Here is a 144179-nt window from a genome sequence, read left to right on the forward strand (position 1 = left end):
ACCAGTGCTTAGTACTGTGCCTGGCACATAATATGTGCTAAACAAATACAATAATTATTATGATTATTACCTCTGAAACAGCCCTTTACCTCTTTAAGGGCAGCAGGATGAGCCCTCTTCTTAATTTTGTCACCACTGAATTAATCCAAAATGTCAACAGACATCAAGTCAATAGAAACAATTTTTACCTATTAAATATGTATCACTTTCCTCCTGAGAAAAATGAAATCTTCATCCTCAACCCTAATCGTACAGACTAAGATACAAATACAATGTAAGCTTATCAAGGTAGACTGGAATTTTCTACTTTGATTGTTCACCCCGAAATGTCTTGTACTGTCCTCTATAAACACACACACACACACACACACTGTGTGCCCAGTACAAGACTCTGTACATGAGCTCTGAACACAATTGGTATTAAATACAGTTCTCTGTTCACAGAAGGTGCTCAGCAGAGTGTTCCTCAATGAGTAGACATTCACTACATACTGATAGGGAGGAGATGGAGAAGCTCTTGATCAGTTCTACCAAACTTCACCCACACACAAATTAGTTTGGAGTCATTGACCATAGGTAAGTTACACCTCAGTACACCCTTCAATCTCCAGCTGTTGGTGAATTCAATTAGATTCAGAGTAGAGAGTGAGGTCTCTGTACTGGGGAGGTCATTCTGGTGCTCTGTAATAATAATTATGGTATTTGTTAAGTGCTTACTATGTGCCAAGTGCTATTTTAAGCCCTATAATGCTGCAGGTTGCCGGGATATTTGTCCAACTGGCTGTGTCAACTTGTACTGATTCTGGTTCTTTTTGTGGGCTTCCACCCCGGCTCCTTATACTAGGATTTTAGCTCCCGATACCACCCTTCCTGCTGAATACAAGGAGCAGCAAAGGATGCATTTCTTGGGAATAGAAAACCACAAGGAACCAGTTTTAGCCTCTGGAGATTGGCTTGGGTCTTTCCTTACTCTCTGTTTTCAGATCTTAGGATTCTCTGTGCACGAGGACCTATTACAGCTTTTTGTGGTGGGGAGGATGACACTGACTCCGCTCAAGCCAGCTTCCAGGAGCTGGTTCCCTGAATCTCCACAGTTTATCAATATCAGGTGCCTTTTCACCTAGTTACCAAATGGGCAGTAAAGGAAGTGCTCTTGTTTAAGCTCTTTATTCAACAGAAATAAACCAGGACCCTCCTAGGAATCATTTGGTTTGAGTCTGGAGGAAGAATACTGGAGTCTTAACTTCTAGGTTTTATTTAACAGATTTGGGGTTAATGTTCTACTGAATTTAGAGGACTGTAATTGAACTTTCCTTCAAGGGACCTAGAGATCTCAACTTGGTGCTATTCAGGGTCAAAACAATTACACACACGCACACATACACCCCTTTCAAGATAATAGTCCATTTTGTAGTTCTTTAAAAAAGCAGGAGGTCAGTTTGCTTTTTGCACTACTTCCTTTTCTAAGTACAGTCACATTCTTCACAATTTCTTTCAAACTGTTGTTTCAGAGGAAAGGTAAGGGGATGTATTCTAACCCTCTACCAGACTTACTTTGCTTTCCCTCCCAGGACAAACATATTTAAAATTTATGAAAATAAAATCAGTGTATATCTAGACTCAATAAAAACTAGATGTTGACTACCAAATTCAAACATCCCCCTTCATCGCTGAAGTACACAGTGCACACACACTGCAAAACCACAGTTCTTTGAAATATTATTTTCTGCTTTTTCCCTTTTTTCATTTCCTTTTTTTTTAATTGATCTTGGATGAGCCTCTTCTGTATTTGTGAATTTTAGGTGTTAAAAGCAAATTATTGACTCATGAAATAAATACCTATTTAAACAATAGAGATCAGGTTAGAAATGGGAGTTTTGACCCAATTGATTTTTTTAAGATATAATGGTATTTCTCACAGGATATTACTTATTGGCCCTAATTAACATGTTCAAATAATCAGGAAGTGGGTGGTATTTTTCTTCTAGAGAGTTTCTCTAAAAAAGCTGTACAAATATTTAGCACCTTAGGGAGTTGGAGTTTCTCACTAGATTTTGAGCTCCTTGAGGGCAAGGATCATATCTACCAATTCTATTGTACTCTCCCAAGTGCTTAGTACAGTGCTGTGCACATAGTAAGCACTCAATAAACATATTTGACTGATTGATCAATCTTTATTAAGTTGATCTAATTATTCTTCATAGGCCAGAAAGAATTAATTCTGAACGGTCCCAATTTTGTGACCCCAGCCTCCCTCTGGTCTTGGAAGATTCCACCTCACAGCTTCTTCACTCCTTAGAACACTCCTTACACCTTAAACACAACCCTCTGAAGAGAAAGGAGGAATAAAAAGACAATTTGCATTGGGAAGAAAGGAAAGAAGTGACTAATGCCAGTTTGTTACCATTTTACGACTGCATATTTAGTCTTCTTTTCATAACATCTTAATCGTTTTAATTGGGGAATATTTCAGGAATCAGAAAAGAGCATATTGAAGAGCATACCCTGCAGTTTTGTTCAAATAAAAACCAAACGTATAGATTTTTCCATTTGCTAAGTATCCTACAATCTTTAGATAATCCCCCTTTGACTCAGCGAAGTAGGTGATTTTATGTCTCTCTATAAAAAAGACATGTTTATTTTCAAAATGCATTCATTCACATTGTGCAGATGGCCTGCATGTTTACAGAGTTAAAAACAAAGCTATATTTTATCAGGATCACTCCTACCCTACCTGATATTGGAGACTTTCTACTTTTACTCTTCCTGGTAACTGAAACAGCTGACAATATTCCTGAATGTTTTCTGGATTTTATTTTAATAAAAGATTCTATGGGGCTCTGACCCCCTACCTGGTGTTTTAATATAAAGCTAATATAATAACAGATACGAACCCCTCAAGTGTGGAAGTAGGGTAGAAACACTTCAAAGATTTGAACATTACTGTGAGAAGCAGTATTGCCTAGTGGAGAGGACACAGGCCTGGGAGTCAGAGAGTTGGGTTCTAATCCCAACTCTGCCATGAATCTGCTGTGTGACCATGGGCAACTCACTTGACTTCTTTGTGCCTCATTTCCTGATCTGAAAAATGGGTATTACATATCTGTTATTCCTCTTATTTAGACTGTGAGCTCCATACAGGGACTGTGTCTGATTTGATTACCTTGTATCTATACCAGCATTTAGTACGGTACTTGGCAAATAGTAAGCGTTTAACAAATAACATTTAAAATAAAGGAAACAGTGAGTCCTAGGGAAGAAGCATGGCCTAGTTGATAAATACACAGGCCTGGGAGCCAAAAGGCATGGTTCTAAACCTGGCTCTGCCACTTGCCTGCTGGTGATCTAGGGCAAGTCATTTAATTTCCCTGTGCCTCAGTTTCCTCAACAGTAAAATGGGGATTCAATACCTGTGCTCCCTCCTACTTGACTGTGAGCCCCATATGAGAGAGGGATGATGAATTTGTATCTACCCCAGCACTTATGACAGTGTTTGATACGTAGCAGTATGGCTCAGTGGAAAGAGCACGGGCTTGAGAGTCAGAGATCATGGGTTCTAATCCCAGCTCTGCCACTTGTCGGCTGTGTGACTTTGGGCAAGTCACTTCACTTCTCTGGGCCTCAGTTCCCTCATTTGTATAATGGGGATTAAGACTGTGAGCCCCACGTGGAACAACCTGATTACCTTGTGTCTCCCCCAGATATTAGAACAGTGTTTGGAACATAGTAAGCACTTAACAGATACTATCATTCATTCAATAGTATTTATTGAGCGCTTACTATGTGCAGAGCACTGTACTAAGCACTTGGAATGTACAAATCAGTAACAGTCCCTGCCCTTTGACGGGCTTACAGTCTAATCGACGGGTTTACAGTCTAATTGCCATCATCATCATCATCATAGTAAGTGCTTAACAAATGCCATTTAAAAAAGGAAACACAGAAAAAGATAGAAACCTAAAATCCCACAATTATTATATTGTTACTGTCTGAACAGCATGCTTAAAATGGTATGGCACCTCCATCAGTCAATCAATCAATCAATGGTATTTGTTGAGATCTCACTATTTGCAGATCACTTTACTAAGCATTTCGAGACTACAATACAACAGAAGTAGCAGGCACATTCCCTACCCATAGCAAACTGACAGCCTGGACAGTGCTGCTTAGTGGAAAGTGCCCAAGATTGGGAACCATCCTAAAGCCTCAGTTCTAATCCCAGTTTTTCCACTGGACTATTATGTGATTTTGGGCAAATCTCTTAACCTCTCTGAACTTCAGTTATCTGTTAAATGGGGATGAGACACCTATTTCCCTTACTAATTAATCTGAAAAACCCATGTGGAGGAGGGATTGTGTTTGGTCTGGCTTTCTTGTATAATTTTATATCAGTGCTTGTCTTGTCCTGGAGTACAATGGAGTGGGTATGCCTCTGTCTGAATCTCCCTCCCATAGCCAAGATTGGTAGAGTACTGGATACTCTCCAGGTACAACCCTGAGAGGCGATCAGTGCTTGGCAGCTAGTAATAATAATCATTATGGTATTTGTTAAGTGCTTACTCTGTGCCAAGCCTACTAAACGCTGAGACAGATACCTGACAATCAAGTCAGACACAGCCCTTGCCCTGCATGGGGTTCACAGTCTCAGCGGGAGGAAGAGCAGGTATTGAGTACCCATTTTACAGGTAAGGAAACTGAGGCACAGAGAAATTTAGTGACTTGCCCAAGGTCATACAGCAGGCACATGGCAGACAGGATAAGAACTCAGGTCCTCTGACTCCCAGACCCATGTTATCTCCACTGGAACACCAATACTCAATATATTCTTCCCTCCTAGACTTCAGAAGCCTGTTGTCCATAGATGTTCATTTCACCCTTGACAAAGAGTTTCCACCAAGTCCACATGTGCTGAACTTACATAAAACCAAAAGAGCCCAGTATAGTCTTGTTAGGCTGTCCAAGGCCTTGCTTTCTTAGATAGGGTCACCCTTAATGGTGGCATTTCATGGGAATCTGGTAACATTCTTGGGTTCAGTAAAGAGGGCTGGGTTTTTAATAAGTGGAAAATCGGAATATATGACTCTTTGTGGTCAAGTGCCAAACGAGGGTTTAAGGAGGCTGTTGAAAGTCTACTTGTTTCTCGTGCACCCTCTCTGCCAAAGGGTGTGTGGTCCATAAAGCCAAAGGCATTTTTCAAAGAGTTTAAGCCAGAGTACCATATTAAAAAGAAGAGGAAAATTCTGTTTCCACCCAGCAAACACCTAAAAGACAGCATCACCCCCTTGAAGATCAAAATACAGAGCAGAGAGTTGTTACAGCAATTTCCTTTCAGCGTGGGAATCAATAGATACTCCAGTCCTGAGTTTGGTTAGATCTTTAATCTAGAGGACTCTGCTCCAAGGTTGATAATGTGGCAGAGATCACTCTATAGGAACATTATAAATTCATAAATTATTTTTTTCAAATGAACTTTAAAATATGCCATCGGCAAACCCCCCTCTAAATGACTGAAAACGATTTTGCTTTGGGATCCGATCATTTTCAGAAAAAAAACAGCTCTTTAACTTTTTGTCTGTGACTCAGAATCAAAACACAGGCTGGATGTTTGTTTATTTCGATCAATGTGTTTGTTTTCCACTTATCTGCAGTCTCATAGTTGTTGATTTTTTTTTTTGAAAATTTCCAGAACACAAAATGCAACTTGTAAATAATTTCAGCTTGGCAAGGCTTTCTGTGCACTAACAGATTACATATTGTTCTGATTAGACAAGGCAAATACAGTCCTGGAAATGCAGACGGATTTCAACTCATGATGACAGTTTATGTATGATTTACAACACTGGCTGCTGAAGACAGTTGTACTGGTTCAATATTCCTATTTATTTATGCCAAACTTTTGTTGTAAACAAAGCCATTTTAATTTATGTATCAGATGGCTACTGACAAAGAATTCTCAAAAGCTGTAGACACACATATCCTCTGAAATATCAGAGGAGCGTGTTGACATCCTAAGAAAACAACTCTTGTGTATTTAAAGGTGAAGTAAAGCCAATGGGTGTGTCTAAAACATTTTGTAGATGTCTGTTTTCTCTTCAATTTTTAAATTCAGTAAATGCACATTGAATAGAAATATGCTGTGCTGGTAATCCATGAAACGGAAAGCACTGTCAACAGATCCGTTAGAACGTTTTACTTCAGAAAAATCTGACCCAGGGAAGGAATTTTGCTTGACAGAAAGAAGAAGCATTATGGGCCAACTTCTACTCTCTGGTTCACATACTGCTGTTTGAGGCCAGTCTTCTTCCATTCGTCCTCTATGTCTCTGTATTTCCCCAGAATTTAACTAGGAAAGGGGGATTTGAGGAAGAATAATCAGCTTCCCCATCTGGGTTCGAATCCCAGCTCCGCCATTTGTCTGTTGTACTGATCTCGTACAAGTCATTATGGGCCAACTTCTACTCTCTGGTTCACATACTGCTGTTTGAGGCCAATCTTCTTCCGTTCATCCTCTATGCCTCTGTATTTCTCCAGAATTTAACTAGGAAAGGGGGATTTGAGGAAGAATAATCAGCTTCCCCATCTGGGTTCTAATCCCAGCTCCGCCATTAGTCTGTTGTTCTGATCTCATACAAGTCATTTAACTTCTCTGTGTCTCAGTTAATGGGGATTAAATCCTACTCCCTCCTACTTAGAATATGAGTCCCATGTGGGGCAGGGTGTCTCCAACCTGATTACCTTGTATCTACCCCCAGTGCTTAGTAGAGTTCTTGGAGACTGTGATCCCGTCATTGGGCAGGGATTGTCTCTATCTGTTGCCGGATTGTACATTCCAAGTGCTTAGTGCAGTGCTCTGCACATAGTAAGCGCTCAATAAATACTATTGAATGAATAAGCACTTAAGGCAAATGGTAATATCTTATGCCACCTGGTCAAATGAATATAGCATGTAGAGAGTTCAGGGCATCTGTCCCCTGAAAATGTATTCATGTTCAAAGTATCATATCCTGCACAGAAAAAAAGTAAGTGAGCTGTAGGACCATAAAAGACTTCAGTGATCTCTCCCCCTGTAACTTTAGTTCATGAAGATCACTGCAGGCTTGTTTCTTTCCTTTTTTGAAGGACTCCATTTGGCTCAGTGGGATTGTGGACCAGGGAGAAATTGGGCTCCGTGACAAAGAGGGCTATCCTCGGGAACTTTCCTTTGTGGCCAACCTGTGGCTTCCGACCCTATTGGGCACACTGAGGATGACTGGACCAGCACCCTAAAGGGCGGTGATGCTCAGTATCCATCTGGAATCAGTCATCTGGCAGGTACATCGTCCTGAGAAAAAAGGATCTATCCTGGCTACTAACTACTATTCAAAAGCCCGGAAGATGAATGGCACAGAGGAAAGGACCACCAGGAATGAAGGATGGGGAAATCCACCTCAAGATCTGAGCTAATTTTTGATTTTTGATAAAGAGGTGACAACAATAACCAGTGTAATTACCTTTGGGTGACATGGAGGTTTGGGGTTCTAAGGTTTGTGTTTGGTGTTCCTTCTGTGGAGTGCACAAGAGAATAGGCCTCCACCCTCTCTAATTAGGTGACAAATCATCTTTTCCAAAGCTGATCATGTTTTCGTTTAACTTGGTTTACCTCAGGAAGGCCTCGGTTTCTTTAGAGCCTGATTTGGGGGAGGGAGCAATTCTAAATGAGGATGGTGCAGAGACTCATTATTCTTGGAGGGAAAGGAGCAAGAAGATCTGTCGTTTCTGCCAGCTATCCTGGGTGGAGCTGGATGTTTCTTTGTTGGAGGGTCCAAGAATATTTCCCCACAGATCTCCAGTGCATGTGGAATTAGTGATTGATATGGTGAAAGAACTGCTCCCTCCATCCTAACACCAGATACTCTGTGAGGCTATTATCAGCCTACAAACAAAACTCCAACGTTTTCCCATTGTTTGAGTCACTGAAGGTTCATGAATTAGGGCTAGGCTGTGTGAATAAACTCCCATTAATCTCACCGGTCTAGGCACCGTGAGTCAGAGAGGCCATTAGTATGCTACTGTCTGTATGTCCTAGTGGCCTATTTTGTTATCTCCATGCCTCCTCCCTTCTGTGTGTCTGATGTATAGATAACAGGCTTGAGAGTCAGAAGGATCTGGGCTCTAATTCCAGCCCTGCCATTTTTCTGCCATGTGACCTCGGACAAGTCACTTAACTTCTCTGGGCTTCACTTACTTCCTCTGTAAAATGGGGATTAAGAATGTCAGTCCCATGTCAGACAGGGACTGTGTCCAATCTGATGAACATGTATTTACCACGGTGCTTAGTGCAGTGCCTGGCAGATAGTAAGCACTTAAGCGTGGCTACAGACTAGCATTTTTTATGGTATTTGTTAAGTGCTGTAGCCACGCTTAAGGAGTACCCGGTTCCAGAGAAAAGCAGTGTGTCCTAGTGGAAAGAGCAAGGGCCTGGGAGTCAGACACCTGGGTTCTAATCCTGGCTCTACTCCTTGTGAGCGAGTCACTTACCTTCTCTGTGGCTTGGTTACCTCATCTGTAAAATGAGGACTAAGACTGTGGGTCCCACGTGGAACGGGAAAGGTATCCAACCTGATTATCTTGACTCTACCCCAGACTTTAGTACAGTGCCTGCTACATAGTAAGCACTTCACAAATGCCATTTTAAAAAAAAAAGGAAACATTGAGCCACTAAGAAAGCTGAACTGGCATGGTCTTCAGCTCCTTCTGCTTACCCTCTCAGGAGCTCCAGATCCAGATCTATAAGAACAGGTTTTTGATCTCTCCGGATGCAGGCCAGAGTGTTTCTTGGGTGGCCCAACTGACTCGGGGGTGTGGTTTATTGGATAATGTTCCTATTCTCCCCATTTGAAAAGCTGTGTTTTTATTACAGCCCTTGAGCTTTTCACAGGTGATTCCTGGGGCGACATGATTTATGATGGCATTTGTTAAGCACTCACCATGTGCCAGGCACAGTACTGAGTGCTGGGGTAGATTCATGATAATAAGGGGGAAACAGCCCCTAATCCACATTGGGCTCACCGTCTTAATCCCCAGTTTACAGATGAGGAAATGGAGGCACAGAGAAGTTAAGTGACTTGCTCAAAGTCACACGACAGGTGAAGGAGCCAGAATTAGAACCCAGGTCCTTCTGACTTCCAGGCTCCTGGACTATCCACTTGGCCACACTGCTTTTCTGTGCCTCAGGTGTCTGGCCTGATTATAAAAGTAACTGCATAATAAGTACTATTATTATTGTTTTTATCTTACTTTCTCAGAAATCTGGATCAGCCTGGAGCAACAATAAGGCCCTCAGAGCCTCCCCATGATTCTTTGCTGATCCCAGAGCACTTTGTTCCACTTGCTTCGGTTCATCTTTCTCTATTTACAGAGGGCATTTGGTATCGGGTTTTATTTAGGTGTCTTTATTGCTTCATTGGAATTATGACAACTTTTAGGTATTTTCAATTTTTGTCTTGGTAACTGTCAGGAGAATGCCATATGTTGGTGCTTAGGATCTTTTCATCCCCCTGACCCAATTTTCAAAGACTTTCTGCAAAAAACCAACTTGCGAATCAATTAGCATTTTCACAGCTAAAAGTAAGAAACAACGAATAAAAGAATTGCATTAAAATCACATTCCCTCCCCTGAAAAGGGGTTCATAAGATTTAAAAACTAGTAAATCTAAATATCCCAACTAAGGGGAGAAAGCATGCTTCCTCTTTCAGGAAAAAGAGAAAAAGAAATTAATGTAAAATGGTTCACGCTGGCAATTATGGGATCTAACTATCTACCAGCTCCTCAGTGTCCTCAAGAGAGACTGAAGCGTCACTGTCTGTCTCTCAACCGGAAGGCGCAGTTCCCTGTAGCATATTGTTTCATCTGGTCAAATTTTCCACCTTTCGGGACCCGAGGGGAAAGTTCAAACTTCTTTTCTAAAGTATTGTCCGTTGTGTATTAAAATATCCAAGATGATTCATCCAGTCAGCCGAACATCTCCTCATCAGCAGAAGAACGAGTTAAGGAGGCATTATATCTTTCTGTAGCATAACACTTAAAGTAGGGCGTTCCAATCTAAAAGGTAGAAGGGTTCCTTTGAGTCAAATAATTAATGAGTCCCTCGAACCGAAAGCTGTTACGAGAGAGACCTCTAGTGGGGGAACAAAGTGGAAACTTTAAAAGAGGATTTTGTCGGGCCTTCTCTTGAATCCGCCAATTTCACACCTTTAGGCGAGGTGCATCCTTCGTGGGTAGCTATAAATTAGAAGCCCAGACCAAATCTGTGGCCCGAGCCACGGATACCGGCCCGACAGATGCAATATGTTCGGTGGATCCAGTTTGTCAATGCCCCAGGACAGAGTTGGGATGTTGAAAGGTTGTCATTCAAATCCGTCTATCAGTGGTCTTAATTGAGTGGTTGCTGTGTGCAACGCTTGGGAGAATACATTCTGGTTGGTGGTCGTAACCCCTGCCCACGAGGATTTCACAATCTAGTCGGGGAGACTGACGGTAATAATAATCGTAATAATAAAAACAGACTGAAAGATAAAAGGGAGTAGGGGGAGTATGTGTTCATTCATATGTATTAAGCGCTTTTGGTGTGCAAAACAAAGTACTAAGCATTTGGAAGAGTACCATACAACAAGCTACACATCCCACGAAGGAGAAACAAGAGGAGGAAAGATAATAGAATGAATGTCACTGAAAGACATTGCTGATAGATTATTAAAGAGATAAAGCACTTTTATAATGTTCTGATTTAAGGTGATTTTTCTCACATACAGAGTGTCATATTCAGTTATCCAGTTAGCTAGTCCCATCATTTGAATTAGTCATGGGATTTTCCTGAGTTTTTCTCATTTTATTTCAAAAAGGTTAAAATCCGGAAAGTTTGCTTTATTTTAATGGAGAGAGAAAGGGAAAAAAGAGAAAAAGGGAGAGACAGAGAGAGAAATGGATCTTGCCTTCTTCATTTTAGAAGATTATACTACTCAGTCATAATTCCTGAGTGCTTACTGTGTGCCGGGCACTGTACAAAGTGCTTGGGAGAGTACCATATTACAGAGTTAGTAGACATATTGACTGCCCACAATGAGTTTCAGTCCAGAGGGGAAGGCAGACATTAATATAAATAAATTATGGGTAGGTACATGAATGCTCTGGGGCTGAGAGAGGTGTGACTAACCAGTGCAAACTGAAGAGCAAGGGAGATGCAGAAGGGAGTGAGAGAAGAGGAAATGAGGGCATAGTCAGGGAAGGCCTCTTGGAGAGATGAGGCTTCAATAAGGGTTTGGCTAAGACACGGAAGCACTTACACTACACTACCGAACGTGAGGTCTTTCCCGGGTGTTGGTCACAACCTCCCGTGAGGTTGCATGTGAGAATAATCCTTATTGTGCTAAAAAGTTCATCCTACCTGGGGCTAATTATGTTTTTGAGATCATTGTGGGCAAGGAATGTATCTCTTATATTGTTATATTGTACTCTCCCAAGTGCTTAATACAGAATAAGTGCTCAATAAATTTGGTAGACTGCTTGGCTGATTCTGCCACTTTCCATTCCACTCTTCATGGAGCCTCTGTCCTAGGAGAGCAGTCCTTTTCCCAACTAATACCCTTAAGGCTTGTCCATCTGCTGCTTTGGTCTACCAGTATGTCATGGCTATGTCACATTGCTTGGACCTCAGCTTCACCATATGACTAAACATTTTATTCTACCCTCTGGCTGACGAGTGCCCCCTTTCCACTCAGCAGTGGGCAACTGCTTTTGTTTTCTGCTGCCTAACAATCTTCTCACATATCACATCAAGTAGAGTTTTGTTGCTGAAACTATTGCTTAATAAATAAATTCAGCACATAAAGCCAGGCAGTAAGGAGAAGCACAAACATTGAAGATAGGTTATCTAAAACTGTTTCAGGGTTACATACAGTTTCACGTCATCTAAACTTCATAGGAGATTAAACTTCTGTTCCCCTCTAGCCCTTCATGAGTAATAATCTATAATTGCAGTATTTGTAAAGCACCAAAGCATTTCATTAAGTGTTGGTACAAGATAATCAATCTGGACATGGTACCTGTGTACCATGTGTTCACGGTGTAAGGGAGAACAGATATTTAATCCCCATTTTACAGATGAGGAAATTGAAATGAAGAGGAGCTAAACGACTGGCCCTAGGTCTCCCAGAAGGTACATGGTAGAGCCAGGATTAAAATCCAGCTCATCTGGCTCCCAGGCCTGGGTTCTTTCATCTGGCCACACTGCTTCTATCAGTTTCTGATGGGCAGACTTATTTTGGCCCCCTATCAAAATGCATCAATCCCTAAAGAGGAGGGACCACTGTGCGGATTAAGCAGAATACTCTTGTCCAAGATTCAAGCTGCAAGCATGAAGGCCTTGAAGTGATACTAAAAAGTTTGGGTCCCGCTAGACTGTTTACTCTGGAGGAATAGGTTTGACCTGCAATTTAAATTAGCATTTCCTCTTTGATTCCTTTGAAGAATCACCCATATCCAGATAATTTATGGAAACGCTACAGGCAGAGAAATAAAGTGGAGAGGTAATATTAACCCCAGGGTGCTGGGTTAATTCAACCACCGAATTAGACATATTCTTTTTTTTTTTTTAAGCGAGGGCTGGGGTTGTAGGAACAGAGGGCTTACAGGCAGGTTGAAATGGCAGAAACAATTTCTCAGAATCCTTCTGTGGTTTAGCAGCACCAGGGTTATCTGCAGGCAGCTAACGCTAGGGGGATTTGTTCCCGTTCCTTTTCATTGTAATTCATCACAGGAAACCAGAAATGTAATAGGTGATGCTTCGGAAGCAGGTGTTTTTTTCAGTGAAATCTGGTGTTTTCATTGGTCCTCTCGATAGTCTGCTTTGAGCTCCGCTTCTTGTCCCGTCACCAGTGTGACTTGCCTCTGGGCCTCAAAGAACAGCAGCAGCAGCAGCAGGGCAAAGGGGCAAGACTTGCGGGCAAGGAAAGTCTGAAATGCCACCTGTCAGTCAGGTGAATATGCCAATGGCAGGAGCCTGGCACACTCCGAGGCAGGTGGACTGTACAGAGTTTCCAATCTCCCCCGATGCTCACTTTGCCCCCTGCTGATTCCGGCAGAAGCAGAAGGAAAATTCCCTCCCAAAAACGTGCTTGCCCCAAGCAAATCCGGCCTTAATTTAGCTCACTCATAATCACGCTGCTAATATATTACACTCCAGGCTTTCCATTCACAGGGATGGCGTTTTCAAAATGCCTTTTTGTTCCTCTTAATAAGATGTCTGGGTCTCATTTGGGAATCACGTTTCAGGGAGACCCGGTATTCGGTTGGGCTATTTTCACTTTCGCTTTCTGCCCTAATTTTTTTCCCCCAATTTTCATTTTCCCCGTTAATGAAGCTCTCCTCTAACTCTCCTCAGGATGATGAAATGTTTAGAGCCCAATTTCCAGGCAGAGTATTCTCAGGCCTTTCATTTCTCGGATTAATGCACCTCGCTCAGGTCTGGGAGAAAATGATCTTTCTGGTTGTTACCCAAAGCTGGGTCGCTTAGAAACGCAGTTCATGAATCTCTGAAAAGTTGGGCCCCTTTGCTGCCAAAATGTTAAAGAAGAAGCAGGGTGGGTCCCTTTAGGAGAATAAAGATTCGATTCATGTGAAAGGGTACAAATAGATTTAACAAGGCTTATCTTCTGGAGAAGGAATAAACTCTTAGTAAGAAACCAGTTCCTCATTTTCTGCTCTGTGAATTCCTTCCCCATCTAAGGAAGCTGGCTCTCCCTAAGGTGGGAAATTCTTCAGTAACGTCAGTTCTTTCCTGAATAGAGAAGAAGCAGGGCCTGGTGGAAAGAGCACAATCCTGGGAGTCAAAGAACCTGGATTCTAATCCCAGTTCTGCCACTTGTCTGCTGTGTGACCCTGGCCAAAGCACTTCACTTCTCTGTGCCTTAGTTACCTCATCTTGTGAAACAGAGATTGAATACTCGTTCTCCCTTCTACTTAGAGAGTGAGCCCCATTTGGGACCGGACTATCTTGCATCAATCCCAGCACATAATACAGTTTCTGGCACATAGTAAGGCTTAAAAATACCATTAAAAAAAAGGATTTGAGCTCCCACTTGAGTTGCCTATGTTTCCTCTCACAGACATATGCTGGTGCCACTAGGAGCAAGCACCTGCGTTGGAACATATTTAATCAATCTTTTATTATTTACTCTTTCCCTAATGAAAGAGTCCCCACACTTCAGTGGAGACCATCCTAAAGTGCGAGATTTGCAATCCCATCCCTACACCTGAGATATGGGAATGCTGCAGGTCACTGAGACCGCCTGAATGTTCCCGCAAATGGTCAGATCAATCTAGTGCCTAGACTGTGGGCTTGTTATGGGAAGAGAACGTGTTTGCTAATTCTGTTGCATTGTACTCTCCGCAGCACTTAGTATAGTGCTCTGCACATCGTAAGCACTCAGTAAATACCCACCGATTGATTGAGTTATCCCCTGTAGTCAGGTTCATGTGAACCACCACTTGGCACCCTTGGGCTGGGATCTAATGTATTTTGTGGGGACTCCACAAGTGAAGTCATTACATCATGCTGAGCATGGCTAAATTGGAGTCATCTCCCTGGCTTACCTGAGTAGCACCCCGCAAGGAACCTTCTCCATCCCCAGGCTGACTCCCTCCAACCGGCTCTTTCAGCTCCAAGAGGATTGTTTGCCCTTGGGTGTTTTTTCCGATGTCATTCCCATTGGGCGTCATTCCCATTAAAAATCGCTAGTCTCCCACCAATTAGCACCTGCTAATTGATGGGCTTACTATTACTATTACTAGCTATTACTAATTCTCTCTCTCTCTCTCTCTCTTTCTCTCTCTCTCTCTCATGTCACCCCACCCAGGTTAGTTCACTGACTAGGGTCTGGTGCAGGGGGAGAAGAGAAGGAGAGGACCGGTGCTGAAAGTCTGGGGGTCCTCCCCTCCTTGACGTATTGAGGATGAGCATTGGGGGTCTTTTGAGCCACATTGGCTTGGGTTTCAGTTCCTGTGTGGCTGGGGGTTGCATCTCTTAATACAGCTCCCAGCTGCAGAAAGTGATGGGACTTTGGCTGTGAAAAGGGAACTGGGGGAAAAGCACGTTGCATCCATCTGTAATCGAGGATAGCTTTTGGCAAGGGTGAGGATGGGAGTGTCAGCTTCCTCAGCTAGGGACCACATAGTAATAATTGTGGTAATAACTCTGTGGCATTTGTTAAGCACTTCCTATGTGCCAGGCACTGTACTAAGCACTCAATTAGATACAGGCAAATCTGGTTGGACATAGTCTCTGTCTGACATGGGGCTCACAGTCTTAATCCCCATTTTAGCTGAGGTAACTGAAGCACAAAGAAGTTCAGTGACTTGTCTAAGGTCACACAGAAGAGAAATGGAGGAGTAGATTAGAACTCAGGTCCTTCTGACTCCCAGGCCCATGCTCTATCCACTAGGTCATGCTGCTTCTCAACATATTGTAGGGTGTTTCGGGGGGTGGTCCTTCTTAGCCCAGATCACCAGGGCCCCTTGAGACTGTGCCATAATCTGGATCTACCTACAGGACTAATCTTGCCACCTGATTTCTAGCTGGGATTACTGCCCGCAAGACTTAAGACTGGGGGTGGATGTGGCACAACAAGGGCAGCACGGAGTTTGAATTTGGATGACTAAACCACAAGGCATGTTGGCTGCTGCCATCTCACTCCACTAAAATGGAGGGAATCCAGTTAATTGATCAGTGGTATTTATTGAGTACTTGCTGTGTGTAGAGAACTGTACTAAGTGCTTGGGAATGTATAATACAGTAGCATTGGTAGACACCATCCCTGCTCTCTAGGATCCCACAGTCTAGTGGAATTTGTAGAATGCTTGTTTCCACTGGTCTCCAGAGCAGCTCTCTTCCCTGGGCAGGGAACCAATTAAATGCTGGACACATCAGTTGTTAGTATCCATCTGCCATCCAATCAATACATCAGTAGTATTTACTGAGCACTTTCTGTATGCAAAAGCACTGTACTAAGAGTTTGAGAAAGTACAGTACAATAGTGATTCTGGACACATTCACTGTCCATGAAGAGCTTAGTCTGTGTTCAGTTCAGAGCCACGACCAGAGGGGATAATAGCTATTACAAGTGTAGGTTTTGGGGGTCCTAAAAGGCTGTGGAGCAGCTTGGGATATAGAGGAGGCAAGAGGAAACAGATCTGAAAGGATAAAAATAAGACTCCAACCCCCATCCCTAGAGCTTCCACTAACACCTCCATCCCAGGTAGGCAGTAACCTATTGTAAAAGGCTTCAGGGAGGGAAGATCAGACAAGGACCATACTCCAAATCAGGGAAATGAATAAGATCAATCATAGCAAAATCTTTAATTAGCATAGAAGTGGTAATTTCCAGTTTAATTTAATGGGAGCACAATGATCAGGTGTGGTCCATTCCAGAAGCTAGAAAGAGACCAACCAGAGTAAGAGTTGGGGTTTTGGAAGGAGTCAGATAAAGGTGGCGTCTCCTACAGAACCTAGAATCAGGTTCTCAATTGTGATGTAGAGATTTGAAAGCTGCTCCTTATGCTTCTCTTTCTAATATGCTGCAAAGATTTGTGCCTGCTAGGCCACAGTAAGATTTAAGGCCAAAGCGCTTTAATTGTGGTATTTGTTAAGCAGTTACTATGTACCAAGCACTCTAGTAAGTGCTGGGATAGATACCAGATAATGAGGTCTCTCATGAGGCTCACAGTCTAAGTAGCAGGGAGAACAGGTATTGAATCCTTATTCTCCAGATGAGGGAAGTAAGGCATAAAGAAATTAAGTGAGTTGCCCGAGGTCACAGACCAGGTAAGAGGCAAAATCAGAATTAGAACCCTGATCCTCTGACTCCCAGGCTCATGGTCTTTCTACTAGACCACACTGTTTCTATAATTGCTATAGCTTTCCAAGACTTGTTAGTCAATGGCTTTCTATAGCCACCCAGAAAAGGAGGTTTATATTTTTGTGGTAGGCTAGGATTGGGCTGCTCTTTGTTTAGTTGCTTCCCTGTTTCACCTTGACCTCTCTGAGCATTTCCCTGATGACATCCTGATACTGTACAGGTAAACTTGAAAGAAATATTACAAAAAAAAAAAAACATTTTGAAGATTTGTGGCCTAGTGGAAAGAGTCCAACTTTGGGAGTCAGTGTATCAGTATTTTAATTCTGGCTCCACCACTGGCCTGTTGTTTGACCTTAGGCAAATCATTAACTTCACTGGGTCTTAGTTTCCTAGTCTGTTAAATGGGAATTAAATACCTGCAACTTAAGCTGTGAACCCCATGTAGGACAGAAACTCTGCTTAGCCTGATTACCTTGCACTTACCTCAGCACTTAGTGCAATGCTTGGCACAAAGGAAGCACTTAACAAATACCATCATCATCATCATTATTATTATTATAAAATGCACACCCACTGAGGAGCAGCTGATAAGATAATGCAGACACCTCCTCCAAACTTTCCCATTGCAGTTGATAGTGTCACTAACCTCCTGTCTCTTGAGCCTGAAAAACTTAGCATTATACTTGACTCCACCTTCTCAACTCCAAAATTCAATTTGTTGCCGAATTCTGTCATTTTTTTTCCTCCACAGTTTTTATAGTTTTTATAGAATCTGCTCCTTCTTCTTCATGCAAAAAACCACCATGCTTGTCCAAGCACTGGTCATGTCTCAGCTTGCATCAGTCTCCCGGTCCATCTTCTTGCCTTGGGTCTTTCCCTTTTCTGGTTTATACTTCCATCTGCATCCTGGATCATTTATACAAAACACCATTCTAGACATGGGTCCCTACTCCTCACAAACCCCAGTGGTTACAACATTCCTCTCCACATCAAGGAGAAAATCCTTACCATTGGTCTAAGGCACTCAATCAGCTCTCTCCTTCCTTCTTGTGATGATAGTAAAGGTATTTGTTAAGCACTTACTACATGGCAGGCACCCACAGTGCTGGGTGGATACAAGTAAATGAAGTTGGACACATTTCCTGTCCTGTGTAGGGCTCACAGTCTCAATTCCCATTTTACAGATGAGGGAACTGAGGCCCCGAGAAGTGAAGTGACATGCCCTAGGTCACACAGCAGACAGGTGGTGGAGCTGAGATTAGAAAGCATGACCTTCCAATTCCTAGGCCCATGCTCTACCCACTATGACATGCTATCCATATTCTTCTATAATTACACTCCAGCCCTCATTCTTCAGTCCTCTCAAGGTAACTTCTTCACTGTATCTCACTGTAGGCAGGGAATGTGTCTGTTAACACTGCTGTGCTATATTCTCCCAAACACTTAGTGCAGTGCCCTGAACAAAGTAAAGCTCAATAAATATGACTGATCAATTGATTTAATCTAGTTCTTGTCTTTTGCTGCTGACCTCTTCCTCACGCGCTCTCCTTGCCTTGAATTACCTCTTCCTTCATGTCTGACTGACCACAGCTCTCCCCATTTTGAAAGGTTTTCTTAAGTGAATTCATCGCAACTCATCCTAGAATTGTGCTCTGACTAATTTCTCATCTCTCCTGTTTATATTCCCCTCTACTGCCTGCTCAGTACTTCTGTGGCCATCTAAGCATTTAACTACTCATAACACCCATTGCACTGTTGTACATATTTTACATTTCTATTGCTTAATCACTAATTTATGAACACATTCCCAGTTCCTTCTCCTTCCTATTCGTAATTAACTTTAGTGTCTGTATCATGCTGGATTGGAAAATCTTGGAGGGCAGGGATCATGTCCACTAATTCTGTTTTGCTCTGCACATAAAATGTGCTCAGTGAATCCAATTGCTTGCTTTCTTTATCGATTGATGAAGAATATGTGAGTATACAGGCACACCCAATTTAGGGCAGCACACATTACAGTGCTCTGCACACAATAAAAGCTCAATATATACCACTGATTGATTGATTGGTAAATGTCTGGAGAATAAATTTGATGCACAAATATATGCACTGAGCCCCCCACCCCCATCCCATGTTGAACTGTCACCTGTGGGCTTTCTCACAGTCTAACAAATCAGAATCATGTAGAGCCCAAAATGCATCTTTCGGTGAAAGGTTTTTGAAAAGTCAAATGATGGTGATGGAATTCATCAGCAACACTGTCTTCTCCACTTCCCTTCTATCTCCTCCTCCTCATCTTCTACCTCTCTGTCTCAGCCTCCTTTTCCCCCTTTCTTGTTTCCTTTGTCTCCTGCTTTCCTCCCTTCTGCCTCCACTGCAGCACCTCTCTTCTATACTGACATTCATTCATTCAGTTGTATTTACTGAGCGCTTACTGTGTGCAGAGCACTGTAAGAAAGTACAATACATCAATAAACAGTGACATTCCCTGCCCACAACGAGCTTACAGTCTAGGGGCTGGGGGGGGGGGGGGTAGATAGACATCAATACAAATAAATAAAATGACAGATATGTACATAAGTACATAGTGCTGACACTAAGCATGACCACTCTTCTAAATTACGCTTTTTGGTATCACACAATTCATTGTTATAGGATTATGAGATGAGCCAGGGCCCTCTGATTGGATAGGAGGGATACCTGCAAAGAGATTTAAGAATCAGCCTCAACATCTGCTAGAGCGACCACCTGGTCTGGGGACTGCATTTCTCTCAGGCTTCAGGCAGAACCCACACTTTGAAAGCCCAGCTTGTTTTTGTGCTCTATCCATGACATCACTTCGACACTTTGTAAACATGATTGTGCATTTCATTACCCTGGAAAAATATGCTTGCAGAGGAAATCTCTTCCTCTGGTGCTCGGTTAAACATTTTTTATAGGCAGCTACACTTCACACACCCGCCGTTCCCAGAAATGTTTATGGAGGCACTTTCTACTTTGTGTGAAGCGGGTCTAATGAATGCCACTATTCACAAGAAAATCCAGGGAGTCCTCGAAAATGTATTATTTCCATCATAGAAAATGTATTATATCCTGTAAAAATCTTTTAATCCATTCCAGTCCTCGGTGATGAATACTGACGTGTTTTTGGTTCATTTTCAAATTCTGAGGGTACATTTGAGGCCCGAGAGCATAGGCTAAGCTAAAAGCAGTTGAATCTTCCAGGAACATGCCACTTTCCCATAGCAACCCCCAGGGTCCTTTCTCCAGATGAGAAACAGTGTGACCTAGTAGAAAGAGCACAGATTTGGGAGTCAGAGGACCTGGGTTCTAATTCAGTTAAGTGGATGAGTCACTTAACTTCCTTGGGTCTCAGTTTCCTTATCTGTAAAATGGGGTTTAAATACCTGTTCTCCCTCCTACTTAGACTGTGAACCTTATGTGGCAAAGGAACTGTATCCAACCCAATTATCTGGTATCTACTCTAGCACTTGGATCGGGAATCCTCCCCTATGCAGCCACCTCAGGATTCCTCTTAAGCTCTCCTCTGCGTCACTGAGGAACCTCAATCCTAACCTTTCCTGCATCACTACGGCCAGACAGTAGTATTGCTGCTATCAATCAGTGGTATTCACTGAGCGCTTACTCTGTGCAGAGCACTGTACTAAACACTTGGGAAAGTACACTATAAAAGAGTTGGTAGTTATCTTCTCTGCCCACAGCAAACTTACATTTTAGAGGGGAAGACAGACATATGAAACAGTGATTTATAATTTATAGATATCTGCACAAGTGCTGCGGGACTAAGGTTGGGGAGAATACCAAATGCCTGAAGGTCATAGATCCAAGTCCTTAGATGATGCAGAGGAGATGGAGATGGGGAAAAGAGGACTTAATTGGGGACACCTCTTGGAGATGTGACCTTATCAATACTAAATAAAGATGATGTTCCTCAATCTATTCAAAACCCAGAGGAGTTCCCTAGAGACCGCAGTTTTTTTTTTCCACTTAGCAGAAACCATAGGTTGGGGAGAAAATGGAGGAGACAAAGAGATCTAAGGATGGAAGTGCCAGACGAGAAATCTGATAAGAAGCAGCAGAATTTGTGGAAAGAACATGGGCCTGGGAGTTAGAGGACCTGGATTCTCATTTGGGATCTTTCACTTGTCTGCTGTAGGTCCTTGGGGGAGTCTTCTCTGTCTCTGTTTCCTCATCTGTATAGATTTAATACCTCTTCTCCCTCCCCCTTAAACTGTGAGCCCCATGTGGGACAGAGACTCTGCCTGATATGATTATCCTCTATCTACCCTAGCACTTCAAATAATGCTTGGCACATAGTACTTTAATAATTATAATGATAATAATTAGTAGTTGTTTCACTTCTTTTCCTAAATTTAGTGGCCCCAATTCTCTGAGCTCCTTCTAATTAATAATAATAATAATAATAATACTGTTGGTATTTGTTAAGCACTTACTATGTGCAGAGCACTGTTCTAAGCACTGGGGTAGATAAAGGGTAATCGGATTGTCCCACATGAGGCTCACAGTTAATCCCCATTTTACAGATGAGGTAACTGAGGCACAGAGAAGTTAAGTGACTTGACCACAGTCACACAGCTGGACATTTATTTCCCAGGAATGCCCTAAAGATACCAAAGATCTTCTAGTTATTCAATAGACTGCAGATATTCAAGGTCAGGGACTATTGTGCTCTCCCAAGTACTTGGAACACAGCTGTTCAGATAGTAGTAATATTTATCTGTTGATAGTAAATGCCTTTGATTCATTACTTATAATTTTTGACAATCATGTAGTTGGTTCTCTTGCTAATACAGGGTTTGTAATACTGAAAGACCTAATGAAAACACTTACCAAAAAACTCACAACCTGACCAGTGCAAAAAGCATACACAAATTTCATTCTTACCACACTTAATTTTGGTAAATCCTGTGTATGATGACAAGAATGTCTCCTAATTCTATGTGTAATGAAAGCAAGCTTTCTGGCAAAACAGATGGCTATTATTTCCCCTAAATCTGTTTTAATGTCTTTCTCCTGCTGTAGACTGTAAGATCCTTGTTGGCAATGTCACAACATCTACCAACTCTATTGTATTGTACTTTCCCAAGTGCTCAGTACAGTTCTCTGCACACAGTCAGCACTCAATAAATACCAATGACTAATTGTAAGGTCTTCAGTGTAATGGGGTTAGTGCTTCCATGTCCTAGCATTCGCTTATTTCCTGGAATTTTTATTCCCTTAAAAACATAGATAAAAGGTATTGATCTCAGGAAACATATTTGTTGCATCCAAAATTAGAATTCTCATGTATTTTATAAAACGTGGATACTATCCCTTAAATATGGGGAAAGAAACACTATTCATTTATTTCTAGGTGTTCATCTCTTGCTAAACATTTTCTTGACTTTCAGGATATGTAAGTTGTTGTTTTTTGACTTTATCTGAACTTACATTATCAAATTGAAGCTTTCAAGTTTTCCAGGGAGATTTCTATATCAGGATAGCATGCTCCAGTTAATGTTAAGCGCTTACTAGGTGTCAAACACTGTTCTAAGCTCTGGGGTAGGTACAATTCAATTAGGTTGGACACAGTCCCTGTCCCACGTGGGGCTCACAGTCTAAAGTGGAATGGAAAACAGGTATTGATTCCCCATTTTACAGCTAAGGAAAGCTGAGGCACAGAGAAGTTAAAGTGACTTGCCCAAGGTCAGACAGCTAGCAATTAACAGAGCAATTCACAGAGCCAGGTTGGAACCCAGGGCCTCTGACTCTGAGACTCATGCTCTTTCCATTAGTTCAGAGTTTGTCCTGTTTTCCAGCAGTTACTGAGGATATTGAAGGGAGTCAAGAGGCTTTCTAACAGCTATTTACTGATGCATTTTACACCTTTTGTTCCGATCGTCTTCAGTCATCGGAGGACTACCTCAAGCACTAATCGTCAAGCCTGCCGGACCCATTTTGCATTACAAATCATCTGTAGTTTTATAACTGTCATTTCCAAGGACATTGGGCGAAGATGAATTTGCGAAAGGTTACCACACATTCTTAGGAGGCTGAGAATTAGCATGACTCTGTAAAGGTTCTTGTCAATTGAGCAGTAGTTATGCCCAGCTATAAGCTGTTTGCTGCTCTAGTCAAGTATCTCTATTTAAATATTAAGGGAGAGATTTGGCCTCTGGCCTCAGAGATGACTCTGATACAGCAATAGTGCAATCTATTAGCTGTCAATGCAGTATCACGGTTCTGGCCCTCTCAAGACACCTATTTGTGGACAGCGTTATAATAACCTTCCCATTTGGTAACCCCAAGACCAATAACCTTAGCTTGAACAGAGGCAGTTTAAAATTCCTTGGAGGAACATTAAGAGAATATCTGGTTCGTGTCAGTTTGGGATCAAATGCTCCCGGAATAAGTCTCTTGCTCATTCGAATGATTTCAGACGGGGCATCCAGATAAATACGTATTCAATACAAAGAATGTGAATGTGTCGTTGCTTCTTAATCCAAAACAGGTTTGGAGATTAATGGAGGCTTGACAGAGCTGAATATTTTAAAGCACAATTCATTTTCTCTCCGTATACATTTCCTTTGTTGATGGAAAATATACTCTGTCGCTTACAGTTAAGTGGCATGAACGAGAATTTGTGAAATCAAATCCCCGAGCAATACACAGTAAACGATCACAAATGGAGGAGATGAGATAATGTTGTCTGCACGACAGGGTCGATGACTCTATTATGTGTTTTCAGGGACGGAGGGGAGATTAGGTGATGATTACAAGAATAAAAGTGTTTAACTTCCCAAATGTCTCCTCTAATACCTTCCTGCTTTTTAGACAGTTATCCGGTATGTAAATCTGGCCCTACTCAAGCAAAATGATTGCATATTTTTAAAGTCACAAATTATTAGCTCTTATCTCTACACGGAAATAGTCACTAAGCTTAGACTTCAAGAGAAAAGCTCAGGTCGAAAGACATCCTCACACGGCTAACAATCAAGGTCAAACTCCATTAAAATGCTTTGAAAAATTACCCAGATCATTCCAAAGTCTTAAAAATCAACTGTTAAAGATGTGATTAACATTTCAAATGTATTGGCCAAGGTACCATCTGCATGGTACTTTCTGAATCCCAGTTTGATGTTTCGATTAGGTGGGACTTTTCTTTTTGAGACATACCATCTAATATAAAACAATCCCCATGGCAATTGAAAGAAGGTTACCTAATGAAAAAAGCACAGGACTGGGAGTCAGGAGACCTGGGTTCTCATTCCGGCTCCAGCAACCATCTACTGTGTGCTCTGGGGCAAACACTTCGCTTCTCTGTGACTCAGCTTTCTCATCTGTAAAATGAGGACAAATATCTGCTTCCTCTAACCGTCAGACTGTCAGTCTTTTTTTGGACAGAAACTCTGCCAGATCTGATTTTTTTGCATCCACCCCAATGCTTAGCACAGTGGGGGTTTTTTTTATGGCGTTAAGCGCTTACAATGTGTGAAGCCCTGTTCTAATTGCTGGGGTAGGTACGAGTTAATCAGGCCAGATACAGTCCTCGTCCCTCATGGGGCTCACAGTCTAAGTAGGAGGGAGAACAGATGTTGAATCTCTATTTTGCAGTTGAAGAAACTGACGCACAGACAAGTTAAGTGACTAAGGTTAATGTACAGTTAAGTCACAGAGCCAGCAAGTGCTAGACCTGGGATTAGAACTAGGGTCCTCTGGCTCCCAGGATCTACTTTATCCACTAAGGCACACTGCTTCCCCATTGTGTTTGGCATATAATAAGTGCTGAATAAATATCACATTTTATTATTACTACAAATATGCTGAAGTGGGAAACGTATGAACATTTATAATAATTTAAAAATCAGTTCATGGTTTTAACGCTCTTTAGTACTGAGTTTAACTGTTTTCTAGGACCATGTGGTGAATTTTCCAAACAGGAGTTGATTCCTTTTGTGCTAGGTCATTTTGACTGATTTCAACATGAGCCATTGAACTCCATAATGGGCTAACACTTTGGTTCCTGTGAATATTTAGTGTTTGATTCACAAGAAAGAGTAAATGCTTCAACCCTTATTTACACTATCTCTGACATTGCTAGACCACAGGGCAATCCCTGGAATACCACAGAATATAGGATGTAATTTAAAGGGTTCTATTGATGTCATAAATCCCTTGGAATCCTGCAGAAGCCATTTATGAATGGCAATAAACCACGGCGACTGAATTATATCATTAGAATTATATACCACATCCTCGTATTGTTATTTATAATTGGGGATAAAGGATGATGTAGATTTGTCCTATTTCCTAATGTGTACAGAGCTGACTTAGTCGTTAGACAAGTCCTACTTCAGACTTGAAATTAAAAACCCAAGAATTATAGAATGTCTTACGGATGAAAGAATAAACCTACTCCAGTTTGGAGCATAATAGTTATCGTACATTGGAGTGGTCCTGCATAATCTAAGTCTTTAAAAAATTTAGGGACAAATCTACCTCATTATCAAAGTTGGTTGTTTCCTGACCACCCAATTTATAGACACATATCCTCAATTAATCTCTCTCATTCAATCTACATATTCAATCCATCACCTGATTCCATTGATTCTACCTTGACAACATCGCTGAAATCCGTCCTTTTCTCTCCATCCAACTGCTATTACACTGATCCAAGCACTTATATCTTGCCTTGACTACTGCATCAGCCTCCTCTCTGACTCCTCTCCAATCAATCAATCAAATATTTTGAGCACTTACTATGTGCAGATAATTCATTCATTCAATAGTATTAATTGAGCACTTACTGTGTGCAAAGCACTGTACTAAGCACTTGGGGGAGTTCAGTATAACAATATTACAGACACATTCCCCGCCCACAACAGCCTTACAGTCTAGAGGGGGTGGCAGACATTAATATAAATAAATACAATTACAGATGCGTACATAAGTGTTGTGGGCCTGGGAAGGGGGATGAATAAAGGGAGCAAGTCAAGGCGGCGTAGAAGGGAGTGGGAGAAGAGGAAAGGAAGGCTTAGTCAGAGAAGACATCACAGAAGTTCCCACTCTAGTCCATACTTCACTCTGCTGCCCAGATCATTTTGTCAGAGTGTCTATCTGTTCTCATCATAAACCCGAGAAGCAGCTTAGCCTAGTTGAAAGAGCACAGGCCTGGGAGTCAGAGAATCTGGATTCTAATTCTCATTCTGCCATTTGCCTGCTTTGTAATCTTGGGCAAGTTATTTGACTTCTCCGTGCATCAATTTCCTTATCTGTAATATAGGATTTCAATACCTTTTCCCTCTGCTCCTCCACCTCTCCCTTCCCATCCCCACAGCACTGTACTCGTCCGCTCAACTGTATATATTTTCGTTACCCTATTTATTTTGTTAATGAATTGTACATCGCCTTGATTCTATTTAGTTGCCATTGTTTTTACGAGATGTTCTTCCCCTTGACGCCGTTTATTGCCATTGTTCTTGTCTGTCCGTCTCCCCCGATTAGACTGTAAGCCCGTCAAACGGCAGGGACTGTCTCTATCTGTTGCCGACTTGTTCATCCCAAGCGCTTAGTACAGTGCTCTGCACATAGTAAGCACTCAATAAATACTATTGAATGAATGAATGAATACCTGTTCTCCTTCCTACTGACAATGTGAACCCCACATGTCCAACCAGATAAACCTGTACCTACTCCTGTGCTCAGTACAGTTCTTAGCAGAAAGTGTCTAACAAATCAATCAATTGTATTTACTGAGAGCTTCTTATGTGCAGAACACTGTACTAAGCACTTAGGAGAGTACACCACCACAGTATGTGTCACATTCCCTACCCATACAAGCTTACAGTCTAGAGGATAAAAGCAACAATAGGATTATTTTTAAAAGCCTCAAGATATTTGATGGCACCCAACCTTTCCTTAAGGTGACTGTTCTCTAGGAGGTAGCATGTGGTAAGCAGGCCCAAAGCCAAGGAGTAAATCTCCCTGTTGTCAAATAGAACTGAAAGAACTGAAAGGAATCCAGGGTGCAGGTCCAGGGTGGGAAACTTCATTCCTGTAGATGGACTACAGATTTGATTATACATTCAGGTGCAAACACATTTTGAAACAACTCCAAATTGTAAAGGAATTAGAAACCCAAGTCATTACCTTTAAATAGAATCCAGGAAATTTGAATTGGAGATTATTCTTTTCTTGTTCTTTTCTGTTACTTTCTTGCAGATAAAGAGTCAACAGCCGGGGCTTCCATGGGGGTGGGGAGAGTGGCCTGAGGTTGTAAGGGGGAAGAAGTCTGAAATGGGATGGAGAGATAGACAGGATACGAAGACCAGGACCAAAACAGAGACAGCTTGAGTGAAAGAGATAGATTAAAAAGAAATGGGTGAGCCATAGTGAATCAGCCAGACAAGGAAACACAGAGACTAAAACAGTTAGTCAGGCATTCACCCTCTTCCTCATGGACACTCACTCAGGTTATTTTCCCCTCAAATAGCAATGGCAGGTACAGCAGCTATCAGGGCTGATGAGACATTTTGCTATGCTAAAGGTCCCTTTGTGAGGAACCACTCTGCTGCCCTTATCCTACAACCTCCCAAGTAGTGTGGCTTAGTGAAAAGGTCTGTGAGTCAGAGAACCCAGATTCTCATCTGGGCTCCATCTTTTGCCTGCTGTGTGACCTCAGGCAAGTCACTGCACTGGTCAGTGCCTCAGTTTCCTGTAAAATGAGGTTGAAATGCCAATTTTCCTTCTTAGACTATAAGCCCAATTAATTTAGGGACTGTGACTGATCTGATTAACTTGTCTCTAACCCAGCACTTAGTAGAGTGGTTGATTAAACACTCCATAAATATTATTATCATCATTTTTATTATTGTTAATATTAACCATACTCTCCCACTGCCACCCTCTCTGTCCATGCATCCTGAGATGGCTGCCCAACTTACTTACCATCTGAAGTCAGCCCTGACAGCAAGAGGAGTGGGAGAGGTGAATCTGCCTCCACATGCCTCTTCTTTGTCACCCTTGTAATTAGATTTGCACCCTTAATTTATTCACCCTCAGCCCTTCAGCACTCATGTGTATATTCACTATTTATTTATTTATATTTATGTCTGTCTCCCCCTCTAGACTGCAGGATCATTGTGGGCAGGGAAAGTGTCTACCAACTCCTTTAGACTGTACTCTCCCAAGTGCTTAGTTCAGTGCTCTGCACACAGTAATTGCTCCATAATTACCATTGATTGATTGATGGATCCACAAACTAGTCTGGTTCCCAGCTCCAGGATGATAGATCAGAGCTGGAGCTGCTGCTGGCTCTGCAGGCAGTACTATCACCAGTCTCCCATCTTATATTCTCAGGCTGTGAGCCCCTGGAGGGCCAGGACAGTGTGTAATTCCTACCTATATATACCTTTCCCAACATTTAGTACAGTGTTCTGCACAGTAAGCACTTACTACCATTACTTCTACTAGTTCTTCTATGAATGGCCTAGTGGATAGGAGCATGAGCCTAGGAGTCAGAAGGACCTGTGTTTTAATCCTGAGTCTGCTACTCATCTGCTGTGTGACCTTAGGCAAGCCAGTCACCTTCTCGGGCCTGGGAGTCAGAAGGGTCTGGGTTCTTATCCCAGCTCTGCCACTTGTTTGCTGTGTGATCTTGGGCAAATCACTTACCTTCTCTGTATCTCAGTTCCCTCCACTGGAAAATGGGGATTAAGACTGTGAGCCCTATGAGGGACAGGGAATGTGTCTAACCCAATCGTCTTATATCTACCCCAGCACTTAGAACAGTGTCTGGCACATTGTAAACACTTAACTATCACAGTTATTATTATTATTACCACTACCACTGTTCTTCCACAGAACTGCCTGTGACCCACCAACCTCAAATTTTACCTGCCTCTCCTAAACTATCTGCCATCTCCCAAGTTTTTCTCAGACTTCTAAGGTGCCTTGACACATTTTCAAATAACTCACAGCCACATGGCCCTTTCCCACATAGGCAGAATGAGGAACAGTCTGCTTTTCATCAAATTGTTAATTTCTGCAAGAATTTCCTTTAGATACCCTTCACCCCAAAGCCCATAGTCCCAATATGCTGATTTGAGAACACTTTACATCCCATCAAAATCTTCTCTGATTCCATCACAGTGTTCCAATAACTCCTGGGCAATGATTCCCATCTACTTTCTATTCCCGCCTGGGAAACTTTTATGGATGGCTAGCATTTTCAGGCTCCAGATGTTTTGACATAAAAAGCAGCAATATGCAAATCTGAATCCATGCTAGGAACAATAGCCTAAAGGCACTGTTTTCTTATTACATGAATCATATAGTTAACCGCAATATGGAGGGTTATATCCAAATCATCACCATCCCAAATTCAGTGCTCTTATCTCGTAGTTGCCAATTAATGAAACTGATATGTATATATGTAACTTGATGGGTATCATGATTTAACCAATAAGCATAATCATATCCTACCACTGTAGCCCCCAAATAATTAGATTTGTGGATCCTAGAGCTGATAAACATCAAAGGTTTCCCAGAAGGTCTCTGATCTTCCACAAACTGTCAATAAAAATGGTTGTGTACGCTACATCTAGTTGTCTTACACTTGGTGAACATTGATAATTTTAATCAAATATTTTAGATCTGGGTGCCTTTTCCGATCAATCCTGGACTTTAGTGTGCCTCTCCGGATGTGATTCCACAAGATGGATTGCTTCCGTTTTTACTAATAAAGGAAACATCCTCAACTATTTCCTAGAGTTTTTTTTAATGTGAATTAAAAATCTCAATACAGCAAAGCCATTTACAGTAAAAGAGACAAGAAAGTGTGTATTGTTTAAAATATAGTAGTTATCTGATGCTAAAAGAAACAGTCACTCGTTTTGAACAGGATACAACATTCAAAGCCAAATCAGGACTGAATTGTTCCCCTCTTTAGATTCTTGGAGGCTAACAAAAATAACCAGACCATTCCAGAACAATGGAATGCTCTAAAATCTGGATTCCACAATGCTCGATTGAAATACTGACTCAGTTCATTATGGGAGGATAGTCACTTCAGGCCAAAACATTGCCTAATAAACAGCTTTAAAAATACCTGACAGTTAAAAACCCAGCCTTCTGTTCATCCCAGGTCATCTAGGGAACATCTAGTCCATTAAAGGGCTTTGGTAGAACCTCATAATGATTTAACTGATGCCATCACGCCTGCTAGCAATTTCGTAACGTTCTGAAAACATTTTTCCATAAATCAAAGTTGTAACAGCAGGGCTGAACAGAAGACGGAGATTCATATTAAAGGAAGTATCAATTATTTTCATTAGCAGTAAAACACTGAATCAATTTTGTCATCTTGGACTAAATGTTTAGATGTAGGAAGTGTTTTGCCTGGAAATACTCTCTTTTCATGTCTTTGTGTGTAAGATTTCACTACTGCCTGGATTCTCTTATTATGTATAAAAAGAGAGCACCAGGGTGTATATAAAAGATTTAAAAATCATGTTCTTTAATTGCATTCGTATAGCAAACATAAAATATATCAGCACATTATAAAAAGCATGTTTATAAAGACTGTCCATATGTATTTACTGAAGTACATCCATGGCATACATTTGCCTAGAAAACAAGGTATTGTAGGATTAAAAATGAAAAAAGCAATAATTAGAAAATTCTATAGTCTTATCACAATATAAATGCTTCTTCTTCTCTAACCAACTTAGAGTAAAGTTTAAATTACAGGCATTGTACATCAACCATCCATACATATAGCCCTATTAACGTCCAAATATTTTATAATGACATTGTTCTTAATCAGTGTAAATGATGGAATCATTTTTTTAGCCTTTTATGTTGTAAGCAAGTACAGTACATTGCTGTTTGTTCAGATGTTTCAACTGTTTAGCATTTTCAAACACTTGCCATACTTTATAGGCAGTGAAATCATCCAAATCTCTTTTCTTGATTGTCCACATCTCTTTCATGAATTAAATAAGATGATAACATTCCACATCCATTTTCTTTCACCACCAGCTTTAAATATCTACCGCAAAATAGGAAGGCAGTTTCTACTTAAAATATCACAGGAAATTCAGGCTGGGTTTTTCTCAGGATCTTCACAATATTGCCCAACATACTATTAAATTTCATTCATAAGACCTCAGTGGACTTTCTTTTTTCAGGGGAAGATTACATTAATGTCAATAATCAAAAAGTATGTTAGGGAGGCAGGGGTGACTGAAAAGTTTTCATTTTTAAAGGTAAAGTTGTAGATAAGGAGCATCTCGTCCCTAATTTGGACATGCACTTGGAATTAAAGTTTCCCTGGATATACCATGAGCTTTAAGGAATCAAGCAACCTATTAAATGGTAGTACAAACTGAACCCCTCGTTGTGTATTAAGAGCTTGGGGGAGCACAATAGAGTTAGTAGACAAGATCTCTGGTCTTAAGGAGTTAAGGAATTTTTGTGTATTTTTCCTGAGAAGTATCCAGAATTCCACCAATCATCTAGGCTTTGTACATAGACTATGTCTTAAAGGTAAATTTGCAAGAAAAATGAATAGCAAAAACAGTGTTCCGTTCAGATGATGCTCATCATCCTGATAATAGTAACAACTCTGCTGGGGAAGATACAAGATAATCAGGTCGGAAACAGTCTAAGAGTGGGGAAGAGCAGCTTATTGAATCCCCATTTTACGTATGAGGAAAGTGAGGCACGGGAAGTTAAGTGGCTTGCCCATGGTCACACAGTAAACAGGTGGCAGATGATGATGATGGCAATAATGAGGATAAAGACAACAGTCATGAAGATGGAAGTGGGAAGAGGACAAGGGATGGATTGGATTGGAGAACCTTCCTGCCATGGGGTGCTTTCATGGTTGTCACAGCCCCAGTCATGATGCCCTATTGCTGCAGGCAGTCTACCAAGTAATAGTAATTTCACAGGGCAGCGAGTCACTATAGCTTCTACCAAGATGATTGGGAATTAGGGATGGGAATTAGGTTGGTGGGGGGAAATCAGAGGGTTCTAGAGGTTTTGAACTTCCATCTTTTCAAGTACTGATGCAGACATGGTGTGGAAGGGATTCCTGGAGCTCTAGAATTTATGTCAGGCTCCATAGGAGACTCTTGGGACCCCTGAATCAGGACTCTGAGTCCAGACTATTTCAGGTTTTCAGAAACAATGTGTGCCCCTTGGATGAATGAAAATAAGTAAATAAGAAATACTACAAGTAAGTGGCATTAGAATTTATGCAGCACACCCAAATCTAGATTTTTCTACAGAGTTGGGGATTATTAATATTATAATGGGGTCAGGCAGTCCTTGAGTTCATTAAAATTGATTCTTCAATAACTATGTCTTTATCAATCAACTATTTGTATTTGTTGAGCACTTACTATGTGCAGAACACTGTACTAAATGCTTGAGAGAGTAAAATGTAACAGAGTTGGTAGACAGATTTCTTGCCCACAGTGAGCTTGCAGTCTTAAGTTGAATGTTGTAAGTCTGGTCCAATTTTTCTAGAGAAACAATGTTATAAATGGGAATATGATTTCTGAACTAAGGTCCCAGACCCTATTTTTATCAAATAGCCCAGAATTGTTTACTCATTTAATTACAGATGAGTACTATAGCTACATTAATGAGTTTCTGTTGAAGAAGGTATGGTTTCACAAGAGCGTAACCAACTTCTACTTTAGGGGAAATAAAACTTCTTTCAGGCAACCCTACAGGGTGGCAGTATTCCCTCCCATTGCCTCCTGCCTCCTCCCTCTTTACTCCATCCCATCCTCTTTAAATTTTCCCACCCTTCCCACTCTCCCACCACAAACATTGTGGGTTTTTTCAATTGTGACCTCATTTCCCCATGACTCTGGCATGCCACCCCCATTCTGCTCACATCCCTGGAATTGGTACCATAAAGGAGGCTAGTGTTGCATGGTTGAAACTGAGGTTGAAAGTTGAGATAGGGCATAAATGAAGGAACTTTGAAAATATTGTTTGTCATCCTTTGAAATACCCTAACTGGGGGACTGCATGGCATTTTCTTTGTCTTACAGCGTATCTCCTCAAGGTAAATGGATTCTTAGTCTAAGGATAACAATAATCTTTCTTTAACAATTACAAATACCATTTACTCATAAAAATGAAAATGTTCTCCAAATAGCAAAACATAAATACTTTCCTCCTTGTATTCCTATCCCACTGTCTTCTAAGGTACAAGAAAATGTCATTGTAGGTGCAATAAAACCATTTCCCTCTCTTCACTGACATTAACATATCAGTAAATATAAATTTCACTGACTGACCAGTGTTATGTTGGTAATCCAAATAAAAAATTCTAAGAATGACAAAAAATTCAAGCATCCTTATTTTCACTGCATGTCTTTGGTACAGCACTACATCACTGTAAGATAATTAGGGAATGTCCATCTTACAATAGGGAATGTCCATCTTACAACTCCCATCTTTCTAGATAGAATGTGATGCAGTGTTGGAAAAAACTATGAGGGCTTGCATGTGGAGTTGAATAGAATGGAACTGTTATAAATAATGTTTTCCTTAAAATGAGGTTTTTAGAAAATTCCATCCTCACAATACAAGAAAACTGTCCATATCTTTGTTCAAGATGTTTAGTATGAGCGATGGTCCCCCAAAGTAGAGAAGCTATATCTAGGGAGAGCACAGAAAGCAGAAGCACAGAGTTTATCATCTTTGCTACCTTAGGATCCTTTTCCAGGTTCTTATTTTTATTTTCTTTTAGAAAAGTGAAATGATCAGTTACTGAGGAGAACAGGAGAATCCATAAAGTGAATGTATAAAAAGGAAGTTGGGCATAGTAAAGAGCACTTTGCCAAGCAATTTGCAAGGAATGTCAAGGAAAATGAAAAAAGATTATTTAAATGTACTTAAATCTAGAAGCCAGGCGGGCAATTGGAGGGGCTTTTAGCCATCCTGGGGTAAAAGTGCACTCCAGGATGGAAAGAGATAAACAAAAGGCTCAATGCATTCTTCAGTTCTGTCTTTACTGAAGATGTTAGAAAGATTTCCTCTAGACTGTAAGCTTCTTGTATGTGGGCAGGGAACACGTCTACCAACTTTATTGTATTGTACCCTTCCAAGCACTAAGCACAGTTATCTGCACACACTAAGTGACCAATAAATATTGATTGACTGATTTCCCATCCAAAATTGTTTATTGTAACAGACAAATCAGAGGAAGTGGATCAGATCACAGGTAATAGGATGCTTTTGAACTAATTGATAAACTCAAAGTACATGAATCAGCGAGCCGGAGGGCATCTGCGTTAGAGTTCTGAAGGACCACTGAAGGGAAGTTAGAAGTCACAATCTTTGTCTGCCCTTTAAGGAGTTTGTATTCTTCAAGGAACATAACTGTTTTACATTATAGGGTGCCACCTTCAATCACAGAAATATGGAAAAACCTGGATTATGAATTGTGGGTGTGCAGGGAGGTCACTGTGATTCCATTCGAGAGAAATGTTATTTATTCATGGAAAACAATGAAACCACCATGGAAACATTTTTTTTCTGATTTTCCTTGGAACTCAGAGATGGAGGGGGCTTTGGTAGGTCTGGTCTTGGTAATTCAACCCAGAAATGGTGTCAACAGGTCAGAATCAAGGCTGGGAAAAACACAGCTGTGTCTATGACCACTATCCCTAGGCTCCCATTGTTGTGGGTGGAAAGAGGGGACTAGGTCCAGAGAGTGTTCTGGTGTAACCTGCCTGCCACACTCCCCAGAGGTACCAATTTAAGACCAAGTAGCCAACTATTTGCAATTGCACCACATGGGCAAACTCTCTTGGTAACTAAGGCAGAATATGGCTTCACACCCAATCAAGGAGATGCTGACCTCCTGAATTTGGGAGCTCTGTTCAACACCCAATTCAGAGAGAATCTGGGATCTGTCAGTCTAGATGAACTCAAGGAATCATGGGTAATTCTGAGACAGAAAATAGCTCCACATTGAAATAGCATTTACTTATAATAAGCCAATTGATTATCTCTGCATAGGACATATATAGCCTGAATTTCACTACAGGAGAAGACAATGGAGCTGTAATTTCAAATGTTGACTCGATAGAAAACAAAAATAAAAATCATGGAGATTCTTAAGACATTGCCTCATCTGGAAGTAATTTTCCTATCATGAAATTCAAGTATAACCTATTGAATCTTAAAGTTCAAGACAAGGTTGGTTATTGTGAAAAGTGCATTGAGAATCTTAAAAAATGTATCATTAAGACTTGTTCTGGCTTAGTCGATTCAAAAGCTACATTTAGGCTCACAGCTCACTCTTTAGAAACCAGAAATCTAATCCAGTAAAAGAGCAGTCAGTGAATGCACTGGCAAAGAACCGACCCTTTTTTGGGGACCTATACCATGTCCCCAGCAATGGCAATTTGTCATTTCCTGTTAACAATTCTGGAAGGACAGTAAGGAGGAGCTTGAAATCCATGGCTAACCAGCAGCTGCGATCCTCTGAGAATTTCACCCCTCTGTGAAATGATCCCCAGTCCTCAAACATTAACCCGAAGCCCCCTCTCTGCTTCTAAAGGACAGTGTGACAGCTCTTCACAAAGCAAAAGAGAACCTAGTTCGTTTACTTTCCCATTCAAGACTAATTTGTTAAAGTCTGCTTTGACCTTATAAAAAACAAAAATCAACTTAATGGCTGCCTCTGAAGAGGGAAAGACTGTTGGGGGGTTTTAGTGGGGCCAAGATTACCTGTTTTCTTTGAAACCTTTCAGTAGCGCTTTAGACAGAGAGTAAAACACTTGTCTTGCCATAGAAGGGAATACAGTACATAGAAGAGGATCGGACTTCCTTTGACAGAGTGAAGTTTGCAACTTCACAGTACATTTTCCTGCCAATATGCCTTTTCTGGCCAGATAGAAACACTGCTGGCAAATGCATTTTCCTTGAACGCCATTCACCTTTCGTTCATTCAGCGGCGACGACATACCAGATTCAGCACCCCATTTCATAGCACCAGCGACGGATTTCCACTCAATTTACCAATTGGGGCCCACCCAGCTTTTACAGCTCATCTCCATTATCTGAGCTAAAACTGCTCCTTCGACTACTCTCTTTGGAAACCGTTGGCGATGGGGCACAAAGGAGTGGATCGGTTCCAAATGGAGACAACGCGTCGTCCAGTAATATTTCCTCCAACCTCTGCTCCTCTTTCTGAGCAGCGCTAAAAGATAAGTCGGTAAAGTGGGACAGGGGATCGGAGAAGGCCGTGGATCCAACACTGACATCAGAACTTGGTCCGTGAGAGAGACTCAGCTGCTGGGAATAGTCTACTGAATTCGAATTCTCCTCAGGGTGCATCTGTTGCTTGATGACTTGGGCAGCAAGATCAAACGTGTTGAGGGTCGACACAATTGGCAGTCCATGTGCATGGGCCTGAATTTCTAGTTCCTACAGTTTCAAACAAGAAAAAAGAGTAACCACTGGGAAAATATACTTGACCCTGATCCCATCGTGATACAGCAACCGACGTCATCTAAAATCATACCCCAAATATCTACTAACTTTCAGAATTGCTATACCATTATCAAAATTTTATAAGATGGAATGGGCCTTCTTATACTGGCTGAAAAACATGGGGCTTTTTCATTTTATTCTCTCCCCATTGTTGACTCTAAGTCTTATGGTATTTTTTTACAGGATTTGTTAAGCACTTACTATGTGCCAGACACTTAACTAAGAGCTAGGGTAGATACAAACTAGTCAGGTTGGACACAGCCCATGTCCCACATGGGGCTCCCAATCTTAATCCCCATTTTACGGATGAGGTAACTGAGGGGCATAGATAAATTGAGTGACTTGCCCAAGGTCACGCAAAAGACAAATGGCAGAGCTGGGATTAGAAATCATGTCCTTATGACTCTCTGGCCTGTGTTCTATCCTCTAGTCCACACTATTTCTAGTCTTAGAGGAACTAGGATCTTTAGTGCCTCCAACTATAGAAAGGAGATATCCATTCTACAGTCCAGAGCCACTGAAGGGTGGCCAGCAATTACAAAACCCATTTAATTAATTTACTACCAAAAAACCCCAAAAAATCCAGGAAAAATTTAAATAAAGATAGCAGGTGTTTAGCTTGCCTGGGAAAATGCATACAGAATTGAAAAAACACAACAACTCGTGAGTTGACAGTTAGGAAAATCCATCATCAAAATGGTTGTGCCATATGCCCAGATGAGGGGTCACTTACTATGCCATAGCACATTAAATCCACAGTAATGTTACAAAAAGAAAGCCTTGAGCAGAGGATTTAGTGCCTAACCTTTTTGGGTCACCCAATTCTAAGTTGTTTTTCTTTCGCCACTACTGCAGCTTTGCAGAAAAGATGTGGTTTTTTTTCCCCCACATATTTTTCCAATTACTTTTCTACATGCTTACACTTTTTGAGGCCATCTTGTTCAGGGACTTCCTCATAGAAATCTAACTGAATAGCCCCACATATGAGCTTGTGAGGGTTTTCAAATTTTCCTTCAGAAAAAGTTAATAAGGAAAAATAAATGAGATCGATGAATGAAACGGTTGAGGGAGGAGCAGTGCATAAGCTTTGTACTTCACGGCAACATTCTTACAGAGACCTGAATACGAAGTAGAAGGTGTCGGTTAGCTTGCTCTAATTTCTTCTGTCTGTGTTCTAATTCTCTGGATCTCTGTTGTTCTTTCTGTAGCCACTTGATGTATTCTACTGATGCTTTTAAAATTGTCCCTTTGTTCCAGCGCATATCACTGCAGAATGGAGAGATAACCTTTTCACAATTGTGCATGTCAGCAGAATTCATAAGAACTTACAAAATCTTTTACATTAATATGAAATAATGATTTACATGACTATTATTCACTCTTAGATATTATTGCTTCTGAATAGAAATTTTAATAGAATAGTTAAGAAGCCCTTATATAGTAAAATTAATCCCAGAATGAAAATAAGTGTCAAAAGAAAGTAATAAAGTGACTTTTTGTGGAAGAGCTAAATGCAATATCATGATTCTACCATTACAGTTTTTATATTTTTAGTGAAAATTGCTTTTATTATTAACTCTAAGATTAAAATCTATGTGCAGTATTTCTGCTTTAATGAACTAGGAAATGTACATTGCTAAGGACTTGAGCCTAAATTTTTTAAGATCATTTCAAATATACTACTCTTTTTACCTGACTTTCTAATAAGGTTGCTTTTATGCTTGTTAAAAAAAAGGAGAGGCAAGGTCTGGAGTGACTAAAGATCTCTGCTAATTCTAGAACCCACAAAATCACAGTTTAGAAATCGATCAGAGCAAGACAGCACAAAACTCTCAGAACCGTTCGGCAAAACTCTGAATGCTAAAAAATTACACACACTATGAAAAACATTTGACTGACCTGGAATTCATCTAAAAATCAATGTTTAATGAAATTAAATGAAATAAATACATTCATCCTAAACATTAACATTTGAGATTAATCTAAGTTTTTTTTAATGCAGAAATTCTGCAGTAAATTGTAGAAGCAGCATGTCCTTGAGGACAGCGCACAAGCCTGGGACACAGCAGACCTGGGTTCCAATCCTGGTTCTGCTGCTTTCCTGCTGTGTGACCTTAGGCAAGTCATTTAACTTCTCTGTGCATGTTACCTCAGCTGTTAAAATGGGTATTTAATGCCCGTTCTCCCTCCTTCTTAGATTGTAAGCCTTGTGTGGTTTAGAGACTCTGTATGACCTGATTATCTTTTATATTTCCCCAGTGTTTAGATTAGTGTTTGACACAAAGTACATACTTACAAATACTATAATTAAATTATATTGCAGGAAACATTATTCCCAAATATCTTTCACTTAATTTCCACTGATGCAAGTATTTCCATCTCTCACCCCCAATGATCTGGCCACCTATTTCCTCACGAAAATCAACACGATCAGGTCTGAGCTCCCCAAAGTCACCCCTCCGCCTCTCCCCTCCCCCCCACCAACCCCCTCCCCTACTTTCCCATCCTTCCCTGCAGTATCCTCAGAGGAGATCTCCTCCCTCCTCGCAAGTGCCACCCCCTCCACCTGCGCCTCGGACCCCATTCCCTCTCACCTTATTAAAACTATCGCCCCTGCCCTCCTACCTTCCTTAACGTCTATTTTTAACCACTCAATCTCCAAGGGCTCCTTCCCTTCTGCCTTCAAACATGCCCACGTCTCCCCCATCCTAAAAAAACCCACTCTTGACCCCACTTCCCCCTCCAGTTATCGCCCTATCTCCCTACTACCCTTCCTTTCCAAAATCCTAGAACGAGTCGTCTACAATCGATGCCTAGAATTCCTTAACTCCCATTCTCCCCTAGACCCCCTCCAATCTGGCTTCCGTCCCCTCCACTCTACCGAGACTGATCTCTCTAAGGTCACCCATGACCTCCTTCTTGCCAAATCCAGTGGCTCCTACTCCATTCTAATCCTCCTTGACCTCTCTGCTGCCTTTGACACTGTCGACCATCCCCTCCTCCTCCATACCTTATCTCACCTTGGCTTCACGGACTCTGTCCTCTCCTGGTTCTCCTCTTACCTCTCTGGCCGGTCATTCTCGGTCTCCTTCACTGGAGCCTCCTCCCCCTCCCATCCTTTAACTGTTAGAGTTCCTCAAGGGTCAGTTCTTGGCCCTCTTCTGTTCTCCATTTACACTCACTCCCTCGGTGAACTCATTCGCTCTCACGGCTTTGACTACCATCTCTACGCAGATGACACACAGATCTACATCTCTGCCCCTGTCCTCTCCCCCTCCCTTCAGGCTCGCATCTCCTCCTGCCTCCGGGACGTCTCCACCTGGATGTCGGCCCGCCACCTAAAACTCAACATGAGCAAGACTGAGCTCCTCATCTTCCCTCCCAAACCCGGTCCTCTCCCAGACTTCTCTATCACCGTGGATGGCACGACCATCCTTCCCGTCTCTCAGGCCCGCAATCTCGGTGTCATCGTTGACTCGTCTCTCTCGTTCACCCCACACATCCTATCCGTTACTGAGACCTGCCGGTTTCACCTCTACAATATCGCCAAGATCCGCCCTTTCCTCTCCACCCAAACGGCTACCTTACTGTTACGGGCTCTCGTTATATCCCGGCTAGACTACTGTGTCAGCCTTCTCTCTGACCTCCCTTCCTCCTCTCTCGCCCCGCTCCAGTCTATTCTTCACTCTGCTGCCCGGCTCATCTTCCTGCAGAAACGATCTGGGCATGTCACTCCCCTTCTTAAACAACTCCAGTGGTTGCCTATCGACCTCCGCTCCAAACAAAAACTCCTCACTCTAGGCTTCAAGGCTCTCCATCACCTTGCCCCTTCCTACCTCTCCTTCCTTCTCTCTTTCTACCACCCACCCCGCACGCTCCGCTCCTCTGCCGCCCACCTCCTCACCATCCCTCGGTCTCGCCTATCCCGCCGTCGACCCCTGGGTCACGTCCTCCCACGGTCCTGGAACGCCCTCCCTCCTCACCTCCGCCAAACTGATTCTCTTTCCCTCTTCAAAACCCTACTTAAAACTCACCTCCTCCAAGAGGCGTTCCCAGACTGAGCTCCTCTTCTCCCTCTACTCCCTCTGCCATCCCCCCTTTACCTCTCCGCAGCTTAACCCTCTTTTTCCCCTTTTCCCTCTGCTCCTCCACCTCTCCCTTCCCATACCCACAGCACTGTACTCGTCCGCTCAACTGTTTATATTTTCGTTACCCTATTTATTTTGTTAATGAATTGTACATCGCCTTGATTCTATTTAGTTGCCATTGTTTTTACGAGATCTTCTTCCCCTTGACTCTATTTATTGCCATTGTTCTCGTCTGTCTGTCTCCCCCGATTAGACTGTAAGCCTGTCAAACGGCAGGGACTGTCTCTATCTGTTGCCGACTTGTTCATCCCAAGCGCTTAGTACAGTGCTCTGCACATAGTAAGCGCTCAATAAATACTATTGAATGAATGAATGAATGAATGAATGAATTTCCAGATATGCAAGGTATACTGGGTAAAGATTCGTGATGTTTATTGATCAGAGTGATTGGGGAATTACTGGTGATTTTCAATGACGATTTTCAGTATCAGGCTGGCAACAAGGGCGATGTGAAAACCTCTTTTTTCTTCATCAGACGTTTTGAGGTCTGATAAATTGCACTCTCAACCTACTCCATTAAGCAATTTTTAGATTAGTCATATCTATATGGGACAAGGCTATCATTAAGAGGATTCTTCTGGGAAGACCTTACCTAGAATCTGTACAGATGAGCTTAATGTTCAGCATCAAACACAGAGAATGCCTTGTGCAGATGATAAATCAATGGCATTTATTGAGTACTTACTGTATGCAGAGCACTGTTCTAAGCACTTGGGAGAGTACAATACAACAGAGCCGTGGACATGTTCCCTGACCACAGTGGGTTTACAGAGGAGAGTTCACAGCCTAGACAAAACTTGGGTTTGATCAAAATGTTCTAAAAGTCTGGGAACTCTGACATCAGCCCATGTGCCTGATGGATGGGTGACACTTCAGTGTGTATTATTTCTCCGTCTCCACAGCACTGTGCCCTCATCCTTTCATTGCCCCTGGGAAGCTCCGAGGGAGAAAAAAAAAAACCCTGAACAACCTGCTACTATTACATAGAGAAGCAGCGTGGCTTAGTGGCAAGAGCAAGGGCTCGGGAGTCAGAGGGTGTGGGTTTTAATCCTGGATCCGCCACTTGTCTGCTATGTGACCTTGGGCAAGCCACTTAACTTCTCTGTGCCTCAGTTACCTCATCAGTTAAATGGGGATCAAGACTGTGAGCCCCACATGGGGCAACCTGATTACCCTGCATCTACCCTAGCATTTAGAACACTGCTTGGCACATAGTAAGCACTTAACAAATACCCTAATTGTTATAGAGGGGAAAAGCAGTTAATTCTCCCAACTCCTCATCTCCCTCCTACAATTCCTCTCCAAACTCTTTGAATCATTTGTCTACAGCCACTTTCTCCAGTTCATCTCCTCCAATTCTCTCCTTGTCCCCCTCAAATCTGGCTTCCATCCCCTTTACTCCACTGAAACTGCCTTCTCGAAAGTCACAGATGATCTCCTTCTTATTAAATCCAGTGGCGTCGACTTCATCCTGATCCTCCTCTACCTCTCAGCTGCCTTTGCCACTGTTGACCACTCCTTTATTTTGGAAACAATATCCAACCTTGATTTCACTAACATTGTCCTCTCCAGGTTCTCCTCCTGTCTCTCAGGCCACTCATTCTCAGTCTCTTTCACAGGCTCATCTTCTGCCTCCCACTCTCTAACTGTGGAAGTCCCACAAGGGACAGTTCTGGGTCCCCTTCTATTCTCCATCTACACCCACTCCCTTGGAGAACTCATTCGCTCCTATGGCTTCAACTACTATCTCTATGCAGATGATTCCCAAAGCTACATTTCCAGCCCTGATCTCTCCCTTTCTCTGCAGTCTCGGCTTTCCTCCTGCCTTCAGGGCATCTCTACTTGGATGACCTACCAAAATTTCAAATTTAACATGTCCAAAACAGATTTCCTTATCTTCCCACCCAAACCCAGTCCTCTCTCTGACTTTCCAGTCACTGTAGATGACCCCACCATCCCTCTTATCTCACAAGCCCATAACCTTGGCATTATCCTTGACTCATTTCTCACATTCAATCCACATATTTAATCTGTCATCAAATCTTTTCTACATGGCTAAAATCTGTCCTTTCCTTAACATCTAAACCGCTACCATGTTAATCCAAGCATTTATCCTATCCCACCTGGATTACTGCATCAGCCTCCTTGCTGGCCTCCCTTGGCTCCTGTCTCTCCCCACTCCAGTCCACACTTCACTCTGCTGCCCGGATCGTTTTTCTAAAAATGCATTCAGTCCCTGTCTCCCCACTCCTCAAGAACCTCCAGTGGTTGCCCACCCACCCTTACATCAAACAGAAACTCCTCACCACCATCTTAAAAGTACTAATGCAGGTTGCCACCTCCTACCTACCTCTCTGATTTCCTACTACAATCCACCCTGTGCATTTGTTTCATCTAATGCCAATCTACTCACTGTATCTCCCTCCGACCCCTCACCCACATCCCACCTTTGGCCTGGAACTCCCTCCCTCTTCATATACACCAGACAGTCACTCCCTTTACCTTCAAAACCTTATTAAGGTCACATCTCCTCCAAGCCAAGAAGGTCTTCCTCCGATCAAGCCCTCTTTTCACCAACTCCCTCTCCATTCTGAGTTGTCTATGCACTTGGATATATGAACTTTGGGCATTTGGTATTAGCCTCTCCCTCAGCTCTATAGCACTTATGTACATGTCCATAAATCATAAATTACAAATTATTTATATTAATGTCAAATTAGAAATCCTCAGCAACAGCAACCTCAGGCTGCATCTGTCAATCACATAGACTCCAGGCCAACCAAGAACCATTCCTAGACCACTATTCCAACCCTAAAGCACTTATGTACATATCTGTAATTTATTTATATTAATGTCTGTCTCCTCCCCTAGACTCTAAGCTCATTGCGGGCAGGGAATATGTCTGTTTACTGTCATGGTGAACTCTCCAAAGAGCTTAGTAAGTTAGTGCTCAATAAAAATGATTAAATGAAAGAATAAATTAACCTTAAAGGGAGTTAAACCCTATCCTTGACATGTTAAAAAAAAAAAAAGAAAATGTGCAATCTGTATAAACCCTGATAAAAAGAGCTAGTTATGAACCCCCTTTCTGTCACATTGAAAATAAGTTTATTTCAGTTCACACTGTTAAGCAAATGGTGGATTCAGGATTTTTGTTTTTCACTTAAGTACTGGTTTATATTCCCATCAGACCTGAATTCTGTATTAGTATGAACAAAAATGATATCAGTAATTTCTCTGAAATTAGCCAAGCCATTTGAGATATTGTACATTTCTTTCAGGGTCTTGTGTGATCATGATTTTTCTTTGGATATAGAGTTGTACAATAAGCAAGGCCCACTCTTGTGTAATTCTTCATCCTAAATGTGACAAAAATCACCTGAGACTCTGCCTCAGTGACAGCCTGCTGCTGACAGTGCTAGGGAGTGTTGCAGGCCAAACTTGGCTTCTGTACTGATACCTTCAGGGTTAATCCACTGAAAATGGAATCAGTTGGATTCCAGATTAGGTTCCCAAAGTACTCAATTCTATTGGCTCCTAGATTATTCATTCAATAGTATTTATTGAGCGCTTACTATGTGCAGAGCACTGTACTAAGCGCTTGGAATGAACAAGTCGGCAACAGATAGAGACAGTCCCTGCTGTTTGACGGGCTTACAGTCTAATCGGGGGAGATGGACAGACAAGAACAATGGCAATAAATAGAGTCAAGGGGAAGAAGATCTCGTAAAAACAATGGCAACTAAATAGAATCAAGGTGATGTACATTTCATTAACAAAATAAATAGGGTAATGAAAATATATACAGTTGAGCAGACGAGTACAGTGCTGAGGGGATGGGAAGGGAGAGGGGGAGGAGCAGAGGGAAATAGGGGGAAAAGAGGGTTAAGCTGCGGAGAGGTAAAGGGGGGTGGTGGTAGAGGGAGTAGAGGGAGAAGAGGAGCTCAGTCTGGGAAGGCCTCTTGGAGGAGGTGAGTTTTAAGTAGGGTTTTGAAGAGGGAAAGAGAATCAGTTTGGCGGAGGTGAGGAGGGAGGGCGTTCCAGGACCGCGGGAGGACGTGGCCCAGGGCTCGATGGCGGGATAGGCGAGACCGAGGGATGGTGAGGAGGTGGGTGGCAGAGGAGCGGAGCGTGCGGGTGGGTGGTAGAAAGAGAGAAGGGAGGAGAGGTAGGAAGGGGCAAGGTGATGGAGAGCCTTGAAGCCTAGAGTGAGGAGTTTTTGTTTGGAGCGGAGGTTGATAGGCAACCACTGGAGTTGTTTAAGAAGGGGAGTGATATGCCCAGATCGTTTCTGCAGGAAGATGAGCCAGGCAGCGGAGTGAAGAATAGACTGGAGCGGGGCAAGAGAGGAGGAAGGGAGGTCAGAGAGAAGGCTGACACAGTAGTCTAGCCGGGATATAACGAGAGCCCGTAGCAGTAAGGTGCCCCTTTGGGTGGAGAGGAAAGGGCAGATTAGAAGTTTCAGGGTATTTCCTCCACTGCTTTTGTAAGACTGGAACATTATTTGGGAATAATTTGACTCTTTTGTACAGGAAATGCTAAGTACTATTGATTGATCGATAGACTGATGGATTGATTAAGCTTAAAGATGACTATTAACACTGTCCAGTCATACTACTCCGTCGCCCATTTCAGGATTCGTGTAGTTAGTGATTTATTGATTTACATTCACCTTAGCACTGATTTATATAAGCAGGGTGCTGGGATTCAGGGGACCTGGGTTCTAGAACAAGCTTTACCATTTGCTTACGATGTGACCTTAGTCCTCATTTCTTCATCTGTGAAATCCAGGTAAAATACCTGCTCTCTTTGCCTCACAGACTGAGTCTGATCCGATTGCCTTGTATCTATCCCAGAGTGTCAGTCAATCAATTGCATTTACTGAACACTTACTAAGTGCAGAGCATTGTACTAAGCATTCGGGAAAATAAAATATAACAGAGTTGGTAGAGGTGTTCCCTGCCAACAAGAGGCTTATAGTCTAGAGGCTATGACACATAGTAAGCACTTGTTAATTGGCTATTATTATTATTGACCACTCTGTAAATATTTTCATTTGTCTTCCCCATTAGAACATAAGTTTCTGTACTTCATAAGCACTTCCCAAGCCGTTAAATTTCCTATTCATCAGTATTCCCATTTTCTCCTATAGTGAAGCCCTAGATATTATTAGAGAAATGATTGTTGAACTCACGGATCATTAGACTTTGGAATAAGACTGCCGAGCTCCTTGATTCTGTAATTAATATTGTACCGTCTTCTTCTTTCAACTATTAAGAAAGAAACGTTATTGATTATCATCATTAAGGCCCAGTACAATCAGGACAAAATGTAAACTTTCTTGAATAGCTTCCAACAATGGTAGACTGTGAGTTTGATTCAGTCACCTACAGATGTCCTCTCTCTTCCAGCACTGAAATAAAAATACCCAGTGTTACCTGAAATCTGAAACGATATCTGAGAATTTTGTGGCTAAAAACATTAATACTGTAAGATTTGGTGGTCTGCAGGCCAGAGTATCAGGTCTAGCAGCAGAGTCTAGTAGAAAGAGCATAAGCCTGGGAGTCAGAGGACGAGACTTCCAAACCCAGCCCCATCATTTGTAAGCTGTGTGACCTTGGGCAAGCCTCTTACTACCTGTTGTCTTTTCTCTTTATACAGTGAGCTCTATATGGGACAGATGCGGTGCCAGATATGATTTTATTGTCTCTACCCCAGTATTTCAAACAGGGCTTGACATATAGTAAGCGCTTAATAAATATCACAATTATGATTACCTTTTTTTTTAAGAGGTCAACAACAAGCATAAACTCAAAGACCTCTTTTACTCCCTCCATACTGTTCCTTTTATGAACTCTCCCATTTCACTATCTGCCAAGACACTACTCTTTCCTTGCTTGAAATGTTTCGCAAACTTCTAGTGACCAGCCACACTCATCATGGCATAGTGGATAGAGCACAGGCCTGGGAGTTAGAAGAACCTGGGTTCCAATTCTGCTTCTCTAACCTGTCTGCTGTGTGGCCTTGGGCAAGTCACTTCACTTCTCTGGGTCTCAGTTACTTCATCTGGAAAATGGGGATTGAAACTGTGAACCCAACGTAGGACAGGGAATGTGTCCATCCCGATTTGCTTGTAAACAGTGCCTAGCACATAGTAAGTGCTTAGCAAATGCTGCAATTATTATTAGTTATTCAAAAGCCCCATTTGAGACCCAGAGGGATATCCCTTTCAAATGGAGATGGTGGGGGAATTTGATGATTCAGTAGCAGTAAGAGAAGGAATAAGAAGCAGGAGAGGATGAGGAGGAAAAAGAACAGAAAACTGCCCATTCTCTTCCACTTCTGTACCTCTAGACTGTAAGGTCCTTGTGGACAGGAAACATGTCTACCAACTCTAATAATAATAATGATAATGTTGGTATTTGTTAAGCGCTTACTATGTGCAGAGCACTGTTCTAAGGGCTGGGGTAGACACAGGGGAATCAGGTTGTCCCACGTGGGGCTCACAGTCTTAATCCCCATTTTACAGATGAGGTAACTGAGGCACAGAGAAGTTAAGTGACTTGCCCACAGTCACACAGCTAAGTGGCAGAGCCAGGATTCAAACCCATGACCTCTGACTCCAAAGTCCGTGCTCTTTCCACTGAGCCACGCTGCTTCTCTAATGTATTAGAGAACTCTATTACAACTCTATTGTAATGTACTCTCCCAAGCGCTTAGTATAGTGATCTGCTCATGGTAAACACTCAATATGCCCTGACGTCACCATCACTGTGGACCTAGTTATACTAGTCCATGAATGGGCATTTTCCTTACATTAGAAATTCCGTTTCCACACCTGAAACTAGCTCACTGTCATTAATGTTATCGTCAAAAACAAAGGTGGTTCTCCCTAAACTTCTCTTCATATGCATATGCGTTTCTCCTGAAACATGGTAACTGTGGTCCTGCCCATATTATGCTAAAATCATAAAGTATGATCAATAGTTTCACTGCGAAAATAAAGAGTTACAGGAAAGATGATTCTAAAACAATCGCATCAGTACACAGAGGGTGAAATTCAAGAAGGTTGTGAAAGATAAACAACTTCGTAAAGTTCCTTTCAAGCCATAAAAGCCTAAAACCTGAACTGAACTATTGCACTTCCTTTGTTTATCTGTGATACCTCAGTCGTCATTAGTCCTTGGTGAAACAATTTCCTCTGAATTCTTTCAACAATTAATTTATATACATGCAATTGGGTCCTTTTGGCATGCAATTCATTTATTTATTTTTAGTAATGTCTGTCTCCCCCTCTATACTGTAAGTTCATTGTGGGCAGGGAATATGTCTGTTTATTGTTAAATTGTATTTTCCCCAAGCACTTAGTACAGTGCTTTGTACATAGTAAGTGCTCAATAAATATGACTGCATGACTGAATGAATAAATGAATGCTAATGAAGGCATTTGGGTTGAACTGAAACTTCATCCTGATCCATCCAGAGAGGCCCATCTTGTAAGAAAGATTATCAAGGACCCTAGTTCCAGGAACAAATTCCCCATAAATTGATGGTATTATTTATGTACCAAAGAACTAAAACTTTTGCATTAAAAAAGGCTACTCGATCAGCTCTTGAGAAGCAGTGATGCCTAGTGGAAAGAGCATGGGCCTGGGAGTCAGAGGACCTGGGTTCTAATCCCACTCCACTACTTGTCTGCTGTGTCATCCTGGGCAAATCACTTCATTTATCTGTGCTTCAGTTAACTCATCTATAAAATGTGCAGAGACAAGGAGAGAGACCTGTTACTAAATGTGACTGGACATAAAGAACCAGCTCCCTAAGGAACTTGTACGAATCACTACAAGCAAAGTCCAAGTGCTGTGGATCCAATAATTCCCCCTGCATTTGACCTCCTGAAATACAAGGAGAAGCTTCCAAATCTGGATCCAGTCTAGCTTGTCTGTTCCAACCTACAGCACCCACCCCACACACCCTATGGTCAGCATGTCCTCACTGGACATGAAACATGTACTTACTGAGGTTGTGATTGTCCTTCTTTTGCCTTTCTTTAGCCAAGGCCCGATTATCTGCTTCTGACACAAAGCAAAATGATTAAACCAGCATCTGATTCTGTGTTCCAGAGTTTCACCAAGCCATTACCTATACTATGCATCTCTCTTCAGAGAAAATTAGGGCTCACTTTTCTCCTCCTTGGACCACATCCACTATGACCACTATGACCTGTGTCCCTCCCCCAAAACCATTATATAGCTGTGCAACATGGGGAAACCCTGTGAGAGTCTGGTGTTCACAGACTGCATTCTGCAGTATCACACTGTTGGACTACATATTTTCAGTGCTCTCTAAGGATGACCATCCTTGATTAGTGTGAGATCAACCTTGGGATAGGCATTTTTCTGAGTCAATTTTCTCATCTGTACAATGGGAAAAAAAATGCCTGTCCTCCTTTCCTCTTAGAATGTGAGCCAAATGTTGGAGACTATCTCCCCCAGAACTGGAAGCAATGCCTAGTGTTTAATAAGTGCTTAATAAATACCATTTATCAGGAATTACAATCCATTATTTCAGTTGCTAAACTAAGAATAGAGGTTTCACTTCATTTCATTTTTCAAAATTAAATGGGAGTGTTCTTAGTGGCTCATGGTGGATCTTGGTTAGAAAAGATATCAAAATGACATAGACATTACCTGTAATTTCCCTTTTCACAGGTAGACTACCTGGGCAGGAAGCATTCGTCAGGCCCATATTAGCAGATGAGATTCCCTGGTCATTACCGTATACATCCAAAATGCTGCTAGAGAGCTTTAGGAAATAAGGAGAAAAAGAGGAGATATTAGGATAGATCAATTACTGAAATCATAAAAACAGATTGTCTGCTTATTAACCTTTTAAAATATAATAGGTTGCATTTTGCTTTTTACCCCTAATTCATTACAGATCACCATCCTTCATTCAGTTGTATTTATTCAGTGCTTACTGTGTGCAAAACATTGTGCTAAATGCTTGGAAGAGTATAATATAACAATATCACCATCAGTGCAGTAATTTTTCTGTTTTCAATAGTTCGAGTATTGCAAGGAAAGATTTTTGAATGGGCCTCTTGAAGTGATAGAAGTCATATTTAGAGGTGGTGATATTGAATATGAGTTGTGATAAAACAGCGTAGGTCAGAGAAGCAGCGTGGGTCAGTGGAAAGAGCCCGGGCTTGGGAGTCAGAGGTCATGGGTTCGAATCCTGGCTCTGCGACTTGTCAGCTGTGTGACTCTGGGCAAGTCACTTAACTTCTCTGTGCCTCAGTTACCTCATCTGTAAAATGGGGATGAAGACTATGAGCCTCACGAAGGACAACCTGATTACCCTGTATCTACCCCAGCGTTTAGAACAGAGTTCTGCACATACTAAGTGCTTAACAAATACCAACATTAGAAAACTGAAACCAGACAATGCTTAACCAACACTCTCTTCCACATTGTTTACTCAAAAAAATAGATTATCACTGTGCTGCTGGGTTCAACCCAAACAAAGCCTGTCTTTATTTGTGAATTGGCTCCTGATCATCTGATCTTCAAATTTGGGTATTTGGTTGTAACCATCCTACTTCTGCATCAGCCTCCTTGCTGACCTCCCCTGTATCACGTCTCTCTCCACTCCAGTCCATACTTCACTGTGCTGCCCAGATCATTTTTCTGCGAAACCAATCAGTCCATATTTCCCCACTTCTTGAGAAGATCCACTAGTTGCCCATCTACCTCTAGGTTAAAAAGAAACTCCTTACCATTGGCTTTAAAGCACTCAATCACCTTGCTCCCTCCTTTCATACCTCGCTGAATCCCTACTCCAACCCAGTTGGCACGCTCCACTACTCTAATGCCAACCTAACTCATTATACCTTGATCTCTTCTCTTTCATCACCAACCCTTCATCCGCATCCTGCCTTGAGCCTGGAACTGCCCCCCTCTTCATACTTGACAGACATTCACACTCCCTACCTTCAAAGCCTTATTGAAAGCCCAACTTCTCCAAGAAGTCTTCCCCGACTAAGCCCTCGTTTCCTTCTTTCCCACTCCCTTCTGCGTCACCCTTGCACTAGGATTTGCACACCTTATTCACCCCACCTCAGCCCCATAACACTTATGTACATATCCTAAATTTAATTTGTTTATATTAATGTCTGTCTTCCTCTCTAGATTGTAAGCTCATTGTGGGGAGGGAACTAGTATACCAGTTGTGTTATATTCTACTAAATGCTTAGTACCGTGCTTTGCATGCAAAAAGTGCTCCATAAATATAATTGATGGATTGATTAGCAGCGTGACTTAGTGGATAGAGCATGGGTCTGGGAGTCCAAAGGACCTGGGTTCTAATCCTAGATCTGCCACGTCTGCTGTATGACCTTGGAGAAGTCACTTCACTTCTCTGGGCCTCAGTTACGTCATCTGTAAAAGGGGTATTAAGAGTGTGAGCCCCATATGGGACAGGGACTGTGTCAGAACTGCTTAACTTTTATCTACCCCACCGATTAGAACAGTGCTGTAATTTATGTATCATATCTATATTTTATTTATGTTAATGTCTCTCTCCCTCTCCTCTAGACTGTAAGTTAGGTATGGGCAGGGAATGTGTCTGTTTATTGCTCTAATGCACTCTTCCAAGTGCTTAGTACAGTGTTCAGCACACAGTAAGTGCTCAATAAATACGACTGATTGAATGAATAAATGACTGACTGAATGAATGAATGAACATAGTAAGCACTTGAAAAGTATGATAACATACTTATAGTTTTCCCCTTTCCATCAAGAATACTCCTCCCCATTCCAGAAACCTGTCACTTCACTGTCAACTTTTGGAATCCTTGCTCTCATTCAGTTTTCATACTCTATCCACTAATGATGGTATTTGTTAAGTGCTTACATTGGGCCAGGCACTGTTCTAAGTGCTGGAGTAGATACAAGATAATCAAGTTGGACACATAGGGCTCACAGTCTGAATCCTCACGGATGAGAGAACTGAGGCCCAGAGAAATGAATTGGCTTGCTCAAGGTTACACAGCAAACAAGCAGCAGGGTCAGGATTAGAACCCATGACCTTCTGACTCCCAGGCCTATGCTCTATCCCCTAGACCATGCAGGGGACACCAAGTCCTTCTATGTTTTCTATGTAATATCTCCCAGATTCACCTCTTCTTCTCCATCCAATATTTATAATGCTGAGACAAGTCCTAATCATATGACTTGACTATTCCATCAGCCTCCTCCCCGGTTTCCCTGCCTCCAGCTTTCTCCCCACACCCTGCAACAGCAGTCAATACTTCACACTGCTGCATGGTTCATCTTGCTAAAGTACTGCTCACCACACAACTATCCTCTACATCCTCTAGACTATAAGCTCATTAAGGGCAGGAAAAATGTCTGCTAATTCTGTTGTATTGTACACTTCCAAGTGCTTAGTACAGTGCTCTGCAGAAAGTAAATGCTCAGTAAACACCATTGATTGATTCCCTAATTCATAGACATGGACAAACATTTTGGAAAATCACAATAAGCAAGCTTTGGTTATATCATTTACCAGTGTTCTGCACATTTGGTAATAGATTTAAGTGCTTACTGTGTGCACAGGACTGTACTAAGCACTGAAAGATAATGCATAAGGGGCATAAAAGTCTTTTGTCCATTTAAAATGTGTTACAGGAGCAACTATTGCAGGCAGTAAGACTAAAATGGGATGCATGTGGATAATGAAAATCCTTGAGGCAGCTCTAAAGAGAGGCCTAGAGGAATGGCATTTAATCCTTTATAGCAAGCTTGACTGTTTTGATGCAACTCTCAGAGAGTCATCCTGCTCTCTCCACTCCCCGCTGGACCGAAGTTGGCATGTGCCTGCCTGCCTCATATTGAGATAGTCTACCCTGAGGCACTTCTCCTTTATCCTTGACCTTCTCCCTTGAGCTACAGGGACAGAATGTCAGAGAAGAATGAACCTGCAGTGCTAAAAGAGAAGCACGATGGCACAATAGCACATTCCAGCCATGTCCCTTTGACCCCTTCTTGTACCTACCCCAAATGGTCCTGGGTCCCTCCACTCTGATCCACAAATATCAGGGGCCACTTTGAGCCATATGGGGGAGCAAGCAGGCAGGGAAGGGTCACCCCCCATTCCCCTCTTCCTCATGGACCTAAGACACCCCACTCATCCTAAAATGATGAATAGGTTTAAGAGGGGAGGGGAGTCGAGGTTAATGATTTTCAACTGATAAGGGATTTGAGTTTCATTTGTGTTGGATTGAATATTTTATGAGCTAATGGAGCAATGCTTTATTTTGGTTGAAGTTAGTAAAGATGTTTTATGACCTGCCTTGAGATAAAGCTGTCTTGTTCAAAAAGATCTATTGCTTTTCTGATATAAAGTCAAGCATATGTCATGGCAGGAATCAAGCCTACTAAGAATATTGCATTCTCCCAGCCATCTAGTACAGTGCTCTACATAGAGTAAGGGCTCAGTAAGTACCAGAGATTGATTAAATGTACTCTTAAGAACAAGAATCTCAACTATTCGAAGTTTCCGAGTAACTCTGTTGTTAGAGAACACTGAATTAGAGAACACTTCAATTTATTAGCGAGAAGCAACGTGGCCTATTAGAAAGAGCCTGCACCTGGGAGTCAGAGGACCTGGGTTCTAAACCCAGCTCTGCCCCTTGTCTGCTATATGACCTTAGGTAAGTCACTTCATTTCTCTGGGCCTCAGTTGCCTCAACTATAAAATGGGGATTAAGACTATGAGCCCCATGGGGGACATGGACTGTGTCCAACCTGATTACCATGTATCTACCCCAGTGCTTAATACAGTTCTTGGCACACAGTAAGTACTTAACAAATGCCATAAAAAATTACAAGAGGGATTACCTGAAAGAAAGCATTTGTTTTCTAAAATACCATGTGCTTGTTACAGAGAAGAATAAGAAGTATAGGAGAGTAAATATGTGTGGCATTCACGAAATATCATTAATTGATATAACAATATAACTCGCAGTTGACCCCAAACTCCAGAGGTCATTATTTTTAAAGGTTTTTAATCACTCCAAGTGAGCCTCCAACTCAGTAACCCAAACGTAAAGCTCAGTGGACAGTACATTAGGTAGAGGAGACATACAACATACGATGTATCAAAGAAATAGAGGGAAAAATCTGCAGTTTGGCCTGAATAATAATAGTGATAATAGTACTTATTGAGCACTTACTATGGGGACTGTCCTAAGACTAGAGTAGACAAAAATAGGTAGGGGCTCACAATAAAAGAAAGAGGAAGCATCCCCTATTTACAGATAAGGAAACCGAGGCACAGAGAAATTAAGTGGCTTGTCCAAGATCACACAGTGGACATGTGGTAGATCTGGGATTAGAAACAAGGTCCTCTGATTCCCACCCCCATTCTCTTTCTACTAGGCCATGCTGCATAATCCAATGTTTTTCTGCCCTTAGTGTAGATTTGAGGAGACGCCATCATCATGTATTTAAATATGGTTGCTAGGCCAAGTTAGGCTAAGGTTGTTGGCAAATTAATAAAATAAGACTAATTAGAAGTATAAATGCTGATCCTCGGAAAGGAGACTATATTGGTAGCTGACATCAGCATTCCCAAGGAAGCCTTTAAAAGTTTATCTCACTATAGTGACTCGACAGTGGGAATCATTTTTCCTGGTCCTGAAAATGATTTATTTCATTAGTATGACACTGCTTTTCATCACATCTGGGTTTAGAGGTGTCTGTGGAAACAATGCCACCCCATTCTTCCTTTATTTTAGGAAAGCATACACAGTAAAACAGGAATTGTACAGAAAAATGAGTTTTCTTTAGCACTTCCCATTGCTCAATCTGAACTTCATAGTGAAAATGCAAAATGAGGACAGGGCAAATTCTTCTTATTCTCATTCAGTGATATTCATTCAATCATATTCCGTGTGCAAAGCACTACACATATTCACTTTCATTAACTTACAACTGACCAGAGGACTGGTGATTTATTTTTATTTGAGTATTTCAGTTTCTTCTCAACTTGATCGTTCCCTCTAACCCTTTCCCTTTCAAAAATCCTGGTGTGGAAAGTGTCTCATAACACACAAAAACCTATGTACAGACCGCACCACCCAGAGCCCAAAGCAATCAACTTCATGTTTATATCAATGGTCTCTGAAATAGCTCTGCTTACTTTTCAGTGCCTTTCAGAAGCCAGTTTCTCACTCCTCTTGTTTTATTGCCTCTAAGATTATTACATATAATTCCAGTATTTACTGCCACTTCATCTGAAAAACCGCAAAGAATCAACAAAGCTCTCGCTCACCAGTTTCAGCTTGGGATTCTCTACGATCTTCACAAAAGCAAGGCTCTGGCCTGTCTCCTTCATCTTTCTCCTTCCTCTCAGCTGGCAAACAATAACCAGGGGAGAGAGGCTGAAACTTAGGCACCCCAGTGAACTTTGAGTCTTCCTTGGACTTTAAAACTAATCTGGTCTAGAATGTAATTGACAAAAGTTGATGTTATGCAGCTTTTTCAAGTTCCCCACCTCAGGTTGTTAATATTTACTCAAACCTCTTCTTGGGAATGGTGTTGAACTCCAACGGTTAGCTTAAACTGGCCAAATGCTACCCACGTCTATGGGTCACTGTTTGAAAAATCCTCATCCAGGACTGGGGACAGGAACACATGTCTTCTGAGAAGGTGGAGAAGGATCAGCTCCAATGAGGGTGACAGGTGCATTTAGTCCTTCCTTCAAGGCATGAAATGGAGCAGACTGATGTGGGCAATGTTTGGAATCTTCCAAAACTCAGCAGGGACTAAGATTAGGTTTTGGAGGTATGTCTTAGATCTTTCAGGACTGATAATATTTCTGCATTGCCCTTTGTAGCTATTTCATGGCGAAACCAGTTTCTCTTTTGAGAAATATGACTAATTCTGTAATCAATTAATTGAAATTGCATAGATTATTAATAAGCATGTTGGATTTCTCAGAGGTCGTTCAAGCTCTGTGACGTATAGCTCCGACTCTTAACATAAAGAGAAGCAGCATGGCATAGTGGATAGAGCACGGACCTGGGAGTCAGAAGGTCATGGGTTCTAATCTTGACTCTGCCACTTGCTGGCTATGTGGCCTTGGTCAAGGCACTTCTTTGTGCTTCAGTTTCCTCATCTGTAAAATGGGGATGCAGACAGTGAGCTCCACTTGGGACAGAGACTGTGTCCACCCTGATTTGCTTGTATCCACCCCAGAGCTTAATACAGTGCCAGGCACATTCCAAGCGCTTAACAAATACCATTATTATTATTATTGCAAACTACCCTAGACTCAGCTCCCCATGTAAGAAGGGGTCTGTTTCTGTTGGCATTGTATCAACCACAGCACTTAGCAGAGTGCTTGGCACACAGTAACTATTGAACAAATCTCACAACTGTAGTTTTATTATCAGCTCCTCTTTCCCCCCACCACACCCCAACTTGCTCCCTTTGCTCTAACCCCCAACCCCACAGCATTTGTCTTTATATGCACAATATCGATAATTCTTTTCATTTATATTAATGCCTGCTTTACTTGTTCTGATGTGCACATGTATCTCTAATCCCTATTCATTTATATTGATGCTATTAATGTCTTTTCATTTGTTTTGATGTCTGTCTCCCCCTTTCTAGACTGTGAGCCCATTGTGGGCAGGGATTGTCTCTCTTTGTTGCTGAATTGTACTTTCCAAGTGCACAGTATAGTACTATGCACACAGTAAGCTCTCAGTAAGTACGATCGAATGAATTGAATGAACGATTGAATGAATAGTCCCCCACTCACAAAGGACTCACAGCCTTAGAGGGAAGGAAAAATGATTATTTTTACCCCATTTTACAGATAGGGAAACTGAGGCTTGGGGAATTTACATGACACAGCAGGCAAGTTTGCAGGACTAGAACCCAAGTTTTCTGACCCCCTCAGGCTCTTTCCACAAGACCTGGCTATTTAAGTTGGTGGAAAGTACACAGGCCTGGAAGTCAGAGGACTTTGATTCTTCCTGGCTTTGCTACTTGCCATGTGGTCTTGGGTAAATCACTTAACTTCTCTATGCCTCAGTTTCCTCAACTGTAAAATGGGAATTCAAGGTCTATTCTCCTCATTCTTAGACCCTGGGCCCTGTGTGGGACAGACTGTGTCCAACCTATTTCTCTTTTTATCTAATCCAGCACTTGATAATAGTGCTTAGCATATAGTAAGCACTTAACAAATACCACTATTTATTATTATTAGTGTTATTATTATTATCATTATTGCCTACCACCTTCAAGAATTAATAATATGCCTTTTTATCCTTTCACTGAATTCAAAAAATTCTAATATACCTAACTCTGCAGCATCGCAAATGTACAGAATCAACATTTTCCCTAGTAGGTAACTACACCCACCATTTGTCTGGAGTTGCCTCTTTCCTAAAATCAGGGAAATATGTAGAATTCAACCACCAGGAAGAGAAATGAAGCATCTAATTCCACTGCCCTTCAATTAATCTCTTTGAAACAGATATGACTTACCAGCTTCTAGAATTCTCTAGGATGGCTAGAATAATTGCTCTGGCAAAAATGACCTGTGACCTCCTTATCCTGAAGGCAGGGTACTATTGGGATCATATTAGTCTAATCCACATTAGCTGAGGCATGGTATTTGATGTAATTCAAAACATTCTTCCTTGAAGTCAAATTGTATCAGTCAATGCCTACTATGTGCAGAGCATTGTACTAAGGACTTGGACAGGTTCAAAAGAATCAGAAGAATTATAGGTTCCAGTTACTGAACCAAAGAAATAAAATAATGAGGATCCAGATCCTTTATGAAGTCCAAATCTAGCTGATAAGTACCTTTTAATTTTGATCACGCCTTCTTGATAGTGATCAGAGCTGGAAGGGTTGAAAGATGACCCATGTTTATCATAATTAACTAGAGAAAACCCAGCATATTCTGTGGAAATTCTCTCTCACAAAGCAGAATCTGATAAGACTGAAATTTTCTGAAGCTTCCCTGGCTACCATGAAGAAGGTGGCTATTGACCAAAGAGCAGAGTGAACAGCTGTGAGCATTTTCAGGTTGGTTTAATCTCCCACATTGTGAATAGCTGTCAACCCTGATTGTCTGAGTTCCATCCAGCTATATTAATGCCACTGGCTTTAAGATTTTATCAGTCCTTTTAAAATCCCCTTATAAGACTTAGCAGGTGATTGGATCTAAACTCCTTCACATCTGGAAATTTGAGATTTCCAGAGGAGTTTAGTGCTGAAGTGACTCCCACCAACAAAGCCCTCTTAATAAGGTCACCAACATCAAGCGTTCTTCCCTAATGAATCCTCACTTTCCTGGCTAAGTTACCCTATCAGTCTCCTGAGCCCGAGAGAACATCGGTTATTTATTTTTGTTATTTAGTTCAAACATTTTTTTGATGCATGTTTTCTGTTCGGTAAGCTATATCGTGGCTCAGTGGAAAGAGCCTGGGCTTGGGAGTCAGAGGTCATGGGTTCGAACCCATGAATCCCAGCTATGCCACCTGTCAGCTGTGTGACTGTGGGCAAGGTACTTTACTTCTCTATGCTTCAGTTCCCTCATCTGTAAAATGGGGATGAAGACTGTGAGCCTCATGTGGGAGAACCTGATTACCCTGTATCTACCCCAGCGCTTAGAACAGTGCTCTGCACATAGTAAGCACTTAACAAATACCAACATAGGAGAAGCAGCGTGGCTTAGTGGAAATAGCCTGGGCTTGGGAGTCAGAGGTCATGGGTTCTAATGCCGACTCCACCGCTTATCAGCTGTATGACTTTGGGCAAGTCACTTGACTTCTCTGGGCCTCAGTTACCTCATCTGTAAAATGGGAATTAAGACTGTGAGCCCCACGTGGGACAAGCTGATCACCTTGTATCCCCCCAGCGCTTAGAACAATGCTTTGCACATAGTAAGCGCTTAACAAATACCACCATTATTACTTGTCTTATCCATCAGATTTTAAGCTCCTGAAATCTTAATTCTATTTTATCTACAGCCTCTAAACTGTCAACTCATTGTGAGCAGGGAACTTGTCTATCAATTCTCTTATATTGTGTTCTCTTAAATGTTAGTACAGTGTTCTGCACACAGTGAGCACTCAAAAAATGCCATTTATGATCATTAATATGCTCCTACCAGCTTAGTACAGTGCTCTGCACATATTAGGCATTTGGTAAAGCGTTTGCATGTGGTATGATTTGTACCAGATATAGTAGCTGCTCAAGGATTGCTGCTGCTGCTGTTGTTAATGTGCTCTTATGAGCTTAGTACAGTGCTCCACACACTAAGCTCTTGGTAAAATGTTGACTTATGGTATGGTCCTTGCTCAATGAACTCATTCATTCAGTGATTCCATTGTATTTATTGAGCACTTACCCTGTGCAGAGCAGTGTACTAAGCATTTGGGAGAGTGCAATAAAATAATAGACACAATCCCTGCCCATAACGAGCTTACAATCTATAGGCGGAGAGACAGACTTGAGTACAAGTTGTGGATGATGATGATGATGTGCTCCTACAGGCTTAGTTTAGTGCTCCACACACTGTAAGCACTTGGTAAAGTGTTTGCACACTGTATGGTCTGTATCAGACATAGTAGGTGCTCGATGAATGTGGTTGATGATGATGAGGATGTTGGAGGTGGAGGGTAACTCACCAAACATCAGTGAGAGGCTTGGAAAGCCCTCATTTTTGATCCACATTATTCTGTCCGTGAAAATCGACTTTTAAAACCTCTAGAGTTGCCTTTTTCTAACTATTCAGCTTCTTCTTAGATATGGAGGTAGGAACCATATCTAACTTTCTCCCCTTTCTCCCTCATTAGATGTAAACTCCTTGAGGGCAGGGATTGTGTCTGTTAATTCTTCTTAAGTCTCTTAAGCACCTAGGTTAGTGCTCTTCATGTAGTAGGATCGCTCTACAGTGCTCTGCACCGATTAAGTGCTCAATAATCCTTGTGATGATGAAGATGGATAGTGGCAGAGAATGGGTGTCCTTATCTTGCTTCAAGGCTGGAGATGAAAAAGAGTAGAATATTCTATAATGATATCTCATCTATTATTGATGATAATAATAATGATAACTGTGGTAGTTATTAAGCCTTCTTATGTGTGGTAGATACTATATAAGCAGATGAGATGTAGTCTTTGTCCCACATGAGATCACATTCTAAGAAGGAGCAGAACAGTATCTTATCCCCATATTTACCAATACGGAAACTGAGACAAAGAGAGGTTAAGTGACTTCCCCAATGTCATAGAGTTGGCAAGAGGTGAAGTCAGGATTAGAAACTAGGCTGCCTCTCTTCCAGATCTGGGTTCTTTCCATTAGACTCTGCTGCTTCTCACTTGGCAAACTAAATGTTTAATTACTGGCATGTTATGCAAAAGTTAGTTTGGAGAGATATGAAAGGCATAGGATCAGATCTGCCAAAGATGGTGCCATGAGTGAGCCAGTATAGCAGGTAAATTGCCTGCTCCTTTGGGTGTCCTCTCCCTCTCAAAAAAAGTAGCTTTCTTTCCTTCTGCTCTGCACACCATACGTGATTAATAAATAATAAATACTATGGATGGATTGCCTGAATTAGGATTGTAAGTTCCTCCACTAGACTGTAAACACCTTGATGGCAGAGATCAAGTCTGCTTATTCTTCTGCATTCTCCCAAGTTCTGAGTATGGTACTCTCCGCAAACTGCAAACTCTCTGCTCCACAACCTGGAAAAGCTCACTAAATAACCCTGATTGATTTTAAACCATCTTCTCTTTGGCGGCCTGATAGGGCTACTGGCCTAACAATTCCCTAGGCAGTTTAGAAGGGCTGAACTAATAATAATAATAATTGTGGCATTTGTTAAGTACTTAATATGTGCTAGGAACTCTTCTAAGTGCTGGAGTGGATACAAGCAAATAGAGTTGGACACAGCCCGTGTCCCACATGAGGCTCACAGTTGTAATCCCTATTTTACAGCTGAGGTAACTAAGGCACAGAGACTCTACCAAGGTCACACAGCAGACAAGGAGCAGAGCTGAAATTAGGACCCAGGGCCTTCTGACTCCCAGACCTATGCTCTGTCCACTAGGTCATGCTGCAGAAGGGGGAGGAGGACTAGCCTAATGAGACCTCATTTCTACAGGGGCCAGGGTTAGGGTTAGGTCAAAGGAATTTGCTTGGATTTCAACACAGGGCTGAATTTTACATGCTGAAGCACAGTAGTTGACATGTCCTGCCCTGGCCTGGGCCATCAATAGATAGTTCCTACCTCAGAGGAGGAGAGCTTTGACTCTATTTCCATGGCTCATTCTTCTAGCATTACAGGCCACCGAAATCCCATTCAAAGTAAGAGAAATCCAAAGTCTGACCCATACAAGAAACTGAAAATACAGGGAGATTTGCAAGCGTCACCCAGGAGAGAGTAGTTGCCCAAATCTAGACAACACTCTGCAAGCAGAGGGATAAACCCTAAACATTTTGTTCACACATTATGCATTCATTTCTTGCCTGTCTTATGAGGTGACTTTATGTGCCTGATGCAATCCTGATGCTGCTCTAATTATAGTTTAACCAAGCCTACCAGGTTCCAGAAATCTCTGTCCTGGATACATCCTCCTTCTCTGTAATATTCTCTAATCATTTCCCTCCACCAGTAAGTATTTTCTAATCTTCTGGTGCTAGCTATTCACATCAGTCCCTCTAAGAATGATGAGAATGTGCCATCTGTGTTAAAGGTTCCGGAGTCCAATCGAGTTCTCCCGAGAAATACTCACCGCACTTTGCATTAGGAATGGAGGGTCTGAGCAGCTCAATCCTTTATCATTCAAACTCGATTCCAGACTGATTATGTCCTCGATAACCTCCTCCATCTAATAAAAGATAATGCATTTATAATAATTATTCGTAATGCTAAAAATTGTTCTTCAGACCTTCAATTATCTAAAGTAAGATCGAAAAAAATGTGAAACAGTTTGAAAAGAACAAAAGATTGGGCTAAGTAGCAGAATTCAATCCATCTCCACAATTAGCATAGGCAGAGAGGCTCGGGACTCAAAACAAAGCTGTAGGAATAGGAGGAAATTCACCAGAACTCCTTAAAGAGGTCAAAGAAGCATCAGAACGAGATTGAGGGAGACAGAAATCCTAACTTGGCCTCAAGCTTGCTGTGCTTTGTCAGTCAAATCATTTCACTTCTCTGTGCCTTAGCATCCTAATCTGTAAAATGGGAATTAAATACCTGTCCTCTTTCTCTTCTTTAGACATGGGACAGGGACTGTGTCCAGTCTGATTATCTTGTACCTACCCAAGCTTGCAGCACAATGCTTGGCACATAATAAAATTATCATTATTGTCATTAATATTATCGTCATTATAGCCTTCCAAAAGTTCAGGCTGAGATCAGTGGTGAGTTTGGCAATGAAAGTGAGAGAATTGAGACTCATGGTGCAAGGATCCCCAGCAAAGCTTAAACTTCTTAACTCCAGCAAACTCATCCTGATGGGGGCAAGGATGGAGACCAGAGAGAACTTTACACCATTGCCCAAACCTTGGCAGAAAGACCACTATCACTTCACAGCTGGTCATCCCTCTCGATGTCACCACTCGGGGATGCCAGTGTTCAGTGCTGTCCTCATGGGGGAAAATAACCAGAAAGAGCCCTTCTGGTCCAATTGCAGGATGTTTAGGAGCCAAAAAATCAGAGCAGGCCTAGGGAGGACTGATCAACGGTGAGTCTGGCAGTTGTGTCTTCCCTCCCAATGAGGGGATCTCTTGGTTCAAGCAGTTCCCGTGGGTTTTCTCTCACCTGTTAGTTGTTCGGGAGCTCAAGGGCAGAGGCAGCAAAGGTCATCTTCAAAATCCCTGAGGAAGATGGGGGCTGGGGAACAAATCTGGCTGCAGAATGAAGTTGGAGTAGAGCTGGAGAGGGCAACAGTCTCTCCTCCAGCTACCTGAAATATTTCCAGGGGATCAGTGAGAGCCCCTCTTCTGGTGGCTTTGAAGAAAGTCTGCAACTTTTTCTTCTCCCATGGTAATGATAATGATAGCTTACTTATTAAGTGCTTACTTTGTGTCAAGCACTGTACTAAGCACTGGGATAGAGAAGCAGCGTGGCCTAATGGAAAAGAGCATGGACCAGTGTGTTAGAGGTCTGGGTTCCAATCCAGACTCTGCCACTTGCTTGCTCTGTGACCTTGGGCAATTCACTTGGCTTCTCTGTGCCTCAGTTTCCTCATTTGTAAAATGGGAGATTCAATACCCGTTCTCCTTCCCACTTAAATTATGAGCACCACATAGTTCGGGGATTTCATGCTGCCTGATTAACTTGTATCTACCCCAGCACTTAATAAAGTGATTGGCCCAAAGTAAGCCCTTAACAAATATTATTATTATTGTTATCACTACTGTTATCAGTGCTTCTATTATCATTATTACTATTATTATGCACAATAATTAGGAGACGGTCCCTCTACCCCTGTCCTTAATGGGGCTCAGTGCCTAGTATGCAAAATAGGTATTAAATTCCCATTTTACAGGTGATGAAACTGAGGAACAGTAAAAATAAGTATAAAGTATTAATGCTTCTGTAATAGCAGAGATCTCGGATACTTAGCATTTCCACTACTGGAGCTCCCAACTCTGGTCACACACAGCCCTCACCCAAGGAAAATCCATCCCTTGGAATGCCTCAATAAGAGGCCGATTCCTAGAAACTCTGTTCCCAATCCAGTTTTCTGAAAACATGACACATTCCCTTTACCTTTCACTTGTGTAGTTGTGGGCCCAATACAGTACTGTGTTGGAAAAATCCAATCTGAAGGCAAATGTGCCCTATTCCCATGAACAGAGGGAATCCATTTCGCATAAAATCAAATGAAGAATCAACAGGTAAAACTCTCATCTTCTGTCAAAGTCAGTGAGCCCTGAAGGTCCGGAAAACCAGGTGCCACTGTAGTTACTCTCTATCTACCATCCGACTTTGGAAGATAGCTTGTAACATGATTAGGGTTTAGAATGGTGCTGATGGTTTAAAGTCAACTCAGAATCTTCTCCAGAAATAGAATAACAGGAACATTTTTGAAAGATTTGGTCCCATACTCATTCATTCATTCCTTCAGTCATATTTATTGAATGTTTACTCTGTGCAGAGCTCTGTACTAAGCACTTGGAAAGTACAATCCAGCAATAAAGAGACACAATCCCTGCTCACAATAGGCTCATCACCCCAGAGATAAAAAGGAAAACTTTTCTTATTTCAGCAGACGGATATTTAAAGCAGAATCAATCATCTAAGCTCCAAAGGTTGGTCAAAAATGAGGTTTGATAATGATAGTGGCACTTAAGTGCCTATTATGTGCCAGTACCTGTACTTGCTGTTGAGGTAGATTCAAGATAATCCCAGGTGAGACACAGGCCCTGCCCCACAAGGGGCTCACAGTCTAAGGAGGAGGGAGAATAGGTATTGAATTTCCACATTACAGATGAGAAAACTGAGGCACAGAAAAGTTAAGTGAGTGGACCAAGATCACACAACAGGCAGGTGGAAGAGTCCAGATTAGGCACCAAATCTTCTGAATCCCAGGCCTGTACTCTTGCCTCTAGGCTTTGCTGCTTTCCAGTTATTCAATATTCATTTGATATCACCAATTACCACCTTTTCTTGCTGTCCCAGATGGATGATGGGCTACTATATACAGAGAGAATTCCACCCTCCATTACTGAGAATAAGAATACTGATCACCAATTAGTCCTTCTTGTCCCTTGAGGGCTAAAGGATCAGTGGCTAAACTCCACAAACTAAAATTCAGCTCATATCCAGAATGGAAACCCAGGGATTTACAAAGATCCGTCAGTCCCATATCAGCCTTGTGACTTGCATCGATATGGACTCACCAATCCACAGCAGAATATGCAGGATCCCTATATATGCAGAACTTAATCCAGTCTAAACAACCGAGTTTTAGGCCTGTACTACGTCTTAATATCAAAGGAAGCTTTTCAGGTTCTGTTTTCAGAGCAAGTCTGCTGCCCGCTCCTCTTCAACAGACTATTTCAACATTAGTGAAAGGCCCTTTGCAAGTAGATAATAAATAGGAATAAAAAACCCTCTTAGAAATGAATGTATGAAAATATCAAACTGGAATACAGGAGACCATCAGTACTGTGGAACTTTTCTGCTCAGGCTAAGAGTGGGCAAACATCTTCCAGTGGGTGGTGTACAATTTATTAGGTGTGTGAGATGAAACGTTAGGTCAGGAATACTTCTACTTATTTAGGATTTATTCATTTCTCTCATGTTTGTTAAAACCCTTTCAGGATGAGGAATTCAGCAATTCCTCAGCCACTGGAATGATTAAAGCATATTCCACAATTCAGATTAGGGTTAGTAAGTAACAGAAGCAACACTGGGCCTCAATAAGAAAAGTTGCCAAAATGATTTCCCTAAATAAAACTTCCTGTCTTCCTCTACACTTTTCCTCAAACACCGACCCTCTTTCTGTGGCCTTTTTGACAGACTTTGAACAGTTCAGAGACAGATATGCCCTACCGCCTTTTCATGGTCTCTTCTGAGAGCTAGTAACTTGCTGACCGGGTTTTCTGCTCGGCTGGTGTCACTAGGAGGAGGGAGATGACCATTCTGAAGGAGCGATGGGGCCTCCGTGGCCTGCACCTGTGACAGGGAAAGGTGTTGGTTGACCAACTTGGAATCAAGAGTCAGGTACTGTTTCACCTGCTGCCTCTGGGCTTGCTGGATGTGATACCTGGTTGGGTTTTCCAGATGAGGTTGGACCTAAAGAAAAAGCGGGACACATATACAACTATTATGGGTCGCATTAACGGCAAAATCATTGTTAAAACAAGAATTCCGAATTACGTTTTTGATGAGGATGAGTGTCATCGTCATCAACATCACCAGCGTTGAGTGTCCTCTGGAGAGCAGAGTACTGTGCTATGTCAATCAATCAGTCAGTGGCATTCCTTAAGGACTTACAGTGTGCAGAGCATTGTGCTATGTGCTTGGGAGAGTACAGTACAACATCTGGTGACACAATCCCGGCCCACGAAGATGTGACAGTCTACAAGGGAAGCAGGCCTTAAAATAGTTACAGAAAGGGGAAATTATAGAGAATAAAAAAATTCACATAAAGAGCTTTGTGTCCGGGATGAATACTGAAGGTCTTAAAAGTTTGAGAACATAAAATAGATATGAAAGATGAAATCCCTCCTCCCCTTCTAGACTGTGAGCCCATTGTTGGGTAAGGATTGTCTCTATCTGTTGCTGAATTATACTTTCCAAGTGCTTATTACAGTGCTCGGCACACAGTGAATGAAGACATGGGCAGTCTCATGGCAGAGACAAGCAGACATAAATGTCAACTGTTCAAAGTTATGAGTATGAACTACAGAGAAATCTTCAAACGGGCCTGCAGTATCCTTGCACGTAAAGCCAGTTTTAGGTTTTGTATATTGTAGAAGTCATACATCTCATAAAGAGACTCACTATACATGCTTGTCTTCTGCATTTTGAAGGAGCCATATTCATGTCAGGTGTAAGCTCCTTAAAGGCAGAGGACATATCTATCAACTCTCCCCGTCGCTTTATACAATGCTCTGCACACAGTAAGTAATGATTCACTGTAGTGCTACGCATTATGACTACACTGACTAAACACTTGTACAAGATGGTGATCGTTACCGAGGCTAATTTGGACATCTGCATTGAAGCAGCACCCAAAACTTTTAAAATTAATTACCTTGGGGAAAATGTGCAAAAGGAATTGTTGGCCTGGTGCCAGAGACAAAAATCAATATTCATGTTTTCATCAGGCAGATAACCCATTAACACTGGGCTTTTCCTCATGACAAAATTGAGCTCAGCTAGTGAATGTGTTTGACACCAATAAGAGGCTGATCAAGCCATTATCCAAATACTTCTGTGATTCTGTGCCTCATGACTGATCTTCCAGAGGCTAAGTAGATCTTAAAAGAAACTAGAGGTTCTGCCAGAAAGGTAGAACTGATGGCAGAAGGTAAAAAACCTACCTTAGTAGTGAGGAGAAATCAATCATATTTATTGAGCACTGTACCATGTGCAGAGCATTGTATTAAAAGCCTGGGAGAGTATAATATAACAGAGTCAGTAGAAACACTCCTTCAGCCACAAGGAGCTCACTCTATTTACCTTAGTCCAAGCCATGATCACAGTCCTTCAATTTCATGGCAACAGGGAATAGTGTTGGCCACATCTTCCTAAAGCATATAATTCTCTTCCATTCTGTTGAAGCTCACTGATGATTTCTTGTAATAAATTTTCCTCAAGTGGACCATAGGCAGGGTTGTTTAATATTTCCCTCGTGTTAGACAACACTAAGACCTGCTGAGTAGTGTTCATTTCCTCTTCTTCACTCCAGTTGCATAAACTACTCTTTAATTCCCTCATCATACATTCTCCCAGATAAATAGCCCATATGAAGTATTTTGCATTTAAATTACCCTGTTTGGGGTACAATATTGTAGTACTTACTTTTGCTTAATTCTGTTATGCTGACATTTTTAGCATTATTTTAATTGTGCTACCATAAAATCATTTTTCAGCCATATAAAGAAAGATTAAGATCAGCAATAAAGATTATGCATATTACTAATTATATTGCCATGAGCTTTAAAGTTGTAAAATAACATTTCATTAACAGGGCAGTGGGAATTTTTTGATGGATGCTGTTTAGGTTATCCAATTGCATTAAGTTAACCTTCCTCAAATTTTACAAACATTTTAAAACAACTCTTTACATATTGTAGACGGTTAAGAAAAATTCCAATTGGAACAAACTGTATTTTGTACATGCTCCAGATTTAAGGGAGTGTTTTCTTTGGGTTTTTTTTAATAAAAAAATTAATTTACTGGGGGGGTGGTAATTAAGTACTGTGAAATAAGGATTTTTATCTCAAGCAAAATATTTCTAGGGGGAAAAGAAAGTTCCCTGAGAACTTAGTCCAATCCCTGGAATTATTTTCCTCATTGATGAAAAATAAGACAAGGCACCAAAATTTCAAGGCATGAGGCTGGACTCATTTTCAACCTAGAGAAGCAGTGTGATCTAGTGTAAAAAAAAAAACAGGGCTGGGAATCAGAGGACCTGGGTTCTAACCCTCACTCACCACTTACCTACTGTGTAACTTTGGGCAGGTCACTTAACTTCTCTGTGATTCAGTTCCTTCGTCTGCAAAATGGGAATTCAATACCTGTTCTCCTTCCTACTTAAATTGTGAACCTTATGTGGGATCTGATTATCTTGTATCTTCCCCAGTGCTTAGTATAGGGCTTGGGACCCTGTAAGCCCTAAACAAATACAACTATTATTAGTATTAATTTGAATGAAAAGTGCACTCCTGCCTGAAGCACTCAAACCATTTCAGAGAGGAAGAAAAGATGGAAATATAGCACACTGGGTGTCAATAATAATGATGATGTTATTTGTTAAGCACCTACTATGTGCAAAGCATGTTTCCTGAGGGAAAATGTCATAAGAACTGTTTGTTGAACACCGAAGAATGGCCCTGGTTTCACTGGACAGGAAGTTCACACACAAAGCAGAGATGAACCCCATCTCATGGCCAGAGTCTCCCCCGCCATGGATACTCCTAGATCCACAAGGTCAGTCTGATGTCCAGGACAACCACTTCCCTCCCACTCAAGGATGTGGGAATAAAGTCTGAAATCATCTCGAGAACCCTAGGGAAAGCTGCAGTCCTTCGCAGCCATGGATTGTGGTTTGGAGAGCTGAGGAGCCTGAGATCTTCCTTCCCCAAAGACTGGAGTAGCTACTAATTTTCATACGGTTCATTTTTTTTCTGGTTTAATGGTTCATTTGCTTTAATTGTTTGTCATTTATTTGTTGTTGGCAATTTAGTCTTGTTCATTATCCTTCCCCGCATGAATTAGAAGCCCCTTTAGTGACAAGGATGGTGCCTGAGCAAATTATCTGGGGCTTAGTAGAAAGCTTCCCCAAACTCATCATTTAATAATACACTGTACAAATTATGACAATAGCTGAACATTGACTATGTGCAGAGCACTATACTATGCTCTACGAACAGTGCAGAGCAGTCGGTGGGTGTTCAATACGTGCTAGTATTGTGGCTCCCAAGCTTCTAGTGCAGTACTCTGCACACTGAGAGTGCTCAGACAATACCACTATTTGATTGAGTGACTGAAAATCTCAGTCTGTCAGTCAGTAATATTTATTGAGTGCTTACTGTGTGCAGAAAACTGCACTAAACGCCCTGGGGAGAGTACGATACAACAATAAAAATACATATTCCCTGCCCACAACAAGCGTACAGTATAGAGAAGAGAAAGGAAGGCTTAGTACTCTCTCCCCCTCACCAAAGATGATAATAATAACCTTTGTGTTCTCTAAACTGTAAGCTTCTTGTAGGCAAGGAACTTGTCTACCAACTCTGTTGTATTGTACTCTTCTAAGTGCTTAGTACAGTGCTCTGCTCACAGTAAGCACCCAATAAATGTCGTTGATTCAGACAGAAATTGCCACTAGGTTCAGTGGAATCTGAGGAGCTCAGAAATTTGTAGACACATCGTCTGAGTTTGGGAGAGAAAGAGACTGTCTCTATCTGTTGCCAACTTGTTCATTCCAAGAGCTTAGTACAGTGCTCTGCACATAGTAAGCGCTCAATAAATACTATTGAATGAATGAACTCTTTCTTTGAAAGCGCCAACAAACCGAGACTCAGAGAGGGGCTTTAAGGGATCCACTGTCAAGTCTGTACCTCAATCCATCGAGAGAAACACATGGACATGGAGACTCCACAATATCCCCAGGCCATTCCTTCCCTCCCTACTCTATAAAGAAGCAGCATGTTGTAGTGGATAGAGCATGGGTCAGGGAGTCAGAAGATCATGAGTTCTAACTCTGACTCTGCCACTTGTCTGCTATGTGACCTTGGACAAGTCACTTCAATTCTCTGGGCCCCATACCTCATCTGTAAAATGGGGATTGAGACTGTGAATCCCATGAGGGACAGAGACTGTGTGCAACACGATTTGCTCGTATGCACCCCAGCACTCAGTGCAGTGACTGGAACATAGTAAGTGCTTAACAAATACCATAATTAGTATTTTTTGGCCATATCTATAAAGTGCAAAGAGAAGAGTGAGGATTGCTAAGGGATTTTGGGTGGTATGGGCAGTCCATCTAATAATAAAAATCAAGTGACTCAATCAGTCATACTTTAGTGAGTACTTACTGTGTGCAGAGCATGAAATCATTTCAGAATTATCTAGATTAACTATCAGCACTGTTCCATCTATAGACCCATTTGGGCAATTGTCTCAGGGCACATGCTCTAGTGGGGGGAGTCTCCCCCATCCCAGGTATGGGACTAAAGACACTGTAACTGCCCAAAGCAAAGAAGGAGGATGAGAGAGCTCACTCCCCCTCACTCCTAATGTCTCAGTCACCTCACCCCTCTCACCCTCATTTCCTAGCACAGGAGCAATTCTCTGGAGTACCGATCAGGAGAAGCAAAGACCCATTTAAGGAGTGTCAGTCCAAGAGGGAAGATGGGAGGAGAAATTTAGAAGTGGAACTTCAGCTCTTTAACCACCCTCTTCCTCCTCAAGGGGGAACGTGTCCCAGGTCCTGCACCCACCTAGGGATCAAAGCTTATTTCTACCATATTGCATCCCAGAATTCTCTCACATAGTGGTACATAACCGCATAACTGAATGATTTTCCTAGCTCCTGCAACCTAGACAGCAATTTTAACCAATGACACATTGATAGACAGGAAAGAACACCACATTCTAAAGGTCATCATGCCTTTTGGCAGTCTGAAATGGCTGAATACGAAGCTAATGTGATATCAGGTTTCAGTTCAGACTTAAGGTCCAGCTGAAATGTGAAAACATTTTGATGACTTCCTCAGTGGAGTGAACATGCTAAATCAGGCTTCTTGAATAGTTACATCGAGGTCACCTATGTGTGATACTAAATGTCAAAAGGATCATAAAAAATAAAGTCCTCTGAGAATCCTCCTAGTCTTTCCTTAGCATCAATCCAGTGTTGAAGCTAGAAGTTAGTAACAGGGTAGCTATTTTAGAATAGGTAAAGATTACTATAGTGGGAAAGAGATTTGAAAATGAGAGGAATTAGAAGAGCAAATGTAGTGTATGTAGAATGGCGTCAGGGTCTTTTCAAGCCAGACCCAAAGGTGTAGATAATACTGACTCAAACAATCATACAAAAATGAACTAGCCCCAAGAATTTTAATTGATTTCTCACAATAGCCCAATATGCTCATCATTTACAAGAACACATTATATTCAGATGCTGTGAAATGCTTTTGTGTGGTCTCTAGATACACTTCTAAGGTCTTAGTATTTCCCTCCTTACATCTCTGTATCCACCAGGTAGCTTGAATCATGTGCACTGTATTCTGTTTGGACCTGAAGATGCATTGAGATTTGGGGAGTGCAGATGATGCAATTTTCTGCAGTGTGCCCCAAAAGATGCTGGTTAGGATCTTGCCCAGTTACAGAAAACAATTTCCCCAAACTGCTCTCCCTCCTTTCTTCTTACACATAATGATTATGTTGGTGTCTTTTTTTTAATGGTATTTCTTAAGCACTTACTATGTGCCAGGCACTGTACTAAGCATTGGTATCTACAAGCTAATCAGTTTGGATACAGTCCATGTCATCCATGAGGCTTAATCTCCATTTTACAGATGAGGTAACTGAGGCATCGAGAAGTTAAGTGACTTGTCCAAGATCACACAAAAGAAAAGTGGTAGAGTGGGCATTAGAACCCCGATCCTTCTTTCTACCAGGCCCCTGCTCTATCCATTAGACCATGCTGCTTCTCAATAATAATTTATAAATAATAACTGCCTGTGACAGTTATTTATAATGTTGGAATTTGTAAAGCACTTACTACGAGTCAAGCACTGTACTAAGCTCTGGGGTCGATACAATATAATGAGATTGGTGACAGTCCCATACCACCAGGTAGTGAGTATATATTAAACTGAGCAGATATCTAAAAATTATAGTCTTTATTAAGTGTTTATGACATGCCAAACATTGTGTGAAACACCACTGGAGTAGATACAAGATAATCAGATCAAGCACAGTTCTTATCCCACTTGGAGATCTCAGGCGAAGGGGGATGGAGAACAACGATCTTATTCCCAGGGTACAGTTGAGGAAACTGAGGAAACTACGGCACAGGGAAGCTAAGTGACTTGCTCAAGGTAACTCAACAGGCAACAAATACCATAAAAGAGAGGGAAAAAAGTGGCAGAGTCGAAATTAGAATCCAGATTTCCTGATTATGTTAGGCCACACTGAAGTCCACTTTAGTGTGGGTTTCTCTGTAAAATCCCTGTGAGTATACTTTGCAAGGTTTCTACAAGCAAGGGTCCTGGCTTTCGGGAGCTTTCACTGTGGGAGTGACTTCCTCAGAAGTGTGAGGTGAGGCCAGGACTTCACATCTGGGCAGCTTTGCTGTTCTCCAAAGAACTTCAGTATCAAATGGAGGAAAACATTTAGCAAATGTTTAGTCAGTGGTATTGACTGAGACCTTACAGACGTCCTTGTTTCCATCTGTGTGGGACCTGCTTTCACTCTTTCAAAATAGGGTCAAAAGAGGCTTAGGTTCATCACTGATCTGGGATTGGACTTGGTTTGGTTCTTGTCACTGGAACCCTGAATCTTGTCAGCTCTGATATCCTCCAGTAGTCCTACATGCTCCTTACCTCAAGCTAAATGCTTCTGTAGGCATCCATTTTGCAATCAGCTTGAGCTATTGCAAAGTGTTAAGGACACATTTCTTACTCTGTGTCTTAATCTCTAAATTGTTCTCATCCATGTCAGCACTATTAAACCCTTCCTGATATGACCGGAACAGCATACAGGGAAACAGGAGAAAGCGTCCCAGGGCGTTTCTTGTTGTTAGGTATCTTCTTCTTGACACTGCTCAGCATTTTGTTGGCTATTTTGCTCATTCAGTAACTCTGGGCATCCAGAGAACTAAGTAAGATTTGATTATGACCTAGATCCTCCAAGAGGGCCCCAAAATTAAACTCTGTTTCTGGACTAGGTACAGGGCTCTAAACTTGGAGGGTGCACAATAAATACGATTGATTGATTGATTCTTTTGATGTTAATCCCTTTGTAAACATCAGACTTTCAACTTTCAACTCTAGAATGTAAGCTCCTTACTATTATTCTGATATGTTAATCATTTTACCACATATCAATAGCAGTTCATTCATTCAATCATATTTATTGAGCGCTTACTGTGTGCAAAGCACCATACTAAGCACTTAGAAGAGTACAGTATAAAAACAGACACATTCTTGCACACAAGGAGCTCACAGTCTAGGAGGGAGACAGACATTGATAGAAATAAATGAATAAATAAATTATAGATATATGCAGATATACACATATGTGCTGTGGGGATGGGAGGGAGGCAAATGAAGGAGCAAGTAAGAGCAGCACAGAATGGACTGGGATAAGAGAGGAGGGCTTATCAGGGAAGTCTTCTTGGAGGAGATGTATCTTCAATAAGGCTTTCAAGTTGGGGAGAGCAAGTGCTGTTCAAAGCACTCGTGTAGATACAAGTTAATCTAGTCAGACATAGTTCCTACAAGTCAGTCAATCATATTTATTGAGCGTTTACTGTGTGCAGAGTACTGTACTAAGCACTTGGAAGAGTACAACATAAAACAATAAAACGAACACATCCCATGCCCACAGCGCTCTTACAGTTTAGACAACAAGCTTACAGTACTGTCACTGTCGCTTTCCCACATGCAGCTCACAGTGGAAGAGAGCAGACATTCAATTCCCATTTTACAAATGAGGAAACTGAGGGAGACACTTGCCCAAAGTCACACAGCAGGCAACTGACAAAGCTGGGATTCGAACTCAGGTCTTCCCACTCCCAGACCCAGGCTCTTTCCACTAGGCTATGCTGCTCCTTGTGGACAGGGATTGTGTCTACCAACTCTACTGTATTGCACATTCCCAAGTGCATGGAACAGTGCTCTGCACAAACTAAGCACTCAATAAATACAATTGATTGGCATATTGATTTCAAAACTTAAAAAGCAGCAACGTCTAGTAGGAAAAGCCTGGGCCTGGGAGTCAGAGGACCTAAATTCTAATCCTAGCTCTGCCACATCTCTGCCTTGTGATGTTGGACAAATCACTAATGTTTCCCTCTGTTACCTTTTCTGTAAAATGGGGGTTTAGACTGTGAGCCCTATGTGGAATGGGGCGATGTTCAACACAATTATCTTGTATCTACCCCAGTGGTTAGCACAGTGCCTGGACATAGTAACCACTTAAATACCATAAAACAAAATATATATGATTGCTTCAACAACAAAGAGTAATCAACACAGAAGGACTCCTAGAGAACTAACTTTCTCTGAATTATTTCAAAATCGAAGCTATCCAGGCCGGGTGGGTGGAGGAAGGTGCTATGATTGGTCAGTGACATTAAGACCCACATGGAGTAGAGAAGGCTTCTATAGACCTTGGAAAGGAGCACTTTAATGGTGTATGGGAAGAACTATTTCTACTGAAGCCCTAACTTGAGCAGATAGAGATTTTGCAATTGAAGGTGAAGCTAAATCAGACCTCTGTGACAACCATCTGCCCTTTGAATTATGCAACCACATAATTCCTGACATGATGAACCCATGTTGATATTCTGTTACTACAGATTGTCAAAAATAACAGATGCTTTCAGCTTAAGTTAGTCCTCGAAAATCAAAGCTTTCTTGGACCAAAAATGAGTGTTTTCTAATGTCATTTTCAGTTGCCATCAAAGCGGGAGGGACTCTGTTCTGTGTAAAGTCTGAGGTTGAACAAATGGCCACTCGCTTTAGTACCATGCTGCCCAAATGCCTGGGATCATTTTACTGACCAGAATCAAATTGATTTGATGTCAATAGAGTCCTCAGGATGGATTTAATGAATTTTCTAAAAGTCTGGACACCATACTGACTCTTTGACACAATTAATTATGTTGCTTGTGTCAGAGGTATAAAAAAGAACGGTCTATTTTTGAGACCTTAATATTTCCACTAATCTCTTAGGTCGCTACTCATAAGAACCATATGACATGTGTTAATGGACTGTAGGAAAGATTAATAAGTCCTTCCTGCAAATCTTACTCCTAGAACAGCTGTTTATGGGGATGGTATTAAGATTAATCTTATCTCAACTTAGCCAAAAATCAGTGTATAACTTGTCTGTTTGAGATATTGCTACAAACCTAAAACTTGGGCCAGGTTTGGCAAAAGCTTCCCTTCAGTTTTTGAGTGCCAGTACTTCTCAACTGCACTTCACTCATTCATTCAGTCATATTTATTGAGCACTTACTGTGTGCAGGACACTGTACTAAGCACTAGGGAGGGTACAGTATAACAAAAAGCAAACACATTCCCTGCCCACAACAAGTTTACAATCTAGAGGAGCTTATAAACCAAAGCCATGTAACAATGGGGAAGCAGCATCACCTGGTGGAGAGAGAATGGGCCTGGGACTCAGTGGAACTGGGTTCTAATTCCAGCTCCACCACTTACTTGCTGTGTGACCTTGGGCAAGTTACTCAACTACTCTGTGCCTCAGATCCCGCATCCGCAAAATAGAGAGTCAGTACCTGTTCTTCCTCCTTCTTTGAATGTGAGTCCCATGTGTTACCTAATTATCCTGTATCTACCCAGTGCTTAGCATAGTGCTTGTTACATAGTAAAGGCTTAACAAATACCACAGTAACCATTATCATTATTATTCCATGCAATGCAGGCAATTCCACACTTTAAATTCCACATCATTTTGATGTGAAGGTATTCTATCAGACGTTTCCCCTATTTCTTCTTGTAGATACAGTCAACACCAAATATGGACATTTTTGGCAAAGAGCACTGGGCAAATGTCTGCATGAGCTTAATAGCCCAAGTGCTTTGTAAATAGAATGTGACCGACAGATCACTTGGACACCAGTTGAAAATCACAGAGCAACTTGCTAAAGTTGAAACATTTTCTTCACCTCACATTTTTTTAGAAACAGGGGAAAAAAATATTCATTCGCAATTCTATCCTTGGGCTTTAAAGATTTTTCTAAATAAAATATTGGCTCATGTTGTGTATTTGCCCTTGTGATTTAAGCTGTTTTCAAGTTTTATTGTTTCATCACTCCTGATGAGTCTGTCTCATTTCTTCTCACATATTTTTAGATTGACTGTTTTGCAAGGGTAAGAACTTAATACTATACTACTTCTACTATTACTAAGAAGTAAAATATTTTGTTTGTGAAATGCCTCCTAGTGTAGACATAGATCTTTGAATTGGTACCAAGTTTGTTCATGTTCCAAACACTTCTGCTAATAACAATAATAATAATAATATTTGTTGAGTATTTACTATATGCCAAGCACAGTACTAAGTGCTGGGGCAAATAGAAGATCATCAGGTCCCACATGGGGCTCACATTGTAAGTTAGAGAGAGAGCAGGTTTTAAATTTCCATTTTACAGATGAGGGAACTAAGGCCCAGAGAAGTTAAATGACTTGCCCAAGATCTCATAGCTGGCAGATCCCAGATGCCAGAAGCAAATGCAAAGTGTCCTGTGACTCCCAAAACAGACCCTTGTGCAACTCCTCCACAAGCTCTGGGGTTCTGTCACTCTCAGAAATGAGACACACAGAAGGCAAACATCAACCAGGTGAATGACCCCACTTATGTGCTTATCTAGAAACAGAAGCCCCCTGATCCCAAACCAGAGGGTGGGTCTACAGACTGACCCATGATTGACCTGGTCTGGCCATCGGACCCTTTGAGGTAGCCATGAAAAAGACCCACTAAGTGGAAAAATCACATGACTGATTTCCCCATTGACTTTGAATGAAAGACCAGGTCATCCTTTGAAAGTGCTGGCAGGAGATGGCAGAAAGATGCAAATTAATTATTTAAGCAAATTTCAACCATTTTAGATATGAATTTCATTCGGAAAACTTTGATCTGCCAGTATTAGACTTCCATCATAAATATGCATGAAGGGAAAATTACAAAGCAATAGGCTTTCTTTCTGATAATCAACAAGTGGAACACACGGTACTGTGCACTGGGCAGTAGCTTCTGAGTTCAAACCGAACTCTCACGTGAGTCTTAAATGATCCATTTTTCATCTAGTATATAGTCAACCTTTGGCTTTGCATTCAAGGAGAAGTGCAGGAGTGCAGGTTTTAAAAGCAGCATTGTGAAGCTCTACACTAAGGTCATATTTTAAGTATCTCGGAAAATCATCTCTGCCTATTCTATTTTGGAATCTCAATGTCCTAAAATAACTTTGACAGCTATAAATGAGCAACTCTGAGAAAGAAATCCAAAATTCTCTACCATGTTTGTGATCTATTATTAAAATTCTGATATGAATGCACTGTATTTATACATTTTTATTATAGCTCAATGGTTTGATTTTAGGTAATATCTATATATTACCATTCATAATTCATACAATTGTAAAATAGACTGACGTGTCAATTAATTTGGTTGAATTTTTAGCGAACTCTGAAACAAAATTATATTGAGTTTAAAAAGAAGACCTTTAGAAAGATTTTTAGAAGAGAAACTCTCACTTAAAATTCTGGGTGATTTTATAATAAGAAAAATTTTTCTTCCTTTTTTGTACGCACTTGATAGAGTGATCTATTGTAATCAATTAACAGAGACATTCTTATCATCATAAAATGTCATCATAAGAACTGAAATATTTCATGCTATCTTTCTATTGCAAAATGGATAGGACAGGGACATTTTAAATGGTTAAATGTCAAAGAATTGAAGTGTAACTGAGATTTTTTCATGATTCATTTTGATTGACAAATTTCTGGAAGTAGCTTGGCTTCCCAACATCTTTCTCTGAGAAGATTGGGGTCAACTTCTCTCCTGAGCTGGAGAGTCTCAGGTTAAAATATCCAAAGGACATTTTGCTGTCCCTCCCCCTAGTTTTCTAGGGCTACTGCTGTCTCCGATTGGGTCTACATGAGCCACGTAAACTAAAATTCTGACAGAATGGCTTGGGTCAGAATGATTCAGGTTGCTCATCCTGTATTTCCTGAGTTCACTGGATAATCTTCACTTCTCCACCTCTGCCAAGTTCTCACTTGCTTGTGGGACCCAGAAACTCCAGAGACATGTAGTCTTATATTTCAACTGTGCCAAGTCCACTTGCTGTTGTATAATGGTGCTTCAAGGCCTCACGTTCCTTGTCCAGGCTGGGCAACCAGACACTAAATCTAGCAGCTGCACGTATTGTGTTTGCCAGCTTTATTATAAGCAGAAAGGAGTGCTTATAGAGTGCAAAACCCTTTTTTCTGAAAGCAGAGGGGAAGGACCATTGTAGTCCAACAGAATCAAGTGACTCCCACAAGAGGTCACCAACCAGCATGGCCTAGTGGATAGAATATATGCCTGGAAGTCAGAAGGACCTGGGTTTCTAATCTCGGCTCTGCCCCTTATCTGCTGTGTGACTTTGGCCAAGTCGCTTCACTTCTCTGTGCCTCAGTTACCTCATCTGTAAGCCCCATTTGGGAAATGGACTGTATACAACCTTGTAGCTACCTCAGCACTTAGTTCAGTGCCTGGCATACAGTAATTGCTTAACAAATACAGCCCGTCAAAGGGCAGGGACTGTATCTGTTAGCGATTTGTACATTCCAAGCGCTTAGTACAGTGCTCTGCACATAGTAAGCGCTCAATAAACACTATTAAATTAATTAATTAATTTAAAAAAAAACAGGATCCTGAGAAGCAGCATGGCCCAGTAAATAGTATATAGGACTGGGAATCAGGAGATCTAGGTTCCAGTCACGGCTCTGTCACTTGCATGCAATGTGATCCTAGGCAAGACACTTCACTTATCTGTGCCTCAGTTTTCTCTTTTGTAAAATGAGGTTGTAAATACCTATTCTTTTTCTCCCTTGGACTGTGAGCCCCATGTAGGACAGAGACTGTCTGACCTGATTATCTTGTATCTTCCCCACTGATTAGGACATAGTAAGTACTTAACGAATACCACATTTTTCATTATTTTGGGGTAAAAAAAAATAGGATTCAACACATTTCCATTAATAATACAAGACTCCTGGAGGTACTTTAGATATTGCCGTTGGCACTCTACTAACCGTTTGAGGACACTGAAACTCATCAGCCAATATGGGGGGATTTCATGTGAGCCTTTGGGGGCCAAGCAGGAATCTAGCACTACAGAGTGAGGCACCAGAGAAAGCCATACCACAGCAAGACACACCCGAAAGCAGCTCAGGTGGGTCACATCATCAACCAGAATTTCCTCCACTAACCACTAAAGGGTACAAACTCCGGGTGAAATTGCCTCTATTCTTCAGGGAAATCCAGGCCTGATAAGAACCTTACAGTGATTTGTGGGGGTAAAGGAGTCGTATGGTTTTAGATCAGATTATCCAGCGTGCAGATGAAAATTCAACATCACCCCTCCTCGTCCAAAACTGAGCTAAAACGCTAACTCAGAAGGGTTTATGTGACAAAACGATAGAATAAAAGCAGCCCTGTGTCCTGCGTGAAGGTAAAGCAGGATCAATCCATCACAGTTATTGAATGTTTATTGTGTGCAGAACACCGTACTGGGCACTTGAGAGAGTGTAATATAATAAAACTGGTAGACCCATTCGCCACTCACAAGGAGTTTACAGTCTATAGGGCAAGACAGACAGTATAAATAAATTATGAATACAAACATAAGTGCTGTGGGCCTAAGGGTGGGGAGAATAAAGGATGATAATCTAAGTGCAGGGGCAATGCAGGCAGGGACAGAGAGAAGAGGAAGTAAGGGCTTAGTCAAAAAATGAACGAAAGGACAGTGATTCCTCCGAAGGTAATCAAGCCGTAAATGGAGACATAAACCCAAACATCCCTTACATACTCTATAACAGGAGCTTTATTGAAGAATTATAAATTAAGGGAAAAACATTATAGAACCTATAGTCACAGCCAATTCTCAAAATCCCACATCAACAGTCTCTCCAGATACATGTACGCTGTGGGAAAAACATCACTAATTTCCCGATACTGCTGTACTGAAAATGTGCCGTGAGAACATATTACAGGAAAATGACTGTGTCGCACCTTGGTAGGGTAGATTCATCCAGTGACGGTTGTGGGCGGGGAACGTGTCTACCAACTCTGTTATATTGTACTCTCCCAAATGCTTAGTACAGTGCTGCACAAAGTAAGCACTCCATAAATAGATTGATTATCCAATTCTGAGAGGTGCTGTCTCCAGGGGATATTTTAAGTGAACTGATGCAAATCAGCAAGATTGGAAATGAGGATGTTAAGCCTTTTTTCCAGATGGGGAGGGGCAAGAAGAGATTTGGAACGCAGGTAGCTCATTGAGGTAAAGGATTTCTCCCCTGCTAAAAAATTCCCAGGGTATTTCTCCCATGGGAAAGGGGAAAAGGATAGATGGGAAAAATCCCAGAGGAATAGACTTCTCTGCCCAGATGTGGCAGAAACGATGGACCTTCTTCTGGACAGAGAGTCCTGCCAGTGTAAATTCATTCATTCATTCATTCATTAGTGATGAGGTTTGGGAAGTGGCTGAAGTAAGCAAGTAAGCCCCTGTTGAAGAGATTTCCTTGGCACTGAACTCTCCTCCTTGCTCAGGAATGAGCAGTTCTAACGTTTTTGGGGGGCTAAACTGAGGGACCAAGCTAGCCCCTGAGGGCAGGAAGGGCCTCTGGGAAAAATTATCCAGCAAAAGCAGGTCCAAAGGTCAAAGTGACAATGGAGATTGGGAATGGATTTCCCCATTCTGCAAGGGAGTGGAAGGTGGGGTGGTATTAAGTATTTTAGAGAACATTCCATTTTCACTCTGCCTGGCCCCAACAAAATCGATGGTTAAGCAGCAGTTCATGTTTTTAGAGGCAGAGTCTTGATAAAAGTGACAATCTAAAGCAAGGAACTTGGACTTTGGAGTCTACTCTTTAAAGTTTTGAACAGTCATAAAACCCAAAGACCTATAATGACTTACAAATGCACACAGTAAATCTTACACTTAACTCTTATGTCTATAAGGAAATTCTGCACCACTTACGGTATGAAGCATAATGATGATCATTTTGGATATCTTCCCTATCCCCATCTGAAATGGACATGGGTGCCCCCTAGCAGCAGGTAGCCCAACAGGGAGATTAAATAAGATTTAATTGCCACTTAATAGGAACTCTTCATCTAGCTGCAGGCCTCACAGACACAAAATTACCTGAAATCTTAATATAAACTGAAAATTGGCTTCTCTCTCTCTCTCTCTCTCTCTCTCTCTCTCTCTCTCTCTCTCCTCAAACACACAAACACTCTCACACACATATTCCCTCCCTCCACCCTGGTTCATTTCTCCATCTTATCATCTTTTTAATGGTATTTGTTAACCATTACTCTTACTCTTACATAAGCTCTTACTACTTCCCAGGCAATGAACTAAGGACTGGGACTGATACAAGATAAGCGGGAGGGACACAGCCACTGTCCCACAGAGGGCTCACAGTCTTAATCCCCATTTGATGAATGAGGTACTGAGGCACAGAGAAGAGAAGTGACTTGCCCAAAGTCACACAGCAAGCAAGTGACAGAGTCAGCTTTAAAACCCAGTTCCTTCTGACTCCCAAGCTCATGATCTATCCATGAGGCCACACTGCTTCTCTCATGTGTTCTGTTAAATGCTCCAACCCAATTTCCTGTGAAGAAAAATCAATGTGAAGGAAAATCCCTGTGAAGACGAAAAAGTGTACCTAGTGGAAAGAACTTAAATCTGAGAATCAGAGGACCTAGCTTCTAATCCTGGATCTGCCAGTTACCTGTTTTGTGACCTTGGACAAATCACTTAACTTTGCTGGGCCCATTTTCTCATCTCTAAAAAACGGGGGTTATTCATTCATTCAATAGTATTTATTGAGCACTTACTATGTGCAGAGCACTGTACTAAGCGCTTGGAATGTACAAATCGGCAACAGATAGAGACAGTCCCTGCCCATTGACGGGCTTACAGTCTAATCGGGAGAGACAGACAGACAAAAACAATAGCAATAAATAGAATCAAAAGGATGTACATCTCATTAAAACAATAACAATAAATAGAATCAAGGTGATGTACATCTCATTAACAAAATAAATAGGGTAATAAAAATATATACAAATGAGCAGATGAGCACAGTGCTGAGGGGAGGGAAAGTTGGGGGGGGGGGAGGAGCAGAGGGAAAGGGGGGGGAAAGGGGGCTTAACTGAGGGAAGGTGAAGGGGGGAGTAGAGAGGCAACAGAGGGAAAAGGGGAAGCTCAGTCTGGGAAGGCCTCTTGGAGGAGGTGAGCTCTCAATAGGGCTTTGAAGAGGGGAAGAGAATTAGTTTGGCAGAGGTGAGGAGGGAGGGCATTCCAGGACAGCAGGAGGATGTGGCCCAAGGGACGACAGCGGGATAGGCGAGAAGGGGGGATGGTGAGGAGGGGGGCAGCAGAGGAGTGGAGAGTGTGGGGTGGGCAGCAGAAAGAGAGAAGGGAGGAGAGTTAGGAGGGGGCAAGGTGATGGAGAGCCTACCTGTTGTCCCTCCCTCCCTAGACTGTGAGTCTCAGGTTGCACAGGGACTGAGTCTAAGCTGATCTGTCTTGTACCTAACCCAGTTCTTAATACAGCGTTTGGCACATAGTAAGCATTTCACAGATATCATCATTATACACAGCATTTCCAGAATCCAACTTGGCCTCTCCAATCAAATCGCTACCACACTGGTCCAAGCAATTATCAGAGACCATTTTGATCACTCATTAGCCTCCTAGCTGACCTCCGTGCCTCCATCCTATTCCCTCTCCAGTCCATACTCCTCTACTTTATAATGCATTGTGTTGTGTGGAGTCTCAAATCCACACTCCTCAAAACCAAACTGCATCTAAGAGAAGCTCCTGATCACTGACTTTAAGGCAATCAATTAAATCTCTCCCAACTACTCATTCTCGGTCTTCCCACTATAACCCAACCGACACACTTCACTTCTCTAGTGCCAACTTACTCATCGTGCCTTGTTCTTGCTTCTTTTGCCGTCAACCTCTTGCTCATTTCCTTCCCTCTTCTTGAAACTCCCCTCCCACCCCTGCGCCTTGCCACTTCACATCTGACACATCATACTTTCCTTATCTCCAAAGCCCTACCAAATTACATCTCTTCCAGGAAGCCTTCCCTGATTAATCTTTCATCTTGCCGTAATGTTTACCGCCTTACTACCTCATCTAGGGACTTGCCTCTTAAGTACTTAAGCACTTAGTACAGTGCTTTGCACACAGTAAGTACTCATTAAATATGAATGAATGAATGAATGAATGAATGAATGCAAATTCTCTGCCAGCACTAAGAACAGTGCTTGACACAGGGTAAGCAATTAACAAATACTATCACTTCTACTTAAGAAATCTCACCAAGGTACTCTTTCTCTTTCCCCTCTCTGTAATGTATTTTAGTGACTATCACTAGTGAAAAGCATTATTGTCTTAGTGGATAGAGCAAGGGCCTGGGAGTCAGAGGACCTGGGTTCTATTCCCAACTCTTCCACTTGTCTGTTGTGTGACCTTGGGCAAGTAACTTCACTTCTCCATGCCTTAGTTACCTCATCTGTAAAATGGGGATTAATACTACGAGTCCTATATGGGATATGGACTATATCTAACCTGATTAATTTGTATCTACCCCAGTGTTGAGTAAAGTGCCTGGAACATAGTACGGGCTTAACAAATACCATTAAAAAAATTCCTCCCACTAGATTGTAAACTTCTTGAGAACAGGAATCATGTCTAGTCTATTGCACTTAGAGTTCTCTGCCCAGGGTAAGTGCTCAATAAATACTATTGATTATCTGATTACAAGGCACTACTTTGTAGCTACATAAAGTTCATTGCTTCCAATAAACATTTAAAAGCAGTGAACTTTAAACACTTAAAATTGGCACCCTATGTAATGAAGATAAACAGATACACTGTTTTTGATAAAGAAGCACAATATAAGCTGATATGATGACACTCCTTGGGAGAGACACTCCCCATAATAGCCAGCTCATGGTCCTGTTCAACCACTATGTACAACTAATCTCCTATCACATTCTACCTAAAAGGAGTAACGAAAACACGCTTAATAGCAGAAAAGACTATAATGGTTTCAGGCCATACACTGTGGACTGGGTCCAGGTGGGAGGTTATTTTGTTTTTTTTTTAATAGTATTTGTTAGGCTCTTACTTATGTGACAGAAACTGTTCGAAACACTGGGGTAGATACAAAGTAATCAGGTTGCACACAAGTCCGTGTCAGTCAGTCATATTTATTGTGTGCCGAGCACTGTACTAAATTCTTGGGAGAGTACAATATAGCAATATAACAGACACATTACCTGTCCACAATGAGTTTACAGTCTAAAGGATGAGCCTGCAATCTCATCTATATTCTACAGTCCCACATGGGGCTCACAGTCTTAATCCCCATTTTACAGATGAGGTAACTGAGGTACAGAGAAGTTAAGTGAATTGCCCAAGGTTGCACAGCAGACAAGTATCAGAGATGGGTTTAGAACACATGTCCTTCTGACTCCCAGGCCCGTGCTCTATCCACTAAGCCATGCTGCTTCTCATGGTATTTCAGACCATGCAGTAGTAACCAATCAATTAATCACATGTATCAATCAATTAATCATATTTATTGAGTTCTTACTGTGTGCAGAACACTAGACTAAACATGGGGGACTACAGTGTAAAAGAGTTGATCACATATTACCTGCCCACAAGGATCTTACAGTCTAGAGGAGGAGACAGACATTAATATAAATAATGGATATGTACGTAAGTGTTGTGAGGCTGAAGGTGGGTGAAAAAAGGGTGCAAATCCAAGTACAAGGGTGATGCAGAAGGGAGTGAGAGAAGAAGAAGTGAGTGCTTAGTTGGGGAAGGCTTCTTGGTGGAGATGTGCTTTAAATAAGGCTTTGAAGGTGGGGAGAGTAATTCTAGGATATGAAGGGGGAGGGAATTCCAGGCCAGAGGGAGGAGGTGGACAAGGGGTCAGTAGCAACATAGAGGAGATTGAGGTACTGTGAGTAGGTTGGCATTATAAAAGCAAAGTTTGTGGCTTGGACTGTTCAGGGAAATCAGTGAGGTGAGGTAGGAGGAGACAAGGTGATTGAGTGCTTTAAAGTTAGTGGTAAGGAGTTTCTGTTTGATGCAGAAGTGGATGGACAACCACTGGAGGCTGTTAAGGAGTGTGGGAACATGGACTGAACGGTTTTGTAGAAAACTGATCCAAACAGCAAAGTGAAGTATGCACTGGAGTGGGCAGAGACAGAAAGGAAGGGAGATCAGGAAGGAAGTTGATGCATTAACCAAAACCAGGATCGGATAAATGCTTGGATTAATATGGTAGCAATTTGGATAAAGAAGAAAGGATAGATATTGTTTATGTTATTAAAGATTGAACTGTCACGAGTTGGTGACAGACTGGAGCAGATTGAAGCAGCTCCTCTGGGAGAGAGTGGGGGCAGGCCACAAATTGCCACTTGGAGTTTTGCTCCGATTCCCCTTCTCTCAGAGCTCTGGAATGATGCCTGACTCATAACGTTGGCCATTGATCCAAGTGGGGACTTTGTTTAGGGTTTAGAAGTCTTTACAACAAAAAGGAAATCTATTGCCAACCAATTGTCCTGTGAGAGTCAGATAATTAACTTAATTCACACATGCAAACGCGCTCCAGCGCGCGTGCGCACACACACATACACGCTCTTCCATCTCCATTCTCATTGGATTGGGCGGCTCACACCCCCTGTCACATCTCACAACCTGCTACATAAAAAAGGGTGAGAGCACAAGTCCTGGATCACAAACCAAAGTGTCATGGGAGAGCTAGAACCTTAGGAAAGATACATTTAGGAGGCAGACTTTAAGAAGACTAACCGATGAATCAATTTTCAGAGGTTCGCAGGATTAAAGAAATGCTTACTTTAAACATAGCAGCCACATCAGGATACATACACCAGACCTCATAAAAATGTGCCCTGTACTGCTTAGACTCTCAGCAAGTGGAAGAGCAATCTTTTGAGATGCAAAGACACTTTGCTTCCTCTGTTCTGCAACCTTTGACTCATCCAAACAGGGTGGTCATTTCCGGGGAGATTTTCTAATGGGTGAAAGAGACTGAATGTAAAGGGTCTTACTGGTTTTTTTGAAAGCCGCAGGGATCAACCCCTCATTTTTTTTTTTGCCACATATTTTTCCTTTCCTCTTTTAAACAGTTCATTCTACTCAGTGAGACTCTGTCACCATTGGACATGGCCTCCTTTTTTTCTAGCAGAGACTGCCAAGGAGGCTATTATTACTATTTAACTAAGAAGTCAATTGTAATGACTCTTCTCTCCCCTGCTTCAGGGGTGAAAGGGAACAGTGTGTTTCTGAGTAAGGTCTTTTTTATTATGGTATTTGTTATGCACTTACTCTGTGCCAGACACTGTACTAAGGACTGGTGTAGATATAGATTAATCAAGTTGGACACAGTCCTTGACCCACATAAGGCTCACAGCCTTAATCCCCATTTTACAGATGAGGTAACTGAAGCACAGTGAAGTGAAGTGACTTGCCCAAGGTCACACAGTAGAAAATGGTGGAGCTGGAATTAGAATCCAAGTCCTTTTGACTCCCATGCCCGTGATCTATCCACTAGGCCACGCTGCTTCTCTGCATGGCTTGGGGGTTTACCTGGCATGAGAAGATCCTGACAGAGATGCATAGGATTTTAGAGGACTATGCTGAATGCCTTCATGTACAATCACAAATCATGGTGCTGGAAAAAAATGAAATTACTGCACATCCTTTGTCATTCTGACTAATGTCAAAGTATCAGTTCAGTGGCAAATAATAGTAAAAATTGTGATATTTGTTAAGATTTATTATGAACCAGGCGCTTTACAAGTGCTGAGGTAGATTCGCGACAGTCAAATCCCTGTCCCACAGGGACTTCATAGTCTAAATAGGAGAGGAACTGCCATTTTAGTCCCATTTTACAGCTCAGGAAGCTGAGACACAGAAAAGTTAAGTCACTTGCCCAAGGATACACCTCAGGAGGCAAGATGCAGTCAGCATTAGAACCCAGGTTTCCTGACTCCCCTGTCTGTGCTCTTTTCATTCATTCATTCAATAGTATTTATTGAGCGCTTACTATGTGCCGAGCACTGTACTAAGCGCTTGGAATGAACAAGTCGGCAACAGATAGAGACAGTCCCTGCCGTTTGACGGGCTTACAGTCTAATCGGGGGAGACGGACAGACAAGAACAATGGCAATAAATAGAGTCAAGGGGAAGAACATCTTGTAAAAACAATGGCAACTAAATAGAATCAAGGCGATGTACATTTCATTAACAAAATTAATAGGGTAATGAAAATATATACCGTTGAGCAGACGAGTACAGTGCTGAGGGGATGGGAAGGTAGAGGGGGAGGAGCAGAGGGAAATGGGGGAAAAAGAGGGTTAAGCTGCGGAGAGGTGAAGGGGGGGCGGTAGAGGGAGTAGAGGGAGAAGGGGAGCTCAGTCTGGGAAGGTCTCTTGGAGGAGGTGAGTTTTAAGTAGGGTTTTGAAGAGGGGAGAATTAGTTTGGCGGAGGTGAGGAGGGAGAGCAACGGAGGTGAGGAGGGAGAGCATTCCAGGACCGCGGGAGGACGTAGCCCAGGGGTCGACGGCGGGATAGGAGAGACCGAGGGACGGTGAGGAGGTGGGCGGCAGAGGAGCGGAGCGTGAGGAGTGGGTGGTAGAAAGAGAGAAGGGTGGAGAGGTAGGAAGGGGCAAGGTGATGGAGAGCCTTGAAGCCTAGAGTGAGGAGTTTTTGTTTGGAGCGGAGGTTGATAGGCAACCACTGGAGGTATTTAAGAAGGGGAGTGACATTCCCAGATCGTTTCTGCAGGAAGATGAGCCGGGCAGCGGAGTGAAGAATAGACTGGAGCAGGGCGAGAGAGGAGGAAGGGAGATCAGAGAGAAAGCTGACACAGTAGTCTAGCCAGGATATAACAACAGCCCATAGCAGTAAGGTAGCCATTAGGGTGGAGAGGAAAGGGCGGACTTGGCGATATTGTAAAGGTGAAACCGGCAGGTCTCGGTAACGGATAGGATGTGTGGGGTGAACGAGAGAGACGAGTCAAAGATGACACTGAGATTGCGGGCCTGAGAGATGGGAAGGATGGTCGTACCATCCACGGTGATAGGGAAGTCTGGGAGAGGACCGGGCTTGGGAGGGAAGATGAGGAGCTCAGTCTTGCTCATGTTGAGTTTTAGGTGGCGGGCCGACATCCAGGTGGAGACATCGTGGAGGCAGGAGGAGATGCGAGCCTGAAGGGAGGGGGAGAGGACAGGGGCAGAGATGTAGATCTGCGTGTCATCTGTGTAGAGATGGTAGTCAAAGCCGTGAGAGCGAATGAGTTCACCGAGGGAGTGAGTGTAAATGGAGAACAGAAGAGGGCCAAGAACTGACCCTTGAGGAACTCCAACAGTTAAAGAATGGGAGGGGGAGGAGGCGCCTGCGAAGGAGACCGAGAATGACCGGCCAGAGAGATAAGAGGAGAACCAGGAGAGGATGGAGTCCGTGAAGCCAAGGTGAGATAAGGTGTGGAGGAGGAGGGGATGGTCAACAGTGTCAAAGGCAGCAGAGAGGTCAAGGAGGATTAGAATGGAGTAGGAGCCATTGGATTTGGCAAGAAGGAGGTCATGGGTGACCTTAGAGAGATCAGTCTCGGTAGAGTGGAGGGGACGGAAGCCAGATTGGAGGGGTTCCAGGAGAGAATGGGAGTTAAGGAATTCTAAGCAGCGATTGTAGATGACTCGCTCTAGGATTTTGGAAAGGAAGGGTAGTAGGGAGATAGGGCGATAACTGGAAGGGGAAGTGGGGTCGAGAGCGGGTTTTTTTAGGATGGGGGAGACATGGGCATGTTTGAAGGCAGAGGGGAAGGAGCCATTGGAGATTGAGTAGTTAAAAATAGAAGTTAAGGAAGGGAAGAGGGCAGGGGTGATGTTTTTTATAAGGTGAGCGGGAATGGGGTCAGAGGCGCAGGTGGAGGGGGTGGCACTTGCGAGGAGGGAGGAGATCTCCTCTGAGGATACTGGAGGGAAGGATGGAAAAGTAGGGGAGAGGGTTGGTGGGGAGGAGGGGAGAGAGGGAGGGGTGACTTTGGGGAGCTCAGACCTGATTGTGTTGATTTTTGTGATGAAGTAGCTGGCCAGATCATAGGGGGTGAGAGATGGGGGAGGGGGAGGAACAGGGGGTCTAAGGAGAGAGTTAAAGGTCCGGAACAGTTGGCGGGGATGACGGGCATGGATGTCAATGAGGGAGGAGAAGAAGTTTTGCCAGGCGGAGGAGAGGGCTGAGTTAAGGCAGAAAAGGATAAATCTGAAGTGTGTGAGGTCGGCTTCGTGCTTGGACTTTCGCCAGCAGCGCTCGGCAGCTCGAGCATAGGAGCATAGGAGGTGGACAGATGAGGTGATCCAGGGGTATGGGTTAGTGGGGCGAGAGCAGCGGAGGGAAAGGGGGGCGAGAGAGTCGAGATGAGTAGAGAGGGTGGAGTTGAGAGCAGAGACCTGATCATCGAGAGTGGAAGTGAGGACTGGGAGGCAAGGTGAGGAGAGATGCTTTTGGAAAGACGGATGGGATCAAGAGAGCGGAGGTTTCTGAGGGGCCGTAGCTCTTTCCACTAGACCACACAGTTTAGCACATAGTCACTGGACACAGGCCAAATCATTCAAATAACTTCTTCCTAACAGTTCTGAGAAGACGCTTGCCAAGTCCAAGAAGAAGATGCAGGTGTTAAACTTGGGCTCAATTTGGGCTAAACTTAAGCTCAACTTGGGCTATATGCATTTAGCTGGCCTCCATTTGAGGCGAGCTAGAAAAATCATCTGGATAAGCAAACACCACTTGCTCACTCAGAACAGCCTGGAAAATACGAGAAAAAGTGCTCCCAAATTTTGTATGCAACTTCCAGTGGAAATTTCTATGCCAATGCAATCTCTCCAGGAAAATGAAAGTGTGGGGGACCGTCCCAGATTCTACTGTGATGGAAGCCAGATAGCTTCCACAACAGAGCTGAATGGATCAAAGGCAGTGTAGTAAGATGGAGTCTAGAAATTACTGACTAGTCAGGATAGTTGGTTATGGTCAATTTTGCCTCAGGATTTATATCGATAATGATGCCGATGATAATGATTATAATGGTGGAGTTTTCCATCAATCAACCAATCAATCGTATATATTGAGCAATGAATTGGTATTTATTGAGCCCTCTGGACTGTAAGCTTGTTAGGTCAGAGAATGTGACTGCTAACTCTGTTGTGTTATATTCTCTGCACCTACCAAGTGCTCAATAAATACCATTGAGCATTTACTATGTTCAGAGCATTGTACTAACTGCTTGAATGACATCAGGAATGAAGTGGGGAATGACATGTGAGCCCCAAGCCTGAGAGTTGATGGCCACAATCCTGTGAGGAGGGATGGATTATAGGGCTTGTGGTTGACTCAGCACTCTTCACACGCTTTCTTCCTTGAGAGGTTTCCACAGGGGCTTGGGCAAATCACTCAATTAATCTGTGCCTCCATTCTGTCATCTGTACAATGGGGATGAAAAACCTGTTCTCCCTCCTCCTCAGATTGTGAGCCCAATATGAGATAGGCATTGATTGCGTGCTGATTCTTTATAATTTGGTGAGTCCAAATAGATACTATGTGCTCTTCCCTGGGCCAGTCAACCAATCATATATGTCCAGTGTTTACTGTTTGCAGAGAATTGTACTAAAGCACTTTGAAGAATACAATATAGCAAAGTTGGAATACACGTTTCCTGCCCACAAGAAGCCGAGTTCTAATCCTCTCATTATTCTTACCTTGAACTGACCCATTGTTTTGCCCCAAAGGCAGCACCAAGCACTCTTGTTTGTGAGGACAGTCAATCAATCAATCAATACACAGTATATAATATGCAGATCACTATTGTGTGCAGATCACTGAAAGGAGCCTTTGAAACCAGAGAATGAAAAGAGCACAGACCTGGGAGTCAGAGGACCTGGGTTCTCATCCAGGGTCCACCACTTGCCTTTTATGTGACCTGGGGCTAGTCACTCAACTTCTCTGTGCTTCAGTTTCCTCATCTGTAAAAATGGAGATTCAATTGCTATTTACCCTCCCTCTTAGAGGGTGAACCCCTTGTGGGACTGGGACTGTGCCTAAACTGATTTCCTTTGATATTTAACCCCCCCCCCCAATCCCACAGCACTTAAATACATATCTGTGAATTATATATTATAAATTATGTATTTATATTTATTTATATCAATGTCTGTCTCCCCCTCTAGACTGTAAGCTCATTGTGGGCTTTGGAATGTGTCTACCAACTCTGTTTTATTGTACTTTCCCAAGTGCTGAATACAGTGCTCTATAAGCGCTCAATAAATACCATTGATGATGATGATAATGTTTAATATAGTACTCTGCACACAACATGAGCTCAATAAATAGCATTAATGATGATGATGATTTGCACATAGTGAGCACCCAATAAATACCACTGATTAATTGGGCTTTTCAGCCACCCAAGAACCGATAAGCAGTGTTCACTATAGCAGCATTTCTCTAAGTTATGAATACCCAAGGAAGACAACAATGATGGTTCAATTCAACTAGGGGAGCATGTTTATGCAGGACACTATAAAATGCTCATTCTGTGGGAGATTATCAACTTGGAGGTGAAACTGCACCATCACACCATCTGACACAACCCTGGGGATGTTTTCCCCCAAAAAAGAACTAACTAAATAATTTCAAGAGATATAGAGCATAAAAATTGACTGAAAAAAGACAATTTGTTCACAGGTTATCTCTCTTAGAATTCTAGATATATAGGTCATAAAAGCATAAGTGTGTTTTACTTTTGCTGCAAAACCAGCCAACTCTCATAGCTATATCCTTGGCCTGGAAAGGATTGGGGAATAGGATTGGAAAAAGATTAGGAACCAACGTGACCTAGTGGATAAAGCACCAGTCTGGGAGTCAGAGGACTTGGGTTCTGATCCTGATCCATCACTTGTCTCCTATGATACCTTGGGTAAGTCACTTAACTTCTTTCTGCCTCAGTTACCTCATACATAAAATAGGGATAAAGACTGTGAGCTTCATGTGGGACATGGACCGTGTCCAGCTTGGGTATCTTGTATCTTTCCCAGAACTTAGTTCATTCATTCAATAGTATTTATTGAGCGCTTACTATGTGCAGAGCACTGTACTAAGTGCTTGGAATGTACAAATCGGTAACAGAACTTAGTACCGTGCCTGGCACACAGGAAGCACTTCACAAATACCATAATATACAAAGTTATGGAGAAGAAAGCTGAGGAAGCTAAGAATAAATATTAGGTTTGTTACTGTGCTCTTGCATTTCATGCTATGTGTGAAACCCTGATAGCTGACCTTCCTCTCAGACCAAGCAACAAAGAGAATTAGGGCAATTATCTTAATAACAATAATTAAGACATTCATTAAGCCCTTTAAGTACTTCATAGTCACTCTACTCTCAGTCTCACAGCACCTTTGTACATAGCTGTAATTAATTTTAATATCTGTCTTCCCCTCTAATACTATAAGCTCCTTATAGGCAGGGAACGTGTCTAACAACTCTATTGTACTGTACTCTCCCAAGTGCTTAAGTCAGTGCTCTGCACACAGGAAGTGCTCAATAAATTCTTTTGATTGACAGATTGAATGACTTACCTTGTGCTAAACACTAGAGTAGGTACAAGGTTATGAGGTTGGACAGCATCCCTATTCTGCATGGGGATCACAGTCTACCTTATCCCCATTTTACAGTTGGGAAACTGAGGCTCAGACAGTTTAAGTGATTTGCCTGAGATCTTATATAGTGGACCAGTGGCAGAGCTGAGCCTGGAACCCAAATCTTCCGACTCCCAGCCCCAAGATCTTTCCAGTGAAGTATGGATTGGAGTAGGGAGAGACAGGAGGCTGGGAGGCCAGCAAGGAAGCTGATACGGTAATCAAGGTGGCATACGATAAGTGATTGGATTAACATGATGCCTGTTTGGATGGAGAGGAAAGGGCAAATTTTAGCAATGTCTTGAAGGTTGAACCGATGGATTGAATCAGAGAGGAGTCTAGGATGTGGGCTTATGAGACAGAAGGATGGTGATGCCATCTACAGTTATGGGAAAGTCAGGGTTAGGACAGGGTTTGGGTGGGACATTAAGAAGTTCAGTTTTAACCATATGAACTTTGAGGTAACGGGTGTACATCCGAATAGAGATGTCTTGAAGGCAGGAAGAAGTGCAAAACTGCAGAGAGGGAAAGAGATCAGGGCAAGAGATGTAGATTTGGGTATTATCCATTTAGACATGGAAGTTGAATCCATGGGAGTGAATGAGTTCTCCAAGGGAGTGGGTGTAGATGAAGAATAGAAAGGGCCTCAGAACTGAACTTTGAGGCACCTCCACAGTTAGGGGGTGGGAAGCAGAGCAGAAGCCTGAAAAAGACACCAAGAATGGGCAGCCAGAGAGATCAGAGGAGAACCAGGAGAGGACACTGTCACTGAAGCGGAACCCAGTGAAGCTCTGGGCATCTCGGTGAAGCTCTGGGCAACCACAGTTCATTCATTCATTCATTCATTCAATCACATTTATTGAGGGCTTACTATGTGCAGAGCACTCTATTATGTGCTTGGGAGAGTACAATATAGCAGTAAGACACATTCCTTGCCCACTATGAGCTGCCCGGCATTCTTGAGCCTCACCCTTACCAGAGAGCCACCCCTAAGCAGAAACAGAGAGGAATGAAGGAGCAAAGGACCTGGGGATGAAGGAACTCTCGTGAGCCTTCAAAGATCCTTATAATAATAACAATAATAATGGTGTTTGTTAAGTGCTTACTATATGTCAAGCACTGTTCTAAGAACTAGGGTAAATACAAGGCTATCAGGTTGTCCCACTTGGGCTCACAGTCTTAATCCCCATTTTACAGATGAGATAACTGAGGTACAGAGAAATTGAGTGACTTACCCCAAGTCCCACAGCTGACAAGTGGCGGAGACAGGATTAGAACCCATGACCTCATGTCCTTGTTATACTGCAAAATACTTTTCTGCTTCCCACAGCACTCTCCAGCTGCTGTCTCATCTCCCTTTTCACACTCTCAGTCTAATTCCTCGAATGGGTTGGTACATCTGCTACCTCCACTTCCTCTTCTCTAGTTTTGACCATGATCCATTACAATCTGGTCTCCAATCCCTTTGCTCCATTTAGACCACACTTTCCTAGATCACCAATGACCTCCTCCTGCCCAGTCTAATGGACTCTACCCTAATCCTCCTTGATTTCTTTGCTACGTGTGACACTCCGGACCATTCCCTTCTATAATCACTACCTAAAATTGACCTAAAATGACACAGTTTTCTCACTCTTCTCCTGCTTCTCTGGTTTCAGGTTCTCAGTCTCACTGGCTCCTATTATGCCTCTTGCCTGAACAGAGAATATATCTCAAGGCTCTGCTCTGGGTCCTCTACTCTTCTCACTTTAGACTCATCGCATGGAAGTAATTTGCTCCCATGATTTTCACTACTACTACTTCATTTGGATGACTCCCAAATCTACCTTGCTATCCCTGACCTCTCACTTTAAAGGCAATCTCATAATTCTCATCCATCTCCACAAGACTGTCCTGACAGCAACTTAAGATCAATATCAATAAAAACCAAACTCTCTGTCTTCCCTTATGTATCCATTCCTTCACCAAACTTATCCACACCATTGACACCACCACCACCCATCCTACCTCTGAAGACCACAAATTTGACATCATCTTTGATTCCTTCCTTTTTTTCTTTTAATTCTCACATTTGGCCTGTTGCCAAGTTCTGTTGACTCTTCTTCAATAATATTTCTCTGATCTGTTCCCTCCTCTCCATCCAAATGACCTTCACCCTGGTTTAGACACTCTCAGAGTAGCCTCCTCATTTGCCTCCTTGCTACCGGCCTCGCCCTTTTCCAGTTCAAACTTGTCTGCTGCCCAGATTGATTTTATGAAACATTATTCTGTACCCTTCTCTTTGCTCCTGAAAAAGCTTCAGTGATTACCTAGTCCTTTCTCGCATCAAGCAGAAATGCCTAACCTTTGGCCCTAAGACACGCCATCAACTCTCTCCTTTTTTCTTCTCTTCTCCCAGTAAACCTTTGCTCACACTATTAAATCCCCTCAAGATCACTTTCTCACTGTGCCTGGTTATGGCTTCTGCCTCTGGCCCCTTCTTCATGTTTTTCCTCCTACCAGGAAGTCCCTTCCCCTTCAATCATTTAATTAATCAGTGGTATTTTTTGATCACTTACTGTGTGCAGAGCACTGTACTAAGTGCTTGGGAGAGAACAGTATAACAGAGTTGGTAGACATGCTTGGGAGAGAACAGTATAACAGAGTTGGTAGACATGCTCCCTGCCCAGAAGGTGTTCGCTGTCTAGAGAGGGAGTCAGACAGTAATATGAATATATAAATTACAGATATATACCTAAGTGCTAAGGGGTTGAGGGCAAGGTCAATAAAGGGGGCAAATCCAGTGTAAAGATAGCTCTCCCCATCTTTAAAGCCCTTTTGCAATCCCACCTCCTCCATGAGACGTTCCTTGCTTCAGTTTTCTCCTCCCAAGGTCATATCCTTCCAAGTAGCACTTTTATACCACCTCAGGGCTTATGCACTCACAGCCATCAGCTGCACTTTTGCATATATTGATTTACATACTCTACAATTTAAGTATTCTTTTTTCCACATATTCACCTTTCCTATCTCTCCTTTTAGATTGTAAACTCCTTGAGGGAAGCAGCATGGCCAAGTGGAAAGAACGCAGGGCAGAGAGTAGAGGAACTAGGCTCAAATCCTGGCTCTGCTATTTGCCTGCTGTGTTAACCTTGGGCAATTCCCTCAACTTCTCTATGCCTCAGTTAGTTCATCTATGAAATGGGGATAAAATACCTGTTTTCCTTTCTCTTAGACTGTGAGCCCCATGTGGGACAAGGACTGTATAAAATCTGCTTACATTATGTCAATATCAATAGCAAAGGAAGCCGGAATGGCCCAGTGGTTAGAGCATGGTCCTGGGAGTCCGCTTACTTCTGTGTCACCCTGACTTGTTCCCTTTGCTTTCCCTCGCACTCTCGGCCCCTCAGCACTTATATAAATGTAATTTTATTTATTTGTATTGATGTCTATCTTCCCCTCTCTAGAGTATAAACTCGTGGTGTGCAGGGAATGTCACTGTTGTTGTATTGTACTTTCTCGAGAGTTTAGCACAGTACTATGCACCCAGTAAACGCTTACTAAATATGATTGAATGAATGAATGAATGTCAGAAGGACCTGGGTTCTAAAACCAGTTCTACCGCTTGTATGCTGTGTGTCCTTGGGCAAATCACTTTACTTCTCTGTGCATCAGTTACCTCATCTGTAAAATGGGGGCTAAGACTATGAGGCCCATGTGGGATAGAGACTATGTCCAACCTGATTACCTTGTATTTATCACAGCACTTAGAGCAGTGCCTGGCATACAGTAAATTCTTTACGAATATTATAAAAAGTTGTATTTATTGAGCACTTCCTGAACTAAACTCTTGGGAGAATACAGCATAAAAGAGTCATTCGTTCATTCATTCAATAATATTTATTGAGCATTTTTTGTGTGCAAAGCACTGTACTAAGCGCTTGGAAAGGTAGACAGGTTCCCTGCCTAAAAGGAGGTAACAGTCTCACCTAAAGTTTTTCTACTCCTCAGTACAGTGCTTGGCATACAGACAATATTTAACAAATGCTACATTTGATATTATCTTCGAGGTATTTTCTACCTCTCTTGGAAATGCTAACTACAATCTGAATCAATAAGTTCTACTGCATCACTGATTGACTGAAAGAGAATAACAGAGCCTCAGAGGAAGCATTGAAACAAGAGTGTCTTCCATGAGAATACCAAGTGAGAAGGTGTTCCCCCTCTTCTTTTTCAACTCCAAGTTTTACTACTTAAGTCATTCTCACCTCTCCACATTAGGGTATCACTATACAAGTGGCAGAGCCAGGATTAGAACTTGGTCCTCTGACTCCCAGGCCCCAGATTTTTTCCATTAAACCACACTGCTTCTCAGAGGACCTGGGTTCTCAAGTGAGTTTGAGTGCTCACACAAGGTGAACTTTCCCCAGTTCACCTTGTGTGAGCACTCAAACTCACTTGAAACACCTCAGTGACACTCCAGCATTTGGAAATCCGGTAACAGTTGGTGCTTTACCACACATGCTGAATTACCACACAGACTAAACTTTGTTTTCACCACATACTCCTTAGTCAACTTATTCAGCATATTTCATTTCTCCCTTTAACAGCTCAAAGTTTCAGTTCAAGAAATCTTACTGCTATTTCAGACCTTTTGATTTCTGGACAGGGAAAGAGAAATCAATTGAAAACAACAACAAAAAGGGTTTCTATATAATGTGTAAACTTTCCTATAGACAGCAGTCATAAGTGCTACAAGAAAATCATCCTAGATCATTTGCAAAAAATCGAAAACCTTCCCTATTGAAAAAGCTCACAAATTTCAAACATTTTTATCACAGTTCACTTGAAAGAGTAAATTTGTATTTATACTTGATGAATCTATTTGATTATGCTGCTTTTTGTTGAACTTTGTTACCCCAAATTAAGCAGAAAATTGACTTTCTGTTTTATGAAGCCCAATTTGCCATGAAAATGATGAAAACTATTTTAGTAGTACAAATATGATAATTGATACTCTCAGCACAAAGAACAGGGCTAACTAACTCCCAGGATGAGTAAACACCAACTCTGCTTTAGCTAAAATCCAGTTTGCAAATTGAAAATTGCAGGGGGAGGGTGGGAGGGAGAAATCTAGATATTCTGAAATTCCAACCATATATCTAACGAACTTCTACCCAATCTGCATTCACATTTTTTTAGGGCTGCTACAAAAATAAAGCTTTGCACAATGGTTCTACATTTTAGTGCTTGCTAATAGCTTTTACATAAGAACATTCTCTAATTTAAATCCACCCAAAAGGCCAAAGCCACCTTTAATGTCTAGATCAAACTTGCCCTCTACTTACAAAGAATGTTATGGCAATTTCTGTCTTGAGCAGCGTTCATGTTTTCTTATCTTAACTCTTTAAGGAATGCCCCTTCGAGACATTTTTGTTCTGAAAACAGTAGTTAGCATTTTAAAATAAAATATGAGCAAATGTTATTTTTAAAAGCTTGTGACTACCAAACTGGTGGAAACTGATTCAGACAACCAAACGAAAGCACCCCAGTTACAATTTTCAGTTACAGTAACAAACTCAAAGAGATGATTTCCATTTTTGAAAGTCTCAACAGAGTTATAAGCAAAGCATAGCTTGCAAGAAGTAAAATAAAAAAACAACCTGAAATATCTTCCAGCCCCACAACACGTAGGGCATCCAGCCACATTAAACAAGTATTGATCAGATCAGTCTTCATTAGTTTATTTAAAGAGCAGAAAATTGACCCTCTGGCTCTGTTACCTACCTGTACTACCAGTGTTATCACCTCTATAAAACAGCATCGACTCATAATCCCTGTTACCAGAATACAGGCAGCTTGCTAAAAGGGAAGGGGGAGACAAGCCCCAGTAAAATCGCTGATCATGAATTATGAAGACGGACTCATTTGAATCCACTTAGTTGAGGAGAGAGAAAAGAGAAGCGGTTCATTAGGGCACTTCCTGATGCTGGATTGGAATTTCAGTTAAGGAAGAAGAAATGACACAGCACTTTTGGGGAGAGAGGGACTTCCTATCTCAAGAATTAAAAAAGGGTCTGGTCTGTTAAGAAACAGTGCTGATGTGAGGCCCTCCTGAGAGAGGGGATCTTTGGGAGAAGCCCCCTTTCTTCCCCTCCATAGTCACTGCTTCTTCCCTAACAACGCTACAGTTGGACATAATAATAATAATTGTGTTATTTCTTACATGTTTAATATGCATCAAGGACTATGCTAAGTACTGGGAGAGATATAAGATGATTAGATCAGACACTGTTCCTGTGCCACATGAGAAAAACAGTCTAAGGTGGACAGAAGCTGGCATTTAATAGCCATTTTATAAATGAAGAAACTGAGGCATGGAGAAGTTAAGTGACTTGCCCAAGGTTACTAGGTATCTACCCCAGAGCAGTGCACCACACAGATAAACATATAACAACTATTACATTTTATTATTATTATTATCTTCATCATCATCATCATCAATATCTTCATCATTATTATTAGGTAGCAGAGCTGGAATTCGAACTTAGGTCTACTGACACCCACTACTCTGTTTGCTCACCAGGCCACCAGCTTCTTCTCGACATTATAATTACATTATTGTTAACTGCTAGGATACACAAAGATCCCAGTTCCATCACCATCTGTCTCATTCTTCGTTCTACCTGCCTCAGGCCTCTCACCTTTCACATGGGGCTTTGTGATTAAAAAACAAAATAAAATAAATGTGTTTGGAACACCAGCATTAGTTTATAGCCAAAATGCTTCCACCTCTTTGAAATTGTTCATCTCTTCTCAAGTCTCAGTGGGCTTCCCTGCTACCATTAAAGATCAGCTTTCATCCTTTGAGATTTTAATTTTAAAATCCAGATCTTCCTTGGCTGAACCCCTATTTTCCTCATTCAGAGAATGAGGATACTTTTCTGAAATACCAATTTCTTCAGCCCAGCTCTGTGTAACTTATATTTTTGGTTCCTGAAATGAGACTTTCATGTTTACTAGTAAAGTTTCACTTTCCCTTCCAAAGGTTGCGTTGACATTGCAGTAGTTTTCCTTAAAGAAAAAAGAGAAAAATAGAGTGCGGTCACATTGACATTTTATGTTTGATGAGGATAGTGACAGAATGAAGCTGAAATATCTCACCCAAACACTTTGCCTCCTGCCTGGTGAAGATCTTCATCCTTTCCCAGTGAGCAGGAACGAAAGCACATCGGTATCAACGCAAGTTCCTGAGTCATCTCAGATTTGTCGATGACATTATCATACTTGCTAAAAAGACCTCGAGGCAGGGAAAGAGATGCTGAGACATTTCAATAAGGGTGAAAACTGTTGATTTCGGATGAATATTCAAACGACTAAAATCACATTAAATACACTTGTGAAGTAAGACTTGGAAGGGTGATACCTGTTAGACTAGAATGATGAGGTGAGAATAAGGATCAAAACTTAACGACAAGTCTTTGGAAGACTGAACAGAAGTGTTAAGAAAAAAAAGGTTCTGCTTTTGGAGGCAAATTGGACAAGGAATTGTCATTACCAGGACTCCATGGTGTCAGCAATTGGAAGCCCCAAATTAGTGTCAACCTCTCTTTCTAGGTAAGGCAGGTCTGACATTTAGTAAAAGGCTGACATGCTGCTGTGAATATTATAATTATTATAGTCACATTTCTTAAGTGGCCCCTCTAGACTGTGAGCTCATTGGGGGCAGGGATCATCTCTCTTTATTGCTTTATTGTTCTTTCAAAACACTGAGTGCAGTGCTCTGCACACAGTAAGAGCTCAGTAAATACAATTGAATGAATGAATTAATGAATGAATGAATATGTGCAAGGCACTCTTCTAAGCACTCGGTCAGATTGAAGGTAATCAAGTTGGATACAGTCGGTAATCAGGTTGGATACAGTTTCTGTCCCACTTGGAGCTCACAGCCTTAATCCCCATTTTGCAGATGAGGTACCTGAGGCACAGAGATGTGAAGTGACTTGCCCAAGGTCACACAGGAGTCAAGTGGCAGAGTCAGGATTAGAACTCATGACCTTCCGATTCCCAGGCCCATTACTAATTCAAGCACTTATCCCATCCCAACTTGATGATTGTATCAAGCTTCTTGCTGACCTCCCTGCCTCCTGCCTCTCCTCTCTCCAGTCCACACTTCACTCTTCTGCCTGGATCATTTTTCTAAAAATAGTTCAGGACGTATCTGCCCATTCATCAAGAGCCTCCAGTGGTTGCCCATCCACCTCTGCACCAAACAGAAACTTCTTACCATCGGCTTTAAAGCATTCACTTAGGTTGCCCCCAGCTTGTCTCTCTTGCCACCGATCCCTCCCCTCTGGCCTGGAATTCCCTCTCACTTCAGATCCGACAGATAATCACTCTCTCTGCTTTCGAAGCCTTATTATAAACACATCTCCTCCAATGGGCCTTCCCCGACGAAACACTAATATCCCTGGCCTCCTTTCCCTTCTGCATTGTCTGTACACCTGGATCTGTGACCTTTGAGAATTTGGTATTTGCTCCACCCTCAACCTTACAGAACTTATGTACGTACCTATAAATTATATATGATAAATTATTTGTGTATATGAATGTCTGCCTTCACCTCTAGACTATAAGCTTTCTGTGGGCAAGGAACATGACTCCCAACTCTGTTGTACTCTACTCTCCCAAGCATCCATTCATTCATTCAATAGTATTTATTTAACACTCACTGTGTACAAAGCACTATACTAAACACTTAGTGGAGTATAATATAACAATAAACAGACATATTCTCTGCCCACTACAGTGCTGTGCACACAGTAAGTACTCAATAAATGTCACTGATTTATATACCCTCCTTCTCTCCCGCTAATTCCAGACTGCAGGCTGCTGTTGCTTAAATTCCCATGACCCTGGCAAGCTGTCATCTGTTCTCCTCACATGACCCTCCTCACATACTGTTGTTTGTAATAAGCATTGCTTGAATGTTGGGGGCACATTTGTCTCCTAGTAACTGATAGTTAATCTGATAGTCCTGTCTGCTGTTGAATATAGCACATGGGTGTTAGTGGTGAAACTGCTTAGGAAGCTTATGGATTCTTCTCTACTAGCTCACAGCATAGCACGTACAGTAAGTGCTCAATAAATATGATTGAATAAATGAAGCAGCATTAATCCTTTGGGCAGAAGATCCTAAAGCGTAGGACTTGGCAGATGAAATTGAACACTCCATTTGTTAATTGTCTTGCCAATAGAATTCCTATATATCAGCCAGGCATTCCTGTGCCACCTCCAACATCTGGCTGCAATATTTCAGGGAATCTATTTGTGTCTGAATGTAGGCTTGTATTGGGCAGGGAACGTATCTACCAACTCTGTTGTATTGTACTTTCCCAAATGCTTAGTATAGTGCTCTTCACACAGTAAGTGCTCAATCAGTGCCTTTGACTGATTGAATGAGGTTTACAACATCAGATTCATTAACTAGCAGAGGTTTGGGAAATCTGCATTTCCTAGAATTCTGGTTTTCTGGTCAGCTAGAAAAGGTGAAAAGCACAGTCTGATGGTTTCCAACTAAAGCCATCTAGACTTTTTCTTCTTGAAATTTCATCTTTTTATATGCCTCTGGATTGGACCAGGGGTCTAGAGAAACAGCTTGGCTTAGTGGAAAGAGCATGGGCTTGGGAGTCAGAGGTCGTAGGTTCTATTCCCATCTCCACCACTTGTCAGCTGTGTGACTTTGGGCAATTCACTTAACTTCTCTGTGCCTCATTTAACTTATCTGTAAAATAGGGACTGTGAGCCCCACATGGGAGAACCTGATTTCCTCAGTGCTTGGCACATAGTAAGTGCTTACCAAACACCATCATTATTATTATTATTATTCATTGCTAATTGTTGTCTGCAGGTACTGGCCTCTTAGCAATCTCCCCAATGACACAAACCTGACCCCAGGCTTCCCAGGCCTTGGAGAAGTTGCCTTTCACATGATGGCAGTAAAGGGAAGCAAGGTGGAAGAGAAGAAGGAGGCAGCTAAAAATCTAAAATACCATCGGACAATCAGATGGTTTTGCCAGTACTGGCCTATTGGGTGCAGACATAGAGGCGGAACCAATGACTCGCTCGCTATGGGCTGGGAATGTGTCTGTTATATTGTAATAGTGTACTCTCCCAGGTGCTTAGCACAGTGCTCTGCACACAGTAAGTGTTCAATAAATACGACTGACTGACTGACTGACTGACTGACTGAATGACGCCCGTCTTCCAAAGGTGAGGACCTTTTACAAATTCTCCACCAACATAAGGCTGCTGTGTGACGATTGTTGTGTGACAACAGTTTTGTCCCATGAACAACTGGAAATTTTCAGGTGAACTTTACAAACTGGTGTTCAACTTCTTCTGATTCAAACAGTGTTACGATGTCCTTAGCAATGTCCTTAATAGTACTCTGGGGCCATGATGGATGAGACATTTGTGAGAAAAGAAGAGAGGGGAACAAAATTCAAAATGTGCATATCATCATATAAAATTCCGATAAAAACACGCCTTTACTTCTAAGGCTCCTTTCATCTACTTCAGGGAGCTTCAGAAGCACCAACTCATTAATCTTCACAATGTCCCGCAAAGGGAGATGGGATCATCCCTGTCCCCCGTGAAACAGAGAGAGAAATTGAGATTATGATCTTATGTACCCAAGAGAAAACCGATGCTCAATTGGAGGGGGAAATGCCCGATTCCGTGTTCCTTAACTTTGCAATAAATCTTGTGGCCGGTCCTTTTTAATGCATCATTTGAAAGGGTCTGAGACGGGGGTGTGACCTGTATAAGAAGCATTTGGTACCAGGAGCTGTGAAGAGGATGTGACTTGCATAAGTTTGGCTTACAAATTCTACCAACCCCAAGACCCAACAAGGTGCTGCCTCCCTTTGCTAATTAGTCGGCCACTCAGTCAGTCATATTTATTGAGTGCTTACTGTGTGCAGAGCACTGTGCAGAGCTTGGGAGAATACAGTGCAGCAAAAATATTTGCATCGTATAACACAATGTGGTGGTATGGTGCCCAGCCCAGTGCGGGCCCGGTGTGGACATTGGGGTTGGTGGTGAGTCACCAGTCGGGGTCCGGCTGGGCCAGCTCTGGCTAGACGTAGGGGCGGCCTAAACTAGCAAGGATGGAGGAACAGGCTGCCCCCCGTGGGCCTGTTTGGAAAAGGGAAAAGAAAAGTCAAACCCGGATTTATTTTTTATTGTTTTCTAAATAAAAACAAAGCAAACCTGAAGGGATGGGTGAACCTGACTTTCCTGCTTTCCCCACTTGGGATGCTGGTTTAGAGCTCAGCACAGCGAGCAGGGTAGCAGAGCTGGGGCGACATGAACCTTCAAGATCCGGGGTCTGATGAGGAGCTGTGGGCATTTTCTGGCATTCCCCACTCCAGCCACCACTCCTGAGGCTGGGCTAATGATCCAGGGCAGTGGAGGGAAATGCACTTTCCTGCTTTCCTCACTCAGGTCACTGGTCCAAGAGTCCAGGCTAAGGAACTGGGCTGGTGGAGGGAATCACATTTTCCTAATAATATTAATAATATTTATGGTATTTATTAAGTGCCGAGCACTGTTCAAAGAGCTGGTGTAGATACAAGTTGATCAGGTTGGACACAGCCCCTGTCCCACATTGGATTCACACTCAATCCCCATTTTTTACAGATGAGATAACTGAGGCACAGAGAAGTGAAGTGATTTGCCCAAAGTCACATAGGAGACGTATGGCAGAGGCGGAATTAGAATCCAGGTCCTTCTGACTCCCGGGGTGTTGCTCTATCCACTAAGCCACACTATTTCTCCAGTTTTCTTTGTTTCACCTCTCCTCTCCCAGGTACAACGAGTGGGGAGGTGGAGCTTGGGCAATACAAACCTTCAACTTCCAGGGTCTGGTGAGGAACTGCAGGTTCTTTCCTGAATTCCCCACTCTGGCTACCACTCCAGAGTCCAGGTTAAAGAGCTGGGACGGGGAGGAAAATAGGTTTTCCTTCTTACCCTGCTTCGGTCACCTCTCCATGCTGGGGAAGCAGTGTGGCCTGGTGGATAGAGTATGGGCCTGGGAGTCACTAGAGCCTGGATTCTAATCACAGTTCTGCCACTTGTCTGCTCGGTGACCTTGGGCAAGTCACTTCACTTCTCTGTGTCTCAGTTATCTGTAAAATAAGGATTAGGACTGTGAGTCCCATGTGGGACAGGGACTGTGTCCAACCTGATTGCCTTGTATCTACCTCAGTGCCTTTATTGATAGCCCAATATGCAGAGTATTTACTAAGGACTTTGGCAAATCCAGTAGAATTAGTAGACATGATCCTTGAGGTCAAGGATTTTACAATCTAGCAGGGGAGACAGATACTAAAATAAATGACTATAGCTAAATTCACTCTGGGAAGGGTTCACATTCACCAACTCTTGTAGTTTCGCAAGTGCTTAGTGCCATACTCCGCCCATGGTAAGTATTCAATAAATACCGCTGGTTGATAAGAGGAAGTAATAATGTATAAATATGTGTACATAAGTGCTATGGAAGGATGTTAATGCACAGGTGATCGGGTGTCCTCGAAGCGGTGAATTAAGGGTAGGGAAAATGAAAGAGAAATGAATCTGGGAAGGGCCCCTGGAGTTGTGATTTTAGAAGATCTTTGAAGGAGGGGAGAGCTGTAGTCTGTCAGATGTGAATGATAATACTAATTAATAATTATGGTACTTGTTAAGTATTTACTATGTGCCTGGCACTGGAGTAGAAACAAGATAATCAGGTTGGACACAGTCCCTGTCCCACCTAGGGCTCACAGTCTTAATCCCTGTTTTTTAGATGAGGGAATCGAGGCACAGAGAAGTGAAGTGACTTGACCAAGGTCACACAGCAGACAGGTGGCAGAGCGAGAATTAGAACCCATGACCTTCTGACTGCCAGGCTCTTGCTTTATCCACTAGGCCATGCTGCTTCTCTGTGAAGAGATGTGATGTGATGTGTAGAGGGAATTCCAGGCAGGGAGAAGTGATCAAAAGGTAAAATATGTACTTCCTGCTGGCACTCCTAAAGAGGACCCTCTTTCCTCTGACATCCATGCACTGGCCTGGGGGCCCACTAGGAGAAGAGGTACTGCTTAAATTATTTTCTAGCCCAGTTTTGTCATTATTGGCTGCATGACAGCATTAAGGGTCTGGAGATCTAACAGCTAGTGATCCTGAAAAGCACCTAAAATTCACCTTTCTGTTCTCAGGATTGTGGGGGCGGAGGGAAATATTCGAGAGGACATTGTGGCCAAAGAACTTCCTTAGGACAAAGTTTTGTTCCAACCTTGGTTTCTTCATCATGGCATCCCGGAAGGTGTGAGCCTTATTTCAATCCTGTGAAATTCAGCCCATCGTCCTTGGAAGTCTAGCATCTTCCTGTTGTGGTTAGATTCTGTAAATATGCTTCCACTAAAGGGGAGGAGGTATGTCGGGTCCACGGCCCTAGAATCCAGTGTTTTCTTTCCCATCACTGTCATCATTATGTCCATTCTCATCGAATCTCATAAGACAGATGATCCGTGTAGTTGAGACAACCAGAGAGTACGGTCCCACCAACTGGATGATTCCAGAATACCCATGCTTAATAATTTTGAGAGGACTCTGAGCACAGCACTTGCAAAACAATTAATTACTGCAACGCAGGAAACAAGACCAGAAAGTGCATGGATGATGTGAGTGTTTAGGGCAACTTTCTAAAGCCAAATTTTAAAAAAGCAATAGATTCTGCCATATTTTGGATCCTGCCAAATTCTGCTCAGAAGATTGAGGTAAATATGTCAAATACAGTCACCGTTGTGCCCTGTTGCAGTATATTGCATTTCAGTTTCACAGGTCAAATGCCAATGAATTTAAACACGCTTCAAATTCAGGAGAAAGATGCTACTGTAGATTTCTTGTTTAGTTTAAACCTCTTCTCTGCCTCCAAAACTATATGCAAAAGTTGTGGGATTAAGTCTCATGCATGAAAACATCCTTCCTAAATATCATACCCCAGAAGTACATTTTGGTGGAACTGAGTGTTCCTTGGAATAGCTCTTTCACTTCAGTACTTTACCTTTCTGCTTAGTGCAGTGCTTGGCACATGTTAGGTGTCCAGTATATACCGTCATTATATATTATATTGAGGTCACCTCAGTACTCCTGCCTCCAGTCTGAAACAGGAGTCCCCTTAAACAGAAAAAGGAGTTGAATGAATTTTTTCATTGGAAGCAATGTATTTGGGTATCTTTTTGGAACAAGAGTTGGAAATCTCTTTGCCAGAAATCCAGTGTACACATGTTCTCGATTTATCTTGTGGCTGTGTATGGCTTATGATGCATATGTGATCTCATGATAAAGTGCAAGTGCTCTTGTTGCTGGAACTTGGATCTTCCAACCCTGAACTAGGAGAGTTTCGAATCCTCATGTTTATGCAAAACACAATTTGGGGAGGAAAAATTGAGGTTCTGTAACATCAGAGGAAATCATCAAAGAACTGGTGGCAACATCTTAAGGCTTTTTATCAAAGAGTGAGGGAATATATTAAGGCAACAATATACCTGGCTTACATGTGGTGGGACTACCAAATGCCCATTCTGATTTTTGTGTTTTTTGTCAATGACAAAAAAGTGTTCTTAAGATCCAAGTAGAAAATCACCTATATTTTGAGAGCTACTCAATAATGGGAAGACAGTATTTATTTAGGTGCACAAGTACACAATAAACACAAGGAATATGTAAGGAAGCCATCTAGAAATCAATCCCAAATCAATCGCTGTGTGGCCAGATAGTGAACCCAGCTACTGTGGATTCCCTTGTAGTGCTCAAATAATAATAATGATGATAGTATATGTAAAGTGCCTATTATGTGCCATGCATTTTACTAAGCACAAAGATAAATACAGGATCATCAAATTGGACTTGTTTTCCGTCCCACTTGGAGCTCACAGTCTAAGACAGAGGGAGAACAGGTATTTATTCCCATTTTACCGATGAGGAAACTGAAGCCCAGAGAGTTTAAGTGACTTGTCCAAGATCACTCAGTAGGACTCGGCAAGTCAAGACTAGTCCTCAACTCCTCTGAGGCCCAGTCTCCTGCTTTTTCTGTTCTAGGCCACACTGAACAAATGTAAAAATAAAATCTCACAGAGCCATCAGGTCCAGAACCTCATGCAGTGGGGACTCGAGAAAAGGCAGGAATTCATCGGCTTCCCAGATCAAACTCTCCCATTGTGCCAAGAGCTGACTCTCCAGGGATGTGGAGAGGGAACCGATCCTGGAATATCCCCCAGAATACCAGGAAAATTCAGCTGGTCCAGAAGAGCAAAGGACTGTGGATAGCACCCTCCTATTGCTACATCTTTCAGGGGTGGACATTTATAGCATTGAACATTATATTGTCAACATTCCGCATACATGATAGCCTTTGCTTCTCTTCTACTTGGCTGTCCTCCCAATTTAGATTGTGGGCTAGGCACTATAGGTTCACTGATGTATTTGAATTTTTCCCCAGCACTAAATATAATGCTTTGTACATGGGAAGTGCTTAATTCATCTTAGTAATGGTAATAATAATATTAATATCATGGTTTCATGTATCTGTAGCTATCAACTCCCAGAAAGTCAGAAGAGGCTACCTATACTGAAACCTATAAGATCTGTTTCTGTTTATCAAAATGTTCAACATAAATCAACTCTCAGGAAGTGGGAGTAGGATCAAACCAACAATAAACTGAGACAATAGAAAAAAAAGAGAGCAAGGACAGAAATGGGGAGAGAAGAGGGAGTAAGAGTGAGAGAGAGGGGGAGGGGAGAGGGAAAGAGAGAGAAAGAATTCATATGAAAATTCCCTTCAGGCTCCCTACTAAGCTTCTCTTACTACATGATTTTTCAATACTCCCAAGAAACCTCAGGTTAGCCTTCCGTCTCAGACTGCCAGCTGTCAGGATGAGACTGTTCTCAATGGATTTTCTCAATCACCCACCACCACACATGAAAGAATGTCAACTTTTTATGAATATTCACTGTGCTTTTGTTCGAAAACAGAAAGAAGGAAGAAGCAGCAACTCCTATTTAGACCGACACCAACTGTTCACCCTTTCTTGCAGGAAAAAAAATAATTGTGTGGGAATTGTAGTCCTCCTGAAAGGAGGGCCGATCCCGGCATAATGGAGGTAGGCGTTGAGGAAGTCTTCCTCCCCAGTTCAGTCCTGACCTGCAAGGCCACTGTTCAACGCAGGGTTCTACTCTACCCGAACTGAGATCTTTAGGAGAGAATAATGCCATGAGATAAATGTACCTTAAGATCTCTAAATTCATTACCCTGGCTACCTGTGGCAGAGTTGGGATCTGAGGCTATGATAGAGAAAGGAATCTGTGGAATGTTCCTTTCCAAGCTTTTCTGAATTAAGCCATGGAAGTAGTTTGTCTTCAAGGAGGCAGAAGTGCAGTAAGTAGGTTTGACCCGGCCCTCCCCCTCCTCCAATACGAGAAGTTCCTGATAAGCAGCATGGCCTAGTGGGTGGAGTATTGGCCTGGGAGTCAGAAGGACCTGAGTTCTAATCTCAGTTTTGCCACTTGTCTGCTGTATGACATAGGGCAAGTCACTTCACTTCTCTGGGCCTCAGTTATTTCATCTTATTAATGGGGATGCAGTACCTGTTCTCCTTCCCACTTAGCCCACGAACTCTGTGTGGGATAAGGGACTGTATCTGACCTGATGATTTCATATCTACCCTGATGCTCAGTACAGTGGTTGGCATAAACACTTAACAAATACCACAAATCACTTAACTTCTCTGTGCCTCAGTTACCTCATTTGAAAAATGGGGAGTAAGACTGTGAGCACCATCTGGGACATGGACAATGTTCAACCGGATTAACTTGTATCTACCCCAGCACTTAGAACAGTGCCTGACATATAAGAAATGCTTGACGAATACCATAAAAAAAAATGGACTAAAACACTGGGTCTGCATTCCTTTATTTTAAAACCACCACGTTCTTATAAAATTGCTTTGGGGTTCAAACAAGTCACTTTGCTCTCTGATGTTCACAAAACCTCCCCCCAGCTGATTGCCACATCACTGATGAGGTCGAGATAACCTCTTCATTCCATGAAAGACCACTCCCTCTCCCCACCCTGAGAAGAGCAGAGCTTCCAGAAGCCTTTAAAGCTGACTGAGCCGTTCGTAACTACGGACTGTGGCATGAGTAACCATGGCTCTTGTTTTCTGTAGTCTCTGTTTTTGTTGCTCTTAATCTATCAATCATTCATTCAGTCGTATTTATTGAGTCCTTACTGTGTGCAGAGCACCGTAATAAGTGCTTGGGAGAGTACAGTATTGTTAATGGACATGGTCCCTGCCTTTGTAATCCAGTCCTGTTTTCTGTGGGTCTCTCTTCTCCTACTCACATCTTGATCCCCTGTGAGATACTCTCCCGAGTGCTTAGTACAGTACTCTGTACACAGCAAGTGCTAAATAAATATCAGTGATGATAATGATGATGACGATGATACCCAAGGTCACATAGACAAGTAGTGGAGCTGGATTAGAACCCATGTCCTTCTGACTTCCAGGCCCATGCTCTATCCACTAGGCAACATTGTTTTTGTGGAACTTGGCCACAGGTCACGTATATACTGGAAGGGCAAGAGAACAGTGGCCCTGTCCTTCAGCCCTTCCCAAAAGTCTCACCAGGTTGCTCGGTCTCTGAGCTCCGCCTGAAGCCACCCAGCCCCTCACCACGTGGGGCCAGGGGAAGGCATGGGCTGGACCCTGGGAACGACGATGAGATCTGATCATGGGGGATTGATAAATGGTTGGGCATGAAATCATCCTCCCCATTCTCTGCCTCTCTTTTCTCTTCACTCTTAACCTCCACCAGTGGAAGATTTCCCCAGTTTAGAACAGCAAACTGGGGGGGGGGGGGGGCAGAGGAGAGATACACATGTTGTGGGCAACAAACTTAAAATGTTAGGCTTGCTAATGAATAATAAACGAAGGTTGACTAGACATTTTTTTCATTTGTAAACTAAGTCCAAAATGCACGAGAACATATCGCCACACAGTAAACTTTGTAATGGAATTCCTTATATTATTGGACTTGTAAACTCCTTCATTTGCTTGTAAACTCCCTGAGGGCAGAGACCATGTTGCCATTGTCTAACTGGACTCTCTGAAGTGCACAACAGAGAGTTGTGTAAACAACATACAGTCAAGAAATACTAGTGATAAATTGATTCATTGATTGAAGAGTGTAGTGATTTATAAGTAACTCAAGGAGCTTGTCTCAACAATCAATCAATCAATCATTTAATCAATTGCATTTACCGAGCACTTACTCTATGAAGAGCACTGGACTAACCACTCGGGAGAGTACAATACAACAGAATTAGTCGATGAGATTAAGGGGCGGCAATAAGCTTAGTAACCCTGAGCAGCAAAATGTCAATTCCACTCCTGCCTTCACATGTAGTGAATGTGTTATGCTTCGTGAGTGACCTCCCCAGGTACAAAGCATTCTTCAATCGTAATTACTGAGCACTTACTGTGTGCAAAGAACTGTACTAAGCTCTTGGGAAAGTTCAATATAACAAGCAGACACATTTTTGCCCACAACAAGTGCACAGTCTAGAGGGGGAGGCAGACATTAATATAAATGAATAAATAGATAAATTAAAAAATAAATTACAGATATATACAAAAACATACATATGTGCTTGTGGGGATAGAAGGGGCGATGAATGAAGGAGCAGGTAAGAGCAGTGCAGAAGGGAGAGGGAGAAGAGGAGAGGAGGGCTTAGGTCAGGGAAGGTTACTTGGAGATGTGCCTTCAATAAGGCTTTAAAGTCGGGGAGAGCAATTATATGTCCTATTTTAGGAGGGAGGGTGTTCCAGGCCAGGGGTAGGATGCAGGTGAGAGGTTGATGGCGAGATGGACGAAACAGGGTTGAACTCTCCTGACAGTCAGTCTCACACCAAGTTGACTTGATACCCTCTCTTAGTGGAGAAGCTGAATCTCACATCTGCATCCTGCGCAGATTCCAGGGGACAGTTTTTTACCACTAGCTCTTCACCCAACTAAAAGGGAACAAGGGTCTGATAATAATAATGATAATGTTGGTATTTGTTAAGCGCTTCCTATGCGCAGAGCACTGTTCTAAGCGCTGGGGTAGACACAGGGGAATCAGGTTGTCCCACGTGGGGCTCACAGTCTTAATCCCCATTTTGCAGATAAGGTAACGGAGGCACAGAGAAGTTAAGTGACTTGCCCACAGTCACACAGCTGACAAGTGGCAGAGCTGGGATTTGAACTCATGTCCTCTGACTCCAAAACCCGGGCTCTTTCCACTGAGCCACGCTGCTTCCCATTTGTCTGATGCAAAGACAGAGATGGTGACCAATCGAGCAAGAGTACCATCCTAGGGGAAAGGAGCTAGATTCAGAGAGTGAGACTGTATGGGCGTGAAGGAGAAGGAGGTATGATTTATCCTTTTTCAGAGGCAGGAAATCAATGGAGTCCTCCAATTACATATGATCCACTGTTCCGTTTCATCAAATCAGTCAACATGAGGACTTTCTCACGCATTTCTAATACAGAGCCATGCTTATGGACATCACCAAGCAATGCACTGGAACTTTTCCTTCCCTAGACACATTTCAAGAATAACAATTCAGCTTCAGTGAGGGATCAAGTGATGAATAATAATTAGGCAAAGGGTATTTGAATTTTCCCAATTCATCTTTGTCAAAAATAGTAAAAGGTTCATATGTTAGCATTATATATGAAGTTATAGTATTAAATGCATCAGGAACTCTACAATTTGGAATGAACCCTCTAGAAAAATCTCCCTAAATGATGCTGTGCTTTTTATAATTTAACACTTTCCACATTTTGTGTATTAGACTACATCAAAAGTTCTGTCTGCTTCAGACCTATGAATTCATTGTTAAGATTAAGAAGATTCAGGAATGTGGAAACAGCATGGCACAGTGGAAAAAGCATGGGCCTGGGAGTTAAGAGGATGTAGCTTCTAATCCTGACTCCACCACTCACCTCCTGTGTGACCTTGGACAAGTCACTTAACTTACCCATGCCTCAGTTTCCCCCTATGTGAAATGGGGGTTAAATATCTGCTCACCCTCCAATTTAGGCTGTGAGTTCCTTGTGGGACAGGGGCTTTCTCTGACCTGATGATCTTCAGTGCTTGGCACATAGTAAATGCTTAAACGATGCTAATACTAGTACTATTTTTTACCATAATAATGATTAATATTATCATTATTATGATTTATTATTAAAAGGCCACACAGTAATGAACTGTGAATTTGACTGTGTGCCCTTTAAGCATTTTGGCACTCACCCCAACCCCCCAGTACTTATCTAAATGTTCTTATACTCTAATATTTACCCTATTTGTGATCTATACTTATGTTTATCTCCCTCTCTGTTCATTCAGTTGTATTTATTGAGCAGAGCACTGTGCAGAGCACTGTGTATAGAGCACTGTAGAGACTCTAGACTCTAACTCACTGTGGGAAGGGAAAGTGTCTTCTAATTCTATTGTATTGTTCTCTAGTAAACACTTAGTACAGTGCTCTGCAAGCAGTAAGTGCTCAGTAAATGCTATTGATTGATGGATCATTATTTCTTATGATTTATTTAATCCAGGGGCCAAGTGAGCATTTACTGCTTATGTAAAGGTTTATTTGTCTAAAAGAGAGTTTGCATTCAATGGGTTCTTTGGTATTCGATAGGCCATTATCATCATCATCAATGTATTTATTGGGCACCTATGGTGTGCAGAGCACTGTACTATGCACTTGGGAGAGTACAGTGTAACAGAGTTGGTAGACATGTTCCCTGCCTGTAACAGTTATCTACCAGGCAATCAATCAGTGGTATTTATTGAGCACTTGTTCTTTGCAGAACAGTGTACTAAACACTTGAGATAGTAGTATGCAATAGAATTGCTACATACAGCCCCTGTCCTCAATCATTTTAAATCAGAGTAGGAGATAGACACTAAAATATATTACAGAGTGGAGGAAGCAGCTAAGTATAAGGATAGGTATATAAGTGCCGTGGGGAGGGGGTAATCATCATCATCATCATCAATATCACTAGTATTTACTGAGCTTCTATTTAGCGCACTTGGATGAAGTATAGTATTTTATATTATCCCCCAATTGTAAAAACAAAATAACCATGTTAATCTATAATCTCCCTATAGCTAAATAGCAATTCAACATCCATTAAGCAGTATTTCACAGGTGAATTCAAGCCATGCCAAGGTAAATTCACCTGGTGGTGTGCTGAGAGTTCAAATGCTAAGACAATAGGGCTTTGAGAATAATAATAATGATGTTGGTATTTGTTAAGCACTTACTATGTGCAGACCACTGTTCTAAGAGCTGGGGGAGATACAGGGTCATCAGGTTGTCCCACGTGAGGCTCACAGTTAATCCCCATTTTACAGATGAGGGAACTGAGGCCCAGAGAAGTGAAGTGACTTGCCCAAGGTCACACAGCAGACAAGTGGCGGAGCTGGGATTAGAACCCATGACCTCTGACTTCCAAGCCCGGGGTATTTCCACTGAGCCACGCTGCTTCTCTCAGTACCTCAGTACTCAGTGCCTGAGTGTAAGTTGCATAATCAAAACTAAGGACAGTATCTGTGTTTATTTTGAATGGTCAAGTGGTCAACAGCTCATTGAGGGAAATAGCATGAACCATGATTGTTCAAGGTCATGAAACATCAATGTCACCTATCACTGAAAGATTACTGAAGGATGTAAGCCCAAAAGGAAGAGATGTTTGCTTTATAAATATTATTTTTTTCAATAATTTCTTTAGTGATCAGAGACTGTCAGGATTTGGAAAATACGTTCACTCTATGAGGGACCTGAAATACTGTAATATCTTTCTCTAACTTCTGTGAGTGCCTAGCTAAGTCTTTCCACTTGGTTTTTAGGCAGCTTCTAAATAGAGGCTTATCTTCCTGTGGCACAGTACTCTGTCTACTTCCTCTTGGCCCTGGGACAGAACCCTGAGAATCAGTGAAACACAATTGTGTCTTAAGAAGCAGTTTCATTGTTTATTTGTTAGTTTTATGGTACTTGATAAGCACTTATTATGAGTCAAGTACTGTTCTAAGAAGTGGGGTAGGTTCAAGTTAAGTAGGTTGGACGCAGTCATTGTACTGGATGGGACTCAGTCTCAAGTAGGAGAGAGAACAGGTATTGAATCCCCATTTTACGGTTGAGGAAACTGAGGCACAGAGATAAGTGACTTGCTCAAGATCCCACAACAAGGAATTGGCAGAACAATTGGCACAGATGGAATTAATAATAATGTTGGTATTTGTTAAGCGCTTACTATGTGCCGAGCACTGTTCTAAGAGCTGGGGTAGACATAGGGGAATCAGGTTGTCCCACGTGGGGCTCACAGTCTTAATCCCCATTTTACAGATGAGGGAACTGAGGCACCGAGAAGTTAAGTGACTTGCCCACAGTCACACAGCCGACAAGTGGCAGAGCTGGGATTCGAACTCATGAGCCCTGACTCCAAAGCCCGTGCTCTTTCCACTGAGCCACGCTGCTTCTCCAGAATTAGAACCCCTGTCCTCTGACTCTCAGGTCCATGCTCTGTCCACTAAGCCACATTGCTTCTCAAGCTGCCCGATGTTTTTTTCACCTGACTTCTCACTCTGAGAAGACACAGCTCAGTGAATTCACCAGTGCCACACTTTCATTTATTCATTCATTCATTCAATTACATTTACTGAGTGCTGGGAGTACTGTACTAAACACCTGGGAGAGTATAATATAAAAATATACAGATACATTCCCTGCCCACAATGAGCTTACAGTCTAGAGGGGGAAACAGACATCAGTAGAAATAAAGAAATTACAGGCATGGATATATGTGCTGTGGGACAGGGAAGGGGGATGAATAAATGGAGCAAGTCAGGGTGAAGCAGAAGGGAGGGGGAGAAGAGGAAAGGAGGGCTTAGTCAGGGAAGGCCTCTTGGAGGAGACGTGCCTTCAGTAAAGCTTTGAAGTGGGGAAGAGTCGTCTGTCAGATTTGAGGAGGGCGGGCGTTCCAGGCCAGAGGCAGGATGTGGGCAAGAGGTCGGTGGCGAAATAGACTGCACTGCCTCTGGCTCCACTTGCTGCCCCTGCCCCCCAGGGAGCTCAAGGAGACCCAGAACTTCCACACAGTCTATAGCAAGGGTCTGACCCCAGGAGACAGCATTTGCAGTGACCTGCAAAATGGCCTTAAGCTTTGGGGCCCCAAACTGCAGCCAATAAGGATGTGCCAGCCAGGATGATGGGTGTACCTCTATGTGCCTGAGCGAGGCCAGCCAGGCCATACTGATTCTAGGTATAATGCCCCTGGGACTTATTCCAGGAGAGAATTCTTCAGTGGCATAACATAACGATTAGAGTGACACGGTGGCAAGCTTTCTGCTAGTGTTTGGCATAACACCACTAATAAGAATGAGTGTAGAAAATATCCCTCTTGGTATTTTTCAACCATCTAAACCCTCACCTAACCCATTATTTCCCATTAAATCCACTGTAACTATGATGTGATTTTCCCATAACTCAGAGCACTTCAAGAACACAATTCACACTTTATTGCAGAAGTGACTGGAGTTACTTTCTCAAGGCATAATAAATTAGAAATTGAAAAGTCCCAGTCAAAAGAAAGCTTATGCTGATATAGTAAAGCACATTTCAAATTTTAAATACTCAATCATGAATGATACTTCTCCCCACAAAAAAACCCCACCATTCTAAATTACTTAACTGGAAAATGAAATTATTTTCACATTTAACATCAAAGAGCAGAAGGTAGAACTAATATCTTAATTCAACACTGGTTATGGTACAATTCAATAGTAATCAGTGTTTGGTTTTTCATCGGAAGACTACCTCAAAATTCAGGTTCCACTAGAATAATATTGTGGAGTCAATTCTCACCATGAAAAAAATGATTGTCATTAAATTCAACTGTTTGAGCAACTTAATCGTTTATCAACAGGTAAATAATTCCATCTATTTTTTTGAGATTACTTTTTGGAGACAAGAAAGGAATGGATTAGAGGTGAACTAATTTCAGACACTTTACTTGCGGAGTTTAAAAAGCTATCCACTAAAGGAAATTTTTACATTTATATGTATCTATCTTGATTTTAACCCAGTCGATGCCAATTAGGCCTGTGAATGGACATTTGGAAGCAATGTGAATTGTAAACATGAATCCAAATGGTCATCCTGATCCAAGCTGGATGAAATAGCAAAAGAAAATAGTCTATAGGATGGAAAAATCTAATTTTGAAAAATATCAATATCCTTAAATTTCAAAGACAAAATCATGGAAGGGAATTTTAAAAATAAATTAAAAGGGGTTTTTTTTTTCCTTAGGAGCTGCACTAGAGGAGGCATTTCAGCTGGAAAATGAACATTGACATGAAATAGGTTTCCAAATATCCAGCAAAATAAAATAGAAAGAAAGTTTCTAAATACTTTTTTCAAAATTTAAAGCTGATCAGAAATGTAAGCCTGCCCCGGAAGCTGTGGCATAATGATATACAAGATACCAGTTGAAATTAATACAAGATGAGATGCCTCTTTCATCTCAGCAGGTTGGCTAGAGGAAAAGGAAAAAAAAGACTGAATATGTATCAAGGTACCAGGAGCTTAAAGGACAACTCAGGTATCTGGCAGTGTTGTCATGTTTATCTGGATTTGAGATTAAAGGAGGAAAAATCCAAATTTCTTTTTAAGAAAGTCATTTCTTAGAATTAGTAATAACTGAGAAACTATTTTTAATGATATTTCTTAAGCATGTACTATGTTTCAGGCACTGTACTAAGCACTGGGGTAGATACAAGCTAATTGGTTGAACACAGTCCATTTCTCACGTGGGGCTCACAATCTTAATCCTCATTTTACAGATGAAATAACTGAGGCAAAGAGAATTTGAATGCCTTGCCCTGGGTTATACAGCAGACAAGTTGTGAAGCCAGGATTAGAATCCACATCCTTTGATTGCTCTTTCCAGTAGTCCATGCTAATTTTGAAGGCACTGTGTTTTTCCTAAAACAGAGTGAAATAATTGTGAAGTAATAACAAGTTTATTTTAGCTTCTTCACAACCAGCGGGACAACATTTTAAGTTGCTGAAAAGATATTTAGAGTGCCGATCAACTGTTGAGTTTGAATTGGACCGCAGAGAGCTGCTAAGAGCTTCTGCCATTTACATATCTCTCAAAACACTGTAAGGGTGATACTCATTTTGATGTTGAAAGGAGACAGAAGGTAGCTGAAGGGGTAGAAAATAATGCTTGGAAAGACTAGAGGATATAAGGAAATACCATTTCTGGGTTGGCAGACAAAAATGAAAACATCCAAGAAGGGATAATGCAATGTTTACCCCTATTCTAGGCAGAGCCCTTTATTTCACTGTTCACATTACTGCTTAGATAATAACTAAGCACTTATATTCAGATTCATCATTCATTCATTTATTCATTAAATCATATTTATTGAGTACTTACTGTGAGCAGAACATTGTACTAAGCTCTTGGGAGAATACAATACAACAATAAACAGACACATTCCCAGCCTACAACGAGTTTACAGTCTAGGTGGAGGGAGACAGACATCAATACAAATAAATGTTACGAATGTCCGAATCGTACATTCCAAGCGCTTAGAATAGTGCTCTACAAATAGTAAGCGCTCAATAAATACTATTGAATGAATGAAATGTTACCAATACGTACTTAAGTGATATGGGGCTTAGAGGGGGAAAAAAACCAATGGAGCAAGTCAGTGACACAGAAGGGAGTGGGAGAAGAGGAAAGGAGGGGGCTTAGTTTGGGAAGGCCTTATTGGAAGAGCTGAACCTTCGAAACAATGTAACACAGCACCCACTGAAAACATTCAAGAGCAGCAATCTGGTGTATGAACTGATGGAGGAGAGAGAAACAGGATCCAGGTACTAGTAGTAATAATAGTAGTAACGGTAATAGTAGTAGTGAAAAGCAGCATGGCTTAGTGGAAAGAGCACAGGCTTGGAAGTCAGAGGAAGTGGGTTCTAATCCCATCTCCACCACTAGTCTGCTGTGTGGCCTTGGGCAAGCCATTTCACTTCTCTGTGTCTCAGTTACCTCATCTGTAAAATGGGGATTGACTGTGCACCCCACATGGGACATCCTGATTACCTTGTATCTACCCCAGTGCTTAGAACAGTGCTTGGCACATAGCGCTTAACAAATACCACCATTATTAATGACTTTCCGACATTACTCTACAGCTACATTTTGCTGCAACCTGTCTCTGATGCTTTCAGAACTAATTCCATTACTGTCATCCTGGTTTCCAGAAAAGCAACCAAACTAGCTACTAGTTCAAATTGGTTTCATCGTCTCAGATTTCTCAAACACACTGAATTCTTTCAGCAGTCAGATGCAGCAACTACTATTTACCTTTCTGAGAATGAAAACAAAAACTCACACAAATTGTGTTTCAGGATCCTTCAAAAGGCAAAAAGGGAAAGCTCTGAGCAATACTGAATGGGTTGGAAGTAAGTTATCCTAAAGTGCAAAGGGCAGTTTCAAACCTTTTGAGATTTGCATACAAGGAGAATACAGGTTTCGATTTGGATAGCTCTTCTACTCCTTCCACCGAGGGGCTTAAACTTTCAACAAACTCTCATAAAACATGAGAGATTTTCATTAAAATGTTTTGGGAATCTAGATTTTTTTCCAAAGCTCTACGCAAAGCAGGATCTCAGTACATTCAGATGATATCAAAATGGCTTTCCGGGAAATATTGTAATAGTTTGGTTTTTTAGCTAAAACAAAAAGCAAACTAAAAGAGAGATCCAGAAAAGTCATTACCACACACAAAACTCCACAGAACTATCTGAAATGACCCTAACCAGTCTCCCAGACCCTGCAGGCTTTCTGGACACTGGCTATACATTAGACCGACAAGAAAAACTGTCCACAAATTAGCATTTCTTGCAATTCCTTTGTTTTCTCAAAAGAGCACCTAGTTGCCTGCCGGTGTCCCTATCATATGATGTGACGGCGACTTGACAGGCAGATGCCACTGAACTGTTAGACCAAGAAAAATCTCAGACGGATTCATACTTTTTAAAGATTCCTCCACAATCATCTTTCCAAAATGATCTGAACCAAAGGAAGACATGTGAACTTGCCTAGAGGGACATAATTCACTGAAGGTCACTCGAACTGCAGAGAAGCAAAATTCAGTTGGGTAGAACTTGGACTCCAGTAAATGGAAGTGTACATACCTGCCCATACCAACTGTATTCCAACATTGTACCGGTGGACAGCTCCAATGCCTCCCAGGGCCAGAGTATGTACACTCTGGGATACCAGTTTTTCCTTGCAGTAAGAAACCTAGGGTTAGGCAGCTCTGTTTCTTATTCGGGGAGGGCGGGAGTGGGTGAAGTTCCATCCACGACTTGGTCCTGAGCCCCCACTGCTGCTACAATCGCAGCTTTGTTGAAGTGTTGTGCTCTTACTGCTAAAACCTGTTGATAATGAACCTGAACCCATTATTTTGAGTCAATGAATTGAAAGAAATAGGGCAAGGAATGAAAGCCACAGGGCCAATTACCAGCATTCTTTGATGTATTACTTGCCAGTACTCACCAAATCACTCTGTGTCTTTGTCTTGATCCCCTCTGTTATTCATTAATTATTCTGGAAGGGTTAGAGTTCAGATAGCTAATTGCGCAGCAAGACTTACTGAGTAGGGATCTTCCCTCCCCTGACAATTTACCCAACTGTGCCCAGCCACCTTGCATTATGCCAATTAATACAATTCTTGGCATTTTTGTCCAGTCTTTTCAAGCTTTGCCGAAAATACTTTCTTGGGGTTGCCTACAGCAGAGGATGACCGGTTTAGGAGCTGTGTGGAATGTGCAAGTTTCAGTCGCTTTTTCACGGCTTAAAAAAAAGCCAGAGGTGGGATTTTCTTAGGCACTGGCCACATTGATGCCTAACATCAGTGTGGGAGACACCCAGTTACTGGATAGACACCTACGTTAGTAAGGCTAAAGGATTCTAGATGGTGAGGATCACATTCCAACTTCGCATTTACAGTAACCAGAACTGTTACTGAGCCCGTTGTTGGGTAGGGATTGCCTCTATCTGTTGCCGAATTGTACTTTCCAAGTGCTTAATACAGTGCTCTGCACACAATAAGTGCTCAGTAAATACAATTGAATGAATGAATGAATGTTCTTCCTCCTACTCATACTGGGAGTCCCATGTGGGACAGGGATTCTGTCTTAGCTGATGAGGTTTTGGGTTTTTTTTGTTTTTTTGTTTGTTTTTTATAATATTTGCTAAGCACTATGGGCCAGGCACTCTATTAAGAACTGGGGTAAATACAAGTTAATCAGGTTGGACACCATCCATGTCCCACATGAGGCTCACAGTTTTAATACCCATTTTACAGATGAGGTAACTGAGGCACAGAGAAGTTAATGACTTGCCCAAAGTCACACAAAAGGCAGGTGGCGGAGCCGGGATTAGACCCCAGTCCTTCTGACTCCCAGGTCTATGGCCTATCCATTAGACCACACTGCTTCTCTATTCATTGTATTAGCTCTTATAGACCTCAGGGCTTAGAACAGTGCTTGACACGTAGTAAGAGTGCAACAAATACCATTTTAAAAAATCCAAGTATACATCTTTATATGTATAATAATAAAAATTGTGATAGAAAAATAATAATTATTCTGGCATTTGTTAAGCTCCTAAGTGCTATACTAAGCTCTGAGTTGGATACCAGCTAATCACATCAGACACAGTTCCTGTTCGACATTGAGCTCACTGTCTAAAGGGGAGGGAGAACAGTTACTGAATCCACATATGACAGTATGTTCTATCCATCCCCCTTTGCAGTTCTGACCATATAGTTCGCATGACAATAATAATAACTGTGGTGGTCCTTTTTGAGAAGCAGCGTGGCTCACTGGAAAGAGCACGGGCTTTGGAGTCAGAGGTCATGGGTTCGAACCCCGGCTCTGCCACTTGCCAGCTGTGTGACTTTGGGCAAGTCACTTAACTTCTCGGTGCCTCAGTTCCCTCATCTGTAAAATGGGGATTAAGACTGTGAGCCCCACGTGGGACAACCTGATTCCCCTATGTCTACCCCAGCGCTTAGAACAGTGCTCGGCACATAGTAAGCGCTTAACAAATACCAACATTATTAGATTACTATTTGCCAGGCACTCTACTAAACACTGGGGTGGATACAAGCAAATTGAGTTAGATACAGTTCCTGTCCCACGTGGGGACATTCTCACAATCTTACAGTCTCACAGTCTCAAACTGCAGTGAACATGTCTATCAATTCTGTTATATTGTTTGACTCTCTTAAATACTTGGAACATTGCTCTACACACACTAAGCACTCAAGGAATACTATTAATTGACTCATAATGCATGCGTCGTTATCTTAGATAAATGGGCCCCTGATACATTCTATGCATGTGCACTAATAAAACACATCATATTTCAAGATCCACTATAGGTTATAATTAATCCTCCCACATCACACCTACCGTCCACTGCACTGTCCCCCTCTCACTGTTCATAAGTCCCAGAAGCCTGGTTTCCATGTTGAATCTTATAAGTTTTGTCCAAAAAAGTTATCTTTATCTGGGCTGACATTCAGTACCTGGATGAGCTGATCTCAAATTGATGCTAAAGGGAAAGTTAGAGAAGTGGCCTAGTGAAAGGAGCATTTTATATCTGTTTGTATCTTGTAACTGCCCCACGGCTTAGTACAGTGCATGGGATAGAGTAAGCGCTTAATAAATACCATAAAAAAGAGATGTAGCGGGAATAGTAAGAAATGTTGGATGATCCATCCCTAACTATGAGAGTGACAAGCAGCGTGGCTCAGTGGAAAGAGCACGGGCTTTGGAGTCAGAGGTCATGGGTTCAAATCCCGGCTCGGCCACTTGCCAGCTGTGTGACTGTGGGCAAGTCACTTCACTTCTCGGTGCCTCAGTTACCTCATCTGTAAAATGGGGATGAAGACTGTGAGCCCCACGTGGGACAACCTGATTCCCCTGTGTCTACCCCAGCGCTTAGAACAGTGCTCGGCACATAGTAAGCGCTTAACAAATACCAACATTATTATTACCCCAGGACAGCAACTGTCACATGGCTCCTCCAAGAATCCTATTATGCTGTCAGAGAATCCTGGACAGGACAGACCATGGAGCTTAAGGTATACATTGTAGTGTTGTTGTTTTTTATTCTACCCTGTGGTCATTTTTCTATGCCTCTGGTTTTATGACCTTTCAATTATATTCCAAGGTCAAGAATATTTTATAGTCTACCCTGATGAAGGAAAAGTACCCAAGCCTTTAGTGAATCACATCTAGCAGAATTACAGTCTCCAACTCACTTCCCTCAGCTAGGGGGTCAATGGACTATTGCAACCCCAAATGGAAATGCTTCCCAAACTCTTCCAAGACAAGATCCGGGCAAAGAGTTGTCTCTATGATGTGCCCCAGTTTCCTCCACTCGACTATATAAATGATTTTTCAGCATTTTTTTGTTTTGTTCTGTTTTTAGGTTTTGTTTTTTTTAATGGTAAGCACTTACTATGTTCCAGGTATTGTACTAAGTACTGGGTAGATATAAGATAATCAGGTTGGACACAGTCTATATCCCACGTCTTAATCCCCAATTTACTGATGAGGTAACTGAGATAGAGAGAAGTTAAGTGACTAGTCCCATGGTGGAGAAGCAGCATGGTCTAGAGGAAAGAGCATGGGCCTGGGAGTCAGGGGATATGAGTTCTAATCCAGGTTCTGCCTTATACCTGCTGTATGACCTTAGGCATGTCCTTTTACTTCTCCATGCCTCAGTTTCTTCATCTACAAAATGGGGAATCAATCCATCAATATCTGTGCTCCCTTCTACTTAGAATGTGAGCCCCATGTGTGTCCTGATTTTCTTAGCATAGCGCTTAGAACAGGACTTGGCCCCTAGTAAATACCTAACAAATACCACAAGTAATATTATTATTATTATTGGACTCTGCATTATGGTCTGTCTCTAGTTCTGGCCTCTTTCGCAAAGGATTGCATTTGTCACCGGTGCCACAAATAAAGTGTAATGACAGCAAGTTCGGGTGTTGCAGAAATTTGTAGACAGCCCTTTAAAAAATTTGTAGACAGCCCTTTACTTAATGGAAAACATCGCAGGAATTCAAGAGATTATGGGTCAAAGCCTTTTTCATTCTCTTCTATCATATGGTGAATTGTTTCTCTGAAAATCTGAAAGAAAAGTGGAACATTATTAAGGAGAAATTGAGTTTGAAGCGACTGTAAAATAAGGAAATTGAGACCCAGAGAAGTTAAATGACTTGCCCAAGGTCTCCCAACAGGTCATTGCCACGGCTGGGAGTAAACCTAAAGTGGCAGAGCCTAGTGGATAGAGCCCGGGCCTGGGAGTCAGAAGACCCTGTGCTCTAATCCCGACTCCGTCACTTGTCTGCTGTGTAACCTCGGGTCGGTCACTTAACTTCTCTGGGCCTCAGTTACCCTCATATGTAAAATGGAGATTAAGATTGTGAGCCCTACATGTGACAACTTGATTACCTTGTATCTAGCCCAGCTCTTAGAAGAGTTCTTGGCACATAGTAAGCACTTAACAAATACCATCATCATCATCATCATCTCACCTCTCCTATTCTTGCTCTTGATGACCAGGCTATGTACCAAATTGAGAAAATTGAAACCATCAGGCTTGGGCTCCCTAAAGTCTCCCTTGCTCCTCTCCAGTCCCCCTCTCCTCCTTACCTTTCTTCAATTATCCCTTCTTTCCCAGCAGTAGCTCAAGAGGAGATCTCCTGCCTCCCCTCAAAATCCACCTCCTCCACCTGTGCCACCCCTCCTTTGCATCTTGAGCTTGGCTCCTCTTTTCTTCCCCCCAACCGCCATCTTCAACTGTTGACTATCCAATAGTCTCTTCCCCACTGCTTTCAAACATGCTTATGTTTCCCCATCCTAAAAAAATCCTCCTTGATATCATGACTCTCTCTAGTTATTGCCCCTCTCCCCACCACCACTCCTTTCTAAACTCCTTGAGCAAGTCATCTACACTTATTCCTCCACTACCTCACCTCCAATTCCTTCCTTGACCCCCAATAATCTGGCTTCTGCCCCCTTCACTCCACAGAAACTGCCCCTCAGTGGTCACCAAAGACCTTCATGCCAAATCCAATACTCTACTCCATCCTAATCCTCCTTAACCTCTCGGCTGTCTTCGACACCATCAGCCACCCCCTTCTCATGTCCGTCTGAAGTTTAAAGTCAAAGGGTATGGGTCAAAGGTGAATTCTCTCCTATCACTACTCCTCTTGTCCCCCAATTCTACAAAGCATTCCTTGTATCTGCAGTCAGGTGGCCAGCGATCTGGTCAGTGACAATCGCTAGCTAAGACTAAGTGGGTCCTGCACGTAAAAAACCTTTGCCTACCCTTTGCAACGTGTGGCAACCCTGCCTGACTCCTCTTTCATTGCTCTCTGTGGCAGAGATACGTTTGGCAGGGAAGAGAAAGTGCAATTGGCATTGCCAAATCACTATCACCTAAATGAATTCCTCTGTGCAACTTCTAGTCCTGAAGACTCAGGACCAAGGCGCAGTGTGGCAGCATGGCCTAATGGAAAGAACACGAGCCTGGGAGTAAGTGGAACTGGGTTCTAATTCCTGCTCCGCTCCTTGCCTGTGTGACCTTGGGCAAGTAACTTAAGTTCCCTGTGCCTCAGCTTCCTCATCTTTAAAACCAGTTCTCCCTCTTATTTAGGCTCTGATCTCCTTGTGAGATAGAGACTTTGTCTGACCTGATTAACTCATATTTACGCTGTGTCTAGTATTCTTTTATTTGTTTCATTTCATTTATATGGTATTTATTAAGTGCTTATTTTGTGCCAGGCACTCTACTAATCCTGAGGTACATACAAGCTAATCAGGGTGGACACAGTCCGTGTCCCACATGGAGCTCACAATCTTAATCCCCATTTTCCAGATGAGACAACTGAGGCACAAATAAGTGAAGTGAGTTTCTGAAGGTCACACAGCAGACAAGTGGCAGAGCGGGAATTAGAACTCAGATCCTTCTGACTCCCAGACCATGCTCCATCCACTAGGCCACGCTGCTTCCCTTAACAAATACTACAATTATTATCCACCATTCTCACTGGGAGGATCTATCACATCACACTGGACAGTCTGGATTTCACCAGGATGTCTGGTGGGCAGCGACAACAGCAGTTAAAGTCCACCTGATTGGTTCACAGTATACAGGGAATGCACTGTACACAGCAAAGCCCCAAAGCCACAAGGGAGAAGAAGCAAGCACTAGGAGGATTTCTTGTGAACAAGCATATTCTTTCCCAATGTTTAGTACAATGCTCTGCACATAATAAGCACTTAATAAATATCATTCCTATTGCTACCAGACGCCTTAATTTTCAGCATTTTAATCTTCAGCTCCAAACATCCCTCTACCTGGGCTACTCCTGCTGAGTTCCGTGGCTCAGAAGTGGTGCCTGTGTTACCTTTGATCTGGGAATCAGCACAGAAGCTCGAGAGCACATTTAAGGATCAGGGTTCTCCACAGGGAATTTTTCTAGATTTGGATGTACGTGGCACACTTAAACCAAAAGGTGCAACATTTTAACTCACCATATGATGATGTGGGCCTGGTGATACACATGGAGCATCAAGAGGCATCTCAGAGAAGCAGTGTGGTCTAGTGGATAGAGCATGGGCATGGGAGTCAGAAGGACCTGGGTTCTAATCTCCACTCCACCTCTTGTCTGCTGTACGAGCTTGGACAAGTCACTTTACTTCTATGTGTCTCAGTTACCAGTTACCTCATCAGTAAAATGGGGATTAAGACTGTGAGCCCTATGTGGGACAGGTACTCTATCCAACCCAATCACCTTGTATCTACCCCAGTGCTTAATACAGTGCCTGACGCATAATAAGTGCTTAACAAATGCCATAATTTTTATTATTATTATGACCCAATATTCTCTAGTGCCATCAATAATAATAATAATGTTGGTATTTGTTAAGCGCTTACTATGTGCAGAGTACTGTTCTAAGCGCTGGGGTAGATACAGGGCAATCAGGTTGTCCCACGTGAGGCTCACAGTTAATCCCCATTTTACAGATGAGGTAACTGAGGTGCCGGGAAGTCAAGTGACTTGCCCAAGTCACACAGCTGACAGGTGGTGGAGCCGGGATTAGAACCCATGCCCCCTGACTCCTAAGCCTGAGCTCTTTCCACTGAGCCATGGTCACCCACACTTACAAAGTGGTTTTTCAGGTATCCTGGGTAGAATAAAATAAGCACAAGCTCTTTCTCTAGAGTGTAAGCGCCTTATGGGCAGGGAGCACACCTGCTAAATCTGTTGTATTCCACTCTCCAAAGTGCTTAGTACAATGCTCTGCACATAGTAAGTCCTCAATAAATACTATTGATTGATTTACTGATTAATTGATTTTTCCTGTTTAGTTTGGGGGAATCTAATATCAGCGCACTCCCCCTGCAAACTAGTCTGGGAAAACGCTTAATTCCAGAAAATGCTTTCCTCCTTCGGAATGGTAGAGCCAGGTGACCTCTTTTCCTCTTCTACAGGACTAGCCACATAGCCAGAATATCTACAGCCAAATAGCTCCTGGGCTCAGCGTGTGCATGCCCAGCTTTAGTCTGGAGCACATTTCCACCGGGAAGGTATTTGCCCTGGAAAAGAGGTTTCTGATGGAAATGCTATCAGACCTCTGACCGCTCTGAGCTCCAAGCTCCCCTAGGAAGACCTAATTTCAACTTCCAAGAAAACTAGATTTTTTTTCTTTTTCCACTAATCTTACCCAGTCAGAACCTAGATCTCAAGTGAGACTCTCTGACTCGGTGCCCCGGTGAACTTGTAAAACAATCCATCGCCACTGCTGGGATTCCCACGTGGCAATAATAAAATAACAAGACACAATATTGCTGTTTAGGTCTTGCATGTTGGCCTTTCTGGAATACCAATTACAACTTGCACTTCACCTCCTTGAGAAAGCTAGCAGACTTCACTCAATTAGCTGTAATAGGATTAAAACATCGCTTTGGAGCTGAAGATTTAAATAGACAAAACCCTTGACAAATGCATACTTCACATCCCAAATTAATCCTGAAATAAATATTCCACCTAAGGGAAATAAGTGAAATAATTAGGCTTTTTAGGGTTCTGCCTTGTCTGCCAATAGGATCATCCTGGTGTTTTGTTAGGGGTGAAGATTTAACCCTCATTTTCTTTCTCTAAGTTTCTTTTTTTTTCAAAAAAAAAAGGAAATTTCTAGTGACCACACATTTCAGTTAACACAACTCCAGACTGGAAAGCATCACCTGAAAATAAACAATCAGTTTCTTCCACTTAAAGTCCCACTGTGAGAGCCAATCTTGGCTAATGGGTCAATAAGGTAGTTCTCTCTTTGCTCAGGTAGTACAAAAAGCCACCTCCCTGACCAAGCCCCAATATGGGGAAAGGGCAAAAAGGGATACCAATTCTCAATCCCAGCAGACACGTAGTTGGACATCCTTTAAGAAGTCCTATAAAGGAATGGATAGTCCAGTCGTAGAAAGAAGAAAGCCTTTGAGCTCCAACATCCTCCTTCCTGGAATAATCCCAGATACCACCCTCCATGTGGATCTCAGTGGACTGCCCTGCAGAAAGTGGGGGTCTGATCAGCTGGCTATCAGAACCCTGAGATTTTAGGGCTGAATGGTCCAACACTCCCCAGAATTATTATCATTATTATCATTATTTCATTGCATTACTGTTAAGTGTTTATTACTATATGTCAAACACTGTTCTAAATTATAGATTAATCAGGTTGGGCACAGTCTTTGTCCCACATGGGGCTCACAGTCTAAGTAGGAGGGAGAATGGGTTTGAATCCCATTATTTAGGTGAGGAAACTGAGGCATGGAGAAGGTAAGTGACTTTCTAAGGTCACACAGATGATGTGTCAGCAGAGTCAAGATTAGAACCCAGATCCCCTAAATCTTGGGCCCATGTTCTTCCCACTAGATCCCTCTGCTTCCCCAGAATCTGTGGGGTTTTCTGGGAAATTCCAGATCCACTACTGGTGGGGATCAGCTCAATTAAAATCACATCCAGACTGAATCAACTGCTCTTTCAGCGACTCCTGTGCAGTGGTTCCCATGAACTCTGGTTGGGGGCAAGGTAAGAAACGATCTCAGCAGGACCCCTTCCAAGAAACCTCCCTCATCCTTGGACCCCTGAGAATCTCCCCAGGAGGTAAGGGGGGCTGTCCTCAATCAACCAAGCAATCAATGGTATTTATTGAGTGTTTACCATGTGCAGAATACTTGGGTGAGTACAATATAACAATTTAACAGAGTTTGTTGCCACAGTCCCTGCCCGTAATGAGTTTACAAGCTAGAAGGGGAGACAGACATTAATATAAATAAATGTTATGATTATGTACTTAGTGTTGTGGAATTAGCAGGTGGAGGAGTAAATAAAGGCAGCAAATCAGGGTGACCCAAAAGGGAGTGGGAGAAGAGGAAATCAAGGCTTATCCAGGAAAGGCCTCTCGGAGATGTACCTTCAATAAAGCTTAGCAGGAAGGGTGAGTAAGATAAGAAGGGAGAGGGCATTCCAAGCCATAGGTGGGATATGGACGAGAGGTCAGCGACAAGATAAACGACATCAAGGTAGAATAGGCAAGTTTACATTAAAAGAGCGAAGAGTGCAGTCTGAGTTGTAGTAGGAGAGCAGCAAGTTGAAGTAAGAGGTGACAAGACGATTGGGTGCTTTAAAGCCGATGGTAAGGCATTTATATATGATACAGAGGTGGATTGGAAACCTTTGGAGGTTCTCGAGGAGTGGAGAAACATGGACTGAATGTTTTTGTAGAAAAATAATCTAGGCAGCAGAGTGAAGTGTGGACTGGAGTGGAGAGGGATAAGAGACAGAGAGGCCAGCGAGGAGGCTGGTACAGTAATCCAGGTGGGAGAGGATAGGTGCTTGGATTAATGTGGTAGCACTTTGGATCAATCAATCTATTTATTAAGCACTCACTGTGTTAAGAGCACTGTACTAAGAAATTGGAAGTAGACAACATAACAATATAACAGATGCATTCCTGGCCAACAACAAGCTTACAGTTTGCATGGAGAGGAAAGGGCAGATTTTAACAATGTTGTGAAGTCCACTGTGGTCCTGAGAAACCTGGAAGGGCTCAATATCAGTCAATCCTTCAAGCAACCGGGTGTCCCTGTGGAGAACAGAGTCCTGGAGACAGGAGATCACCAGGCACACTCTATTATGGCGCTGCTCAAGTGCCAATGTTCTTATACATCTGGAAAGGACTGATGCTGCTGCTGATTTCCAAAAATGCCTCTTTCCCCATTAAATCTGGCCCTGGAGTACCTCCAAGATTGACCCTCAGCTACTCTGAGAAGAAATAAGGAAACAAGTGGAAATCTCTCCCCTGGCTGATGTACACCCACACTTCAGACTGCATGACTAAAGGTTAAACTGAAACCTGGGGAAATAGAGAGTCCCCCCTGCTGACCTGGACTCTGGAAGGGCTCCCCATGTACCCCCATGCTGGGCTAGGATCCGTAGATGGCCAGAGAGATTAGTCAGTGAATTAAAAGGGAAGCCAAGGAAATAAATAATCCAGACTCCTATGAGTGGTTTTGTAAACACTAAAGAAAATTTGCCTCTGGCCTCTGGAAGGCTGAACCATTTATCAAAAGTCTGATGCACTAGACCGACCGCTGCTAATGTGATTGCTTTTTCATACTTCTCGTTATCGGGTTCTTGGCTGGGTTGGGGAGGAGTGTCACTCAACCCCTCCCCCAACTTTGTTTTTTCAAAGCAAAGCCCCCGTCTGCACTGAAAGCAGCTCCTGAGAGAGTCATTTCCTTCCATTTAGCTTTCATTTCTGGGTAATTTTACTGTCCCCTCTGCTAATCACACTGTTGTCTCAGCCTGTTTTTTTACCACACCGAAGTCTTTACGCTGCAAATGGAGCTTCAATTACAAACTCCGTCAAATACTAATTCTAACTAAATATGACTGGCTACCCATGGAGGTATGCAGGTGGCATATCTATTGAATGAACTGTGGATTATTTCCCCCATTAATAAGGACCTTGGCCACTTTGTCCACTTTAATTAGCAGGTATAATAAGCGCCAGCATGGGGATCGAAAAAACATTCTTTGAGCCTCGTTGGATTTATAGATGGGTCTGTTTCCTCATTTCTTACCCTCAGAGAGTACTGACCTTTTCAAAATTAAATTCAATCCCTTGTGCTATGCAGGCATTCAAGTCTCCAATTTTTTTTTTTTTTTGGCTTAAGGGGGAGACAGCCCCTCTCCTCTGGGAGGCCTTTCCGGAATGTAAACATGGGAATGAAATTTTGACTGTACTCCCTGGTTTCTGCTTGTTCCAAACTGCTGGTTAGGGAACAACCCAGACTAAGAACCACAAAATAGTAGCCATTGCCTTATCTCCCACCCCTGAAATGAATCCCTCTATTCATTCAATCATATTTATTGAGTACTTACAATGTGCAGAGCACTGTACTAAGTGCTTGGGAAGTACAATTCAGCAACAAATAGAGACAATCCCTGACCACCGCAGGCTGACTAGACTGTAAGCTTACTGTAGGCATGAAATGTGTCTACCAACTCTGTGGTATTATACTCACCCAAGTGCTTAGTATAGTGCTCTTCATATAGTAAGTGCTCTAGAGAAGCAGGGTGATCTCTTAGGCCCCAGAACAGGCCTGGGAGTCAGAAGGGCCTGTATTCTAATCCCTACTCTGCCACTCTTTTCCTGTGTGACCTTAGGCAAGTCACTTTGCTTCTCTGTACCTCAGTTACCTCATTTGAAAAATGAGGATTCATACCATGAGCTCCATGTAGTATTGTTTCGTTCTGTTTTGCTTTGCTGTCTATCTCGCCGTTTAGACTGTGAGCCCATTATTGGGCAGGGATTGTCTCTATCTGTTGCCAGATTGTACATTCCAAGTGCTTAGTACAGTGCTCTGCACACAGTAAGCACTCAATAAATACTATTGGATGAATGAATGAATGTAGTACAGGGACTGTGTCCAACCTGATTACCTTTTATCTATCCCAGAGACTGGCACATGGTAAGGACTTAATACCATAAATATAAAAAAGTAAAATAAAAAATACCATTGATCAATTAATTGATTGATCAGTTTCTCTGATTCTACTTCTGACTTGGAAGGTGAGCTCTCTGCAAAGTCAGGCATGTTTTCTGCAGGTTTTGAGCAGGGCAGTCCTAGAGATGCTTTGCTAAACTGATGCTGAGGGGACGAACTGCATGACAGCTCTTTCAGTGGACAATTCACCCCGTGTCCGCTTTGGCTTTTGACTGTAAGCATGTTGTGGGCAGGGAATGTGTCTGCGACATTGCTATATTGTATTCTCCCAAGCACTTAGTACAGAACTCTGCACAGAGTAAGTGCTCAATAAATACTATTGATTGATTGATTTTGCTTTTCAAAATGAGCTGCAGACCAGGCCTGTGTAGGCCAGGGTCTCTGCACTGGAACAAATGAAAAGAAAGTTGATGCTGAAATCCTGAAAGAGGGAATCAGCAAGACCAATCAGACCTTAGATATTTCTATCTCCTCAGTGGTGAGAACGGTGCTTCTCAATTAAAAGCTCGTCCACCTCCACCCCCTCAGCACTTCTGCACATATCTTAATGTTCGGCTGCTTCCCTTACCTATCATTTATTTTAATGCCTGTTTCTGCGGTTAGACTGTAAGCTCCTTGAAGGGGAGGGAGCGTGACTATTAACGTTCTTGCACTCTCCCAAGCACCGAGTACAGGCCTCTCTACAAAGTGAATGCTCAATAAATATCATCTATTGAATGGTTGATTGATGCAATCAATCAGTCAGAGCATTCAGAGAAAGACCACACAAATGATGCGGGCCTTGGAAAAATGAGAGAAATATATTCAGTTTTAAAGTAGAATGTGTTGCCATTATGAAGAAATTGGAAATGATTAACTATCATTGGTATTTATTGAATACTTCCTGTGTGCAGTGTATTAAGCACTTGAAAGAGTACAATACAACAGAGTTGGTAGACACGTTCCCTTCTCATTAGCAGCTTACAGTCTAGAGGGGAAGTGAGTAGCTAAAGTCATGGGAAAATGAGTAGGAGAAGGAGATTAAATGTTTTGCCGATAATCAAAGAGTATCAGCATCTGAATCACCAATGCCAAATATTGATTGTGGGTAGAACCCCTCTTTTGGACATTTAGGAAACAGGATATAGTATAGTTGACTAGACCATAAATTGACATTTCTGTCACAGTTCAAGAGAGAATGGATAGTAGATACATACTGAAAAATAAATTAAATACACAAACTGACAAATAAATTAGTAATAATAATAAGAAGAAGAAGAACAATGGTACTTGTTTAGTTCTTACAATGTGTTAAGCACTGTTCTAAGCCCTGGAGTAAATACAAGGTAATCCAGTTGGACACAGTCCCTGTACCACATGAGGCTCACAATCTTAGTCCTCATTTTCCAGATGACGTAACTGAGGCCCAGTGAAGTAAAGTGACACACGGCAGACAAGTGGCAGTGTCAGCATTAGAACCTAGGTCCTTCTGTCTCCCAGTCCTATGCTCCATCCAATAGGCAATACTTCTTTCCAGTACTGAGGAGACTGAAGATGAGGCTTGACTAGGAAGGTGGGGAATCTTTTATGGCATTTCTTAAACACTTACTATGTATCAAGCACTGTTCAAAGCATTGGGGTGGGTACAAGAGTATCCCATTGGTCACAGTTTCTGTCTCACATGGGGCTCACAATCTAAATTGGAGGGAGGAGGATTTAATCCCCATTCTACAGATGAGGTCACTGAGGCACAGAGAAGTTAAGTGATTTGCCCAACATCACACAGCAAGCAAATGGCAGAGCCGGGCTTAGAATCCAGATCCTCTGACTCCAAGTTCTTTGCTCTTCCCACTCGGCCATGCTGCATTTTTGATTAATCAGAGAATATCTCTTTGATGAGGTGACTGTTTAGTAAGGTTTCAGACCTGGCCCCAAAAAGTGAGGTACAAGTGGAAGAGGGTTTCCAGGCATGAGAAGAATAAGATGAGTTGAAGGTAGACGAGTAGAGAGGGATGGGGAGTTAGGAGGCCACTAAGGAGGAATAGACACCAGGAACTGGAAAATGGCAGGAAAGGAGAGCAGGTTAAATAAAAGGAACTCAAATTCAACACTCTTTTGCCACACTTGTCTATAAACCTTGTTCTTCTTATACCTTTTAGACAGGCAAAATGAAACTGAAATAGGAAGTGTCTGATTTGCTTAACCATTATTAGAATTCAGTTCCCAAAGGTAACTTAAAGACCGTCTTTCCCAAAACCCCTTCAACCTTCAATGCTAAGTGGATCACAAATAATCAAATCGGTCTCATACCACTGAGATATTCTCGCTTCAAATGTGACTGTCTGGCTGACATACGAGGAGAATGAGAAGATAGCAGAATACCTAAGCAACTGCCACATGCTGCATCCTAGATGAAAGGAAGCTTGGAGTTAGTTGTTATAGATAGAGCAGCATGGCATGCTACTATCGAGAAAAGAGCAGCCCTTTAAAATCAATCAGTCGGTGGTATTTATTGAGCTCTTACTATGTGCAGAATACTGTACTAAGAGCAGAAACCTGGAAAGGATTGCAGGACAAGGAGAAGTGAAAACGGAACCAAGCATTTTGAGCATCAAATATGATAGTACAACAAAGGGCAATATTTACGTGCGTAAACTCAGGTTGGGGCTATGGGCTGGGTATTGACCTTTTCAGGCATACAGGCATCCAAAGGTGAATTTCATTGTCAGGGATGTCATCTTCAAGTATGTAGGACACAGTGTGTGTGAATGTGTGTGCGTGTGTGTGTGTCTGTGTGCCCGCCTGCGTGTATATGGTGAGTTGGTTTCCGAGAACATCGTGTGCTAAAATCAAGGGGATACTAAGGACCTAAGATTCCAAAATATTTACTTAATTTCTATAATTCTGCCAATAATTATGGTATTTGTTAAGGACTTTCTATGTGCCTTTCTATGGGGCAGATATGGGGTAATCAGGTTGAACACAGCCTGTGTCCCACATGGGGCTCACATTCTAAGTAAGAGGGAGAAGGATTTAAACCTGATTTTACAAGGAGGAAACTGAAGCACAGAGAAGTTAAGAGACTTGTCCAAGATCACACAGCAGGCAAATGGCAGAGTCAGAATTAGAAACCAGGTCCTCTGATTTCCATGCCTAAGCTCTTTCCATTAAACCAAAATGCTTCTTGTTGTGCCAAAGTATTAAATACAAGATCAAGATCTAAATTTAGAACAGAGATCTGAACTCTAAGACTCAAATGATGTCAGAGATTCAGAGTTTAATTTCACCCCCATCTGGGGTCTGTGATGAATTCCTTCCCTAGGACTGCTTTGCCAATTGCTGAAGGTGGTTTGTGGGCAAGAGAAATGGGAGAGAGCTCCTGATCTCTCTCTAGCCATTGGCACAATACACCTTTGAGGCAGTCCCCTGTTCCTTGAAGCCATTTCTCTGGCTCCTTCACTCTGTGGATTAGGCATGGCTTCCCCAAGGGCGAGATTTCCTGCAGAAGGCATGTCACTTCCACTCTTAGGCCAAATATCCATCTCAGTAAGTACTTTCTGGAACCTTTGCCCTACAGCAAGTGTTTTATATGGTTTCTGAACCTTTGCATGTACTTAGCAATGTAGTGCACATCTCGTTCTCATCTATCTCGTTCATGTACTGCGTCTGGTCTGGAATGCCGTCCCTCTTCATATCTGACAGATGATCTCTCTCCCCACCTCTAAAGCCTCACTGAAGGCACATCTCACTGGGTCCTATAGCAAAGGTCTGAAAAATGTGTCAGGAAGATATTATGCCCATTGAGCAGATGATATAGATAGGAGAAGGGAGTTTGCTGTTCCTGAAGTGTGTTTGTCAAAGCCAGATGGGGAAACTGAAGCAAATGGGTTTTTTCCTGATTTTCAGTGACTGAAGGGACAGTCATTTTAATACAGTACATTGTGAATCAGAAACCATATAAATCCACAGGGACCACTGCATAGTGCTACTGCTGTGTCGCACCACTGTGACCCAACTGGTGGATAAATATGCATATTAATGTGGTATTTGTTAAGTTCCTGCTATGAGCCAAGCATTGTACTAAATAAGGAGGTATGCATAATATAATGAAGTCAGATACAGTCCTGTTCAATCTGGAACTCACATTTTAAGGACGAAGGAAAACAGGTATTCAACCTCCATTTTATAGATAAGGAAACTGAGGCCCAGAGAAGTCAGGTGACTCATCCAAAGTCAAACAGCAGACAAGTGGTGGAGTCAGGATTAGAACCCAGGTCTTGTGACTCCCAGATCCCTGCTCTTTCCACTAGGTCATGTTAGTTTTCAGGATGCCTTCAGGGCCTGTCAACTCTCCAGCTACCCTAGGTGACTGTCACCCATCGCTTGGGGATGGGTTCGAGGATCGGTGTGGCGAGAGGGAGAGACCCGAGTCAGAAAGGTTGAGTCATACAAAATTTTTCTACATGGAGAATTGAACTTCCTCTTTGGGAGAGATAAATTTATTTTAAGTTATACAGACATGGTGAATTAAACTTCCCTCTTGGAAGGAATACACTTATGTATTACTCACACATGGTGAAGTACCTAGCCTCTGCCCATGAATACTTCCTACTTGGGAGGAATACGTTTATGTGCTACAAGCATGTGATGAAGTGCTCTTGCTTCCAGCCCTTAAGCGTTCAGCCAGACACTCACCCATCCCATGGCTTCTCATTTCCTGCAGGCAGAGCAGGCATCTCACACTCCGGGCAGAGGTGACATACAGCCGGCTGCCGCAAGTCTCGTTCCACCGCCTAGAATGTGGCAGCTGTTTATCATATGCCCTTCTGGGCCATTCAGGCTTCCAGTTTCTAATTGCCCATTCTCCATCCCCCCACCACCGCCTCCTACCATAACTCATTTGGTTGGCATGGTGGCACGGTGACACGTTCCGTATTCCTGGCCTAGGATGTCAAGCAGTTTCATCTGCGGGGGCAGTGTCCCACCAGTGCTTCTGAGTTCCGCTTTGCTAGCTCGGGCCTTTATGAGATGTTTTTGACCTTGAGATGGTGGATGCCCTGGTTCACCTTGGAATGGTGGCTCTTTGGTAAAAAGACATCACTAATAGTGGCCCGGAGCCAGCAGATAGAACTAAGACTAAAACCCAAGCTTCTTGATTTCCAGAGTAGCGGCCCCCAAACAGAGCAAACTAAGAAGGGCATAATAGAGTCCCTCTAGACTGCAAGTTCATAATGAGGAGGGAACCTCTCAACCAGCTCACTTGCACTGTACTCTCCCAAGCACTTAGTACAGTGCTCTGCACACAGTAAGCACTCAAAAAATACCATACGTTGATAACGGAGTCAGAAACAGGACAGAAGAAGGCAGCCAAGATTATCAAAGCAATGGGGAGGTGTCATCAGAGAATAGACAGCCAATGTTAGAGCTCTTCTGCACAGAAAGATGAGAGTACATAATCAAGGATACGTGCTAGGTGAATACAAGATTGTTTCCGCCAATGGCACTCAACCAGTACAGGGGACAACCACTGGACCAGGGTTCTAATCCTGGCTCTGCCACTTGTCTGCTGTGAGTCCTTGGGCTATTCACTTCACTTCTCTGTGCCTCAGTTACCTCACCTGTAAAATGGGGATTAAGACTTTGGGCCCCATGTGGGACAGGGACTGTGTCCAACCTGATTAGCTCGCATCTACCCCAACGCTTACAGCAGTGCTTGATTCATAGTAAGCATTTAACAAATACCATCTTTACTAAAATTATTATTGTGGTAAGCTCAAAACAAGTCATACAAGCTAGAAAGAAACACTTCACCCAGAGAGTGGTAAGCATACAAATTAATTGCCACAGGCAGATGTGCACAAGAGGCATCTGTGGAGAAATTCAAAGAGATGAGTTTTGATAAAGAGTAGCAGAAAAGCAGCATGGACTAGGGGAAGGTGCATGGGACAGAAGACCTTGCTTCTAATTCCAGCCCTGCCATTCACCTGCTGCGTGACCTTGGGTGAGCCACTTAACTTCTCTGTGTCTTTTCCCTCACCCGTGAGTCCCATGTGGGACAGGGACTGTGTCTTATTACTGTGCAACTGGTTTATTCATTCAATTGTATTTATTGAATGCTTACTGTTTGAGGAGCACTGTACTAAGCGCTTGGAATGTACAATTCAGCAACAGATAGAGACAATCCCTGCCCAACAGTGGGCTCACAGTCTAAAACGGGGAGATAGACAACAAAACAAAACAAGCACTCAGGCATCAATACCATCATAATAGATAAAAAGAATCATAGGTATATACACATCATTAATAAAATAAATAGGGTAATAATATATACAAATATACACAAGTGCTGTGGGGAGGGGAGGAAGGACAGAAGGAAAGGGAGGGCTCAGTCTGGGAAGACCTCCTGGAAGAGGTGAGCTCTCAGTAGGGTTTTGAAGAGGGGAAGAGAGTTAGTTTGGCGGATGTGGGGAGGGAGGGCATTCCACATTAGTGGTAGGAAATGGGCCAGGGGTTGTCGGCGGGACAGGTGAGAACGAGGCACAGTGAGGACGTGAGTGGCAGAGGAGTGGAGTGTAGGGGGTGGGCTGTAGAAGGAAAGAAGGGAGGTGAGGTAGGAGGGGGCAAGGTGATGGAGAGCTTTGAAGCCAAGAGTGAGGAGTTTCTGTTTCATGTGAAGGTTGATAGGCAACCCCTGGAATTTTTTGAGGAGGGGAGTGACATGCCCCGAGCATTTCTGTAGAAAGATAATCTGGGCAACGGAGTGAGGTATAGACTGAAGCGGGGAGAGACAGGAGGATGGGAGATCAGAGAGGAGGCTGATGCAATAATCCAGTCAGGATATTATGAGAGATTTTACCAGCAAAATAACAGTTTGGATGGAGAGGAAAGGGTGGATCTTGGTGATGTTTACAGTAAGTGCTTAAGAAAAAACAAAATGATTTTTTAATACTAGTAATATGTATTGAACGCTCACTTGATGGCATGCCTGAAAGGTGTTTCAGAAGTAGATTAAGGGTTTGTCCCATGCATACAAGGAGCTTACTCCTATAAATATCTTTGTGTCCTCTGTTAGAGAGTAGTCAAAGAAAGCATTGAATGTACTGTAGAATTGAATAAACATGAGCCATTTCAAATCCTGATTGGGGGTGTCTTCTAGGTCAGTTGCCCACAGTTGCCTTGAGCAAACCAGTGAAACAGTTAAAAACAGAATCCTGGACTAGATGAACCAGGAGACTAACTCAGGATTGGCAATGCTTGTGGTTTTAAGGACTCCAAAAGGGTAATTTTCAGCCAAGTTCCCAGAAGAAAAAAAAACCTTATAAAAAACATCTGTGGACCACTAAAGAAGCATTATGTAAATATATCTAGTTAAGCGATAACAACTTCAGTATGGCAGAAATAATGATGAGCCTGATTCACACCAGGCATGTATTGTTCATGAAAGCCACCCAGATTATCATTATCAGCATCATCATCATCATTATTATCATTCATTCATTCAAGTGTATTAATTGAACTCTTACTATGTGCAGAGCACTGTACTAAGTGCTTCGGAGAGTACAGTATAATAATAAGCAGACATATTCCCTGCCCACAGTGAGTTTACAATCATCATAATCATTGTCATTATTACTATCATATCATTATCAATAAAAGCATTAAGTGCGAACTCTGTGTCAAGCACTGTTCTGAGTGCTGGGGTAAATGCAAATTAATCAGGTCAGACAGTCTCTGTCCCACATGGGACTCACCATTTAAGTAGAAGGGAGGACAGGTATTTAATCTGAGGCACAGAGAAGTTGAGTGATTTCCCAAGGTCACACAGCAGGCAGTAGCAGGGCCAGGATTAGAAACCAAAGTTCTCTGACTCTTAGGCCCATGTTTTTTCCACGAGGCCTGAGTAAGCCTTCCTTTCTTCTCCTACTCCCTTCTGTGTCGCTCTGACTTGCTTCCTTTATTCGTGCCGTGCTCCTAGCCTCACAGAACTTATGTATATAACTATAATTTTATTTATTAATATTAATGACTGTTTGCCCCTATACACTGTAAGTTCATTGTGGACAGGGAATGAGTTTGTTTATTGTTGTATTGTACTCCCCCAAGCATTTAGTACAGTGCTCTCCACACAGTAAGCCCTCCATAAATACGTTTGACTGACTGACTGGCTACTTCTCAGATTCTGTCATGTCTTGGTGAACTAATTCTTCCTGCTTTTAGCATCATGAGACAAACAGGGAAAGCACTGTAGACAGGGAGGTTTCCACTGGACCCTGAGTTATAAGCAGTGATTTCGCTATAGACTGATTGACCCCTACTGACCCTGATGCCTTTGGAAAAAGAAATCTTTGGGGACCGAGTCTTTCGTCTCTGCTACAATATTCTCAAGTACCCCGAACAGAACAGTTCGATTAAAAAAATGGTTTATGAAACGTTGATGAAATTTATGAAGAAAACCCAATCTGGAATAGATTTTTGGATGCACTGGAAAAGTAAAGAATGATTTCTGGTTGTGATGTTACTATCATACCATTGAATTTCTTCTTGGTCATTCACTGCATGCCTTATAGGCATCGACCACAGGTCTCTGGTTTCTCACTTCTACCTCTCTCTTCTCCCTTGCAACTCCAGCTTAAGTTCTGTGCTCTTCCCAAACTTACCTTGTCAATTCTCTCCCTCAGTCTCCCACCTTACATTTCTCCCTTCTCCTCTCTCCTCCTGAAACACCCTGCACATTCATCTTTACTAACCACACCTCTCTCTCACCCTTCTTAAAAGTCACCTTCTTCTGGAGGCCTTCCTTGCTTAATCTTTGACCTTCCCAGCCAGGCCATTCCCTGAATGACCAAATTAAAATCTATTTGCTCTCATCTATTCTACTTTACTCATCCATTCATTTTTATTATTTTTGTATCATATCTTGTTCCTTCTCTACTGAATATTCATCAAATTATGTCTACTTGCCTTACCTATTTTATTGTTTGCTTCTTGAAGACCAAGGAAAACATCAACTTGTTTAAAATGTCCACCGGGCATAATAAAAGGTTTTTAAACATTCAAAAGGGTTATCAAGGTGGGTCTGGAACCCCTTTCTCTAAATTCCTTAGAGGCAGAGTGGGTTGAATGTGATCTAGTCCTTAGCTCAAAAGAGTTGGCTTAGCTTTTGACCTTGGAGAGGCTCACTAACTCCCCTGCCCAGGGGACCACTGTGTCATACAGAACCCAGCTTCAAGCACAAAATACAGCACCCTGAGGTGGGGGAGGAGAATAGCATGGAAGAGAACAGATGGAGGGAAGTTGCATGGAAAGAGCGTGGGTTTGAGAGTCAGGGGACCTGGTTCTAACCCCCATTCAACCACTTGCTGGCTGTGTAACCTTGGACAAGTCTCTTAATTTCTCTGTGCCTTGGTTTCTTCATCTGTAAAATGGGGTTTAAAAACTCATTCTTTTGTCCCACTGAAACAGTGAGCTCCGTGTGAGACAGCGACTGTTTCCGAACTGATTATCTACTCCAGCATTTCAACAGTGCTAGGTACAGAGAAAGCATCGAAGAAATATCATAATCATTATTATTATTATCAAGAAAGTGTGGACCTGAGTCAAAGTTGTTGCTACTGTCACTAACATAAGCTAGACTTCTTGTGGGTAGAAAACATGTCTACCAACTCAGTTGTATTGTACTCTCCCAAGCACTCAGTACAGTGTTCTGCAAACAATAAGTGCACAGCAAATACACTTGATGGGTTGGTTGATTGGTTGATGGATAACCCTGGTACTGCTGAGGAATCCAGAGAGCCAAGAATTTCCTTCCACGGGCTGGGGAAGCTGACAAGGTTACCTGGGAGAAGGGCAGCCGGTCACTTGGAGAACTTCGTGATTCCAGTGGAAAATGTAGAGGGAAGCTTGGGCCGGGCAGATTCGGCCACCGAACCCACGAAACATTCTGGTAACTGAAATCCTCCTGACCCCAATTGCCTCCACTCTCCTTTCCTGGACCCGGCTCCTTCGGCTGAAACCGGAGGCTGGGCAGAGCCGGCCACATCGCTTTTCCATGTTTTTCTCCTGCCCTGACCACAGCTGAAAGAAATCCCTGCAAAACACACACCAGAAAAATAAAATAAGCTTCTCTGGGTCCCAGCAGGCATATTCAGAGCGCACAAATAAATCTATTTAAGGGATGGAGAAGTGTCCGCGATAGAAAAGCCAAACTAGGGGTGCAGTGCTCGGGGTTCACTCAGCAGTTCGTAATGTGAGAGTTTCAACAAAATTAAAAAAAAAAAACAGATGAGACGAAACAGTTGGCCTTCGGTTAACAATTGTGTTTGGAGGTTTGTGAGAGACTTTGTTAGTCTAAGGGAGGCCCGGTACCCATCTCGTGGGATTATGTACAAAGGCAAGAAAAAAAAACCTCTCCCTATTCAAACCTCAAAGGTGCCGGCTGGGTTAATAAAACAGCTTGTTTTCTGTTCCCCCACTCTTCCTCTCAGTGTGCAAGGATATTAAAATATGTCCAAAAGAAAACCATTCGCAAGGCAGAAATAATTCAGCACTAAGTCCAAATTTCCAGCTGGCGGTGAGCCTTGGTGTGCTTAAGTGCAGTAACAAAGTCCCCACGTCCCTCAGGATGAAAGTTGCTATCCTCATTAAAGTCGAAACAAACACTCAAAATAAGCACAATGGTGGCTTAGAAAAACAGACCACAATGCGTATCCTGAGACCCCTTAGCCCCCTCTCCCTGCCTTTGCAAGCCTTGAGAAGCAGAAAGACCACACCCTCTCTCTCCATGCAACCTCTTGCCCAGGTAACAGAAGAAAAACAGTAAAGACGGTTCCACATGTGGGGGTCAGTCTGCTAGAGGTGCCTGGGTGCTAATGATCATCCCTATCACTCCTTTGCCATCAAAAACAAAATTTCTTTTTGCAGACTGGTTTCCACCAAAGATGCCACCAGATAAGTCACCGATGTAAAGCTAAGTGTCTGGCTTAGACCAGTCAAGCCCTGCAAAATTCTGAATAGATGCTGGAAATCTCATGTTTAACTCAACCCGATTAAGCCAAGGCTAGTGAAGATCAGATCATGACATCTGACTTCTCTCCACACATCTCAAGGGTCACGAGCTCACCTGGCTAGTTCTAGGACTAATCCAAGCTACAGCACGACCTTAACCTTACACTGGACCTTGAAAAGTTGGGAACCATTACTGTTCTGGCCCAAGAGGAGGAAATTCTTCCCAAAGAAAACACTTTTGTTTCAGCCACAAATCTGCCCATGAAGGACTGATGAGGGTGTCAACAGAAAATCCGAAGGAAATTGTCATGAAATCAAATTAAACTTGGGTCTCCTGATGTTGATCCTTGAGGATCAGTCTGCCCAGAGCAGGACATGCTGAGGAGGGAAGAAGATTCATACCAGGACTTTGGTGTTAGATGTGAGTCCTGTGTGGGCAGAGATTGTCTCTCTTGAATGCTAAATTGTACTTTCCAAGCATTTAGTACAGTGCTCTGCACATAGTAAGGGCTCGGTAAATGCGACTGATTGAACGAATGACTTCCTGCCAGTACCCACTAGTGGACAGAAGAAAGAATTGGGGGAATGTCCCAGATTATTCAGGCAGTGGAGAAAGCACCATGCTTAGGCCTGAATATGGGGCCATTCTCACCTGTGAAGAGCAGAACCAGCCACTCATCCAGAGTGTGGGGCTGGAGGAAACCGGGGGTTTGGAGCACTATAGGAAGCTTGGGTGAGGAAGCACAGTAGAGCTCGACCACTGAGTCGCTGAGGGGTCTGGTCAAGACAAAGGTTACAATTCTGTCCTAGTTTCCTACCCCCACGACCTCAAACCTTCTTGGTTCAAGGTGCAAACCTTCCTGCAATCTCTCTGCTCTAAATTGACACTGTTGGAACCTTGGGTGTTTGAATTGTCATTTCAGGATTGGTTTGAGTACAATTGGGTTTAGCCCCTTCAGAGGAGGATCTGGGGTTGTGGAACTGAATTCAGGTAGCTCTGCCCTTCTTCCAAGAACCACCACCCCTGGTTTAGACTTTGAGGGCCACTTGGACCACCCAGGGTGACATTTGGGTTCATGAGAGGGTTGGGGATGCTGGAAAACCATGGGATGGTGGAAAGCGAGGCCAAGGAAGAAGTACTGGATACTGGGGAGAATGCTCTTACTTTCAGGGAGAAGCAGCACAGGGAAAGGCTACTAGGAATGAGACCTTGGACAAGTCACTTCACATTTCTGTGCCTCAGTTTTCACTTTAAAATGAAGATTAAATACCTTTTTCTACAATTTAGACTGCA

At 42.3% G+C, this 144179-nt stretch overlaps 1 protein-coding gene across 6 annotated transcripts; it reads right to left on the reverse strand.

Annotated features, from left to right (window-relative positions):
- Positions 1-34096: 34096 nt before the first annotated feature.
- TFEC (transcription factor EC) lies at positions 34097-98471 on the reverse strand. 6 transcript variants are annotated; one of them, XM_039913299.1, is made up of 9 exons: positions 98351-98469; positions 65399-65427; positions 65185-65307; positions 61412-61507; positions 49277-49391; positions 48605-48661; positions 45781-45856; positions 37557-37704; positions 34097-36372 (listed from the first exon to the last, which is right to left on the reverse strand). In XM_039913299.1, the coding sequence occupies exons 1-9, from the start codon at positions 98385-98387 to the stop codon at positions 35986-35988; spliced, it is 1068 nt and encodes a 355-aa protein (XP_039769233.1). In that variant the 5' UTR covers positions 98388-98469; the 3' UTR covers positions 34097-35985. The 6 variants fall into 6 exon arrangements, with proteins under 6 accessions (XP_039769233.1, XP_039769231.1, XP_028929934.1 ...); XM_039913297.1 differs by having other exon boundaries at positions 48605-48655; positions 65185-65427; positions 98351-98471; XM_029074101.2 differs by having other exon boundaries at positions 65185-65427; positions 98351-98471.
- Between the last annotated feature and the right edge of the window lie 45708 nt (positions 98472-144179).

This window comes from Ornithorhynchus anatinus, chromosome 10 (genome assembly GCF_004115215.2).
Source record: "Ornithorhynchus anatinus isolate Pmale09 chromosome 10, mOrnAna1.pri.v4, whole genome shotgun sequence".
Taxonomy (NCBI): Eukaryota; Metazoa; Chordata; class Mammalia; order Monotremata; family Ornithorhynchidae; genus Ornithorhynchus; species Ornithorhynchus anatinus.

What these genes read in the sequence shown, in the direction of transcription:
- TFEC (XM_029074101.2), bottom strand. Translation starts at nt 98,395, where the DNA reads ATGAGTCGATGCTGTTTTATAGAGGTGATAACACTGGTAGTACAG. An exon ending in CATTCCTAATGCAAAGTGCG is followed by an intron (nt 49,392 to 61,411) that starts GTGAGTATTTCT and finishes TATTTCCTAAAG; the next exon opens with CTCTCTAGCAGCATTTTGGA. An exon ending in TGTGAAAAGGGAAATTACAG is followed by an intron (nt 48,662 to 49,276) that starts GTAATGTCTATG and finishes GCTTTGTGTCAG; the next exon opens with AAGCAGATAATCGGGCCTTG.